The sequence below is a fragment of the Pristis pectinata genome, chromosome 18 (genome assembly GCF_009764475.1).
Source record: "Pristis pectinata isolate sPriPec2 chromosome 18, sPriPec2.1.pri, whole genome shotgun sequence".
Taxonomy (NCBI): domain Eukaryota; kingdom Metazoa; phylum Chordata; class Chondrichthyes; order Rhinopristiformes; family Pristidae; genus Pristis; species Pristis pectinata.
In genome coordinates, this window is record NC_067422.1 from 9009437 (window position 1) to 9131332 (window position 121896).

The following is a 121896-nucleotide window of genomic DNA, read 5'->3' on the forward strand; positions in this document are numbered from 1 at the left end:
ATTGTATATTATAGTTACAAAGCATAAGGAAAATGATTGTAAAGAACTGACAGGTACAAAGTGGGCGGGGTGGGGTGGCTCACAAATATCAGGGTAAGGGGATTCAGGGATAGGCTATCTTGGATGTTCTGGGGTGAAGATGAGAGAGAGAGAGAGAGAGAGAGAAGGGAGGTTGATAGAGAGGGAGAGAGGCTGAGGGACGGAGAGAGAAATGGAAAGTTGCATTTATAAAAAGCCTTTCACAACCCTTTCAAGTTATCCCAGAGTGCATCACAGCCAGTGAAGTACTTCTGAAGTGTGATCACTTTTGTAACCTAGGTAATTCAACACCAATTTGTGCCCAGCAAGCTCTCAGAAACAAGAATGTAATAATGACCAGATGGCCTGAATTTTTAGTGATGTTGACTGAGGGTAAAATATTGCTGAGAACACCAGGGAGAATTCCTTTGCCTTTCTGCAAAGTTTAATTTTTTTCTTTGTATATCTTTCATATTTTCATTAATTCTGCCAACTTTGTAGCACTTATTGCTGCTTCAAGGCTTATTTCAGACCTCGATGATGCTGGAGGAACTCAGTAGGCCAGGCAGCATCTGTGGAGAAAAGCAGATGGTTGACTGCCTGCTTTTCTCCACGAATGCTGCCTAGCCTGCTGAGTTCCTCCAGCATCATCATGCTTTTCATCTAGATTCCAGCATCTGCGGTCCTTTGTTTCTCTTATTTCAGACCTCTCTTTGTTTGGAGGCCTATTTTTGTAAGCTGCCTACTGTCCTACTGAACGCATCAGGGAATCCATCACCTCTGCTTCAGGAAGTTATGTGAATAAACTTTAACTTAACAGTAAGGAGTGTTAACACTGCTGTGTCTAATTTGATATCTGTCAGCATTTTCACTGCATTCTGCAACTTACAAAGTACAGAACATTTACTTTAAAAATTTTATTTATACAGCATGGTAACAGGCCCTTTCGGCCCAACGAGCCCGTGCTGCCCAATTACACCCATGTTAACCTACTAACCTGTATGTCTTTGGAATGTAGGAGGAAACCAGAGCACCCGGAGGAAACCCACGCAGTCACGGGGAGAACGTACAAACTCCTTACAGACAGCGGCAGGAATTGAACCCCGATCACTGGTGCTGTAATAGCGTCATGCTAACTGCTATGCTATCTAAGATAGTTCTGGAAACAGGGAATGAATAACATGGAAGTTGTGATTATCAACTAGTTGTGACAGACTATCAAACGTGGCATTAGAAGATAGAACATACAACAAACAGCACTGCACAGGAACAGCTCCTTCAGCCCACAATGTCTGTGCCGACCACAATGCCAGATTAAACTAAAACATCTGCCTGCATGTTTGTGTGCCTGTCTAAATGCCTCTTAAACACCGCTACCGTGTCTGCTTCCACCCCCACCCCTGGCAGCCCATTCCAGGCACCCACCACTCTCTGTGTAAAAAACCTGCCCCACACATCTCCTTTAAACTTTCCCCCTCTCATCTTAAATGCATGCCCTCTAGTATTTGACATTTCTACCTTGGGAGAAAGATTCTGACTGTCTAGCCTATCTATGCCTCTCATAATTTTACAAACTTCCATCCGGTTTATATAATTATGTAGGCATGGACAAGTATGGGCTGAAGGGCCTTTTTCTGTGCTGTACAACTCTATTTCTCTATGACTCTAGGTCTCTCCTCAGCCTTTGATGCTCCAGAGAAAACAATTTGTTTGTCCATCCTCTCCTTATAGCTCATACCCTCTAATGCAGGCAGCATCCTGGTGAACCTCTTCTGTACCCGCTTCAAAGCCTCCACATACTTTCTGTACTGCACACAATACTCCAAGTGCAGCCTAACCAAAGTTTTATTCAGAGAAACAAATGACTGCAGATACTGGAATCCAGATGAAAAACACTATGATGCTGGAGGAACTCCTGAAGAAGGGTCCTGACCCGAAACGTTGACAGCCTGCTTTTCTCCATGGATGCTGCCTGGCCTGCTGAGTTCCTCCAGCATCATTGTGTTTTTCATCAAAGTTTTATCCAGTTGCAACATGAATTCCTCACTCAGTGAAGGCATTGTATTCCTCATCCTTTAGAAACCTTCATCCCAGACAGTGAACTCTTTCTCACGTTTCCAGAATTCCTAGTCGACCTAGACCCCTCCCACTGGCCCCTCCCCTTCCCTCAATCCATTCATTACTGTCAACGGTACAGTGATTGCCTTGTTTTTTCCACTCCTCTCACTCACTCTGACCTCCCCTCCCCTGAACTTGCATCGTTCACCTCACTGAGAACCAATCCTGACATCGTTATTGAAACTGGTTTGGGGGAAGGGTGGCGCTGTTGTGGTCTGGCGAACTGACCTCTATCTTGCGGACACCAAACGTCAGCTCTCAGACACATTCTCACCCCTCCCTCCGGACCATGACCCTACCATCTTCTCCGATACCAAAAACGGACTTGTTTTCTCTCTTCCCGTATTCTGTTACAAATCCAGCCACTGTCTGTAAGGAGTTTGTTCATTCTCCCCGTGTCTGCGTGGGTTTCCTCCGGGTGCTCCGGTTTCCTCCCACATTCCAAAGACGTACGGGTTAGGAAGTTGTGGGCATGCTATGTTGGCACCGGAAGCGTGGCGACACTTGCAGGCTGCCCCCAGAACATTCTACGCAAAAGATGCATTTCACTGTGTGTTTCGATGTACATGTGACTAATAAAGATACCTTATCTCATCTTCTTTCCACAGACATGGCCTGACCTATTGAATATTTCAGGCACTTTCTGTTTTTATTTTGGATTTCCAGCATCTGCAGCTTCGTGATTTTCATTATACAAACAGTGAATTGTTTTACAAACCTGGAATTTGATCTTCTGCTCACTTAAAAAAAATATTTTCTCAGGACGTAGGCATGGCTGACATGCTTGATTGCCCCTTGAGAAGGTGGTGGAAAGCTGCCTTCTTGAACCTGCTGCATCTCTTTCAGTGTAGCTGCTCCCACAGAGCTGTTGGAGAGGAAGTTCCAGGATTTAGACCCATTGATAATGAAGGGCTGGCAATATATTTCCAAGTCAGGACAGTGTGCGACTTGAGGGGGAACCTTCAGGCAGTGGTGCTGGAAAGCAGAGCATGTCGGTCGGCAATGTTCTCCGCTTCTCACACAACATACCAAGACTGGATCTGAATGAGGCAAGACCTGAACCTATACGTATCTCTGATGCATGGCATTGTCCATTGGAAAAACATGTAACCGTTCTACTCTGTGCAAGGATTTGCTGTGAGCTTTTTGCAAGGGTTAGAAGGAGTGGGTTGCCTGGAGAAATTGGAGACAGAGTAGGAATTAGGAGTCATTAAGTGAAGAGAATAAAACCTCAAACAGAGTTGGTGGAGATATGAAAACATGATCAAGGGGAACCTTGGTGATGTTAAGGACTCTGGATCTTTAGTGTAGGGATGGAAGGTTGGTGTCTGACAGTGGAGCAGAGAGTAGTGTGGAGAATTGCATGGGAGTCAGTGGACAGGAGAGAGCAGGTTAGGGGGTTGGGGCTGGAAGGGGGACCAGAGCAAGCATGCAGTGAGGGATCTGCAAATGTGAATGAAGATTTAATGTGCTGGGAGGAAGGAAGTAGGAAGTAAGGCTGTCAAAGGCAGGGTTGGCCGGTGGAGAGCACGATGAGGTATGAATGTCTGCTGTCTGATTGAGCTGGAGTTTGTACAGGGTAGGGTTTAAGTGCCAGTGAGGTGAATGTCATAGAGTTATAGAGAAATACAGCACGGAAACAGGCCCTTTGGCCCAACTCATCCATGCTGACCAAGATGCCCACCTAAGCTAGTCCCATTTGCCTGCATTTGGCCCATATCCCTCTAAACCTTTCCTACCCATGTACTTTCCAAACGTCTTTATTGTACCTGCCTCAATTACTTTCTCTGGCAGCTCGTTTCATATATGTGCATGAAGAAGTTGTCCCTCAGGTCCCTTTTAAATCTTTCCCCTCTCACCTTCTCCTGGGGGGTGGGCAACATGCTATGTCCCCACAACATGCTGGTTCACCGATTTAGTTGGATTTTTATTACGGCTGGATTTTGACTGTCTAACTCACGGTGTCCTTTTAGCATGCACCTGGATCGAGAAGTCTAAAGCTCGATAGAAATCAATGATTTGCAATAATGGTGGCATGCTGCTGGCTTTCTAAGCTGCAGGGACCAGTGGCGGCCAACAGGTTGAGTGCTGAGGAAAGCAGAACATGACAGAGGGTTGGGGCGAAGAGCGTAGCCGAGCACTAAAGGTATGGAGTTGAGAAGGGCTCTCCGACATCTTAAAGGGGCCACGTTAAAGTAATAGTTAAGAAAAAAATACACTTATGTCGGTGGCCACACGCTCCCATTAAGGTCAGTCGGTTACAATGTTTGCAGACCAAGCAAGGCAGAGTGGGGCAGCTCCCAAATTTCCTGGATAGATTCTGAAACGGTTGTTAGGCCCCTCACAGAATTGTTAAAGCACTATTGGAGGTTATTCTGCCAGTTGAGTCCAGGTCTGTTCCGACTGGGCAACAGTGAAGTTTGAAAGGTCACCTTCACCAATAGTGGTCAGAGCCCAGGCACAGATCAGGTGTGAGAATTTAGTGCTCCCACATTCCAAAGATGTACAGGTTAGGAAGTTGTGGGCATGCTATGTTGGCGCCAGAAGCGTGGCGACACTTGCGGGCTGCCCCCAGAACACTCTACGCAAAAGATGCGTTTCACTGTGTGTTTCGATGTACATGTGACTAATAAAGAAATCTTATCTAAAATTGTTGCTCAGGTCTGGAAAAAGAGCATTCACCTCCATCCTGACCCCCGTGTCCTTTGTCTACTGAAGAGTTCAGAGCACAAATGGGAAAAGGGATTGAAGCTGTTATTTGACATGAAGAAATAAATCTCTCTTTCTCTCTCTTACACACAAATAATAATTTTTAATACACATTTTCAATAGGCCATCATTAAAGTGACACATTGCTGCGATGGAACATTTCCCTTACAGATTTACACCTTGAAAGAAAGTTATGAGTTATAATTTTGTGAAGACAGCAAAAGAAAAACAGAAATACAAAATGCAATGAACTACATTGTTCATATTTAATGCCTTGTGTACAAACTATGGGGTGAAATGTTTTTTCTTTTCAAAATGCCAACAAAAATGTCAAGGTTTGAAATGAGGAAATGTCGAAGAAGGCATCAGAAGTTAAAACGTGCTGACTCCCGACAGGAATGGGATGACCCTCACTACACTTTTGTGGGACTCAAAAATAAGTTTAGAAATCTAGACTCTAACACAATAACAGAGCACAAATAAAGACAGTAGTTGAGATTTAATTTCTTTCTAGTAGTTATTGCCACTTCCGGGCTCTTGGCCAAAGTTGCACTGAAGCACTGATTTTCAGTCTGCAAGACTGCACTGTTTCAGCATGTAATGCCATGCCAAGTTCAATATTTTATGCTGCCTATCAGATGTAATGCTTAAAGCATTAATATTTAAGTCCTTTTTGGATTGGGAAAAACAGCACATGTTCAACACTGAAATGAAGTAAAATTGTTTTTATAACTCTGCATTTTTTTGTCAATTGAAACGCAGCAAAGTTTTAAGTACCTCAATTACTAAGATACATGCATAACTAGGTAGGGATGAATGCTGAATGGCCTGTTTAAGCATCTGGCTTGTGCCAAAGAGGAGAGATTTCAAGGACGGCAATTTCTGACAGAGTATAAACCAAGCCTAAAAATCAGTACAATGTGACGATATGACTTTAAGTCTCTCTCTTTACTAATGAGCTGAAAGAAATTCACAGGAGAGGGTGAAATACATTACAAAGTCAAGAAAATTACAAAAGGATGTTAAGAGAGGCATGCAGTGGGAAATGGAATTCAATTTCAGTAAGTGCAAAAGGATACACTGTGGTTAAGGGAAGCGTTAATTGTATTCCAAATGGAGTGAGGTTCAGTACTGTGGAAGAGGATAGAGTTTCTCAGAACATTAAAGGTATCAACTGAGGTGGATTAGACTGTTAAAGAAAAGCCATTCAAATTCTAGGTTTTATCTCAAGAGACACAGGTTATGGACAGTAGGTTTGTGTAAGACCTTATTAGCACTTCAGATGGAGTACCAGGCTTTGAGATACTGAGGCTCTTGAGCGGTTGCAGCTTCCTTAGGATGCTGCCCACAGATACAAAGAAAGAGTTTAGTTTTCTTGACAGGGAAGTACATATGACAGGGTCAGATAATGGAACTTCGAAATAACAGTCATTTCAGATTAAAGCAGATTGGAACTAGTAATTCACAGATTGAGGGAGGCATAGATTGCGAGAGATTTAAACAGAGAATGGGAAAACCTTTGTGTAGAGAGTTAGGAGGCTGTGCAACTCATTTCTAGGGTCAGTGGCTGGAGTAACACCATGTCAACATTCACAATTATGCTGGAGAAGCAGATGAAGGAAAAAGTGTTGAAGGGATATGGGTACGCGGTGGGAAGGTGTGGTTGGAGAGATCTGCTCCAGGCACTGATTGGTTGGGCTATGTGTACCTTTACTGAGTCCAGGAAAGAACCTAGCCCCTGAGTAATTCACAGCTGATGTAGTTATAGATGCAAAGATCTATGCTGACATTATGGAAATTCGATACAAGTATATAGTAAGAACCGAGATCACTAGAGAATTTAATCTTATTACAACCTTTGTTTCTTTTTATCCCTCCAAAATGTAAGGTTTTTAACTAAATTGTCTGACAGTCCTAAGTATTACAACCAGCAATATTTATATTTATGTTTTCTTAGCACATTATATGCTTCTGTTGACATTTTATGCTTTAGTATTGCTGATTATGGATAGTCCAGAGGCAGACTTTTCTTGAAGAAATTATGCTTCTGTTTAAGTATGTTCATTGACTAAATCTCAATGAATAATAAAAAATAAACAAAACCAAATGATTAAAAATTGAGATGATAGTTTAGTTGCCTTGTTTTCAACAAAATAGTGGAACAGACCTCTGAGGATTTTAAAGCATTGATACTGGCAACCGAATCCTGAATCCTTTCTGAGGTCTGAATAGGTTTTCATGTAGTAGTGCTCCAATATAAAGGCTGAACTGAGCACCTGAATCACTCTGTTGTTGGTGGACAGGCAGTTGCACCAAGGTTCATGTGAGTGAGCCTGAATAATATGAGTGGTAGGTGCAGGCTATAAAGCCACTGTTGCCACTCAATAAGATCTTGGTTGACTTGATCTTTGGCCTCAGCTACATTGTTTTTGCATGATCCCCTTAACCCTTGATTCCCTTGAATCTAAACATTTAATAGACTCAATGACTGAGCATTTACAGCTCTCTGGTGTAAAGAATTCCAAAGATCCATAACCCTCTGGGAAGCAATCCCTCCTCATCACCACCTTTAGTTGATAGACTTTATTCTGGAACCAGGACCCTTGGTTTTCCAAACTCCCCATTAGGGCCATCATTCTCCCAGTGTCTCCTCCATTAAGTCCCCTCAGAATATTAAATCCTTCAGTAAGTTCACCTCTGGTAAGACCATGGTGCAGTGGTTAAATTACCAGAGGGCTGGGCAAACAGTCCAGAGACTGAAGTTTAAATCCTACCATGGCAGCTGTGGAATTTGAATTGGAACTGGAATTCAAGATGGCACTGGAGCATGGCGACTCATTGCAAGCTGCTCTCTATTCATTATAGATGCTCTCTATTCATTACTTCCACTATAATCATTCTACTCTTTTACTCTGTATCCTGTTATTGTTTTTACCCTGTACTACCTCAATGCACTGTGTATTGAATTGATCTGTACAATCGGTATGCAAGACAAGTTTTTCACTGTACCTCGGTACAAGTGACAATAATAAACCAATAACAATTGATTAATCTAGAAGTTTAAAATACTAGTCATTAATATCCTGAGCAATGATGACCACATAATGACTGTGTTGTTGAAAAAGCCCATCTGGTTCACTAATGCTCTTGAGGGAACTAAAGTCTTTGTCATCTTATCATGGTCTGCCTTATATGCGATTTCAGACTCACAGTGACGTGGTTGACTATTAAATCTCCTCTTAAATGGCACAGCAAGCCAGGGGCAATGGGATATAAGCAGTAAGTCCTGAAAAATGAAAAGATAACAAAGTTCTGTTCAAGGTTTCTTCATAACACCTCACCATACAAGACAAATTCGGGCTGCGTAGCTAACAACAGCGCATCCCTTCCTGATGAACTTAACGCATTCTATGCGTGTTTTGAACAAGAGGGAAGTGGATTGTCACCATCCACCCTGACAGCCACCAACGCAGCTGAATCTATGATCACAGTGGAAGACCTAAGATCAGTCTTCCAGAGAGTGAACACTAGGAAAGCACCTGGCCCAGATGGTGTCCCGGGCCGCGTGCTCAGATCTTGTGCTGATCAGCTGGCAGTATTTGCGGACATATTCAACCTCTCCCTGCTTCAATCTCGGGTTCCCTCCTATTTTAAGAAGACCACTATCATCCCGGTACCAAAGAAAAGCAAGGTAACATGCCTCAATGACTACCGACCAGTGGCTCTGACATCACCATCATGAAGTGCTTTGAGAGGTTGGTCATGGCACGCATCAACTCCAGCCTACCAGACAACCTGGACCCATTGCAATTCGCCTATCAGCGAAACAGGTCTACAGCGGATGCCATCTCCCTGGCCCTACGCTCAGCTCTGGAGCATCTGGACGGTAAAGACACATACGTTAGACTATTGTTTATTGACTACAGCTCTGCCTTCAATACAATAATTCCAAGCAAGCCTGTCACCAAACTCTGAGACCCAGGACTCAACACCTCCCTGTGTAACTGGATCCTTGTACTTTCTAACAAACAGACCGCAATCAGTGAGGATAGGCAGCAATACCTCCGACACGATTATTCTCAATACTGGTGCCCCACAAGGCTGCGTCCTCAGCCCTCTACTCTACTCCCTATACACTCATGACTGTGTGGTCAGATTCTGCTCTAACTCCATCTACAAGTTTGCAGATGATACTATTGTAGGCCGTATCTCAAACAACGATGAGTCAGAGTACAGGATGGAGATAGAGACCTTAGTGGAATGGTGTCATGACAACAACCTTTCCCTCAATGTCAACAAAAGAGCTGGTCATTGACTTCAGGAAAGGGGGCAGTGTACATGCACTTGTCTACATCAATAGTGCTGAGGTCGAGAGGGTTGAGAGCTTCAAGTTCCTGGGTGTGAACATCACCAACAGCCTGTCCTGGTCAAATCACATAGATGCCACAGCCAAGAAAACTTACCAGCACCTCTACTTCCTCAGGAGGCTAAAGAAATTTGGTTTGTCCCCTTTGACTCTCACCAGCTTTTACCGATGCACGACAGAAAGCATCCTATCTGGATGTATCACGGCTTGGTACGGCAACTGCTCTGCCCAGGACCACAAGAAGCTGCAGAGAGTTGTGGACACAGCCCAGCGCATCACGGACACCAGCCTCCCCTCCTTGGACTCTGTCTTTACCTCTCATTGTCTTGGCGTAGCAGCCAGCATAATCAAAGACCCCACCCGCCTGGGACATCCTCTCTTCTCACCTCTTCCATCGAGTAAAAGATACAGGTGCCTGAGGGCACGTACCACCAGACTTAAGGACAGCTTCTACCCCACTGTGATAAGACTATTGAACGGTTCCCTTATACAATGAGATGGACTATGACCTCACGATCTACCTTGTTGTGACCTTGCACCTTATTGCACTGCACTTTCTCTGTAGCTGTGACACTTTACTCTGTACTGTTATTGTTTTTACCTGTACTACCTCAATGCACTCTGTACTAACTCAATGTAACTGCACTGTGTAATGAATTGATCTGTACGATCGGTTTGTAAGACAAGCTTTTCACTGTACCTCGGTACAAGTGACAATAATAAACCAATACCAATACCAATACCAATACCAACTGGTCTTGAGCACCCTGATTCCACCAGAAGCAAACTGTATGCACAGCTAATGGATAGTAAGTCAGGTAAGAATAAAGCAGTACTGGTAGAATATTACATTGATAAGGAACAGCAGGGCTCATGAGTCTGCTCCGCCATTCAGTTATGTCACAGTTGGTTTCTCTGACCATGTTTTATATCCCGATATCCTTGCCTACCAAATATCACTCCACCCCAGTCATGAAATCTCCAACACTCGCAACATCATGTTCAACATGTGCTGCCTCCACCTATCAATCCCAGGCTCCGTCGCTGTTTCCGCTCCCCCCTCCTCCATCTGCCTATCACCCCTCCTCACCTGGATCCACCAATCGCCTGCCAGCTCTTGTTCCAGCCCTTCCCCTCACTTCTATTAAATGCCTAACTAAACTAATCCCTACTGCCTACACAATCCCTCCATTCTCTGCACGTTCATGTGGTTATCTAAGAGCGTCTTAAATGTTTCTATTGTATTTGCCTCCACTACCACCCGACAGTATCCAGGTACCCACCACTCTGTGTAAAAAAACTTGCCTCGCACATCTCCTTTGAACTTACCCCCTCTCACCTTAAATGCGTGCTTTCTCGTATTAGACATTTCAACCCCGGGGACAATGATAACCGCTGCCCACTCTATCTTCGCCTCTCGTAATCTTATAAACTTCTATCAGGTCTCCGCTCAGTCTCCACGGCTCCCGAGAAAACAACAGAAGTTTGTCCAACCTCTCCTTATATCACAGGTCCTCTAATCCAGGCAGCATCCTGTCAAACCTCTTCTACACCCTCTCCAAAGCCTCCACATGGAAGAACAGCTACAGTGATGTTTCTGCACCATGACTGAAGCCTAATTCTCTGCTATGGCAACACCTCGTTTCAGCACAACTCTCTCTCTCTGCAGTTTTATTATGGCAGGGAATAATATTAGTATCTGTTGCATTTTATTGGTCAATCCTGCATGTAATTACAAAACATATGCAACTTATTTGGATTTCCCAGCATTTCAGCAGTGTCTGATCCATATGAAGTTAATTGTGCCTTTTGGAGTCTGACAGTTACACTGCAGTAACCCGAAACAACATGAAATGCTTCTCGATAAATACTTGCCACCACAGAGCTATGTGCTTTGAAGTCATTCAGAACTACAGTTAAATGAGGTGGGCTGGGCCAAATATATCGCACTTATGCCAATGTTCTGTGCAACACAACCAACTACTGACCTCTTAAGATCAGAGATGCTGAATCCTGTGCGGATTTTAAGAAAACAGAGTTCTGGGAGCTGAGACAAAGAAAATAATTGGCATGAATGTCTGAAAATGGAAAAGGGGTAGAATTCAGCTAGGGTGCATGAATGGACCTGCTTTGTGCTTCTGGTTTTATTTCAGGCTAATTTAACTTATTCTAGTAACTTGTGAATTATTCTTGTTTACTCATCACCCACTGAGATTCATAAAATTCTCCAAAATTAGACCAGGTCCCTGAGCACTGCACCAAACCTTCCAATGACGGACATACCAACCCCTATCCTTACCTCGGTTACAGTAAACAAAATCCTCAATTCATGTTTAATTGATTTCTCATCAATAGTTCAGGCCTACAACAAAATCTTCGTGACTCGTTTTTTTTAGTGTCACGGAAAGGACTGAGCAAGTCTCCGTGAGACCAGAAATTGATAGGGATCAAAGTGTGGAAGATCAAAAAGTCGCTGGAACAGACCCTTAAGGATTTTCTCCAACACCAGCGGAGTGACGAATATGCAATGGAAGTGACGTCTTACTCATGAATGGTAAGAACAAACATCATCTGCTTTGACCTATTCTCCTTCGCTTCTTCATGGGAGAGTCAGACAGATGTTTAAACTGAAAAGAAACATGGGCTTTCATCCTCTTCCCAGTCTTGTGCTAGCAGCTCATTATTATGCTAGAAGCAGCTCAGTTTTAAGAGTGAAGATATCCAGCCACATGATGTGGATTTGACTAAAACACATCACGAATCGGTGCATACACACATTCCAAATGAAATGATTGAAGCAACGTAAAGATTATTTCATTACAGCAGCATCCCACAATTGTTGAGAACTCTTCCTCCTACAAATGCTAATTAAACCTTATTTCAAAGCTTCCAATCATTCTCCTAACTCATTTTTATTTAGTCATTCTGGTGAATTTGTCCATTTTGTTCAAGGTAAACTGCTCTTTAAAAATTTGAATCTGTAATAACCATACTGGAAATGTGCAAACCTGATAAAACTGACAAAATAACAACCACAGTAGATCTTTCTAATTCAGAAAAATTTATTTTTTCAATCCTCGACATTCAATAATTTAGTGCAGCTATTTCAAGAAAGAAAAAAAACAGCAGAATGCAACATTAATATAAATATTAACACTAATATTAATTAGCGGATATATTTCTCAAATTGATGTTTCTGATTGATTAGTCTTATACTTTATTCCAAAGGGTATGAAGTATTACTGTCCAACTCGGGTGTGTTCCATTATGGAGTTACTGAGAGTGTTGGATTTCAACATGACTGCAGTTTGTGCAGAAACGGTCTCTGGTATCTCTGTAGCACGCAGCAGGAACTCCTTTCTTGTCATGAGATTTCTGACACCTAACAAGCACAAGGCAGCAATACTGACCTGCTGCACCTATGCTGCACCATCGGTGATATCTACAGGAGGCGCTGCCTCAAGAAGGAAACGTCTATCATCGAAGATCCCCACCATCCGGGCCACGCCACCTTCATGCAGCTACCGTCAGGCAGGGGGTACAGAAGCCTGAAATCCCACAACACCAGGTTCAGGAACAGCTACTTCCCTTCAAACATTCAGTTTTTGAACCAACTGGCAAAACCCTAATCAGTACAGTTTAGCAACACTATGACTACTTTGCACTAAAATGGACTCTTTGTTCTAATTTGTGTTCTTTCTTGTAAAATTGTGTATAATTTATATTTATGTTTTTCTTGTGAATGCTGCTTATATGATGTTATGATAGTGTTCTTTGAGGAGGTGACCAGACAGATTGATGAGGGTAGTGCAGTAGATGTGGTCTACATGGCTTTTAGTAAGGCATTTGACAAGGTTCCACATGGTAGGCTTCTACAGAAGGTCAGAGGGCATGGGATCCAGGGAAGCTTGGCCGTGTGGATTCAGAATTGGTTTGCCTGTAGAAAGCAGAGGGTTGTGGTGGAGGGAGTGCATTCAGATTGGAGGGCTGTGACTAGCGGTGTCCCACAAGGATCAATTCTGGGACCTCTGCTTTTGGTGATTTTTATTAATGACTTGGATGAGGGGGTAGAAGGGTGGGTTGGCAAGTTTGCAGATGACGTCAAGGTTGGTGGTGTTGTGGATAGTGCAGAGGATTGTTGAAGATTGCAGAGGGACATTGATAGGATGCAGAGCTGGGCTGAGAAGTGGCAGATGGAGTTCAATCCAGAGAAATGTGAGGTGGTACACTTTGGAAGGACAAACTTCAAGGCAGAGTACAAAGTTAATGACAGGATTCTGGGTAGTGTGGAGGAGCAGAGGGATCTGGGGATTCATATCCACAGATCACTGAAAGTTGCCTCACAGGTGGATAGGGTAGTTAAGAAAGCTTATGGGGTCAGAGTAATACAGCACAGAAACAGTCCCTTCAGCCCAACTCATCCATGCTGACTGGTTTTAGCTTTCACAAGTCGAGGGATCAAGTTTAGGAGCCACGAGGTAATGATGCAGCTCTATAAAACTCTGGTTAGACCACACTTAGAGTACTGTGTCCAGTTCTGGTCGCCTCATGATAGGAAGGATGTGGAAGAGTTGGAAAGGGTGCGGAGGAGATTTACCAGGATGCTGCCTGGTTTAGAGAGTACGCATTATGAGGAGAGACTAAGGGAGTTAGGGCTTTACTCTTTGGAGAGGAGGAGGATGAGGGGAGACATGATAGAGGTATACAAAATATTAAGAGGAATAGATAGAGTGACAGCCAGCGCCTCTTTCCCAGGGCACCAATGCTCAATACAAAAGGGCATGGCTTTAAAGTAATGGGTGGGAAGTTCAAGGGAGATATCAGAGGGAGGTTTTTTACCCAGAGAGTGGTTGGGGCATGGAATGCGCTGCCTGGGGTGGTGGTGGAGGCAGGTACATTGGTCAACTTCAAGAGATTGCTAGATAAGCATATGGAGGAATTTAAAATAGAGGGATATGTGGGAGGAAGGGGTTAGATAGTCTTAGGCGAGGTTTAAAGGTCGGCACAACATTGTGGGACGAAGGGCCTGTATTGTGCTGTACTGTTCTATGTTCTATGTTCCATATGCCTGTGATGCTGCTGCAAGTAAGTTTTTCACTGCACCTGTGCACACATGGACTTGTGTGTGTGACAATAAACTTGACTTTGACTATGCTCATTGCAAGATGGAATCTCAGAAATTAGTCTGTCAGGTATTTTCATCACTGGAAGAAGGTGCACTTAATTTCCAAATTTCACTTAAAGCAGTGTTTCTAAATAAAAAAAAAAATGGGTATTTGATGCCCCATCTGTAACTGCACAGGGCCACTTGAGAAACAAAAACATTGAAGCCCTGACTCACAGATCTGTGTGAGCTGACGATCGGTGAACTGGGTGGGATTTACAATGCACACCAGGTTTTTAATTCTAACCCTTATTTAATTAACTGAATTTAAATGGCCCAGCTGAAATGATGGGATTTGAACTCATTTCTCTGGTTCAGTTGTCAAGGCTTCTGAATTGCAAGTCGAGTATTTTATCAACTGGAATACAGAGGTGTTGTCTTACTTTAATGCTATAAAGAAGTCTGGTAAATAAGCTGTTTTCACAACGACTCGACTAGATAAAGCATTGAGTGCTTGAAAGATACCAGTTTGAATGGTCCTAGCTTCATGTCATATCTGAAAGTCAAAAAAAACTGCAGATGCTGGAAATCTGAAACAAAATCAGAAAAGACTCAGCAGGTCAGGCAGCATCAGTGGAAAGTGGAACAGAGTTAACAGGAAACATTCACTTTCCACAGATGCTGCCTGACCTGCTGAGCATTTCCAACAGTTCCTGTTTTTGCTTTAAGTCATGTTGTTGCTGCATTAATCCATAATAGCTGGGGAGGCAGGTGGAAAGTCATAATATTTCTCCTGGATTAGGAGGGGCAAGGTTAGCCAAGGTTTCTGCTAGTTATCTAGTGATCTCTGTTGGGGGAGCTTATGCATGGATTTACGGGGAAAGGAAGATTGGGATCAGTTACATGGCGGAGAAGTTTGTCTTTCGTTGCTAGCACTCAACGTACAACACGGTCGTTGCTCTGTGTTGAGCTCCCATTTCTAAAATTCAATGTCGTTGACTCTAATGGAGCTGAACTTTAGAAGTAGAGCACCCAGCACAGCCACTCCTTTATTGTTTGTTGAGCAGGAGAGAGTTCACAAATTAAGAATGGTGTTGTGACTTACAGAGCCATGTCCTAAATGAAGGGCCAATGTTGTAAGATTTCAGCCTTTTCCGTAGATTACTGTAAGGGTTAAGGAACAGGTTTATTCATTCATAAAAAATGACAGAACCTGTATATATCCAAACACAAATCCAGAAAGTAGACTGACATTGTTTCTGCAGAAATATTTAATGGCTTCATATTAAATGTCCTCTATTCCAGATCTTAGAGAAGTTGATGGAACAAGGAGTGGGCTAGCTCAGTCTTGATGGCTGCTCTTCTTCTTAATTATCTTCTTGAGCTGGTCGAGGTATTAAGCCAAGTATATGGGATTCACCTTGGAAAGCTTCTTACCTCTCCTGAGACTTCGCTCTATGCTGCCAGCTTTTACGGTTGATTTTAAATGATGGCAAGACCATCCCCCCCCCCAACCCCCCCCCCCCCCCCCCCAATCAATAAATCAATCACTGATCCAGATACACCCATCAACTTACCCATCCATCGGTAGTTAGGCAGCTAACAGGACAGACTTCTCTTACTCCGAGAACCACAGCTGGCCAGCCATCTCCTTGTTAGTTATCTAATTTCTGCAGGGCATTTAGTTTTTATCAGCACCAAGCTTTTATAATTTCTGCCTTGCTTTACTACGGCCTGTTTTCTGGTACAGGTCCATGTCCCACCAATAACTTCTCCCTTACAGGACTATGCTGCCTGTGTGTGTGGGAAGGGAAATGGAATCGACCTTCTCAGAGGTATAATATGATTAGGAATAGTCAGCATGGCTTTGTCAAGGGCAGGTCCTGTCTTACGAGCCTGATCGAATTTTTTGAGGATGTGACTAAGCACATGGATGAAGGGAGAGCAGTAGATGTAGTGTATATGGATTTCAGCAAGGCGTTTGATAAGGTACCCCATGCGAGACTTATGGAGAAGGTGAGGAGACATGGGATCCAAGGGGACATTGCAGTGTGGATCCAGAACTGGCTGGCCCACAGAAGGCAAAGAGTGGTTGTCGAAGGGTTGTATTCTGAGTGGAGGTCGGTGACCATTGGTGTACCTCAGGGATCTGTACTGGGACCCTTGCTCTTTGTGATTTTTACAAATGACCTGGATGAGGTGGTGGAGGGGTGGGTTAGTAAGTTTGCAGATGACATGAAGGTTGGGGATGTTGTGGATAGTTTGGAGGGCTGTCAGATGTTACAGAGGGACATAGATAGGATGCAGAGTTGGGCTGAGAAGTGGCAGATGCAGTTCAACCCAGATAAGTGTGAAGTGGTTCATTTTGGTAGGTCAAATATGTTGACGGAATATAGTCTTAATGGTAGGACTCTTGGCAGTGTGGAGAATCAGAGGGATCTTGGGGTCCAAGTCCATAGGACGCTCAAAGTGGCTGTGTAGGTAGCCTCTGTGGTTAAGAAGGCATATGGTGTATTGTCCTTCATCAATCAGGGAATTGAATTTAGGAGCCGTGAGGTATTGTTGCAGCTATATAGGTCCCTGGTCAGACCCCACTTGGAGTATTGTGCTCAGTTCTGGTCGCCTCACTACAGGAAAGATGTGGAAGCCATAGAGAGGGTGCAGAGGAGATTTACAAGGATGCTGCCTGGAATGCGGAGCATGCCTTATGAAAGCAGGTTGAGGGAACTTGGCCTTTTCTCCTTGGAGAGACGGAGGATGAGGGGGGACCCGATTGAGGTGTATAAGATGATGAGAGATATTGATCGGGTAGATAGTCAGAGGCTTTTCTCCAGGGCTGAATTGGTGGCCACAAGAGGGCATAGGTTTAAGGTGCTAGGGAGTAGATATAGAGATGTCAGGGGTAAGTTTTTTACTCAGAGAGTGGTGAGTGCGTGGAATGGGCTGCCGGAAACGGTGGTGGAGGCGGATACGATAGGGTCTTTCAAGAGACTGTTAGATAGGTACATGGAGCTGAGTAAAATAGAGGGCTATGGGTAAGCCTAGTAACTTCTAGGGTAGGAACATGTTCGGCACAGCTTTGTGGGCCGAAGGGCCTGAATTGTGCTGTAGTTTTTCTATGTTTCTAAACCACAAATTCTTAACAGGCCTCTAATGTCTTTACAAATTTAAACAATTATAAACCTATTCACCCTTATTAGCTCATTTCTCACAATGTACTCAGGAAAGGAGAGACCTAAAAGATGCTAATAAGCCGATTAATACGAGCTGTGTGGCTTTATCATGGAACAGTTAAGTGCACCATTAAACAAACACTGTGTTTGGTGCTTGTTAATATTGCTGGATGCAAAATCTTTCCAGCATAACTCAGTTATTGTTCATTTATGAGCTACTTCACAATATCAGTCCAAATTATTTGATGTAAAATTTGTCAATTTGCTTAAATGTAGGGCAGTTTTAATTATGTTGTGTCTGAAGATTTAGTTTGGATCACAACATTTACAGAAAAACAGGCTGCTGCAGATCCAGTTACATCTCACCTAAGAAGCCATTTGGATTAGAAATTCAGCAAATTATCACACAGAAAGAATCCATTAAATGTTATGAATTCACTTACAAAAGACTCCTGCTGTGAGTGCACTAATTAATAACAGGGAGATTAAAAAAACAGGTAAAATGACTGGTCCTCACCAAATAAGGTCATCGTTTTCTTTCAAATGATAAATCCTTTCTTAAAATTATAGTGAGCAAGTGTATCTTGAGAACATAAGCAAACGTTAGGAATATACGGGAAGGTTTAGCGAATTCCTGTAAAATATTCAATATGATTAGTGGTAAATTATAGCCCCCAATCCCAGAAAAGCCTATTTTAGAATGCTGCAGCAATCCGTGCTTTCCCAGGTGAATTAACGATCTCTTTTGCTAAATTATTAATTTGCTGGTGGGGGTTTGCCTTATTAGTGTAAATAATATGCTTATTGTTAAACAGTAATAGCTTTTATTTCTGAAAATTACATTAAATAGAGAATGTTTACACACTGGAAAGATTACAAAGCAATAAATTAATTGTGGAGCTTTTATAAGTAGCTGCAATGTCGAACTGGTGTCTAAGCCCTGAAATGATTTGATCCACTCAGAATAATATAACAACTATACATCTGTACCTAAAGCAGTGGTTGCCAGGGAGCTGCTAGGGGCACATGGATTTTACTTTGGTTACTTTTTTTCGCCATTGGTATGTGCTTTTACTGACCCTGATCATCAGTGTTCTGTGGACCCAGCTCATGATTAAAGTGTTACTTATACAAAGATTAACATTTTCACAGGTAGGGACTGTGAGGTAAATCTTATGATTAACATTGTTTCTGCAGAAATATTTCATGGATTCATATTAAATGTCCTCTATTCCTATTTTTAGAGATGTTGATCTACATTATATATATAGACCTCGAGAGTTATTTGGATCATTTCTGGGGCAGTGCTGTCCATTCAACTCTAATTATCTGCTGTTAAATACATTGCAATCAAGAGTAGGAATAGGTCATTTGGCCCCTTGAGTCCACTCCACCGATCCATAAGGTCATCACCAGAAGCCCCAATGCTATTTCCCCAATTCTATATGCTGCTGCCTCAACAGTAGCAGCCTTGACCATCCACCCCACATTCAATATGCACTTAGAAAGATTATATTAAAATATACATACTCTGTTACATTTCAAAACATAAAAATTAAGAATATTACCAGTCTGTGTTGAAAATAGAAGATGAAGACAATTTTGACCAAGGGATGCTGGTTAAACAGTTAAATGTCCACGTGATTGGTTTGATGTTCATTGTAGACACAACCGATACTGGTTGGTAAGGGGTTTCAGAGTTAAAAATACATTAAGAATCTGAAGTGCAACCTGTGATCCTTGGCCTGGTTGATGTCTGACCCAAGCAAGCATGTTTAGAGTCTGAGGAAAAACATAATTACTGGAAAATTAATGGCTTTCTTTCCCTTGCATATTCCAAGCAACTGGTTCTGGAGGTAGAATCGGCAGTCTTTTGGGAGAAGGTCCTTTCTTCTGGGCTGGAAAAATAATGAAGAACACATTAAGTAAGTGAAACACATGTCGGAATATCAGCTGGTAGAGGGCCCAGCCAGTGATGAACAGGTTTGATCCTGTGTCTGTGCTGGTTTAACCAAGTTGGCAGACTGTAATTTGTTTCCTTTGGGGGAATGCCCACACTCTGAACATGACCCAGTGATTCCTACTGAAAATGCATGGAAAGGCAGGATCATGGTTGACGATGATACCTTTCAAGTAGCACTCATGAAAATGATCAGCCTCAATTCTTCATGCGTAAACTTAACTGCACCATTTTAGGGGTATGAGGGATGATGGAATATGTGTCATGTCTATGTGATTCATCCGCACTGGAGAATTCAAAGTCATGTTTTATCATGAAGGAAAATTATCAACAGTTTGAAATGGCACCAAAATATATCGGCAAAACAGAATTGAGTGCTGCAATATTTTTGAATGAAATGACTTTGAATTAAAAATAGGCAGTGTTAGTTTAATCACAATACATGCATTATACATATTATTTACACTGAATTGCTCAGAGTATGTTTTATAGAATGAACTGTTTGGCATGATGTGCTTCAGCAGTATTCCCAGTTTGACTTTAACCATTCTGGCTTGTGTTATTGGTGATCAAGGCATCTGCCTCACCTACTACAATCTTTGCAGATTACATTAATGTAAAGCGGCTAATGTGAGGCAATTGGATTGACATCAATTCTATCAACAACAAACAAAGCTGTCAGATCAATGCCACACTAAAACAAGACAGACTGGCGAATCCTGCAATGATGAGGACTGCAAAGAAATTCCTGGAATAAAAACAAAGGCAGGTTCAATAAGGAATGTCAGAATCACCACAGGTGCCTGAAAGATGGAACCACATTGTGATGAATCCCTTGAGAAAACATCTAGAGAACAGCAAATGACTATCAGGAGATTGCACGGAAGGCACAACTCAACCTGCAGTCAAATTCTGCTGAGTGGGAACTGAGAACTAAAAAAGTCAGGAATGTTTTTGACTTCATGTACAGAAATCTTCAGTGAATTTCCTTTCAATTGCTTCCAGACACAACTGTGGCATGAATTGCACTGGAAAAGAAAGCAAAGAGTTGCATATTTGGTGTTTCTTTTATAAACTCAGGACATCTCAGAGCACATTACTTCCTCTGAAGTACTTCTGAAGTGCAGTCACTGCTGTAATGCAGGAAATGGAGCAGCTTATTCGCGCACAGCAAGCTTCCAAAAATGGTAGTGTGTTTTGGTGATGATCAGGGATAAAAACTGGTCCAACGGATGCCAACCCACGGTATGGCACTGAAGTGTTCACTGAGGATGGAGGTGCTGAACTGAGCTTTTTCAATGGCAAATGCATGGACAATTTGTTTTTAAATGGTCCGTTTCCCCAATTAGCTGCTATTTCCCAACAATGACAACACTGGTCATTTTCTCATCAAATAAGTGTCACTGGTTTCCTGCTATTTTGCTCAAGTGTCATTCCTCACACATAATTGTGTATGTCTGCAAGTTATTCAACTGCAGCAACTATCATAACTAGCTTCACCCTGCCCCCCCACCCCCCATACCCCCCCATACACACAGGTGGATGTTTAAGTCAAGTCAAGCCAAGTTTATTGTCATATGCACAAGCACGGTGAGGTACGGGTATAGTGAAAAACTTGCTTGCAGCAGCATCACAGGCATGTAGGTACAGACAACACACAGAATAAAAATTATACATACAACTATACCATACAGTGAAAAAAAAGACTGTACAAAAGCAAGACCTCAGTGCAAAAAAAAATAAAGACACAGTGGAAGACACAAGACCATGGTGGTGCAAGAGGTGGTCTGCAGTGTTCCATTGCTGAGGTAGGGTTAGGGTTGTGCCGGTCGGTTCAAGAACCTGATGGTTGGAGGAAAGTAGCTGTTCCTGAAGCTGATGGTGTGGGACTTCAGGCTTCTGTACCTCCTGCCTGATGGTAGTTGTGAGAAGAGGGCATGACCCTGATGGTGGGGATCCTTAATGATAGATGCTGCCTTCTTGAGGTAGCGCCTCCTGTAGATGCTGTCAATGGTGGGGAGGGCTGTGCCCGTGATGGACCAGGCTATATCCACACAGAACCTTAATCTGCCTGATGGGCAGCAATATAAATCTGCCGGATTTTCTACTTCCATGACTTCACGGAAAGGAAAATTGGCTATGGTATATACTGAACAGCCAACACGATATTGTTTATTTAAACCATTGATCAAGTTAGAAATATCCACATACAGTAAAGCAAATTACCAAAGCTTAACTAAGACTCATGGTTGATAGTGTTTTTTTGTCCTCTATGGATAGACTCAGGACTACTCGCAGTAGTCAGTGAGATCTACAAACCCAGGGTCCCTTCTAATCTGTGTGGCTTCCTATCGGACTAGCAGTACAGCTCCTAAATGAGCCAACAAGAAAACTCTGGTTATCCTTTTCTAGGTTGGATGAGAATAAGGAAATAAAGATATAGAAATGAAAGTTAGCTTGAACTTCTTCATAAATTCCCTATACTGTATCTTGATTTCCTTATGTAACATTGTGTTATACAAAATGTTCTCTTCTAACCTCTACTTTTATTGATTTAACAGCATCAGTAAGTAGTGGGTTTAAAAATGCAATCTAATAAAATCTGCATTTTGCCCTTTGTCCTATATTTCAGCAGTACAATTAAACACATTTAGTTAAAGATAATAAGGTCTTCATCTAATTTTAAACATTTTACTAGAAATTCTTTAACCAGGTTTTTGTGATATCAAACTCTGGGGAATGTTTCTTTCCATTAATGTGCTTTTTAAGCTCTGACAGATGACAATCAGAGGACATTCAGCTGCTCTCGTTTGCTTGTCAGCAGCACAGGTTTAATCTGCTTGTCCTCTGACCCCACCACATTTCAAGTTATTCCAGGTGACATATTAGTAGGCAGTTTTTTTAAAATGCCATAGGTCAATGTCTTCCATCTCTTTTATGATTGAATTTCAGAATTGGAATTCAATTGTTTGGTACATATTTTAAATATTGTATAGAGCAATTATCACCTGAAGACATCATGGAAAAAGACCCACACTGTAAATTTTGTTTAAGTCTGACTTCTTAAACAAAATATCCCATGGACCTGAAAGGTTAAACTTGTTCTTTCTCCACCTTTTGCATAATGCAATGAAACACTGCAACTGCAAAGCTGTTAGCTGGTAACACATCACACTGGAGACTACAGCAATTCTTGCATGGAGTGCAGCTCCCCTTCCCCATCTATAACAGTGGCAGGAAGTTGATAAATGCCTTCAGCAGGGATCAGGGGTCCAACCGTGATATTTGGGTGTGAACTGAATGGTCAGGCCATGTTTCCGCACTGTATGAGCAACACCTCCAGGGGGGCTAATAAAGTCACAATATATAAAATATAGTCATTGGTTGTACTAAATCGAAGCAATTTATGTAATGACATCAATCAAAACCGGAATTTGAATCAGATTTATTATCACTGACTTATATGACAAGAAATTTGTTGTTTTGTGGCAGCAGTACAGTGCAAAGACATAAAATTACTATAAATAAATGTATTTTTGTAATATGTTATGCAACAAAAAGGAATAACAAGGTAGTGTTCATGGGTTCATGGACCGTTCAGAAATCTGATGGCGGAGGGGAAGTAGCTGTTTCTGAATCATTGAGTGTGGGTCTTCAGGCTCCTGTACCTCCTCCCCATGGAGAAGAGGGCATGTCCTCGATGGTGAGGGTCCTTAGTGATGTATGCCTCAAAGAGTCTCAATGAGGATTCTTCTGCTATTTCCTTTCGCAAGAGAAATCCTCAGTGTAAGAGAGTTCAAATCCAACAACAAATATGGCTTGTAATGTGCCCCTTTTATTAAGCAAGTCCACACACTTGAGATCTCCTTAAATTGTAGGCATTCAGAAAAGTCCTGGATAGATAAGTAACCTCTATTGATCTTCTTCAACTTCTTCACACAGTGTTAAGAAAAGGTCACGATCCTTATAAGCCATAAACGTGCTGCCATGTGTTACTGTGAATGAATGTTATTCTGAACAAGACCCCCAGAAATGGAACAACACCAGATGGTAACTTACTTACCATTTGAGTTATAACTAATCCCCTTGATCTCAAATATGCCACTTTCTATCAAGAGATTGCTCTGGTAATCTCAGTTTGCAGTGCAGCCACATAAATGAACAGGCATAATTCCCACATCTTGGACTTTCAGTAGAAGCTCTGCAGTGCAGTCAGCTAAAGTGTATCTTTACACGTTCAACTATAAAGCATCCTGCCAATCAACCTAGTTAACCAATTCATTTATTCCAGCTAAAGTAAGAATCTACTTGCATTTTAAAAATAAAATAAAACCAAAAGTTTTAAGCACTTGCAATTAAAGTCCTAAGTAAAAATCAGACAATACTCAGCAGGTCAGGCAGCATCTGTGGAAAAAGAACATGGTTAATCTTTCAGGTCCATGAACTGGAAAAACTCAGAGATAAACAAAGTTTAAATTGTGAGTATTTTACCCTTTTTTCTGTAAGAGTACATAGATGATAATTGCTCTGCATAATATTTAAAATGAGTACAAACAGGCAAACTACTTCTAGATTAAGTTGATGTTGTGGCGGCTAGCTACACACTATGAAATGAAGACGCAGAGTCGCTGGTTTCGAAATCAGAGGTCGAATGCCGACAGGGGTGCGGTGCGCCTTTAATATCCGAAAACTTCCCGTGCTACAGTTCCCGCGCTGACGTCACGTGTGGGTCACCTGACCTTCCCGCGCGCGGGCTTTCCCAGCCCAACGCTGGGGAAGAAGGAGGGCCCCGCGCCATCTTGGATCGGGGCCTCCGACGATGTCGCGATGTCGGGAGCCGGTTCGATGCCGGTGCGGTGAGTCGCTACAATGTCATCAAAGACTGACTGTGGACGCTGACTAATTTATCCTTTATGTCAGAGAGTGAGTGTTACAGAGCCATTAACTTGTCAGAAGCATGTCCAACTCTGCCCTCCAGCAAAACTCCAATGTGGCCACTTTCTAACACTGGATACTGTTACACTCTGGAAACCTGGCTGATATGTTGTGTGGTGCAACATAATCAGTGACAGCAGGAGGAACTGCTTCGAGGTGCAATGACTGTAACTGAAAAATGTCCAGCAAACTGTTTCCTTCTGTGGGTTTTCATATGATACAGCACTGCTAAAGGCATGACAAATTAACTGCAGAAACAGAATGACACCCAGCTGTTCTGTTATGTTACTCCTCCTTTCTATGAAAGAAATTGAACACCTTGCTAATATATTCCTTTGATTGTTTTTAAAAAAAAGATCTGTTTGAATGCACACTTAGTGACAGACCATTGAGCAAGGTCTTGCTTCCTGTTGTACAGCTCCACTGACATTTACAACGAGGAGCCTCCCCCTGTGTTCGAGAGAGTTGTATTGCAGCATGCACTCTGAGACTGCAGTCTGGTTCCTCGGTTGATCCAAGGTTTTAGCCTTCATTCTCTCTGCCCTAAACCACCGCCCCTTCTAATAGCCCACCATCACCTACCCCACCTCCCTGTTTTGATGCTGCTTTGGAAAGCTCTTCTGGTTGGTTAATTTGCTAAATAAACAATTGAGAAGGAAATATCTACATGTTTCCTTGTGGAAGAAGAGAAGCAGTCTCACTATAAAGTACAAGCTCTGTATTCTTATTTACTGCCTTCAAAGATTAACAAAGAGCTGCAAGGTGATTAAAATTAAAACTGACCGATCTGGAGACGGACACTCAGTTCTTCAATGAGAATCAAAAGTTGTAAGTTCAAGTCCCACTCCAGACCCTTACTGACACTCTGGGGCTGAAGGGGTGTTTTTGATGGGACACTACACGGGGTCCTGTCTACTCTCTCAGGCAAGGATGGAAGTAGGGAAGGCGAGATATCCCTGATGTGCTGCGGAATATTTATTCCTCACTCAACATTGCTAAAGTGCTGGTCATCACCACAGTGCAGTGTGCAGCAGATTACTTCTTGCAGGTTATTGCTCTTTTTCCTACTTTATGGCAGTAATTATACTTCAAGAATACTGTATTGTCTGCACAGCACTGAGGAACACCCTGAAACTAAGTGAAAAATGCTGGATAAATGCAAGTTTTCCTTTAAAGTGACCTTTCATTAGAATCTAGCTCTAACCTTTCCTTTCAGTTGCAGGCACTGGTTAACTGGTTACAAATTCCAAGTACTTTCCATGTTGTCTTTTTAACTTTCAAGCAATTGCCTACACCCCTTACACTGCCCAAGAAATGCCTACTCATGTTCAGGGCATTCCACAACCTTCAGCGAACTGCCTGAACACCATCAGATGCACTCATTTGAATCCCAGTCATTGCACTGGATGTGTGTGGCCTGCCATCTCTCGTTTAAATGTGGCTTTACATCAGGAAGAAAAATATAATGAGGTTGTCTGGTCTCAAAATACGAGTGGCCAAAGTCAACCTGGGCAGACTGGCTCATCGTGATGTCCTCGTGCAATAAAAGCAGTGAGTCAGGGCGCAATGTTTATTTCTAGCTGAAAAAAAGGCAAGCTTCAAATGTGGCATTTCACCAAGTGTGATAATTTCTCTTGCCCACTCTGCAGTATTTATAGATCACTCTTAAGTCATTTTCACTGATATATTAGAAAGATTCACTGCGTCCATCACAGGTTTGTTCTCAAACTTAGTGCCCTGGTCAGAACGTACATACAAAGACAACTGTGCCAAACTGGATGCTTGTATCTTTATTACATTTGGAAATATTGCTCTCGGAAGAATCAAGTATTGTGTTGTTTTGTCCATTCAGCAGTTTTCTAGAAAGCAATACCTCTGTAATCATAGGGGTGATACTGGAAAGCTGCGAACAGTGCTCTCAGTATTCCTATTTATTGCTCTAACACAACAGTGATGGATTGAAATGGATGTCTGGTTTGAGTCTGCAAAAAACATTATAAAGAAAATACATTATATGCGAGAAATTAAAGGATAAGGGAAGCCTAGGGGGAGCAGTTTCATACAAAGTCCTCCTACATCTGTATAATTTACAAATAAAATTGTGTTTGCTGCCTACGAAGCCTTGACATTTCGGATTTCTTTTCACACCAATAGACAATGCTGGGTTAATAGGGAAGGGTTAAAGAGCACTTGGGAAGAGCTCCACACAGGTAAATGGTTCAGTGTTTTAGACTGGCATGAAAGACCTAACCCAGATGAAGCTTCGTTAACCTTTCCTTTTCAGAAGAAGTCACTGAATTTCCTTCCTTCTTTCAGGAGGTTACAATCCAGTTTGAAGAAACAATTGTTCAAACATTATGCAAAAATAATTGTCTTCTCATCTCCTGCCTGGTGTTTTTTCCCAGGGCTCCCCCATCAAAGAAGCAGCATCTCAGAGGAGAATGGGTCTTCCAGCCACACTTGCTTCTCCTCCAGCAAAGCAACAAGTCCTTGTAACAGTGATTAGGGGCTCCACTCTAAAACTAGGCAGGAATCCTCCTTGCTGCGGCTGTACTTCTAGATAGGTGACAGCAATGATGGAATTTAACCTGTCCATGTTTGATAATAGAAGAACAGTAGTAGAATAGATATTTTAAGATATTTATTTATTAGTCACATGTACATCGAAACACACAGAGAAATGCATCTTTTGCGTAGAATGTTCTGGGGGCAGCCTGCAAGTGTCGCCACGCTTCCGGTGCCAACATAACATGCCCACAACTTGCTAACCCGTACGCCTTTGGAATGTGGGAGGAAACCGGAGCACCCGGAGGAAACCCACACAGACACGGAGAGAACGTACAAACTCCTTACAGGCAGTGACTGGAATTGAACCCGGGTCGCTGGCGCTGTAATAGCGTTATGCTAACCGCTACACTACTGTGCAGCCCACCTACACTACCTGATTTTCCCTGTAGTCTCAAAGATGTCTCCTGCCCTAAAGCACATTTAATTCTCTAAGGAATGGACAACTGTCAACAGAATACAAGGGAAAATGTCGTTGGTGGGTGGTGCCTCCTTTAGTACTCACTTATAAGCTACCCATCAGTTGTTTTTCATGTCTTTCTCTGTTTAATCTGTCCCTGTCTTACTCTTTACAACCCTGGCAGGTTTGCTCCTTTATGGAGATGCCTCAATGCACTGAAAATGTATGTGAACAATAAGGAGTTGCTCATGCACAGCTGATGCCAGGTTCTTTTGCTGGTGTGGTATGGTGTGGACATGAGGATGCATCAAGTATAGGCTTTTGGCATAACAACATCAATGGCCTTTGTGAAAATCTCTTAAAGAATATTAACCCAATATTCATTTTTTTACAAAAACACTGATCCAATTTTCTTTGCAAAAATATTGATGGTTGATAAATGAAAAATAGTTGATTCTGAAATAGGTGTAAAATTATATGATCAGTTATTTTCTCCAGGAATGAATTAATGCTACAGGGCTTTTGTCATTACAAGCAGCCTCGACAACTGACAGACTTGTTTGGTGTTCCTCAGAACTAGGCTACATTTATAACCGTCAATACTTCTAATACCTTTCAATGCCAACCAGGATGACAGACATTGAAACATTAATATTTAATTAACATTTCATTATGACGGGCAAAGGAATTTTCCATCATAAATATTCACCATGTTCCACCCCATAATCCTTCAATTAGTGATAGTTATAGTCTGCCAATACAGGCTCCCAGCATACAGAATTGCAATGTCACAATCAAGGCACGTTAATAGAGGCATTGAGAGGTACAGCACGGAAACAGGCCCTTCAGCCCACTGAATCTGCACTGATCATCAACAACCCATCCACACCAATTCCACATTAATCCCTATTTTTCATTCATCTGACATTCTCATAAACTCCTTTCAGATTCTACCACTCACCCATATACTGAGGGCAATTTACAGCGGGCAATTAACTTGTCCACTCGCACATCTTTGGGATGTGGGAGGAAACGGGAACACTTAATGAAATGCAGGCAATCACTGGGAGAACGTGCAAACTCCACACAGACAGCACCTGAGATCAGGACTGAACCTGGGTATCTGGCCTATCAACATTACCTAAATGCACATTTTTCAGAATATCAAATATCTTCTAATTGGTGACCCCTTTCTCACTTACAACCTCCAAAGTTACAAACACAGTAAAATATACAAGATGCTGGAGGAACTCAGCGGGTCAGGCAGCATCTGCGAAGGGAAATGGACAGTCAACATTTCGGATTGAGACCCTTCACCTGGACTGCCCCAGTCCAGATGAAAGGTCTCAATTCAAAACGTTGACTGTCCATTTCCCCCCACAGATGCTGCCTGACCCGCTGAGTTCCTCCAGCGTCTTGTGTGTTGTTCCAGATTCCAGCAGCTGCAGTCTGTTGTCTCTCCAGTAAAATATACTTCTGTCATGGGATCAGGTGAGATTAAAGTTTAAGTTTATTTTGAATGGATTAATTGCAAAGCTTAAATATTTTCATGTAAAGCTGAAGGTTACTCAGGGAGACATGTTAATACATCTCACCGGAGGTGGATGAGAAAAGATGTGATGATACAAAGAGCAGCAAAACATTTATTCATTTCCTGCAGTGTTGCACAAGGGGAGTCGAGATCACTTGTAATTACAATATGAAGCATAGTTAAGTGGGGAATTATAATTTAGTCTCCCATTTTAACACCAAGTGTTCTGTCCCTATTTTTAAACATTAAATTGATTTGTGCTGAGTTGCACCAGCATTTTGTGTGTTGCTTGTGTTTTATAAATTTATGATTAACCAGATGTGCTTAAAATGGGTGTGGGAAGCAGGCAAGATGGAGAGGAGTGCGCAAGAGTACACTGCTGTTATTTGCCATGGCTACACCCATAATACTTACCAAATCTGTGACCTTTATGGTCAAGAAATATTAGGGTACTTGGTGAATAGGGACACTGTCCTCTTCCAGATGCCTTTCCATGTCATTCACCATTCTGACTTGGAAATATAATTGCACAGTGCCTTCACTATCACTTCTAAATCCTGTAATTCCCTACTCAACAAGACAGTGGGAGCACCTTCACCAGAAGCACTGCAGTGATTCAAGACAGTGGCTCACACACACACGTTCTCAAGGGCAATTAGGCAGGGCCTTTGCTAGCAATGACACCCATCCTAAAAACGTCATTACTATAAAATATCAGCTGCCAGTTATGATCACCTTTCATGCGTTTGGATCCAGCAAGTTTGTGAGGTGAATATAAAAGGCAGCCAATACTCTCTCGCACAACCTGCTGACCAAAGTTGAATTTCTCTCCTGTGGGGCTGGTTGAAGCTTTGGTGTTTCTCCAGAGTGAGTGCAAGAGAGGTGGGGAAACACAAGTGAGCCCTGCACATCGACAAGTGTCAGAGGATCTTAATTCTAGCATGATTGGTTTAAACAGGAGCAAACACAAAACACTGGAGGAACTCAGCAGGGCAGGCAGCACCTATGGAGGGAAATGGACAGTTGACATTTCGGGTCCCAAAGCATTGACTGTCCATTTCCCTCCATAGGTGCTGCCTGCCCTGCTGAGTTCCTCCAGTGTTTTGTGTGTTACTTCAGATTTCCAGCATCTGCAGTCTCTTATGTCTCCGGTTTAGACAGGCAGCTTTTTGTACACTGTGAACAATGGAATTTATAATAGAAAGTGTATTTAAAAATATGATCTGGAAAAGCACACATGTGAGGTACGTTTCTTAAAATAAATATGCACAGTAAATTTCCCATCCCTTCTCCTGTGTAGGGTTGCCCATGCTCTGACCACTATACAGTGATGAACATGTGTGGTTGAGGAATGGGGTGGGAACTTTTATGACTCACTTGATACCCATACAGGTGCCAACCTCACTGAACAATGATCAGAAACTCTGGCCAATAACTTTTCTCTCTTCTCCCTTGACGTGCTGCACAGAAGTCAATTGCACTAACTTAGATTACCCACTCACCACAGCTCAGGAGTACTCAACACGATGTATTTACCCACTGAACCACTGGAAAATAGACACATTTATAAAAACACATCAAACCAATGTTTAGTGGAAACTTTTTCCACGAGATATTCTTTAAGGTGGGACAGTCTGCCACCTTATAATTATCTTCTATGCACATTTGACATTATATTGGTGTAAGCTAATAACCCTTTACAACAGCATACAATGCCAGTTCTGTACAGCTGCAAACTATAATAGGCAAAGAATTTTCAAGTTATGACAAAGCAATTGATGACACATTCCAAACTTGTTCTGTATCTTATTCTTCAATATGATTTGAAGAATATTTTACTTAATGAGCTCTGAAGGAAGACAGATTTGCATGTTTCCAACTGCAAAGGTAATTCAATATGTTGAAATTACACCCTCTTTTCACCAGCACCAGCCTATACTTAGATCCCAACAGAAGAACAAACAACAATGGAACAGTGTGCCAACTTCACTAATCAGAGATATTACTCTTGTGTCAAGCCAGATAACCAAAGAACCATGGAATACTACAGCACAGGAAACCATTCAGCCCATCCAGACTGTGACAGCTCTTTCAAAGGGTAATTTAGTTTGTCATGCTCCTTCATCCTTTCCCTGCAATGTACTCTCTGCAAACATTTATTCAATTCTCTTTTGAAGGCCACTATTAAATCTGTATCCTTCATCCTGCAAAGCATTCCAAATCCCAGCTACTCAATGCATGTAAGAACAACATTTTTTCTTCCTGTCAGTGCTCTTTTGCCAACTGCCTTAAATCTGTCCCTTCTGGCTACTGACCTTTCAGCCTTTTGAAAGAACTTCTCCATATTCAATCCACACTTCAGGATTTCAAACACCTCTATCATATCTCTCAGCCTTCTCAGTTCTAAGGAAGCTTTGAACTAAGCGACTGTAATCCCTCCTTCTTGGAACTATTCTGGCAAATCTACTATAGTCTTGCCAAAGTCTTCAAATCCTTCCTAAAGTGTGGTGCTCAGAACCAGACACAACACTCCAGATTGAAGGTGTTTTTTTTAGATTTAGCATAACCTCCTGGCTTTTGCACTCTATTTATAAAGTCCAGGATCCAATATTTATTAATTTATTTGTTAACTTTGTTTTGACCTTCAAAGATTTGTGCACCTAACCTGGGAACTCAGCAATCCTTAATCCCTTTAAAACTGCACCACTTGGCATGTATTGAACCTCCTCATTCTTCCTGGCGAGATGCATCTACTTAGATGTTGCTGTGTTGAACCTGAACTGCCATGTGTGTCTATCCATTATCCTTGAAGTCCATTATCATGCCAGATCATAAGTGACCTGGGCCACACCTCCCATTTGCCTCCTGTGGGATCCCTACATCCCGCACTTACTGCTGTCAGCTGCGTGGCTCCCAACATCCATGAAGCCTCACTGCCGTGTTTATTACAGAGACAGAGTGGGCCATTAGCAATGACGAGGACATAGGCAACACAGTTGGAGGTCCTGGCTACTGACTTGCCTGATAGTATGAGCCACCAGAGGACTTTCCACCATACCTAAATGTCTCTGATGATCAGAGGTATTTAGAAACAGTTGAAATACATTTAAAAACATTCAACTTATGTAAATTCATTAAAAAAACATATATTAATTTGATAAATTCAAAGGAAAAACAGACCGCTTGCCTTTTTAGTGAAGGTTGGTGAATGCTTTCAGTGCTGAGTCCAGCAGCAGTGCGAGATCTTGCCAGATCTCTACCCGTGTGGTGTGATGTGCAGGTGTAGGAAGCCTGAATGCACTGGATGTGCACCGCAGCTACACGGAGGTTCTACATGAAACCACCAGCTAGCGATCTAGCTCATTATCTTCCTGTTTGCATCAGAAATGCTGAATTCAACAATTTCAGATAACCTTTATTGGCCAGTTCTGCTGTGAGGTTGTCTACCTGTAACATTAACTCAGTTTTCCTCCCTCCACTGATGCTGTCTGATCCACTGAGTACTCCAACATTTAAAATTTACTTCAGCTTTCCAGCAACTCGAGTATTCCACACCCCATAATCCCAAAATGATATTGTTTTTTCCCGCTGCCTCATTCATCTCCCTCTCTCTACACTTCTCCAGACAGGCTAGTTCTGATCAACTGGACAGAACCGAAAGCAGCCGTGTCACCTGGACAATCGTGGTCTCCATCCTATCACAGACATCCCTGTTCTTCCACCCCTTCCCTCCTCTGCAACTTACAACACGTTAGTTTTCTCGCTTTTCCAATTCTCATGAAGGGTCATTGACTTGAAATTTAATTCTGTTTTTATTCCTCCACAGATGCTGCCTGACTGCTGAGTGTTTCAAGTTCTGAAAATGTCAAAACTGAACCTAAAGGAAGTGCAGAGTATTGGGAACATGCAGGCAGGCCAAGACCACATAATTCGTCACCTTATTAAATGACAGGCTAAGCGCAACAAGACATTAGGAAGAGGCCGTCACTAATATAGAAGCAGCACAGCTTTGACAGAAACCTGTTCTTATCATGCAGTGGTTAAGTCTTAAACTGTGTTGGTTCTCTGTTTTTTGTTCAATATAAAATTAATAGGGTGTTGGGGTGCCAGGATTGATTAAGGAAACAGAATTATTGAAGGCGGTCAAAATGAGTCTCTCCTGGTTTAGTTGAAATGTAAATGCTTGGCTATTATTGAGTATTTAATACTGTCAAATAAAAATAAATGGAGACAAAATTGCTAGATTGGAAAAGAGGAAAGTGGAATAGCCAGGATCTACTGGATGGAAATGTTGACAAATAAATCATACCAGACACTTGGACAGCTATGCAAATAGAAAAGATTGAGAGAGATATGGGCCAAACACAGGCAGATGGGATTATTTTAGATGGACATCTTGGTCGGCATGGACAAATTGAGTCGAAAGGCCTGTTCCTGTGCTGTATTACTCTATGTGGCCAATGCCAGCTCCTATTTCTTATATTCTTAAAATGAGAAGAGAAGCAGGCAGCAGAGAGCTTGGGGGTGGTTGTAAACAGAAGCTATTTGTGCTGGGATTGCAGTGAGTAGAGGAGCTCCATGCTAATAAGTCCATGCACCTCTGCCGCTAACAATCTCCACAAACTACTCAGAAACAAAATCCAACACTGGTGATTATTCTGCATTGTATGAAAAGACAAAACACATGATGAAGTATGCAACAAAAATTCCCTACTGAGTTCTCCAACTACTCTTGATATCAGAGATATTCCTTTCATTATTAAATTGAACCTTTTATTTCTTTTATTTTAAACTTTCCCCTAATGGCACCCATTATAGTGCCAGCAGTGCATGCTCTGCACGTGGGTGGTTTAATGTTGGTGATTTCTCTTTTCCTGTCACGGATTCAACCAAATTATTGTTCCACTGGGTAGCTAGGATTTTATTACGATAGTAGTCTGAGATTATTGGCTAATATACCTGAATTATTCATTTTAATTTATTCTTAACCCTTTTCATTTATCTAATAAGTACTTTTAAAGTAACTTCTATACATTTATTTTCCCTTCCAGTTGACTTTTTGTTCTGGCTACATTCTATATATATTTCTCTTTACTTTAGCTCCGTTCCTTTCGAAGTTCTGTTGAGCTGTAATCTCTAATGACAAAGAGGAAGGGTCCATCTCCCAAATGGTTCTCTTCACAGCTCTTACCTGATTTTTAATGTATTTTGAGGCAGTGGACAACATTGAAAAGGCCGGTGTTTATTGCCTTTGCCTAGTTTTATTTATGTTTGCTTCATTCGCAGGGTGTGGATATCTGTGATAATGTCAGCATTTATTGTCCATCTCTGATCCAAGTCTGAAGCCTTGGCTACCAGTCCAGATGTTTTTGAACCACTTCTAGTTGTCCCTAACAGGATGGTTAGCCATCTTCTTGAAGCATTGCAGTTCACCCAGTGAACTGGATCAGTGTTGATAGGGCGATCCAGGATTTTTATCTAGTGATGATGGAGGGCCATAGATAGGGTGAATGCACACAAACTTTTACCCAAGGTTGGGGAAACAAGAATGGGTTTAAGGCGAGAGGAGAAAGATTTAACAGGAAACCGAAGGGCAACTTTTTCACCCAGAGGGTGGTGCGTATATGGAACAAGCTGCCAGAGGAATTGGCTGAGGCAGGTACATTAACAACATTTAAAAGACATTTGTACAGGTATATGGATGGGAAATGTTTAGAGGGACATGGGTCAAATATGGGCAAATGGGACTAGCTTAGATGTGCATCTTGGATGAAATGGGCTGTAGGGCCTGTTTCCGTTCTCTGTGCCTCTTTGATAGTAAAGGAACACTATGGAGAACTTGAAACATAGAAATATAGAAAACCTACAGCACGATACAGGCCCTTCGGCCCACAAAGTTGTGCCGAACATGTCCCTACCTTAAAAATGACTAGGCTTTGGTTTCAATTTCGTACATTTTTTGGATTGAATAAATTTAACTTGTCAAGTCCCATTCAATCTAATTTTTTCTTTCATCCATCCAGAGTTGACTCAGCTTTTTCCATATGGAAAAGGAAGGGAATAGTATGCTTTCGTGATCTATTCATTGATAACTGTTTTTCATCTTTTGAACAATTGTCTAACAAATACAATTTGCCTAGATCACACTTTTTTCGATATTTGCAGATTAGAAATTTTTTAAAAGCTACTATACACTCTTTTCCGACACCTTACAAAACTGAAACTACAGAAAAAATTTTAGGTCTTAATCCTTATCAGAAGGGCTTGATAGCAATAATCTATGATTTAATTATGAAAATACGTCCAGAATCACTGGACAAAATTAAGAATGACTGGGAAAGCAAACTCCAGACATCTTCACCTACAGAGACTTGGAAGAAAATTCTTCATTTAGTTAATACATCTTCAATGTGTGCCAGACACTCGTTGATACAGTTTAAGGTAGTTCACAGAACCCATATGTCCAAAGATAAGCTAGCTCGTTTTTATAACCACATAAATCCTATATGTGATAGATGTAAATCGGATGTGGCTTCTTTAACACATATGTTTTGGTCCTATCCTCTTTTGGAAAAATATTGGAAAGACATTTTTAACATTATTTCAAATGTATTGAAGATTGATTTACAACCGCACCCTATCACTGTAATTTTTGGATTACCAAGGATAGAGTCTGGCCATTTATCTGCTTCCGCTAACCGTATGATTGCTTTTGTTACATTAATGGCCAAACAATCCATTTTGCTTAAATGGAAGGATCCAATACCCCCTACTACTTTTCAATAGTTCTCTCGAACTATATCATGTTTAAACTTGGAAAAAATTAGGAGTGGTACTGTTGATCCTTCGCTTAAATTTGAAGATATTTGGAGTCCATTTATTCAATATTTTCACATGATATAGATCTCCTTTCAATAGCTTTCCAACTTAGAGGAACGGAGTTGACGACATAATATTGCTCTGTTTCTACTGAGAAATTTTAGTCCAGTCTTTTTTTTTCTTTTTTTTTGTTTGTTTTTTTTTTGAAATTTTTCTGTTTAGTTTAGTTTATAATGTTTATAATTTTCCTTATTGATTTGGGTTATTTTTTTCTCTTTCTTTTTTCTAATTTATATAATAAATCTTTTCTTTCCTTTCTTTTATATTATATTCACTTACTAAGAGATCATTGGATCTACAGATTTTTTTTAATCTTATTGTTCTTTATGATTATCTATGCCATGATTGTTATCCAGATCTCTTTGTAGTACATGTACAAACATTGATGCTATATATTAATCTGTATTAATTTGAAAACTAATAAAAAGATTGAAAAAGAAGAAAAATTACTAGGCTTACCCATAGCCTTCTATTTTTCTAAGCTCCATGTACCTATCCAAAAGTCTCTTAAAAGACCCTATCGTATCCGCCTCCACCACCGCTGCCGGCAGCCTATTCCACGCACTCACCACTCTCTGAGTAAAAAAACTTACCCCTGACATCTCCTCTGTACCTACTCCCCAGGACCTTAAAACCTGTGTCCTCTTGTGGCAACCATTTCAGCCCTGGGAAAAAGCCTCTGACTATCCACACGATCAAAGCCTCTTATCATCTTATACACCTTTGTCAGGTCACCTCTCGTCCTCCGTCGCTCCAAGGAGAAAAGGCCGAGTTCACTCAACCTGTTTTCATAAGGAATGCTCCCCAATGCAGGCAACATCCTTGTAAATCTCCTCTGCACCCTTTCTATGGCTTCCACATCCTTCCTGTAGTGAGGTGACCAGAACTGAGCACAGTACTCCAAGTGGGGTCTGACCAGGGTCCTATATAGCTGCAACATTACCCCTTTGCTCCTAAATTCAATTCCCCCATTGATGAAGGACAATACACCATATGCCTTCTTAACCACAGAGTCAACCTGTGCAGCTGCTTTGAGCATCCTATGGACTCAGATCCCAAGATCCCTCTGATCCTCCACACTGCCAAGAGTCTTACCATTAATACTATATTCTGCCATCATATTTGACCTACCAAAATGAACCACTTCGCACTTATCTGGGTTGAACTCCACATGCCACTTCTCAGCCCAGTTTTGCATCCTATTTATGTCCCGCTGTAACCTCTGGCAGCCCTCCACACTATCCACAACACCTTCAACCTTTGTGTCATCAGCAAACTTACTAACCCATCCCTCCACTTCCTCATCCAGGTCATTTATAAAAATCACGAAGAGTAAGGGTCCCAGAACAGATCCCTGAGGCACACCACTGGTCACAGACCTCCATGCAGAATGCGACCAGTCAACAACCACTCCTTGCCTTCTGCGGGCAAGCCAGTTCTGGATCCACAAAGCAATGTCCCCTTGGATCCCATGTCCATGTCTCCAACTTGAATGATGGTGTTCCTACAAGCTACTCTCCCTTCTTCTGCAGGTTTGAGAAATGCCACTGAAGAAGCCTTGCTGAGTTACTGCAGTACATCTTGTAGGCAGTACACACTGCAGCCACAATGCAACGGTGAAGGGTGGAATGGATGCTTGATGCGGTCAGAGCACTTTCCCTTGTGCTGGATGGTGGTAAGGTTCTTGAGTAACATTGCAGTTGCACGGAGTCAAGGCAATGCAGTGTCTGTCACACATTCCTGCCTGATGTCTTGTATGCGGTGGCGAGGCTTTGGAGTGGTTCCTGTCTGTGCTTGCAGTCCAAACTCCTGCCAGCTGCATTTTGTCAACCACCCAACGTCTCCTGTCTGCCGGTGCTCCTGCCCTCATGTTGGCTCCAGCTTCTATTGAGGTCGGCTCCTCCACTGATACCTTGCAGGCAGTGCACCCTATTCCAACCGTCCCACCACCAAATTCACAGGGGATCTATGCTGCATGCTGACTCACATCAGGATGGTTGCAGCAACAACCCCGCCTCTTTAGTCAGCCAACCTGGCTGATACCTGCAGCTATTGCAATTCATTACAATCTGAGCTTGCCCACAGTTAACTGGGGGTGGCACGGTAGTGTAGCGGTTAGCGTAACGCTATTACAGCACCAGTGACCCAGGTTCAATTCCGGCCGCTGTCTGTAAGGAGTTTGTACGTTTTCCATGTGACTTCATGGGTTTCCTCCGGGTGCTCCGGTTTCCTCCCACATTCCAAAGACGTACGGGTTAGGAGCTGTGGGCATGCTATGTTGGTGCCGGAAGCGTGGCGACACTTGCGGGCTGCCCCCAGCACATTCTCAGTAACGCAAAAAGACGCATTTCACTGTGTGTTTCGATGTACATGTGACTAATAAATAATCTTATCTTATAATTGGTCTCTTTTTGTAGGTTCATGATCCACTGGTACAGGCATTCCTTACATTTTCTGCTCCATTTCAATTCCACCTGGATTCTTCCTTCTCACTGTCCTGCCCCTCACTCCCTCTCTTTCACACCTCTCTCCCACTCTGCTTCCTTCCCATTTTTCTCCCAAACATGGAGCATCAAACATCAACTTGGATGGAACTGTTTGTTGTTAACACATACAGCGTAAGCAGCTGATTAAACTATGTTTTCTCTGGTACTGACAGAGTTGCTTACATTTAAAGTACTTTAACTAATTGTCTAATTCATCCTTTTCCTGCTGCCTGCATCATAATCCAGTGCTTTCTGCAGCATTACACATGGTTAACCTCACTTGCTCACATAATGCAATTACTGCAGTCCATTCTGGGACCAGATTTCAGCGTAAATCTCACCAGTCACTCATCACATTTTCTAGTCAGACCTACCTTGTAAGATTAACTTCTGACCACTGTGACTCCAACTGTCAGGATGCGTTAACATTTTTACGAATATATTCCCTGGACTTTATGTCAGCCTGAAATGGAAACAAGCAAAGTACTCAGGATTAGAGGGTATATAACGTTGTTTGCTACAAAAGCAGCATCATTAGGCGGATGCACGGTGCAGCACTTCAGCAGCAAGACAGGATGGGTTAGAAATTCCAGGGGGAATGTTCTAAAATAGAGTCATAGAGTCAAACAGCCCACTGAGTCCAAGAGCCCACCCACCTGGGTCCCATCAGGCAGAAGATAGAACCTGAGGGCATGTACCACCAGGCTCAAGGACACCTTCTACCCCACTGTGATAAGACTATTGAACGGTTCCCTTATATGATGATGGACTCTTGACCTCACAATCTACCTTGTTGTGACTTTGCACCTTACTGCCTACCTGCAATGCACTTCCCTGTAGCTGTGACACTTTACTCTATATTCTGTTATTGTTTTTACCCTGTACTACCTCAATGCACTCTGTACTACCTCAATGCACTGTGTAATGCATTGATCTGTATGAATGGTATGTAAGGCAAGTTTTTCACTGTACCTCCGTACCAGAGACAATAATAAACCAATACCAATACCCTCTGTTGTTGAACAGAGAGACTTAGGTTGTACGTACATAGTTCTCTGAAAGTGACAGCACAGGTAGACAAGGTGGGGAAGAAGATATACGGCACGCTTGCCTTCATTGCTGAGGCACTGAGTACAAGAGTTGGGACGTCATGTTACAATTGTACAAAACATTGGTTAGACCACACGGAGCATTATGTGAGGCTCTGGTGACCACAAAGGATTAAGCTAGAGAGGGCGCAGAGAAGATTCATACGGATGTTGTCTGGATTGGAGGACTTGAGTTATAAGGAGAGATTGGATAAGCTGGGACTGCTTTCCCTGGAGCAACCTTATGGAGGTTTACAAAATTATGAGGGACACAGATAAGATAGATGGTCACAGTCTTTTCCCATGGTAAGGGGACCTAAAATTAGTGGGCATAGGCTTAGAGATTTAAAGGGGATCTGAGGAGTAACTTTTTCACACAGAGGGTGGTGGGTATATGCAATGAGCTGCCAGAGGAGCTGGAGAGGCAGGTATAATTACAACATTTAAAAAAAAACATTTGGACAGATAGAGTGCATGGGTAGGAAAGCTTTAGAGGGATATGTGGCAAACACAGGCAAATGGGATTAGCTTAGACAGGCATCTAGGTCAGCATGGACCAGTTGGGCCAAAGGGCCTGCTTTCATGCTCTATAGCTCTATGACTCTATGAATTGAAGATCCATTTACACTTATCCCACACTAATTCCATTTTTATTTTCTCCAGATTCCTATCAGGTTCCTCTAGATGCTATCACTCACCAACACACAAGGAGCAACTTACACTGGCAACCACACCTACCAATTCCCATGTCTTTGGCACATGGGAGGGAAGTGGAACTGGCTTCCTGAAAAGACAAATGCATCACAGGGAGAATGTGCCAACTCCACACAGATGGCCTCGAGGTCAGGATTGGACTCAGGTCCCTGATGCAGTGAGACAGCAGCTGCAGTAGGTGTACCAATGTGCCACACACCTTTCCAGCTTTGCGTTGTATGACTCCATAATGATTATTTACTGGACTCGTAATCTAGAGGCCGGGATTAGTAATCCAGAGATGAGTTCAGTAAGTAAATAAATCTGCAATAAAAAGCCAGTGTCAGTAATGTTGACCAGATCGTCAGAGGAGCTCTGTTGGTTCAACAAACAATCTGCTGGTGGAACTCAGCGGGTCAAGCGGCATCTGTGGAAGGAAAGGAACTGTCGATGTTTCGGGTCAAAGTTTCGACCTGAAACGTCAACAATTCCTTTCCTCATGTGGAAGTCAATCTGTGCTGTAATAAAGTAGACAACAGCAGAACCAGGAGCGTACAATTAGTGCTTTATTATTTAACGCTAGCGGGAGTGAGGGATACAGAGAAGGAGTAAACAGTGTAACCCATGCTCTGTACTGATCCCCACTCAGAGATTTACATGTTTGTGTCCCTCCTTTTATACTTAATCTAAAGATGCCTACGTGCGAAGTTGCACATACTTGGGCAGTTGCTTACAGCAAACTTTTAGCAAAACAAGATATGCCTCAAGCACTTTTTTGTTTCACCCAAACACCCGCACATCTTGCAGTCACAGCTGTAGTCACACCATGATTGAAGCAATAACAGCCGTACATTATTAACCCTTACATTTCTAGTTACTTTTACACTCCCACAGATGCTGTTTGACCTGCTGAGTTCCTCCAGCGGATTGTTTGTTGCTCCTGATTCCAGCATCTGCCGTCTCTTGTGTCTCAACTCTGTTTGTTCACTGGTTTCTTGAAGGAAGTTAATCTGCTGTCACCTATTGATTACCCTTTAGGAAACTCTACACCCACAGCAATGAGGCTGATCCTTAACTGCCATCTGAAGTGGTTTGGTGAATCACACTGTTAAACAATAGGTAGGACTGGGCAATAAACACTTGCTTTCCATGTCATCCTGAAACCCCTATCCTCCTGAGAAAGAGTGATATATGCAGTGAACTCCATGGTTTTAAACATGTGGAAGTTGAGATTCAATTGCAGTCTGCATGGGTAATTTCTAGGGGAGTAATGATTGGGATAAAACCTGTGCAAAATGGGAGGAATCTGCTTGACTGTGTGGAAATTAGAATTCAATCATTTTTGCCTGGCTTGCAGAACGAACTGGCAGCGCATTGAGGCAGGAGAGATTCTTGCCTCAGTGAGCTGACTGTCGACTATCTCAACGGAATGTTTTTTGTGCCAGTTTACATAAAATGTCTAACTCAGAATAACCTCGTTGAGGCGGCTAATGAAAGGATGACAATGAAAAAGAAATATTGCAGTCACTTCTGGAAGCCCACCTGGATAAAACAGGGAGTAGGTGAGATGGATTACTGAATGTCTGTGGCGGAAAAGGTCATCTGTGCAACATGCAAGGAAATGGGACTGACACTGACACTCATCTCTCATCAGACTGCAGATCAGAGCTGCAAAACAAAAATCACTTGCCTGGCCAGATCAGACAAGGTTCCCTGCATCAGCATTTCTGGGATATTCTACCTACTCTGTGAGAAAAGGATCTGAGAAGTGTGCCACTAATAGATGCGACACGCACCTGCGTGTAGAGACTTCAGGAAGCTCTGTACTTGGTTCCAACATCAATGCAATAATGGCAGCGTATCTAGAGCCTACCACAGACCCCTGTCAGGAAAGGGCCAACACTTATTGAAATGCAGACTGCAGTTCTGGTGGCAACAGGGAACATAATCAAGCAACACCCTGGGGACGGATAGATTCTCAGCTGTCCTGCTTATATACTGGAACTGCCCTGCAGGTAAAGTAGTATTTCAACCAATGAATCAGTACTTCTGCTTACAAATGGAGTTACAGTGGGTCATTCCCTACCATGAAATGGGTTAAAGGAAAAGGTTTGTTCATGTGTGCTGAATGGCAGCTGCATAACTCTGCTCCCTACCCACCAATGGCAACAAAATTATCAGACAATGAAAAAAAATGATCCATCTGTCCAAAGATGTATTAGTTATAAGGGGAGGTTGGACAGCCTTGGATTGTTTTCTCAGGATCGCTGGAGGCTGAGGGGAGACCTGATAGAAGTAAATAAAATTATGAGAGGCATAGATAGGGTAGATAGTCTTTTTCCCAAGGTAGTAATGTCAAATACTAGAGGGCATGGCTTTAAGGTGAGAGGGGGAGAGTTTAAGGGAGATGTACGGGACAAATTTTTTTTACACAGAGAGTGGTAGGTCCCTGGAACAGGCTGCTGGGGGAGATGGTGGGAGCAAATAAGATAGTGGCTTTTAAGAGGCATTTAACCAGACACATGACCATGAAGGGAATGGAGGGATATGGATCATGTGCAGGCAGATGGGATTAGTTTCATTTGGCATCATGATCGGCCAAGATATTGTGGGTCAAAGGGTCTGTTCTGCTGTATTGTTCTATGTGGTTGTTTCATTTCAAAAATTATATTTTAAACTTTAAACATAGAACTTTAAAGTAGTGCAATAGTCAATAGCTGGAATCACAGTGTGAATTCTGTCCACCTCGAGGCACAGTGGCCATGATCTTCACCATACAACAACAACAAAAATGCAGGGAGCAGAACCAGCTACTGGACGTGGGCTTCAGTGACTTCACTAAAGCCTGGAAATCATGAGGGACTCTGGAACATCCTCCTCAAATATGGATGCCCACAGAAATTCATCCCCACCTTGCATCTGCTCCACAACAGTGTGATATTAACCAACGGGTCTGCAATAGAACCAGTCTCAGTGAAGATTGGTGTCAAACAAGGCTGCCTCAACACTTGTTGCACCTCACCTGCTCACCTCCAACACATTTGCTGTGGGAGTGGAGCTAATCTACAGAACTAATGGGCAACTGTTCAACCTATGGCAACTAGACTTCAGAAACAAGTTCACCTGAAGCTCAGTAGTGTGCAGGCACACTTACGTTTGTGCATGGCTGGAGGACAAGCTCCAAGACATGGTTGACTGAAGTACATGAGACGATGAGCCTTACACTCAACATCTGCATGACCAAGGTCCTTGACCAACCTGCCCCGGTGCATCACCTTGTCTCTGACAATGAAGGTTTACAGTGAGATCTGGAACACATGGGCCACTTTTCCCCCATTTGGGGAGACATCTCCTGGTGAAGGCAGACATCAGTGATAAAATTCACCACTGCCTTGGTCGATTGAGGAAAAATATATTTAAGAATCAAGACCTCAGACCTCACACAAAACTTGTAGTCTACCAGGCAGCAGTGATCTCTGCTATGGAGATCAGGACTACCAACAGCAGGCATGTCAAGGCACTGGAAAAATACCACCGATGCTGTCTCTACAAAATCCTTCACATTCACTGGAAGGGTAAGTGGATTAACATTAGTGTTCTGTCCTAGGCCAACACCCCAGCACTGAGGGCCTAGTTAGTCTCAGTCAGTTATGATGGGCAGGTCAAGCCATTTACATGCCTGACACCAGACTCCTTAAATAGACAAGCTCTACTCCAAGCTCTGCCATGGAAGGAGGTTATCAGGCGAACAGAGGAAAAGATTCAAGGATGCGCTCAAAGTTCCCTTGAAAAAATACAACGTCCCCACCAACTCCTGGAAATCTCTGGCCCATGACTGCTCAAAGCGGAGAAGGAGATTTTGAGATGTTGTTGAGAACCTCCAGCACAGAGAAGCTCTGTGTAAGCATTAGAAGGAGCGCACCACCTCATAAACTGCCTACTCCGTCAGCCACCTCCTGCAGATGAGTCAGTGCTTCATCAGCCACCTCAGAGCCCGCAAATCTGGAGTGGAAGCAAACCAAAGGGATTGCCTAAGGATATAAAGAAAAAATAGAAGACGACTCCAGACTCCAAGAGGGCACCCAAGAAGTCGTAACAAACAATCTGCTGGAAGAACTCAGCTAGTCAAGCAGCATCTGTGGGAGGAAAGGATGCTGCTCAACCTGCTGAGTTCTTCCAGCAGATTGTTTGTTGCTCCAGATTCCAGCATCTGCAGTCTCTTGTGCCACCCAAGAAGTGTTGTGCAGCACTTGTATCAGGGCAGCAGAAAAATCTACAACAAACGCAAGGTGTTTAAACGTGAGACTGCAGTGCCACAAACAGCATTGTGATACCAATAGTGCTTCTACTGTTCTTTTTGGATTAGTCAATATAATCTTTGTCCAATTCATAAACATTCTATTTCACAATTTACTGAGTGCCCAGATAGTAATAAATGAAGGATCCAGACACTGTGTATAAAGGATTTGATCAAATTACTGCTGTACGGTGATCCAATTAAATGTAATCTTCTTACCTTTGGCTACAATAACTTCACTATAATTATTCTGACTCCTTCTGACATGCCAAGGTGAAGAAATTAATTGACTGTCAAGCTTATGAAAACACAGCTTATAACTATTTTTGCCATCTGTATTTGCTTTGTTGGCAGCCCAAGATCCTGGTCTGTTCTAATTTTAGTGAAAACCTAGATGTAAGCATGAAGTGAAGAAATGCTGGAAGACAGCTTTAAAGAAAACTACTTGGCCACTTGTGCATGATGATGACAGAGACCCTGCCAAATACAGTTTAAAAATCATTTAAACAAGAAACAATTTTTATTTGCAAAGAACATTAGTGATATTGCTTCGTATCACTGGATAATCAAGCATCATTTTATAGTTCAGCAGTCAATCAAAAATTTTAGCTGGTGTTCCTTTAAAAGGAAGCAGGCACCAGGGAATGAGGGTGTTGGAGGGTCACAGAACATGGTGGGCATACAGCAAGCGTCTATTCATTGTAGAGGGATTGTAGGAAATGAAAGTCCATGACAATAGACAGGCTCTGCTTCAGATGAAACACATAATGCACAAAGACTGCAGAGAGAATTAATCATCTGAAGTTCACTGCTAGTAAACATCAAACATGTCTTTTAAGTTTAATGTAATGGCCAAAGGAGACATCTCAGAATGAGCCACATGGTTTGCCAGTTAGCCAGTATATTGGTTATTGCCCACACAAGAATTACAGACTGCAAGATACAGTGGAAGTGAATCAATGTGGTTGCAGAGTGTCTGCTTATAGAATGCTTCTAAAATGTATGCCTCTTATGCTTTGTGAAAGTCTTCGGCTGGTCGTATAATGGTCATATTGCTTTGCACTCCCCAATTCAGGCATCCACACTGATGATGAGTAGCTTCATCATCATTTGGCAACAGTATCGAAGGTTCACTGCATGTATCTACATCAAACCCAGGAGAATCCCAGGAGAAGATACAAAAGCTTGAGAACACGTACCACCAGACTCAAGGATGGCTCCTACCCCACTGTTATCAGACTCTTGAACGGACCTTTTGTATGTTAAAAGATGAACTCTTGATTTCCCAATCTACCTTGTCATGGCCCTTGCACTTTATTTGTCTACCTGCAATGCACTTTCTCTGTAACTGTAACACTACATTCTGCATTCTGCTTTTCTTTTTACTACTTTGATATACTTGTGTATGGAGTGATCTGTCTGGATGGCACGCAAAAAAAAGCTTTTCACTGCATTTCGGTACATGTGACAATGGTAAACCAATTCCAATCCAATCTGCGTCAATGCCCAGAGTACCCACTGTAGCCCCTGGGCTCTGGGAGGTAGTACCTAGCATTATTGCAATGACCCAGAACAGTCATGGAAGATCAGCTGCTTCTGTACTATGGTAGTCCATCGTAATTAACAGCAGTGCAGCAACTAGGTAATGACCATAAATGGCGCAGGTTCTTCAGCACTGTTGAAACTATCTAGAGTCCGTCCCATTGAGAGCCAAAAACACAAGAAAACTTACCAAGGGCAGAGAGGCAGCCATTACCCACTTGATTTCCTCGATCAAGTCCAAATTCTTTAACCAGGTGACAAAATAAATCTGAGGAGCTTTGATGTACTTGGTGGAACAGTAAAGTAATTACAGGCATAATGTACTTTTTTTGCAAGTTTCCATAATCCAGCACACCTTTTGGCCAACCAAGAATAAAAGCTGTTTAAGGATCAAGACCTCAAACCTGTTACCAAGTTCATGATCTAATGAGCAACATGAATCTCCCTGCCCCAGTGAGCGCTGGAGACACAGGCTATACACAACAGGCACCAAAAAGCACCGGAGAAGTAACACTAATGTTCCTCTGCAAAATATGCCACAGTGATTGGTGGGATGGGTGAACTAATTCCAATATTCTCTCTCAGTCCAACATCCCCAGCATCTGAGCCCAATCACACTCAACCATCAGTAGGTGAGCCTCATCACCCATAGGCCTGACACCAGACTCCAAATCATTTGACTTCACGACCCATCACAAAAGGGGATTTTCAGGAACACAGAGAAATTACTTTAAGGTCATTTTGCAAAGTCTCCTTGAAATAGAATGTAATATCCTCATTGACTCATCAAAATGGAGATGGATCCAATAAAGCACTGAGCAGCTCAAGTGTCCATGATGGGAGCATGCAGAGGAAAGAACACATAACATCCCAAACCACCCAGTAACTTGCCCCGAGGGGAACCTCCTACCCCACTCATGGCAGGATCTGTGGGTCCCACAGTGGCCTTTCACCTACCTCAGAACTGGAGTGGAAGCAAGTCAGATTTGACCCTGAGGGACTGACCATGAATCCTGAAAGGCATTGAATCATCAACCCATCGATTGTACAGAATTACACAGACACAGAACCTACGGAATGGAGACAGGTTATTGGCCCAACAGTTCATTGCTGGTATTACTGCTCCACATGAAGCCCCTCTCATCCCTCTTCATCTAATCCTACCAACAGATCCTTCTTTTCCTTTCAACCTTATGGACTTTTCTTGCTTGCCAGTGACATTCATCAATTTTACAATTTCCTTGTGGTGTGAACTGGAATATTTTGAAGATCTGGGGTTCTTTGGGTTTAGTAACTCTGTGGTGTCACCTCTATCACTAGAATGTATGGAGATGCACAAATGTTTTGGTGCACTCAATGCAAAATTGCCCATGGCTCATGATTTGTGGCTGAGGATTTGAGAGCACCCTGAACCTCCCTCCCTGGTAGAAGGTCACGGTTTACACGTGCTGAAGCATTCCATGATTTAATCTTCAACTCCTAACGCCGATACTTTGACCTACATTTATAAATCAGATCAAAGGCATCATTGATTATATCTAAAAGGTGTTGAGTGAAATTTCCTTTTACTGCACCAGAGGAGTGTTCAATTGGGGTGTAAAAGAAATTATGTAATTATGTAGGGTAAAAGATTATGGAAACTTGCAAAAAAGTGTATTATGCACATAATTACATTATTGTTCCACTGAGTACATTACAGATCCTCATATTCATCTTGCCACCAGGCTAAAGAATTTGTGAATTTCCCGCAATGTATTGTCTTAAAACGTATAAAATTAAGCCTGGAGTTTTAATCATGGCAAGAAACAAGGTAATTTTTGTGCCGTTTTACTTTCAATCTTTTTAAGCTTATCCTTACTGAGAACAACCCTGCACTTCCTGTTTCTTTGAAAGTATTTTCATACTGCATTAATAATTTAAAAGCTTCCAGGAAAGCAAATTCTGAAAGATGCTGTGCCAAATATGCCACAGTTAGGTGACTTGAAACTTTAATGTTCATATGTAAAGGAGCAATTCAAGAATTGAGCTTGACTCCTGATTGTCTATGAAGATTACCAATTACTTATCAGTATACATTCTGACACAAATTGTGAGATTGCCACGAAATGAGGGTGCAAAGAAGCATGATCAAAATGGCTGTAATATCAAGCATTATTTTCCAATATAGAGTCCCATAGTGCTACTTAGAGGTACAGCTTCCACCTCTCTGTTCACCTGACCCACATTACCCTTGCAAATCCAGTTCATATCCAGTGATGCCTCAGTGCAACTCTCACCGGCCTTGCACCATGGTTGTCCACCTGTCACTGACACTACCTTAAGCCAAAAGGGAGTAGATTGTGCCTAAGTGGTGTGGCTATACATCACTGGATCTGGCTGAACCCCGTCAATCACTGCTGGTTCTGCTCTCTCTCCTTCTAACTAATAAAATAATTTAAAAGATATGGATAGGAAAGGTTTAGAGGGACATGGGCTAAATGCGGGCAAATGGGACTAGCTTAGATGAACATCTTGGTGGGTACAGACAAGTTGGGCCAAAGGGCTTGTTTCCTTGCAGTACGACTCTATGACGACTCCAGGATCTTCCTGAGATGCAAGGACGACTGGATTTCACTATTCCACTACAACTATGACTTTCAGTCTCTATTCCCTCCCCCTTCCTCCTTCACTTCCAACCAGCCTGAGGAACTCATGGATCTCTGTCACAAAGAGTGAGATCGTTTTTTCAGCTGATCTCGTTGCCCCCAGGCCTACCATTTCACGGTTTCCTCCAGCTGGACCCTCCTCTAGTTCTGAACTTATATCTTTCTTTAGTTTTTCCTTCCACTTCCTCTCACTCTATTAACCCTACGTCTGCCTCTGATCATTTTGTACTTCTGCCAGCTTCCCCTCAGCTTCCACTGCTGAAAGGAAATCAAACCAACTGACTCAGTCTCTCCTCATAACAGAAACACTCTTCCCAGGCAACATCCTGGTGAATCTCCTCAGCACCCTCTCCAGTGCAATCACGTCCTTCCTATAGTGTGGCAACCAGAACTGTACACAGTACTTGAGCTGCAGCCTGATCAATATTTTATAAAGTTGTAACATGACCTCCCTGTTGTTATATTCTATGCCCTGGAAAATAACGGCAAGTGTCCCATAAACGTTCTTCACTACCTTATTTACCTGTACTGCCGCCTTCAGGAATCCTTGGACTTGTACACCAAGGTCCCTCTGTTCCTCAATACTTCCCAAGACCCTACTGTTCATTAGGTATGTCCTACCCTTATTGGTCCTCCCAAATGCATTACTTCAGACTTATCATCATTAAATTTCAAGGTAGTGTAGCGGTTAGAGTAAAGCTATTACAGCGCCAGAGACCCAGGTTCAATTCTGGCCACTGTCTGTAAGGAGTTTGTACATTCTCCCTGTGTCTGCGTGGGTTTCCTCCCACATTCCAAAAACGTACGGGTTAGGAAGTTGTGGGCATGCCATGTTGGCGCTGGAAGCGTGGCGACACTTATGGACTGCCCCCAGAACACTCTACGCAAAAGATGCATTTCACTGTGTGTTTCGATGTACGTGTAACTAATAAAGATCTTATCTTGCCTAAATTTCATCTGCTATTGGTATGCCCATCTTACCAACTGATCAATACCATCCTGTAGTCCATGACTATCCTCCTCACTATAAAAAGGAATGCAGTAGTTCAAGAAGGAGCTCACCAGCACCTTCTCAGGGACAATTAGGATGGCAATAAATGCTGGCCACATCCACATTGCATTAAATGAACACAGGCCATTCCTGGGTAACAAACGGATTTCATTTTTCCAGATGTCTTTAAGTTGATTTTGTCCATAAGTCAGAAGAAACACAAAAATCCCTCGATACGGTAACTACTCCTCCACAGTGTTGTAATAAATGGCATCAAGAGCACGTAAAAGTAATAAGAAAGAACAATTACTGAAAGTGGAGAGAGAGAGGAAACTAGTTCTGTTGTTCATAGGAAGGAACAAAGATATATATTCAGACTTCGGAATTTAAAAATATCATGGGAGCTTGTTCGGATGTAGGGGTGTTGAAAGTCGGGCATTCTTAACCCACGAACAGGCTATAAACAGCTCTCCTAAAACATAAGGAGCACCTATTTCAACCTTGGTACCATCATCCATCTCGTATTTCTGCTGCATTACATAATTATTGATGGAAAAATAAAATTATAGCTCGCAGTCTTCACAGTGGGAAGAAGAGGGTATGCACCCTTTCTAATTACATTGTCACAAACACAATACATTGTGGTAAAACTGAACAAATAGCATTTTCCTATTACTGAAAAACATTTATTTGCATTTTATGCTGTGAAGCACAATCTATTCATGGAATAAATTTGCCAATGGTGAGATTTTTAATCAATGTAAATGGTGAACATGCTGCAGCCAAAGACTTACATTTTTGGTCTCATTGCCTGTCCCTTGGCTGATTCACTGAGGTGTTGTTTGTTTAGTCTCAATGCTTTATGTAGGAAATTGCTGTATCAAATGGCTACTGCAACTCACATTACACCAATGCCCATCAAAAACAGTTAATTGACTGCTGAGTGCTTTGGATTATCCTAAGAATAAAAAGGGGCACTGTATACTGCAATTTCCTTTGCACGAGAGTTGAGGGAGTTTAAAAGATTTATTTATTTTCTTGTCAACAGAAGATTCCTGAAAGGTTCTGCCCTAGATGATCTGATCTAGTCAGGGAGCTCTGAGTGGAACGTGAGGGATGACACCCAGGGCAGAGTTATTTTCTGCCAGGAAAATTGCTTCCCTACCTCTACTGGAGTACATAGAACATAGAACATTACAGCACAGTACAGGCCCTTCGGCCCACAATGTTGTACCGACATTTTATCCTGCTCTAAGATCTATCTAACCCTTCCCTCCCACATAGCCCCCTATTTTTCTATCATTCATGTGTCTATCTAAGAGAAATGTCCCTAATGTATCTGCCCCCACAACCTCTGCTGGCAGTGCGTTCCACGCACCCACCACTCTCTGTGGAAAAAACGTACCTCTGACATCCCCCTTATACCTTCCTCCAATCACCTTAAAATTATGCCCCCTCGTGTTAGCCATTTTTGCCCTGGGAAAAAGTCTCTGAATGTCCACTCAATCTATGCCTCCTATCATTTTGTACACCTCTATCAACTCACCTCTCATCCTCCTTTGCTCCAAAGAGAAAAGCCCTAGCTCGCTCAACCTATCCTCATAAGACATGCTCTCCAATCCAGGCAGCATCCTGGTAAATCTTCTCTGCACCCTCTCTAAAGCTTCCACATCCTTCCTATAATGAGGCAACCAGAACTGAACACAATACTCTAAGTGTGGTCTAACCAGAGTTCTATAGAGCTGCAACATTACCTCGTGGCTCTTGAACTCAATACCCTGACTAATGAACACCAACACACCATACGCCTTCTTAACAACCCTATCGACCTGCGTGGCAACATTATCTATGGATGTGGACCCCAAGATCCCTCTGTTCCTCCACACTGCTAAGAGTCCTGCCATTAACCTTGCATTCTACCTTCAAATTCAATCTTCCAAAGTGTATCACTTCATACTTTTCCGGGTTGAGCTCCATCTGCCACTTCTCAGCCCAGTTCTGCATCTTGCCAATGTCCTGTTGTAACCTACAGCAACCTTCTACACTATCCACACCACCACCAATCTTTGTGTCATCTGCAAACTTACTAACTCACCCTTCCACATCCTCATCCAAGTCATTTATAAAAATCACAAAGTGCAAGGGTCCCAGAACAGATCCCTGTGGAACACCACTGGTCGCTGACCTCCAGGCAGAATATGCTCCATTTACAACTACCCTCTGTCTTCTATGGGCGAGCCAATTCTGAATCCACACAGCCAAGTTTCCCTGGATCCCATGCCTCATTTCTGAATGAGCCTTCCACGAGGAACATGATCAAATGTCTTACTAAAATCCATGTACACCACATCCACTGCTCTACCTTCATCAATGTGCTTTGTCACATCCTCAAAGAATTTAATCAGGCTCGTGAGGCACGACCTGTCCCTCACAAAGCCATGCTGACTGTCCCTAATCAGCCTATGCTTCTCCAAATGCCCATAAATCCTGTCTCTAAGGATCTTCTCCAGTAATTTGCCCACCACTGAAGTAAGATGCACTGGCCTGTAATTCCCAGGGTTATCCCTACTCCTTTTCTTGAACAAAGGAACAATATTTGCCAACCTACAATCATCATGTACACTAAATGAACCAAGCTCTGACCTATCACTCTGGTTCCCATCCCCCCTGCCAAACAGGTTTAAACCTTCCCCAACAGTTCTAACAAGCCTGCCAGCAAGAATATTAGTCCCCCTCCAGTTCAGGTGTAACCCATCCCTTTTGTACAGGTCATACCTTCTCCAGAAGAGATCCCAATGATCCACAAATCTGAAACCCTGCCCCCTGCACCAATTTCTCAGCCATGCATTCATCTGCCAAATCATCCTATTCTTACCCTCACTGGCACGTGGCACAGGCAGCACTCCAGAGATTACTACCCTTGAGGTTCTGCTTTTCAGCTTCCCACCTAACTCCGTATATTCCCTCTTCAGGTCCTCATCTCTTTTTCTACCTACGTCTTTGGTACCAATATATACCACGACTTCTGGCTGTTCGCCCTCCCCCTTCAGAATGCTGTGGATCCGATCAGAGACATCCCTGACCCTGGCACTCGGGAGGCAAAATACCATCCAGGAGTCTCATTCACATCAACAGAATCTCCTGTCTGCTCCTCTTACTACTGAATCCCCATCACTACTGCCCTCCTCTTCTCCCCACTTTCTTCTGCGCCACACAACCAGGCTCAGTGCCAGAGATCTGGTCACTGTGGCTTTTCCCGATAGGTGTCCCCCCCCCCCCCCCCCCCCCCCAACAGTAGCCAAAGCAGTATGCCTGTTATTCAGGGGTACTTGGTTACCAAGTAAAAGATGGTAACAGATCTGGGGCAATGTGCCAGGGTATTGTTTTCCAACTCACTGCCTCAGCAAGTATGCATGGCACAGAGTTCATCCTTGGAACGTTAGTGTTGAACAGCAGCTGCCCATTGCACTATGAGTCAGAATCAGATTTATTATTACTGACTTAGATGATGTGAAATTAGTTGTTTTGCAGCAGCAGTACAATGCAAAGACATAAAATTACAAGAAAAGATAAATACTGAAAAAAAAGGAAAGAGAAAAGAAATAACGAATGAGTTCATGTACCGTTCAGAAATCTGATGGCGGAGGGGAAAAAACTGTTTCTGAATCGTTGAACGTGGGTCTTCAGGCTCCTGCAACTCCTCCCTGATTAATCATATGGCTTACCTAAATGACATACATGTAAAAATATCACACGGGAGCTCGGCATGATTTACACAGACAAATCTATCCATCGGTATGTGGCATACAAGTGGCATCTACAGCAGCTGCATGAACGCTTCAGCTATGTTCTACTCTCTGGTAAATCCAGCATTGTAATGAAATTGGGTCGCTGTGCCAAGCAGCTGCTTCTGTTTCCTGGTTACATCTGTCATTCGAGTGATATATACGTGGGCAGAAAATGGACCAAGTTCTCCAGCTGATTCTGAAGCTAACCTCAGTCAACCAAAGCTGGGATGTAACTGAGGGAACAAGTAACATTAACACAGATGTCCTACTAACAGGTAGTGTGGTTCTGAAACTGCCTTTAAGCTGAGCCAGGGTCTCAGGAACCAGCTGCCTTTGTACGTTGCCAGCATATGTGCAGAAACAGTAGGGAGAGTGTGGGTAATACCATGCTGGTACCAGCTGATCTTCCTGGCATGTTTTCTTTGCCTTTTAGCTTAAAATCCCATGGGGTGAGTGTCTTTAAACAGAAACCTCATGTTTAAGAAAAACTGCAGAGCAACTTTAACAGCTTGTTAGCACACATGCTTGCTCTGGTGGCTTTTACCAGCCACTTTCACCAAATGTTTTGATTCATAGCAGAGTGAGACAACAGGTAGGGCTGCTGCTTTTCAGCTTCAGCCTCCTGGGTTTGATCCTGACCTCTGGTGCTGTCCGTATGGAATATGCACTCTGGCCCTGGGTTTTCCCACAGTCTCTGCAGCTTCCTCCCACCTCCCCAAGATGTGCTGGTTGGTAGATTAATTGTCCAGTGTGAATTTTCTCTGGTGTAGGTGGATGATAAGAATTGGGGGGAGCTCATGGACATGTGAGAGAGAATAGATTACGGAGAAGTAAGTGGAATTGGTGGGACTGTCCTCAGAGCCAGCATAGACTCAATGGACTGAACAGCCTCCTTCTCTATCTTTAGGGAAAAAAAAAGAAAACAAAAAGACACCTGCCCAAATTCATGGGAATAGGTGGATATTGGGAAATGATTATATCGATTGTATAATTAATGAAAATCTGTCCCACTTTTCTTGAAGGAGATGAAGTTCTTGTCATCCACGGGACTGGTACCAAGCAAATTCACTTGGCAAGGCCAGTATCAACTGGCTCCAGCTTATCTAATCAATGCCAGTCGGACAGCCTGTACAACACAGGATGGTGAACCTTTATTTCCCCTTATTTCACCTTCTAGAGACACTAATATTTTTCTGACTGCAGATGTCCGGTTGTCCAGCCATGCTTCTGACTAAAACCAAATTTAGGAGACACCTGCTTCTGAGTACCCGTGTGTTCATATAGTTTTGTATAACTTCCAGCCATTAACTTTATCTGTCTTCTTTTAGCGTGTTTGGATTGTGTTTCACCTAGGTCTGTTTTACAGTTTCAGAACAAGAGATAGAAGCGGGAGCAAAAATCTGCGGGAGGAGCTCAGCGGGTTCAGCAGCATCTGTGGGAGGAAAGGAACTGTTGACGTTTCGGGTGAAACCTTGCATCAGGACTGAGGGGAAACTGGGGAGTGGCGAGGAAGGAGTCTGAGGCGATTGGTGGTCTGAGGAGGGGTGTGAGATGCAGACCACTTCCCTCCCCATTCGCAGAATGACCTATCCATCCTTGGCCTTCTCTACTGCCAAGATGAAGCCTACCTTATATTCCGCCTGGATAATCTACAACCCAATGGCATGAATATTGAGTTTTCCAATTTTAGGTAACCCCTCCCCCATCCCTTCTGATCCTCCCGTCCTCCCACTTGTGCCCCCTTTCCCACACCCCCATCCCCCATCTTCGTCCCCTTCCCCCTCCTGGTTCTATACACCCACTTCACACACAGGTTCCCCCCCCTCCCACCTACCCCAAATCTGGTTCCAACTGTTGTTCACCTCTCCCCTGATGGATCCAATTCTCACCTCCGTTACTTATCAGAATCCAGCCCTTTCTGTTCCTGCTTATCTCCCTCTGGCAGCCATTTCCTATCTTCATCCTCCCCTCCCCCCACCTTGCTCAATCCGGTTTCCCCGTTTTGCCTCTCTCTCTGCCTACCTCCACCTATCATTCATAGAACATAGAGCACTACAGCACAGTATAGGCCCTTTGGCCCACAATGTTGTGCCGACATTTAACGCTTCCCTCCCACAGAGCCCCCTATTTTTCTATCATTTATGTGGCTAGGACTTTATTCCTTTAGACTTTATACCTGCCACTGTCTCCCAACTCCACCCCCGCTCTCCTCCCCTACCTGGAACTTCCAGCCCATCATCTCACACCCCTCCCCAGTCCACCAATCGCCCCGGACTCCTTCCTCGCCACTTGCCCTTCTCCTCTTTATACCGGCCGTCTCCCCTCTCCACTTTCAGTCCTGATGCAGGGTTTCAACCCAAAAAGTTGACAATTCCTTTCCTCCCACAGATGCTGCTCGATCCACTGAGTTCTTCCAGCAGATTGTTTGTAGCTCCAGATTCCAGTATCTGCAGTCTCTTGTGTCTCTAAACAGAAGGGGGAGTAAGACATATGACCCCTTGAGCCTGCCCCTCCATTCAATACAATCGCAGTTGATCTTGTGACTCCACTTTCTCAGTCAGTCCCCATATGTTGATTCCTAGTGGCTCTATGGTACAAACAGCAATGCTCCACACCACTGAATCAGGGCAATGAAGAGAAGGCATTCAGGTTCTTCAGAGCTGAACCGAAGCAGATCAGAATATTAGGAGTTCCTAATCATTTTTCAGTGGAGCTGTGCTCTATTACAGCGCCAGCGACCCAGGTTCAGTTCCCGCCACTGTCGTCCGTTCTCCCCGTGTCTGCGTGTTTTTCCTCCGGGTGCTCCGGTTTCCTCCCACTTTCCAAAAAAGACGTACAGGTTAGGAAGTTGTGGGCATGCTATGTTGGCACCGGAAGCGTGGCGACACTTGCGGGCTGCCCCCAGAACACTCTACGCAAAAGATACATTTCACTGTGTTTCGATGTACACGTGACTAATAAAGATATCTTATCTTAAATCCTCGTGGAGGCTGGCAGCACAGCATGAACTTGCTGCAATTACCCAGCACCTCTGCTGGGAATCTGCCCACCAAACCTGTGCCAGGAACAGAGAGTCCACTCATCTGAGTGGAGAGGGACAGATGCGAGGTATTACAATATGTATTCATTTTTTTTAAAGTCAGGTTTAATTAAATACTTTGGGTTCCTTTAACTTTTTTTTCATTTCTTTATTTTTTAATTTGTTTGATTTGTTGATTATAAAAACCATTGAAAAGATTCCTTGAAAGGTTTGACAGTCAGAGAGTCATAGAGTTATACAGCATGGAAACAGGCCCTTCAGCCCAACTGGTCCATGTTGGCCAAGATGCCCCATCCAAGCTAGTCCCATTTGCCAGTGTTTGGCAATCCAGGTACCTGTCCAACTGTCTTTTAACAGTTGTTATTGTACCTGCCTCAACCACTTCCTCTGGCAACTCATTCCACGTACGTACCATCCTTTGTGTAAAAAAGTTGCCTGTCAAGTTCCGTAACGGTAGCGAGCCGGGTTCAATTCCGGCCACTGTCTGTAAGGAGTTTGTACGTTCTCCCTGTGTCTGCGTGTTTCCTCCGGGTGCTCTGGTTTCCTCCCTCATTCCAAAGGCGTACGGGTTAGGAAGTTGTGGGCATGCTATGTTGGCGCCGGAAGCGTGGTGACACTTGCGGGCTGCCCCCAGAACACTCTACACAAAGATGCATTTCACTGTGTGTTTCAATGTACATGTGACTAATAAAGATATCTTAAATCCTTCCCCTCTCACCTTAAACCTATACCTTCTAGTTCTTGATTCCTCACTGGGATAAAGACTGTGCATTCACCCTATCTATGCCCCTCATGATTTTATACACTTCTGTAAGATCACCTCTCAGTCTCCTATGCTCTAAGGAATAAAGTCCTAGCTTGTCTTATGTCTCCCTGTAAATTGGTCCCTCCAGTCCTGGCAACATCCTTGTAAATCTTTCCTGTACTCTTTCCAGTTTAATAACATCTTTCCTACAGCAGGGTGACCAAAACTAACACAATACTCCATGTGCGGCTTCACCAGCATCCTATACAACTGCACCATGGCTTCCAACTCTTATACTCAATGCCCTGACTGATGAAGGCCAGCATGCCAAAAGCTTTCTTCACCATTCTGTCTATGTGTAACTCCACTTTCAGTGAACCATGTACTTGTACTCCAAGGTTCCTCTGTTCTACAACACTCCCCAGGGCTCTGCCGTTCACTGTGAAAGTCCCACCTGAATTTGATTTTCCAAAACACAACACCTTGCACTTATCCAAATTAAACTTCATTTGCCATTCCTCAGCCCACTTATTCAGTTGATCAAGATCCCCCTGTAATTTTGGATAACCTTCTTCATTGTCCACTATACCACCCATTTTAGTGTCATCTGCAAACTTACTAACCATGCCTTGTATATTCTTATCCAAATCATTGACATAGATGACAAACAACAATGGGCCCAGCACCGATCCCTGAGCCACACCACTAGTCACGGGCCTCCAGTCTGAGAAACAACCTTCCACCATCACCCTCTGCTTTCCACCATCAAGCCAATTGTGTACCCAACTAGCCAGCTCTCCCTGGATTCCATGCGATCCAACCTTCCAGAGCAGCCTACCATGCGGAACATTATCAAGGGCCTTACTGAAGTCCATATAAACTACGTCTACGGCCCCGCCCTCATCAACTTTCTTGGTTGCATCATCAAAAAACTCAATCAAATTCGTAAAACATGATCTCCCGTGCACAAAGCCATGCTGACTACCCCTAATCAACCCGTCTTACCAGATGTACGTACACCTTATCCCTTAGAATTCTCTCCAGTAACTTACCCTCCACAGATGATAGACTTACTGGCCAATAGTTTGCATTGCCGCCCTTCTTAAATAAAGGCACAGCATTTGCTACCCTCCAGTCTACCGGCACCTCACCTGTGGCTGACAATGATACAAATACCTCAGCCAGGGCTCCCACAATTTCTTCTCTAGCCTCCCACAGTGTTCTTGAATATACCTGGTCAGGCCCTGGAGATTTGTCTACCTTCATACCTTTTAAGACCTCCAGCACCTCCTCTACTGTCATGCAAACTATCCCCATTTACTTTTCCCAGTTCTGAAGTCTTTATTTCTTTCTCCAGGGTAAAATCAGAGGAGAAATATTCATTCAGCTAAACTTAATCTGCTAAGCTTAGTCAGCTGTCAATTTTTCTTATGATGTGGCTGTCTCTAGCTTGCCCAGCCCTATTGTGATAGCATTAAAACAAGCAGCGAGTCATTACCAGCAGATCTGGGAAGGGTACGCTTGCACATACTATGTGGGTCAGCAGTAAGTGCAAGGGATCACCAATGGCGGCTCAGCAAATGGGACCGTTGGGTGGAAGGGGGAGGTGGGGGGGGGGGGTGTGGAGTATGGTTGGCAGAAGCTCCGAAGAGGCAGGCAGCAACAGGATGGGTGGGAGTTTTCAGGACAGAGTAGAAGAAACAAGAAGTAAGGGAGGTGAAAGGGAAGGGGATGAAGTGGGGGGAGGGGGGAAAGGAAGACAGAGTCAGGGAGACTGAGGGGGTGGTGGGAAAGGGAAAGGGCAGAGTAGAAGTGTGGGAAAGGTAGTCTGTGTTTGTGTCCCTGTGTGTTTGTGTGTGATGAGTCTCAGTGACGTCCATGCAGCAGAGCCCGGCCTTTAATCGTCGTAGAGCCCTGTGCCTTTGGGCCAATATTTTGCCCTGTCAAGTCTGTGTGATAGCTGGCATGCAAAGGCTGCCCCACATTAACAGGAGTCATGCACAGACAACTCCCACTCCTCACAGCTAGAGTAGAAGCAAGTCATCCTCAACCACAAGAAACCATGTAAGAAGATGGAGACCAGCAGTATCTTAGCCCTACATCATCAATACACAAAGCGCTGGAGGAACTCAGCAGGTCAGGCAGCATCTATCGAGGGAAATGGACAGTTAACATCATGACCCAGTTTTGTCCCAAAATGTTGACCCAGTGTATATATGCCCCTTATAATCTTAAACTAATAATAATTGTCTCTGCTGCCTCCCCAATGGAAGCAGCAAATTTGACGGCAATGGGACAGGGTGAGGGTTTGGTCATGAAGACAAGGTAAGGCGAGGTGTTGCAGGCACTTGTCCTTCTCAAAATGAGTCCTCCAGCATCTTGTGTGTTGCTCCAGATTCCAGCATCTGCAGTCTCGTTACTCCATTTAGTCCTACATGATTTTTTTTTCAGCCACACAGTGTTGTTTTTGATTTACCTTTTGAGTTACCACAAAATGACATCAAGAAGCAGAGGAAATTACATCTGCCCAATTCCACTATACACCTGCTTCCAAAAAGGAGTATGAACGAATTTAATGATCATCTTAATGCCATATATATAAAATGCACAGAGGTATGGTTGGTACTGTCTGCCTCTAAATTCCCCCCGCATGGTTAACAATCAATAACACTGGAGGGTCTGGAGTCACATGGAGTGGACTGGGTAAGGACAACATAAAACCTTCCCTGACCTATGTTAGCGAATCAGTTCAGTTCTTATCATAGTCTGATAATTTCAGCTTTTAATTCCAGATTTATTTATAAAATAAAATATCTTTATTAGTCACATGTACAGTATATCGAAACACATAGTGAAGTGCACCTTTTGCGTCAAATGTTCTGGGGGCAGCCCGCAAGTGTCGCCACGCTTCCGGCGCCAAAGCTCCCATGGTGGGAATTAAACTCATGTCTTGGAATCCAGGTCTTTGGTTACTAGGCCAGTAATGTAATCATAACGGCATAAAATAATAATATAAAAAATAGGAGCAAGAGATGGAATGTTCCTCAAGTATTCTCTTTCACTCAGTAATGTCATGATTGGTCCTCAGATTTGTTCACTTTCCTGTCTGATCCCTATAGCTACTGAGTTCCCTTACAAAGAACAATCAATCTCAACCTTGAACTTGCTCAATGACTGCACATCCACTGGGGCAAGAGTTCTTTCACCTCATCTCAGTCCTAAGCAGCTAATCTCTTATACTGTGATTATGACCCTCTTTTTGAACTCTCTCGCCAGTGAAAAACGCCTCTCGGTTTTTAATCTCTTTTAGAATTTTACAAAGGAGTCATCTCTCATTCTTCTAAACAAGGCCTATCCTACTCAATGTCTTCACATAGGTCAGACCGGTCATCCCAGTGATCAAACTAGTAGATCCACCTCTAACATAACACTGTCAGTTACCAGGACTGGCACAGTGCAAGTTGTGAGCTTAGTCTGTGCACTAAAGAGGGACATGGTTAGAAGGCAGTGGTCATCCTTTCAATATGCAAATACCCCCTTAGAATGCAATTGGGGTCCTTCTGTCATTGAACTCAAATCCCTTATGTGGAAGCAACTGAGGTTTCTAAAGATGACAGCAAGAAAAACCGAGATGGAAGACACGCTTAAAGAAATGTGGGTTTTATTTTAGTTTCCTTGTAGCTGTAGTGTTTCCCTCATCCCACAAGGAAACCAGGAATCTTTCCTGTCCAAACTTCCCTTCTCCTCTCCCATCTCTCCCGGGTCCTACTCAATCCTGGCTTCTGCTCTTCCCAAACATTTCCCAAACCCTCCATGAACTCTGTCTATACTTTTCACTACTTCGGTAAAGCAGTCAACATGATCAAAGACCCCACCTACCCCGGACATTCTCTCTTCTCCCCCTCCCATCGGGCAGAAGATACAAAAGCCTGAAAGCACGTACCACCAGGCTCAAGGACAGCTTCTATCCCGCTGATATGAGACTATTGAACGGTCCCCTAGTACGATAAGGATGAACTCTTAACCTCATGGTCTACCTCGTTATGGCCTTGCACCTTATTATCTGCTTGCACTGCACTTTCTCAGTAGCTATGACACTTAATTCTGCATTCTGTTATTGTTTTCCCTTGTACTACCTCAATGCACTGCTGTAATGATCTGTATGGATGGGATGCAAAACAAAGTTTTTCACTGTACCTCAGTACATGTGACAATAGTAAACCAATTACCCCAGGGTCATGGGCCAATTCTTTAGGTCCCTGGCAGTGCCTTCCTGCTACCAGAAGGGGACTGTTTCCCACCCGGTGTGGGAGACAAGAGTTCTGTGAGGAAAGGCCCATTAGTTGAAATCTACCTGGCTTCATGCCTCGAGATTTACACAGAGTGCTGTCTGCCTGTGGCCCTCTGGCCGCACAATTCCTCCCCCGAGTTAGAGTCATCCCTGAAGTGTTAGCAAGCTATTCACTTATCAGGATTGTCCCAGGAGAATCCAACACTCCCGAACTTCAGAAGTTTTTGTTGGAATGCAGTTAAAACCAGGTACCCTGACTGACTTGTACCCTGCATGTATCAAGGGCATTGGACACATCAAACTATTACTAAACAACCACTCCAACAGAGAGCCACTAATTCAACAGAGGCCAGGAATTATACGGACAGTCTGGTTTATACAGACAGCACACTGACTAACTTGTTAGCCGAGAGTAAACTTAAACTTTTGTTAACATAGCTGTTGATAAATCGATTAACTGCAGCATTTTCATTTACTTGCATATAGCACGACAGTTTAATGGAAGTCAGAAACAGAAATGCTAATCCAATTCAGGTGCAATCTTATGGTTTTGTCAAAGTCAACTCTAAAGTATGGATCAAAGAAGATTAAAAGTCTTCTTATGATCTGTGGTGCATAGAGATTACCCTAAATTGAAAGCAAGGCAATAAGGACTGTATAACTGTAGCATTTGAAGGAAATGAACAATATAATCATAGGATTAAAAGTTAATTATGTAATTTCAGATTATATTAACATTTTGTCCAGACCACTGCGATGTTTTACACTGACCTTGCATTTAGTGCTAGGAAGATTGAATGCTGCGACTCCACACTACAATGCCAGCATTGTCACAGTAGTCCTTCGATTTAGACATAATAAGTATAACTTATTCAGATACTTACAAAGCACTGGAGTAAAAAAACGAGCTGCTGGAGAAACTCAGGGGGTCAGGCAGCATCTGTGGTGGGAAATGGACAGTTGATCAAGACTCTTCATCCAGACTGTCCATTTCCCTCCACAGAAGCTACCTGACCCACTGAGTTCCTCCAGCAGCTCGTTTGTTGCTCCAGATTCCAGCATCTGCAGTCTCTTCTGTCTCCGCTGACAATGCACAGCATTGCAATAGAATATCACTATATTTCCTATCATTTTCTAATATGGTCTGGAACTGTCTCTAAGTATTTAAATGAAGTAATTTACATGCCTGAGTCGGAACAGACTGAACTTTTTACTTTCTCTCACCTTCTTTAGATCTCCACAAATTGAAGCACAAATATGCTAGGTTTACGGTTGAAGTGATCCATTACATGTTGCATGGCATCCATTATAATCCAGGGGTACATGTGGATGGCTGGCTCTGGACTTCCAGGTCATAAATGGTAACAAATGGCCCTGAGGGTTGGTGGGAGGGAGAATGAGAGGGTTGTCTTAAGCCAACTGGCAAAGGAAATTAGATCTATGTTCTTTGGAGGTTAGAAGAATGGTGAGCAATTTTATTGAAACATAAAAAACCCTAATGGGGTATGAACAGTTATACGTCAAGATGTTTCCACCAGTGGGAAAATCTCGAATGAGGGGACATAGTTACAAGATTGGGGGGTGGTCATTTAAAACAGGGGCTTAAGAATATCTTCTTAGAAGGGTGCGGTGAATCTCTAGAGTTCTCTACACTGGTAGGTTTCAGGGGCAACGGGAGGTACTTAAAGAGATTTTGAAGCAAGGACACCAGTGGTGTTTAATAAGGAGATGGATAAATGTTTGAAAAATCAGAGAACTGAGGGCTATGGAGAACTGGCACCAAAGATATGAGGCCTGAGACAGATCAGCCATGGTCACATTGAATGATGGAGCAGGTATGATAGACTGAATGGCCTCCTCCTGCTCCTATTTTCTTACATTCTTAAGGCCTGTAGTGACTTAGAGATCCCTGCAAAATTCCCTGAGATTATGGATACTTCAGGTTAAGTATAAAGAGTTCTCAGATATGCCTAACCCATCACAGGGGAGTTTCCAAATCATTTTACCTGTCAGAGAGCACTAGTCTTATAATTGCCTGGTTAAGTTGTGAGAGATAGATCAGTAACAACCTTATGAAACTGAAGTCAAATCTCCACCCACCCTATTTCTGCTCCATAGTTTTTGGCACTCATTGGGTTAAGAGAGCACTGCTAGGAATCTCAGTGCAAACTCACTGACGTCACTAATACACAGAGAGCTGGTCCCACCAGGACACACGTACATCACCGCATTTCATGTATTATTCAGACCAAGCTGGAAAATGTTGAGCTCAACAAATTACTTCAGCTGCTAGTGTTTCAGAAATGGGTGACAAAAATATAAACAGTTGGTTATAAACCAATGGGATCCATTAACCTCTGTGTTATAGATTTGCACATGATTGTGCCTGTCACGTGGACCTTGTTTTATTCGCCAAAATCATTAACAAAGAAAATAGTAGGTGCAGTGTTGCCATAAAGCCAACTGGATTGCAGTGATTTTGACCACCCCTGCATCATTACAAATGACTTTATTTTGCTTAGGTGGACTAAAGCTGTCTTTAAATATCCAAAACGTGACTAGAGTGCAGTTGCTTTGTAAATTTTAACCACCAGTTTTTCTTTACTTTCACCTTCCTTGGGTTCCTGTAAGTTGAAATGACTGCTGGCTCAGAGAGGGTGAAGATATCAGCTTTGAGGTGGGTGGTGTTCTGGGTCCATTGCACAACAAAACAAGCCTGTCTTTTACTTTGTTCTCTCCCTCTGTTATCACTGCTTGACAGCTCATTTGTGACTGGGAATTGCACAGAGAAGCAAAGCCACATTTCCGTCTTTTGAGCATGGTCCCGCTTTTCCTCAAGATGCCCATCTACTGATTTACCCAAGGGCGATCCTTGAAAGAGAACATTTTGCTTCGGAGTGATTCAATAACAACCTACAATTCAGTAGTGATCTTTGCATACAAGAAAACAACTCAGAAGTTCTTTACAGTGGAGAGGCAGAATGGGAGAAGGAAGAAGGTTTGGGGGAAATTCAGCTAGAACTCTGCTGCACATATTTCTTTCTCATTTCCCTTTTGACCAAGCTAGGACAGGAGACCTCTGTCAGAACTTTTTTTTAAAATGAATCACCAATATTAAATGCTGGTGTGAAGAGAGATTTAGGTGTCCTTACCAGAGTCATGCAGTACAGAAAAAGGCCGTTCCCACCCACCATGTCCATAGAGACCACCAAGTACCTACCTCTTCTAGGTCCTGCTCCAGATTCCAGCATCTGCAGTCTCTTGTGTCTACAAGAATCTACCTACAGTAATCCCATTTATCAGCACTTGATCTGTAGTCTTCTCAGCCTTTGCAATACAACTGCTCATCTTAAATGTTATGAGAGCTCCTACCTCACCACCCTTATAGGTGGATCAGTCGGTCTGCACACAGAGGGAGTACTTAGGAAGACAAAGAGCAAAGGTTGGCACAGTGGCACAACAGCTAGATCTGTTGCCTCGCAAAGCCAGCGACCCGGGTTTAATCCCGATCTCGAGTGCTATCTGTGTGGAGTTTGACCAGGTGGGTTCCCCCTGGGTGCTCTGGTTTCCTGCCACATCCCAAAGATGTGCGGGTCTATGGGTTAATTGGCTGGTGTAAACTGCCCCGAGTATGCAGGTGAGTGGTAGGATCCGAGAATGTGGGAAGCATAAAATGGAATTAGCGTAAATGAGTGGATGACAGTCAACGTAGATTCAATGGGCCAAAGAACCTGTTTCTGTGTTGTATCTATGACTCTCTCTCTTCCTGATTCTCATGTTGGAATTTAATTAGTTGGGAGTAGGAGTACCAGAGTAGTAAAGTCTCACTATAATAGTTGGGCGCTTTAGTAAGATGACAACTTGAATACTGGGTTTGGTCTAACCTCAGAAAGGGTGCACTTTGCTTTGAAGTCAGTGCAACAAAAGTTTATTAGATTGATTCCTGGATAAGAGGACTGAAGAATGGGCCAATATTCTCTGGAGTGTGGAAGAATGAAAGGTGATCTCATTGACACAAAATTCTGAAGGGTGTTTACAAGTCTGAAGCCAACAGGCTGTTCTCCTTGATTGCACAATCTAGAACTTAGAGGCACAGTCTCAGAATAGGCATTGGGACAAGGGTTGCAAGGAATTTCTTCACTGAGAGGCTGTGAGCATCAGGAATTCTCCACTTCAGAGGGCTACGGCTGATCAGCCATGGAATAAATTCAAGGCTGAGATTAAGAGATTTTTGGAATTCACCGGGTTCAGGTGGGAAAGTGGAGTTAAAGAGATGGCCATTCACTCTGTCAAATGGCAGATCAGGGCCAAGAGCTGAGGACCACACCTGCTCTCATTCCTTTGGGTTTGAGAAGAGGTGGGATTCTAGTTCTCTGTGGTACAATAAAACGTACACATTTTAGAGTGTATGGAGTTCTACGACACTGAAACAGGCCCTTCGGCCCAACACATCTATGCCGGCCATCGTGTCTATATATACTAATCCCACTTGCCTGCATTAATTCCATGTCCCTCCGTGCCCTGCTCATTCAAGTACCTATCCAGATGCCTCTTAAATATTGTTACTATTCCTGCCTCCACTACCTCCTTTGACAGCTCACTCCAGATGCCAACTAGTTCTTGTGTGAAAAATTGACCCCTAAGATCCCCTTAATCCTCCTCCCTCTCACCTTAAACCTATGCCCTCTAGTTTCAGAACCCATACATTGGGAAAGAGATTCTGGCTATCTACCCAATCTATGCCTCTCATAAATTTATATAAAATATGTAAATTAACAGAGTGCACATGAGAACTGGGGAATAGAGCACTCCACAGATAACAACCAATGTCATTCTCTCAATGAACAGATTATTAACAGCTCAACCAGATAGTGCTTTGAATATTTGTCTTTGTTTAATTAGTATTTGCTGTATACTTGCATAATGCTGTAAAATGAATCAGTGATAAATGGGCCAATCACATCCTAATGAATTTAAACACTCAATACTCCTGTCCTTTGGTAAGTGATGATGTTGCAGTAATGATGAGCTCTGATATTTGGCTGGTTTCGCAGTTAGCTGTCTTGTATTAACTGGGAAGTTTCTATTATGTCACTGGGACTAGTTAGTGGGAAACTTTTTTTTACCTATTTATTTCTATTTGTTACATAGAACAGTACAGCACAGGAACAGGCCCTTCGGCCCACAATGTTGTACCAAACTAATTAAACTAGTAATTAAATGCCTAAATAAACTAATCCCTTCCGCCTACACAAGTCCATATCACTCTGAGAGACTCTTAAATGCCTCTATCATATCTGCCTCCACCACCAGCTCTGGCAGTGCATTCCAGGCACCCACCACTCTCTGTGTAAAAACTTGACTTGCCCATCTCCTTTGAACTTACCCCCCTCACCTTAAATGTCTGCCCTCTAGTATTAGACATTTCAACCCTGGGGAGAAAGATACCAGCTGTCTACTCGATCTATGCCTCTCATAATCTCATAACCTTCTATCAGGTCTCCCCTCAGCCTCCACCGCTTTGGAAAAAGCAACCCAAGTTTGTCCAACCTCTCCTTATAGCACATGCCCTCTAGGCAGCATCCTGGTGAACCTCTTCTGCACCCTCCCTAAAGCCTCTGCATCCTTCCGGTAATGGGGTGACAAGAATTGAATACAATATTCCAGAAGCAGCCTAACCAGAGTTTTATAAAACTGCAACATAAATTCCTGACTCTTGAACTCAATGCCCCGACTAAATAAGGCAAGCGTGCCGCCTGCCTACTTTGCTACCCCATCAACCTGTGCAGCCACTGTTGTAGTTTTACAAATTAAAGAAAATACTTTATTTCCCTCAATAGACTGCTTTTGTTCTACACTATTGAGAGACACAAGAGCAGCAGCAGGCCAATAATCCTTCCCCAAACCATGATGCCTGCAGCACCTTGACCTAACTTGCCTTCATGACCAAACCCTCACCCTGCCCCATTACCATCAAATGCTTCCACTGGGGAGGCAGCGGAGAGAATTATTATAGTATGATTATGGGGGGCATGCGTAGGGTTGATAGTCAGCTTCTTTTTCCCCAAGGAAGGAGTGTCTAAAACTAGAGGGCATAGGTTTGAGGAGAGAGGGAAGAAATTGAAAGATCTGAGGGTTTTTCACACAGAGAGTGGTGGATATATGTAACAAGCTGCCAGAGGGAGTGGTAAAGGCAGATACAATTACAGCATTTTAAAGGCAACTTGGATGGGAAAGGAATAGAGGCAGACAAATGGGATTAGTGCAGACAGGCATTGTGGTTGGCATGGACAAGTTGGGCTGAAGGGCCCATTTCGGAGCTGTAAATCTCTAGGATTTTTAATTTTGTGCTCGGAATGCTACAGTGAAATCAGCTGATAGGGTGGTCCGAGAGAGCAGCTCAGGGCAATCCTGCCCAGGAACATAAGAAGATAGGAGCATGAGTAGGTCGCTTGGTCCCTCAAACTTGCCTGCCATTCGGTATAATCAAAGCTGATCAGCCCTAGGCCTCAACTGCTCTTCCCTCCCAGAACCCCACAGCATTCAATCCCCCAATCTTTCAATTTTTTTTCTGCTCCCTCCTACTTACCTCTGTGACCCAACTTCCACAACCCACAAGGGGTACGGAATTCCAGAGGTTCCAGGGAAATTTTGGAAATTATCACATGTACCAAGGTACAGTGAAAAACTTGTCTTGCATACCGTTCATACAGATCATTTCGTTGCAACAGTGCATTGAGGTAGTACAAGGTAAAACAATAACAGAATGCAGAATAAAGTGTAACAGCTACAGAGAAAGTGCAGTGCAGGCAGACAATAAGGTGCAAGGGCTTAACAAGTAGATTGTGAGGTCAAGAGTCCATCTTATTGTTCTAGGGAACCGTTCAATAGTCTTATAACAGCAGGATAGAAGCTGTCCTTGAACGTCCGTGGAACATGCTTTCAAGCTTTTGTATCTTCTGCCCGATGGGAGGGGGGAGAGGAGAGAGTGTCTGGGATGGGTGGGGGTCGTTGATCATGCTGGCTGCTTTACCGAGGCAATGAGAAGTGTAGTCCACGTAGGAAGTTCCTACACACCTCAGCTTTGAATAACTGTCCCTTATCTTGTAACTATGTCCTTAGTTTGAGACTCTCCCACTAGTGGAAACATCTCAACATCAACCCTTGCGTGCTCCCTTATCTAATATGCTTCAAAAAGGTTATCTCTCAGTCTTCGACACTCCAAACAATGCAGAGGTAGCCCCATTGTGAAGAAATTGCTTTATTGCTTGCCAGAGGCAAGAAACACAGCATCTTTGGCTGTGTTCCCATTATGAAGTGCTCGAGTCGGTTCCAGCATCGGTTGCTACGTGACTATGTGAGTTCTCTTACATCTTTTCTCTATGCTTAGGAATAATACCTAGAGCAAAGCAATCTGAAGGTCAACACCTAAGAAACAAGGCAAAACTATACTGAGGTTAAATCCCCAATCACAGGTTCAAAATGATCATTAATAACATATATCATGAAACTGTGTACCAGGAGAGGTTATTTTGGTGGCTGACCATGTGAATCAGTCGTGAATCAAAAGGTCTGAAGGATGAGACTCAGGGGAGGGCAGGGGCCAAATTTCCTCCCCTTGATTGATCGAGTTTAATCAGCTTTGGGTTGCAGTGCTAAATAAGACAACATATCATCTGCCATGCCATACCTCCACAGATAGCAGAGAAAAATGGATACCTGGGGATTGCTGTGATTCGCTCTGTTGCAATTGCACCTCCAGAGAACTGACAAAGAGGGGCAATCACAGAGAGTGAAAGAGAAATATCACTGGCCGTTCCAGGGAACTGTACCCTGGGCCATTGGTACCGAACAGAATCTATAAAAATCACATCACCCCAGAGAAAGCAACTCAGTCCTTATTGCTACTCACATCACACTGGGGATCAAATTGTGGCAAACAGGAAAACAATACAGGCAGTGCAGTTAGTGTAAGGAACATGGGCAATCTAATTAATGGAAGGAACATGAAAGGTCCAGTTAGTGCATGAAACACAAGCAGTCCAGTTAGGATAAGAAACATGGGCCATCCAGGTGATGTAAAAAACACAGGGAGCCCAGTTAACCTAAAAAACACAGGGAGCTGAGTTAACCTAAGAAATGCAGGCTGTCCAGCTAGTTTAAGGATGCAGGCAGTCCATTTAGTGTAAGAAACACAGGCATTTGGTTACAGATTTATCTACAGCTTTGATGTTAATGATTTTGAAGCAAATTTAAAGCTAATGCAAGAGGGGGCACCTTTTCATGAATGCTGGAGAGTTTGCCACAGATTAACTCTGGCTTTGCAGCATACCTTAACCAAAAACTTTTAAAAATTTGATCCAAGTGAATTAATTGCCACCAGGGAAATGGGTTATTTGATTTTTTGCCTTTTGCAAACACAGAACATTGTGTCCTTTTTATATAACGTTTCTTCTCTGCTGTACCTCACCATTGATTAAGAGAACTGGCAAATGCATTGCTCCTAGAACTCAGTGTACACTGATACTCTGCCAGCTGGTAGATGTGCGAGTTTAGGGTGGGTTTTCTGTGTCTGCATTTCCCTCTGTAGCTCTAACAAGTGCTTGCTGTTCCCTTCCTAGAAGGGGGTGTAGAGCAGAATGCTGTAACACAGGATGCAAGCATTTTAACTTCAACGGATAGACTGAAACACACCCCCAGGTTCAGAACGTAAACAGCAGACTATTTGGCCCACACAGTGATATTTATGCTCCATATGGACTTCCTCTTGCCTGTCTTCAGCTTATCCTCAGCACAACCTTAAATGGATCCACTCACTTGTAGGAGAGCTTCATGTCCTAACCACACTGAGAAAGGAAGCTTAATTTCAAGTTCTGCTTTGATATCTTGAGTAGCTGTATCCCTTTAGCTTGTTTCATGTCATCTAGTGATACAGGTGATTAAAATGCTGAGCATCACCTGTTCATTATTACCCAGTTGATGGGTGGTATATTTGAGTGAGATTCAAAGAGGAATGGAAAAAGGTTAAGCAAGAGGGGCTGCAGCTGATTAATTCAGTCACCCACTGTGGAAGCTTCTTGGTCCCTGTGTGAATTGATTTATGACATAAACGCTGTGATCAGCTCTAGGAACAGCAAGTACAGAACAAGCAACTGGGCCCATGTCGCTTCCTCCTCCAGCAACCTGCCTTTTCAAAGAAAGTTAGGTAGGAAAGTTGGTTGTGAAGCGAACATAAGGCAAAGGGATGTAAAGGGGTGAAGTGAGAGGGCAAAAATCTGGCAAATGGAGCAACAAGTGGGAAAATTCTGCGATTTTGACAGGGACAATTAAAACAAAGTATTATCCAAATGGTGAGAGATTGCAGAGCTCTGATTTACAGAAGGATGTGAGTGTCCCACTGTATGAGTCGTCAAAGCTAGTATGTTGGTCCAACAAGTACAGTGTTACCCCCTTGTTACACCAGTATGGGTAATGGAAATTTGCCCTTATGGAATTCACTACCGCAAAAGTAGAAATAAAAATTGGCTCTTACAGAATTTATGTGAGCAAAAATAACTAAAGGGCACAGTACACTGGAGACTTTATGAATTAGGAGCATAATCAAAGACCCCACCCACCCTGAACATTCTCTCTTCTCCCCTCTCCCATCAGGCAGAAGATACAAAAGCCTGAAAGCACGTACCACCAAGTTCAAGGACAGCTTCTATCCCGCTGTCATAAGACTATTGAACGGTTCCGTAGTTCGATAAAGTGGACTCGACTTCACAATCTACCTTGTTATGACTTTGCACCTTATTGTCTGCCTGCACTGCACTTTCTCTGTAGCTGTTACACTTTATTCAGCATTCTGTATTGTTTTACCTTGTACCACCTCAATGCACTGTGTAATGAATTGATCTGTATGAACAGTATGCAGGACAAGTTTTTCACTGTACCTTGGTACAAGTGACAATAATAAACCAATTCCAATAAATGAATGCAGAGAGGAGTCTTCCTCCTGTGGAAGAATCTCAAACTAGGGCTCACTGACTAAGACACAAGTAAAATGCAAATGGTTGCTGTCAGAGAGTTGTGAACCTTTGGAAATCTCTTCCTCAAATGGCAGTGGAGGCAGTCTTTGAATACTTTAAAGGCAGAGGTAGATTCTTGATAAGCAAGGAGATGAGAGGTTACTGTGGGAATACTGGAATGCAGAGCTGAAGTTGCCATCAGATCACGCATGATCTTATTAAATGTCGGAGTAAGCTCACCTCCCCTGCTCCTAATTCATAAAGTATCCCATGTACTGTGCGTTTGGTTGGCAATATCTTTAAAGTCGCAAGTAACTGTTTACTCGGACAAATGCTTCATACTTAGTGCTGAGTTGGGTGATCTCGAGCAGGTTGACAGATGACATTATACAATATGCTTCAATGGCTGCTGGTGGAATTGGTTGGGTGTGGATGGTGAATGGAATGGATGGCTTCCCTTTTGGCTGTAAAATACACAGGTAAACTGTGGTGCTGCATCTCTCTGGACTCACTCAAGGCTCACGTGAGAACTCTGCTTACCTGGAGGATGGTAACAGATATGGAAATGAACACAAGGCCAAGAGTCACAGAGTCATACAGAATGGAAACAGGCCCTTCAGCCCAGTAAATTACTTAGCGAGCTAGTCCCATCAGCCTGCATTTGGCCCACAGCCCTCTCAACCTCTCCTATCCTTGTACTTATCTAGATGGCTTTTAAATGTTCTTAATGTGTCCGCCTCAACCACCATTTCTGGCAGCTCATTCCAAATACGCACCACCCTTTGCGTGAAGAAGCTGCCCCGATGTCCCTCTTAAATCTCTTGCCCCTGATCTTAAACCCACAATATGCCCTCTTGCAGGCACGGTAGTGTAGCGGTTAGCGTAACGCTATTACAGCACCAGCGACCTGGGTTCAATTCCCGCTGCTGACTATAAGGAGTTTGTACGTTTTCCCCATGTCTGCGTGGGTTTCCTCCGGGTGCTCCAGTTTTCTCCCACATTCCAAAGGGTTAGGAAGTTGTGGGCATGCTATGTTGGTGCCAGAAGTATGGTGACACCTGCGGGCTGCCCCCAGAACACTCTATGCAAAGATGCATTTCACTGTGTGTTTCAATAAAGATATCTTGTTTTCACAAGATCACAAGGGAGACAAGGGAGCAGAAGTAGGCCATTCGGCCCATCGAGTCTGCTCCAAAGAAAAGGAAAAAAGAAAATGAGAAATTGGGGGGGGGGGCAAAAAAAACCTAACCCCAAGTTCCAGCCTTATCCCCATATCCTTTGATACCCCGACTATTTAGATATCTATCTATCTCTTCCTTAAGCGCCTCCAATGATCTGGCCTCCACTGCTGTACGTGGCAAGGAATTCCACAAATTCACCATCCTCTGGCTAAAGAAATTTCTCCTCATCTCTGTTTTAAACCTGTACCCTCTAATTCTAAGATTGTGCCCTCTGGTCCTGGACTCACCCACCAAGGGTAACAGCCTAGCCACATCTACTCTGTCCAGTCCTTTCAACATTTTAAATGTCTCTATGAGGTCCCCTCTCATTCTTCTGTACTCCAGTGAGTACAGTCCAAGAGCCGACAAATCCTCATCATACGTAAGCCCTTTCATTCTGGGAATCATCCTCGTAAATCTCCTCTGAACCCTCTCCAACATCAGCACATCTTTCCTAAGATATGGGGCCCAAAACTGCACACAGTATTCCAAATGAGGCCTCACTAGTGCCCCGTAGCCTCATCAACACTTCCTTACTTTTATACACTATACCTCTTGAAATGAATGCCAACATAGCATTCGCTTTCTTTACCACCGATCAGACCTGGTGGTTAACCTTTAAGGTATCCTGCACGAGTACCCCCAAGTCCCTTTATACTTCTGTACTTTGAATTTTCTCTCCTTCTAGATAATAACCTGCCCGTTTATTTCTGTTTCCAAAGTGTACAACTGCACATTTCTCAACATTGAATCTCATCTGCCATTTCCTTGCCCATTCTCCTAAACTATCTAGGTCTCTCTGCAACCTTCCTGTCTCCTCAATACTCTCTACTCCTCCACCTATCTTGGTGTCATCCACAAACTTAGCCACAAAACCACTTACTCCATCATCCAAATCGTTAATGTACAAGGTAAAAAGAAGCGGCCCCAACACTGACCCCTGCGGAACACCACTAGTAACCAGTAGCCAACCAGAACGAGATCCTTTAATTCCCACCCTTTGCTTCCTGCCAACCAGCCAATTCTCCACCCATTCTGTTATCCTACCTGTAATTCCATGACCTCTCATCGTATTAATCAGTCTCTTATGCGGCACCTTGTCGAAGGCCTTTTGAAAGTCTAAATACACAACATCTACCGCCTTTCCCTTATCCACCCTACCTGTGATTTCTTCAAAAAATTCCAATAGGTTGGTCAGACAGGATCTTCCCTTCACAAAACCATGTTGGCTAGGACCTATCTTGCCTTGCACCTCAAGGTATTCCATAACCCCATCCCTGAGGATCGATTCCAATAACTTTCCCACCACTGATGTCTGACCAATAGGTCTGTAATTTCCTTTATGCTGCCTCCCACCTTTCTTATACAGCGGAACTACATTTGCGACCCTCCAGTCCTCCGGAACCATGCTGGAGTCTATCGATTCCTGGAAAATTATCACCAATGCCTCCGCTATCTCTAAAGCCACCTCCTTCAGAACCCGGGGATGCACCTCATCCGGTCCGGGAGACTTACCAGTCTTTAGCCCATTTAGTTTTCCTAGCACCTTCTCTCTAGTAATCTTAACTGAACTCAGTTCCATTCCATGAGACCCCTGACTAACTGGTATATTGCTGATGTCCTCCACAGTGAAGACCGATGTAAAATACTCATTTAGTTCTTCTGCCATCTCTTTATCATCCATTATAATCTCTCCCGCACCGTTATCAATCGGTCCTATATCAACCCATGTCTGTCTTTTACTCCTTATATATTTTAAAAAATCTCTTAGTATCCTTTCGAATGTTATCTGCCAACTTCCTTTCATAATTTATCTTTTCTTTCCTAATGACCTTTAGCACCCCCTCCCTGGGAAAAAGACGATGTGCTTTCACCCTCTCTATTCCCCTCATGATCTTATACACTCAATCGATATACTTTATCCCCTCAATCTCCTACATTCCAGGGAATAAAGCCCTAGTCTACGCAACCTCTCCTTGTAACTCAGGCCCCCAAGTCCAGGCAACACCCTGGTAAAGTCTAAAGGGAGGGGAGAGTGAGAAGAACAAAGGTTTGTTTAGTTTTCCTTTTAGCAGTCGTCAGAAATTTCTTGTTCAATTCCTACCATTTTTCAAGTTTAAAAAAGAAAAAGCATCGAAAAGCTGAAGAGGCAGCTAAAATATTAAACATGACAGATGCCCCATTGACAGCAGTGCCTGATTTATCCCATTCTGTGAACAAAGCTCAAAAGTGACTAATCTTATCTCTGTTTGAACTGCAACCCAGATAAGTGAATGATCTCTGTGAGGTTCTGCCTATTATTTAAATCTATCACTGAAATGCCATGATGCATATTTATGAAACTGCCTGTGAATTTGTTTTTACTAAAGGATTAGTCAGTTAATAGGAAGCAAACAATAAATAAGGCAATTATAGTACTGACAGAAAAAATGATTAATATTAAACATTTATAATAAATATGATCAGATTGATATCAAATGCTATCTGAATGATCCAAAATTTGTGATCAGGTTGAGTAATTTAGTCATTATATGCCAATGGAATGAAGCCTACCTGTTAAATTTTTTATAATTTTATTTACAGTGTGGTAACAGGCCCTTCCGGCCCAATGAGTCCACGCCGTCCATTTTTTAAACCCAAATTAACCTACCCGTACTTCTTTGCAATGTGGGAGGGAACCAGAGCTCCCGGAGGAAACCCACGCAGACACAGGAGAATGTACAAACTCCTTACAGACAGCGACGGGAATCGAACCCCGATCGCTGGTGCTGTAATAGCTTCGCGCTAACCGCTACGCTACGTGCCGCCCAGTTTCCTTTCATCATTAAACTGATTGTTTATCATAAATAGTCATCATGGCAATAAAAGTGGTGACTCTGTGCTTATCAAGATGTCAGCACCATAATGTACATTGCCTTGCATTTCTATAAGATCTCTTTATTAGTCACATGTACATTGAAACACACAGTAAAATGCACCTTTTGCGTAGAGTGTTCTGGGGGCAGCCCGCAAGTGTCGCCACGCTTCCGGCGCCAACATAGCATGCCCACAACTTCCTAACCCGTACGTCTTTGGAATGTGGGAGGAAACCGGAGCACCCGGAGGAAACCCACGCAGACACGGGGAGAACGTACAAACTCCTTACAGACAGTGGCCACAATTGAACCCGGGTCGCTGATGCTGTAATAGCGTTATGCTAACCGCTACACATTAAGTGCCTGCATTAAGTGGTCTCAGGTGAGGGTACCTTACTCAGGTAAGATAAAACACCTCTGCCTAAACAATGGCCCTGAGTCCCAAGTAGAGAACTGGAGCAACAAACAATCTGCTGGAGGAACTCAGTGGGTCAAGCAGCATCTGTGGGGGGAGGGGGGAAAGGAATTGTCATTGCATCAGGGCGTTTCTCCTTTCCTCCCACAGACGCTGCTCGACCCGCTGAGTGCCTGCAGCAGATTTTGTTGCTTCTGATTCCAGCATCTGCAGGCTCGTGTGTCTCAGAAGTTGCTACCGCATTATTTTCCATTTCCTACATCAAAGCCATGCCTTTCTCAGGTATACTGTCAACTCAGTCACTGTGGGCAGCACTGTGATCAACACAGCATCCTGGATGGCAGCTACCACAACTCATTCCTTGTCAAACTTTCACAATCCCCTAAATTACATCCTTGCTTTATGCAAGCTGTGTGCAATAGCATCTGACGGTCGTGTTTGTTTTGCAAATAAAACAGTCCAAGTTTTCCACTTCAGTTACCTATCTCCTACTACTTCTTCTTCACCAGTCCCGCGGGAGCGAGGACGACTTACTTACTTCCACTTTGGTGCCACTGAGGTGAACAATGTGGGAACCAGAGACTCTTCCACAGATAAGGTAGGAGGTGCCTGAGATGGGTGGTGAGCTAATTCTTCCATTTATGCGTTGTTCTGATGCAGGGACTCGAAATTCTATCCTGAATGCTCTTCAAGCAGTCAGGAGACAGGGATTCCCAAGACTCATTGGGAATGTGGATTTTTTTCCCCCTCAAGAAGGCTTTGAGCATATCCTTGAATCTTTTCCCCTGTTCGTCTGACAGAGCCAAGAATAGACTAATGGACTGATGTCAGGCAGGTGAGTGATATGTCCTGCCCAACGTAGCCCACTGAGTACCATTAGGGACTTAATGCTGGTGCACATCCTTCCAGTGCAGCTTTTGCACAGGTAGAAATGGTAATATCTCCCCAGCGATTTGAGCTACCTACTGTGGATAGCCCAGGTTTCAGAAACATAAAGGAGGACAGGGATTATTGCTGTCTGGTCGACCATGAGTTTTGTGCCAGGTCTGAGCTTTGATCTTCAAATACATTTTTCCTCAATCAATCAAAGGCTAGTCTGGTGCCCTGAACGTAGTGATGAAGCTCATCGTCGATGCCTGACTTAGCTGGACAGCCTACAGGAGGCTCCTGAGAAAAGTGGTTCATGTGTTCCAGGGTCTCACTGTGAACCTTTACAGTTTTGCCTGACCAGACAGCAGTTAAATCCTGTGTTGTAGGCTTTTAAGGAACATAAACTGTATGCTTCACAAATGCTTACCTACAATAGAATGGAATCTATGAAAGCAAAACTTCTGTGATACATCACAAGGTTATGCATTTTACATCAGATACACTTCTGTTTCCTTGCCTTACACATTTGTGCAGCACTTTATGGAAAAATGCAAGGTTATCAAATTTGAAAATTCAAGGACTAGCCGTAGTAACTGATGCTTGAATTTAAAGCATTTAGATTGTTGAGAATATAATTTTAATGAGTTGATTTTGTCCGAAGTCCCTGGTTTTCTTAATTCAAAAAGATACATCTATTTTATTGAATGCACTAAAATCAGTTGTGTCTTGAAGAAGGAATTGGAGTCATCATACACTTCTGGATTTATGTGCAGTATTTTTATGAGATTAACTATGTTATTAAATATTTACAGAACTTGATGGTTCAGCAGAAAATGCTGTACTGCCCTCTTGTGGCCAGTGACATGACTGCTGCTAAACACAAAATGCTGGAGCAACTCAGCAGGTCAGGCAGCATCTGTGGAGGGAAATGGACAGTTGACCTTTCTGGTTGAGACTCTTCATCAGGACTGCTGAAGCGTCTCAACCCGAAACACTGACTGTCCATTTCCCTCCACAGATGTTGCTTGACCCGCTGAGTTGCTCCAGCAGTTTGTGTGTTATTCCAGATTTCCAGCAACTGCAGTCAATTGTGGCAATATGACTGCTGCTGCTTTGAATGGGTGATTTCAATGCGCTCAATTCCTACCTGGGAAGCCACTAACTCAAAGTTCTTAGGTGATGCTTAAAAAACAGAGAAAAAGAAACTTCCCCAGCCCTGGAGGTGGAGTGGGATTGGGATTAGGCAAGGGGGAGGTGGGGGGTTGTGCATGAATGACAGTTTTCAAATGTTAAATTACTGTATGGAGAGAGATGGTCCAGAAAACCCCAGAATCTAACCACTAGGTTAAGGTGAAATCAGCAACTAACCTGGGTAAATCACACTAGGACGTGACTAGACTGGGTGGCTCCTGTTTTTGGTGAACATGAACATGATGGATGTTCCTTTGCATTGCAAATTTTTATTGGTTCTATGTTAATCTGTATGCTGGGTCTGTGCACTATAAATCCTACACCTGAAAAGCCCTTCATATCTGTATCATTGGTTGTTGGACATGTCTCTCAATAATAAAATGAAACAGACAAATACAGATAGTTCTGCAACAGTTGCGTTCCTAAAAAACCTCATGTTATAGAAAATTGCATTATATGAACAGTTGTGTCAATGGGGAAAAGGAAGTTTGGGGCTAGAGAGTAGTTATTTTTCCTGCAAGATCTTCAAAAATAAAGGTGTTTTTGACAGCTATATGTTTATTTTATTACTGCAAGCTAAGAATACTAAAGTCTGTATGTTATATTGTTTAATAAAATATCCTTGCACAAGTGTCAATAGAAGCGATTGTTTGTCAATTTCCAAAGGCCTCCTGCGGTGAAACTGGCAGCCTGTGTTCCTAAGAGACAACAGTGTCTGATTGCTGCGGGGTGGTTACATGTAAGCAGTTTTTTTCCCCCAAGACAGCTTTTTCCAAAGTAACTCTTAAGTGGTCCTCCAGTTCCTGATCGAAATTGCATTATAACCAATTCCATCCATGTAATACCAATAATGTTCCCTAATTCATCAATTGCGTTATATTCAATTCATGTTACGGAAACATTCGTTATAGCAGAACTACCTGTATTCCCTACAACCTGCATGGAATCCAGAACTAAACATTAAAATGACAGACCTGAATATTCTAACATGCATTCTAGAAGCCAACGGAAGCTTGATAAACAAGTGACTAAATCTAAATGTTCATTCAGTGGAATTTGTTCCATTAAGGTTTTGATAAACCTTATCAAAACTTTAGATGTTTAAAATGTAAGCTGTGTATTTGTAATTCCAGAGATGCTTAAAATGTAAGCTGTGTACTTGAAATTCCTACAATGACCTGCCTCACGAATTGTATCTGCATAATGGATGTATGGTTTTGCAATAATCCTCAATTTAACTTTAAATCAAAACCATATGTTTTTATCCAAACATTTTTACCCTCAATTCGGTGTTGACAAAGTTTCTGTCTAATTATGATCTTGAAACTTTGGTTGCCAGGGACAGTTTGCGATGGAATAAAGGAGCAATTTAACAGGACTCCACAAAATAGTCCAAGCCACTGCTGAATCTGATGGCCTTAAATGTATCCATATTAGTCAACTCATGACCTGTACAGACATCAAAGCTGTTTGGTCTGTATCCCAAGAGGACTGCTAATGGATCACTCCACCTTCATTGCATGCAGCTCTTCCTTTCAACCAAATGACAAACAACAAACAAAAGAAGCAAATTAAGACTCTCAGAAGAAAGAGCCCTCCATCTTTAGAACATTTATACGTGCACAGCAGCTGGATGGAATGAATGCTGGCTCAGATTGGTTGCCAACTTTCCTATATTACTGGAGTAACTAAACTGTAGCAATTACTGTAGTAACTAAAGAATGGGGGAGAGCATTCTGACTGGTTGCATCTCAGGCCTGGTGTGGAGGCTCCAATGCACAGCTCCCACGAAAGAGGCTGCAGAGGGTTGTAGACTCAGCCAGCTCCATCATGGGCACAACCCTCCCTGCCATCGAGGGCATCTTCAAGAGGTGGTGCCTCAAGAAGGTGGCATCCATCATTAAGAACCCTCACTATCCTGGACATGCCCTCTTCTCACTACTATTGTCGGGGAGGAGGTACAGGAGCCTGAAGACCCACACTCAGTGTTTTAGGAACAGCTTCTTCCCCTCCGCCATCAGATTTCTGAATGGTCCATGAACCCATGAACACTACCTCGTTATTCCTCTTTTGCACTATTTACTTATTTTTGTAAAATTTATGTTTTTTTATGTCTTGCACTGTACTGCTGCTGCAAAACAACAAATTTCATGACATATGTCAGCGATAATAAACCTGATTCTGATTGATTCTTTAAAATATCGACTATACCAACATCCTGAGAGCATGGGAGATGATTCATAAATGCAAGTCTTTCTTATCTTACATACTAATTGCCGAGCCAATTGCATAGACTACTGGCAGGGATGGGAAAGAGCACCGGTGTATTTTACTGACTTCAAGGCTTTGTTGAGTAACCCCGAGACAAAGTTATTGAATTAAGTCATACCATAGCTTATCCTGTTGCCAATGCCTGCCTGAAGCCATTTTCCCCACATTACATCCACAATGAACCCTATGGTGACAATGCAGTTGTGCAGCCTTCTGCATGATTACTGTCAGTCATGATTACTATTCAGTGAGACAGTAAGATCCAGAAAGATGAAAAAGATGCTTTTATTTTATATGAAACGTGGGAGGCACAGGTCTGGACCTGACAATCCGGGTCAAGGATGAAGTTACACAAATTTGTGGTTTAAAATATCACTAAATTACAACATTAGTAAAAATGTCAAACCTGAATGTTCTGATTTTGTGTAAACACAACCTTCCTCCCGATTTTACAATGTTGGACCAGCTAAAACCAGTTTTTCCAGATGGCCTCACAGGAGTTGGGTTGAACCCAAAAGCGCATACGTCTTAAGGATTAGTAATCATTTCTCTGAATAATATGGTTGCTTTTAAGGCAGTCAAATTCAACAGTGGTTTGGAATGTACAGCACAGTCATAGTAAATTGCTGCATTATTACAGTTCTGTCAGAAAATGTAATATATGCAATTTATACCAAGAACGTTATAATCCCAGGTGTGATTAGGATACAAATGATATTATTATACATCAAAAAAATGTAGTAAATTCATTGTATTAATATTACGTTTCAATGCAGTTTTTATGCATTTAAATACTACTCTGTATTACAAAAATAGTATGGAAGAGGAAAGCACAAATTATACAAGGTATATAGCACAGAAACAGGCTGTTTGGCCCAACTTGTCCATGCTGGGAATTCTGCTGCACTCAAATCTCTTTCCTTTACCAAATCTATCAGCATAACCTTCTACTTCCTTCTCCCTCATATGCCTTCCCTTAGCGCATCTACAATATTTGTATCTACCACTTCTTGCAGTAGCAAGTTCCACATTCCCGCCGCCCTTGGGTGAAGAGATTTCTTTTGATGTCTCTATTAGATTTCTTTGGTGACTGTCTTATATTCATGGTCTCCAGCTATGTTCTTCCTCACAAGTGAAAACATTCTTTTTGTATCCACTCCATCTAAATCTTTCATTATTTTGAAAATAGTCACAGGTTCTTGTGGTCACAGGCAGAGCAGTTATCTGCAGAGAGTTGTGGACATCCCTCCGTGGACTTCTTGCTGCCTCAGTAAAGCAGCCAACATAATCAAAGACCCCACCTACCCTGGACATTCTCTCTTCTTCCCTCTCCCATCGGGCAGAAGATACAAAAGCCTGAAAGCACGTAGCATCAGGCTCAAGGACAGCTTCTATCCCGCCGTAGTAAGACAATTTCACAGTTCCCTAGTATGATAAGATGGACTCTTGATCTCACAATCTACCTCGTTATGGCCTTGCACCTTATTGTCTACCTGCACTGCACTTTCTCCATAACTATAACACTTTATTCAGCATTCTGTTATTGTTTTCCCTTGTACTACCTCAATGCACCGTTGTAATGAAATGATCTGGATGGCATGCAAAACAAGTTTTTCACTGGACCTTGGTACATGTGACAATAATAAACCAATTTACCCTCACAAGAGAAGAAGCCCAGTTTGGACATCCTTTCCTAATTTGTGTAACCTCGCATCATCTTTGTGTATCTTCTCTGCACTCTTTTAAAAATATTGTTAACAAGAATGTACATAGTACTCCTGTGTGATCTAACCAAGGCTCAATTTAAGTTCAGAATAACATTTGTACTTTTAAAATCTATTCCTCTAGAAATACTTCACAATTTCTATACTTTACAATTCATATCCTTGTAGTTATTTTCAGTGAAACTCCAAGACATATTTATTATCACTAAATTTTGAGAATTTGAATAGCTAGAGCAAGCCAGTACAATTCCATCTCTTGCCTGAAACACAACAGGAGTAATTATCGGTACTCATATTATTGAACCCACTGATTTTTCATCCATTGAAATCTATTGGGATAAGTAATCTGGTCCACCAGAGAAGTGAAGGTGAAGAGAACAGTGAATCTTTAAATTCTGATAGACTTCCAACCTGTCATAGAGTTATACAGCATGGAAACAGGCCCACAGCTCACAAATAAAAAAGTGATCAATTCTTCACACATTTAAATAATATTTAGGCAAATGTTTGAAATATTCAGTGATAGTGAGAAATTTTCTGAAACATCAAATGGAAATTCATGTTTTTTTCTACCCAAATCTGCAATTTTTTCCTAAATGATTTCACATATTTTTAGTCTAAAACATCCACGTTAAGTCAGAAAATACATTATGCTCTCGAATCACAGTGAGGATGGATATCTTACAACACAGATCAGAAAGGTATCGTTTAGGTCTTAGGTGAATGAAGGCATCACTGCTGAGGAAGTCCAGTTTTAGTCTGAAGCCTTTCCAAGCAATATAAAATACCCTGTTTTTCACTCCTGAGCTACTGTGGAGCAGTAATGAAGCAACACTCTGCTTTTTTTTTCCGTTTTGGCCCTCATCTTACTTTGGCACCATCTCCAGATTCACACTGAGGGGAAATATCAGAGCTCTCCATGAATGAAACATCAATTCTTGAAGTATAAACCTTCATATTTTTCATTACATTCCTAATAATTTAAAGAAGTCAACTTTAACTGTGGTAATACATGAGAACTTAGTACCTCTGGGTTTTAAGTGATGTTTGTTTTCTCATTAGAATGTAGGAAAGCAGTATTTAAACACAGTAGTCACCTACACTTTCTGCTCAATTACAAATAAAATAAGTAACTTTTATGAATTCTAATGATTACACCACCTACATTGACATTTATAATTTACTATGTCCAATAGCAGCCAAGATCCTGACATCATTATCACGGTGCCTATGAGCTGCTAATGATCTTTGCAGGGTGGTTTATGATTGCAGCCAGGAACTGGAAGATGTCCAATTTGAAAACATCTTTTCGATGTATAGACAAAAAAATGAAAATCAATTTCAGATGGGAGTTGGTATCAAAGTGTTCAGTGTATTAATGGAAGTTGTTTGAAGTTAGGACTAAACGTAGCTGTGAATATTGTACAGACAGAATATCAAAATAGGTATTGGACAGAAACATACATCGTGTTACTGCAGGGATAGATTCCTGAATTAACATGGTCTAATTATACAGAACAGTAGGAGTTTGTACCAGTTCTTATATTTTCTTTAGAATAGCCCTAAGGGAGCTGAATTCCATGAGATTCAAACTAGTTTTAGCAATGTGAAAATTTTTTTATATAGTTATACCTTGTGCTGGGAACTCACTGTTATTATGCTAGAAATATGTTGCCTTGCTGTGTGGGACTCGCTGATCCCTGCTTCAGGAATTGCCTCCGGATGCTGTCCTCCACTGAGAATCCAGCTGACTGGAGAGACCTAGTGTGGCGTAAATGGAGCAACACACACAAAATACTAGAGGAACTCAGCAGGTCAGGCAGAATCCATGGAGGGAAACGAACAGGCAACATTTCCGGCTGAAAATGGAGGACACTGCTCCTGGATTGCTTTGATGGCCAGTGAGCTTCTCCCTCCAGTCTTACTGGCTGTCAAAGCTGTCAAACTGAATGCCTTTGACCTTCACAAGCATTCAGAAATGGACTGGCACTATTAAAAAAAAGTTTACGATTATTATTATTGGTTTATTATTGTCAGATGTACCAAGATACAGTGAAAAACTTGTTTGCATGCCATCCAGACAGATCATGTCATATATAAGTCCACTGAGGTAGTAAAAAGAAAACGGAATGCAGAATATAGTGTTGCAACTATAGAGAAAGTGTAGTGCAGGTAATCAAATAAGTTAAAACTAGTGATTTAAAAATAACCTTAAAAGCACTACAACATAATTAAAAATGAGTATTTTTTTTAATCAAATGAGTCAATCAAATCATTGTGTTCCCTTTTCTCTCCACAGCTCTTTCTTTCCATTGAAATCAATGGCCTGCTGGACTTGAACACGATTAACCTGGTGCAGGCTTTGCGTAAGTGCTGGGCAATCGGAGGAATCCTGTGCTGTCCCACTGGACTCTTTGTGTTGGATAAAAATGCATTGGACTCCACTGGCACAGCACTCTTGACCCTGAAAGCAGTGCTGAGCCGAGCAGAAGACTGGACTTTGGCCTGCACTTGAGAGTGCTGAACTTCACCCAGTTAAACAGATCCTAAACGATAATTCTAGCCATTTTAAACCAAAATCTGTACTCACTCACAGGGGTGATTTAGACAGGCTGGCATCTCTCCAGTCTGATTATATCCATATCAGCTCAGCACTTCCATATAACTAGTTAAAGAAAAGGTGCACAAGGTGTTCTCCACAGGAAGAAGAATTGCCTACAGCGCCCAGTTTAATCAATCAGAATGTTTGCCCTTCTGATTAATCTACTCCAATACAAACCTTTGACTTCCACCATTTTAACCCTGTGGCTGGCAGACACGAACACAGTTTCTTGTTGCTCTTCATTTCAGCCCGGTACATTCCCTCCTCCTTTGCTGCCAGATATTGAGATTTGTTCTTCTGCTACTGCGCTATTAAAATAGCCGAGTATCCACCAACTTCAGGCTTCACTTCCCACTGCTGATCTGAAGTCATCACAACCCTGCTGGGAGCATCAGGAGGGGGCACAACAGCAGGAAGGACAACAGGAAAATGCTTCTGTGAGCCCCTCACTCTAGCTTTACATAGAACTACTGGAATCTACAATCCACCTTGTTTGACCTTGCACCTTATTATCTACCTGCAATGCACTTCCCTGTAGCTGTGACACTTTACTCTGTATTGTTATAGTTTTTACCCTGTACAACCTCAATGCATTGTGTAATGAATTGATCTGTACGAACTGTATGCAAGACAAGTTTTTCACTGTACCTCGGTACAAGGGACAATAATAAACCAATACCAATACCAACCTGCAGTACCAAAACAGGTCAATCTGCCTAACTATACATGCCAGGGCTAATGCCCCACACAGATTTCATTCTTCCCCTTCCTCACAGCCCCCTTGTCTAATCCAATCAGAATAATATTCCATTCTTTTATTTTCATGTGCATACTTGTCTTTAATTCTTCTGCTTAAACTCTATTGGAAGGAACCGCAAGTTGCAAAGAAAAAAAATGCACCTGCAGAATTTAAGACCATAAGACCATGAGATATAGGAGCAGAATTAGGCCACTCAGCTTATTGAGTCTGCTCCGCCATTCAACCATGGCTGATTTTTTCATCCTGCCTTCTTCCCGTAACCTTTAACCCCCTTACCAATCAAGAACCTATGAATCTCTGCCTTAAATACACCCAATGACTTGGCCTCCACAGCTGTCTGTGGCAACAGATTCCACAGATTCACCACCCTCTGGCTGAAGAAATTCCTCCTTATCTCAGTTTTAAAGGGACCTCCCTTTATTCCGAGGCTGTGCCCTTCGAACCTAGACTCTCCTACTGATGGAAACATCCTCTCCATTATCCAGGCCTTTCAGTATCCGGTAGGTTTCAATGATATTCTCCCCTCATCTTTCTGAACTCTGTCGAGTACAGGCCCAGAGACATAAAACGTTCCTCATACGTTAAGCCTTTCATTCCTGGGATCATTCTTGTGAACCTCTTCTGGACCCTCTCCAGGGTCAGCACATCCTTCCTTAGATACAGGGCCCAAAATTGCTCACAATATTCCAAATGCAGTCTGACCAATGCCTTATAAAGTCTCAACAGTACATCCTTGCTGTTATATTCTAGTCCTCTTGAAACACAGCACAGCAAGATTTGCAGTTTAACCTTTAGCGGAGAAAGGGAATGATAGCTAACAGTAACATGTTTCCCACTCTAGTGCTCCAACGATTAAATGACATTCTTTCATGACTCCTGCTGATTTTAAATCTTCTTGCTAGATACCTACACAGTTGGCTGTGCAAAATTTAAATTGGACTGAAGTTGGGAGGGAGTGTTGCCATTTAACTATCACAGCAGAATATAATGTACTTTCCATTAGCTTTTACATCTCTCTGACACCACCGTGGCATTTAAATAGCAGTTCTCACTTCCAATGCCAGGCTTTAGCTCAAACACCTTTATGAGTGGGCTAAGGCTCTTACTTTTTCTCCCAAATGTATGTAAGTTTTAGGGTTTGTATACATTTAGTAAGTAATCTCACTCTCATGTTTCTATCTGGATGCATCACAGCTCAGCACATTACGGAAACCAGCCTTCCCTCCATGGACTCTGTCTATACTTCTTGCTGCCTAGGTAAAGCAGCCAACATAATCAAAGACCCCACCCAGCCCAGACATTCTCTCTTCTCCCCTCTCCCATCGGGCAGAAGATACAAAGCCTGAAAGGATAGCTTCTATCCTGCTGTTATAAGACTACTGAACAGTTCCCTAGTACAATAAGATGGACTCTTGACCTCACAATCCACCTTGTTTGACCTTGCACCTTATTGTCTACCTGCATTGCACTTTCTCTGTAGCTATTACAATTTATTCTGCATTCTGTTATTGTTTTACTTTGTACTACCTCAATGCACTGTGTAATGAATTGATCTATATGAATGGTATGCAAGACAAGTTTTTCACTATACCTTGGTAAAAGTGTCAGTAAAAACCAATTCTAATTCCATTCCAATGTTTATTCCAGTTCATTTGTTCTGAATCTAGTGTTTCGTCCACTTAATTTTTTTCTCTAGAACTCATTAAAACAAAAACTGTTTCTCACGACAACTGTACAATAACTTATTGCAGGTTATGTACATCTTCCTAAATTTCTGTCACTTGTTCATTGTGCAGCCCTCACTGAGTATAATTGGTTTATTTTCAGAAATATCTTTTGGTAATGACCACAATGAATGTAGTTCTAAATAAGATGCTGGAGGAACTCAGTGGGCCAGGCAGCATCTGTAGAGAGAAATGGACAGCTGACATTTCGGGTCGAGGCCCTTCATCTGGACTGGGAGCATCAGGAAGGGACTGTTATGGCTGTGAACTGGGTCACCAGAGAGCCAAAAAGCTGGTGATATAAAAGTCTTTATTCAACACAGCAGGTCTTCTGGAGAGAATCCAGTTCTCCTATCCTCACATAATGTTTTATACTTTTTAAACACAAAGACAACAATAACTGATTAATTACAGTTTCAATGGCTATAATCACCAACTTAACTTTAACATTTTGAATGTAGACAGGTAACTGTGCAGAATTACATATTTACAATGGGAGTCCATCCCAACCAGCAGAACCCCTTTGAATATTCAAATGCTGGTGGTGGGTCCGAAAGCTTTTGAGCACAAACTCCGGACACCCAAAATATTCCTCTGTTGTTACAATGTTGACGAATGGCTCTCTGAATATACAACAAGCCAGAATATTAAGTGACAAAACAGACCTGTCCTGAACTGTTCATTAGGCGGCAGGATATGTCTTTAACAATGTGTTAATGCAGAAGGTGGCCATTTAACACCTTCCCTGATCTCATCCTGAAGTTCTCAATGAGCATCAACGAAACATGAACATTCAGCTATTGTCTGCTCCTGCGCAGTCAATGGGACAGAATCAGAATGTCCACACTCAGTGACTGGCTTCAATGGCCTCTAAGTATCAGCTGAAGTTAAATTGTGAACAGGTTCCTGAAGACTGGTTCTCAGTTTAATTAATCCATAATTATGCTATCCATAATTTCATAGCTCCAGAATAATCCTTAACAGGGGCATAACAGCAGGAAGGACAACAGGAAAATACTTCTGTGAGCCCCAAGAAAGACTGCAGATGCTGGAAATCTGGAGCTACCTGCACGGTAGCGTAGCGGTTAGCGCGACGCTATTACAGCGCCAGCGATCGGGGTTCGATTCCTGTCACTGTCTGTAAGGAGTTTGTACGTGCTCCCGTGTCTGCGTGGGTTTCCTCCGTGTGCTCCGGTTTCCTCCCACATTGCAAAGACGTACGGGTGGGTAAATTGGGTTTAAAATGGGCGGCGTGGACTCATTGGGCCGGAAAGGCCTGTTACTATGCTGTAAATAAAATTATAAAAAATTTAAAAAAAATGCTGGAGGAACTCAGCAGTCAGGCAGCATCAGGACTGATGAAGGGTCTCGGCCTGAAACGTCGACTGTTCATTTCCCTCCGTAGATGCTGCCCGACCTGCTGAGTTCCTCCAGCATTTCGTGTTCATTGCGTCTGTTAGCCCCTCTCTCTAGCTTTACATACAACTATGGACCAGGTCTTGAACAGAAATGTCGACTGTCCATTTCCCTCCACAGATGCTGCCTGACCCGCTGAGTTCCTCCAGTATCTTGTGTGTTGCTCTAGATTCCAGCACCTGCAGTCTCTTGTGTCTAAAACATAGTTCTAACATGACAGAGGCCCACACTGCTAAAGGCTATTTCTGATTGGTCATTTTTTTTCTCTCAATGTATTCCAGAAAATAAATGCAGATAAAATGAGAAATGATTAAAAGAGAGCAGCGGTAGGTTGTCCAACGATAATTTATTACTCAATTACTAAATATCAGCACACAAAGGGACACCAGGCTGTAACTTAATGCTACGCACCATCACCAATGGAAACGGATTGCCCGTTTAGCTCCTAAAACAAAGATCATTATGCAATGGCAGCTGCTGAACTTGCATGGAAAACAGGTTTTGCTTTCAGCCCAGGCTGGAGCACCCGCCGTCGCAAAAGAAACACAAAGGAAATATATTCGAGCTAAGCAATGAAATGGGCAACTTGTCAACCCTCTTCCTAAGTAGCATCTCTGAAAACACAATGTGGGACGTGGTGGCATTTCTTTCTGCAGGGAATGGAATAGAACACAGAACAGCACAACACAGGAACAGGCCCTTTGGCCCACCATGTTGTGCCGAACGGATTAAACTAATAATTAAAAGCCTACTAAACCAGTCCCTTCTGCCTACACAAATCCATATCCCTCCATTCTCTGCATATTCATGTGCCAATCTAAGAACCTCTTCAACACCTCTATTGTATTGGTATTGGTTTATTATTGTCACTTGTACCAAGGTACAGTGAAAAACTTGTCTTGCATAATGATCGTACAGGTCAATTCATTACACAGTGCAGTTACATTGAGTTAGTACAGAGTGCACTGATGTAGTACAGGTAAAAACAATAACAGTACAGAGTAAAGTGTCACAGCTACAGAGAAAGTGCAGTGCAATAAGGTGCAAGTCACAGCAAGGTAGATTGTGAGGTCAGAGTCCATCTCATCGTGTAAGGGAACCATTCAATAGTCTTATCACAGTGGGATAGAAGCTGTCCTTGAGCCCGGTGGTACATGCCCTCAGGCTGCTGTATCTTCTGCCTGATGGAAGAGGAGAGAAGAGAGAACGTACTTGCCTCCACCACCACCCCTGGCAGTACATTCCAGGCACCCACTACTCTCTGTGTAAAAAAAGTTGCCCCGCACATCTCCTTTGAACTTATCCCCTTACACCTTAATTGCATGCTCTCTAGCCACCCACCCGGGTCATCCTCTCTTCTCTCCTCTCCCATCAGGCAGCGGATATAGGAGCCTGAGTGCACATGCCACCAGGCTCAAGGACAGCTTCTATCCCACTGTGATAAGACTATTGAATGGTTCCCTTATACTTTGAGATGGACTCTTGACCTCACAATCTACCTTGCTGTGACCTTGCACCTTATTGTCTACCTGCAATGCACTTTCCTGTAGCTGTGACACTTTATTCTGTACTGTTATTGTTTTTACCTTGTACTACCTCAATGCACTCTGCACTAACTCAATGTATCTGCACTTTCTTTTGCCACCTTCTCATTCTACATGTTGCTTACACACCCTTTTCTTTAGATTCAGAAGTATTATCATTTGTTTATTTATCTGTGGCATTACATAATTGGGCAGCTTGTTCTCAAAGATTTCTCCTGGATTCTATTGACTTGCCTTTCAATATTGGTTTACTTTTCTACCTCTCAATATGTTTTCCCAATTTACCTTCAATAATCACAAGTTCATTTTCATATGATGGATTTTACCTAGCTGATTATTTTGGTCTTTGTAATAGTATATCTCTGTCAACCATTATTTAAAACACTGTAAAGTGATCAACACTCCTTGTGGTGTCTTGCACTTAATCCCTGCAATGATTCATTCCCCATTAGTAGATCTAGAAATGTTTCATCACCTGCTGGGCTTCTTGTATAATGGGTCAGAAAGGAGTCTGACCCATTAGCTTCTGCTCATACTATAGATTTTGGAACACTTTCTTTCCACTGTTCAGTATTATCATCATTCACCGTTTGGTACCACCATCAACCAGGCCACGTTTTTTGGTTATGTTTCTGCTGCTTCTAGTGCAAATACAACATGTATGTAAAATCTGAATTGGGTACAAATAGTAAGGGGTACAATAAACACTGATTTGGATAGAGGTTTCCTGTCAGAAATGTTATGTGGTCTTTAAAAAATGTATAGCTGCACCAAGTTTTTTTTTCTATTCTCTGTGAATTAAGGTAATCAAGATCTAAAAACAATAATTCATGTAAATAATGTAAAATGGTGTTACAAATATATATAAAACTTGCCATTGAGTCTTAGTTCAGTGAGTTCTGAATAAAAGAAACATATTTAAACTAGGTGTATATAAATCATATAAAACTTTGAAACGCTAAAATGTTCATAGGATTCATAAGAAATCGGAGCAGAAGGAAGCCAATTAGCCCCTCGAGACTGCTCCACCACTGACTCAGATCATGGCTGGGCCAATCCTGATCTAATAGCGATTTCCCTCTCTCTCTTCATACCCATTGACTCACTTATTGTTTAAAGATGAGGACTCAGAAATATTACTCGTATTCAGTAAAATAGCAAACCAAGCATTGACATGTGACTTAATCATAAAAGCTGGAAACCCATGCTGTAATGAGATTCAGCTATGTGCAAGTAAAATGAGAAAAGCACAAGGTAATTCAAACCACCTTCTGAATCTTGGAATGGAATTACTGACTATAGTTCATTCCTCAATACTTTTTATAAGAAAATTGCTTGTGTTATTCAATCATGGTTTTAGCCTCTTTGCTAATGCATTTCCATTCATCTTATATAGTGCAGTAATATTGCCAATGGAAGGGTACTGTGTAGAAATTAAGTAGTTGTAAGTGTGTGACCCGCAGTTACTGATGTTTGGCTTGAAGAAAGAATTTCTGGGCCTGGGAAATGCTGAATACAATCAGTTCAATTTTCACATGACACTCTGCAAATCTTTAATGTACACATTTGAAATTCATTTCTCTTCACAGTGGAGATATTATCTCTTTTAAACTAAATAAGTTAATGAATCTTATAAAATGAGGGAGAGTGGAATTTCAAATGTATACATTTTAACATTTCTATTGCATGATACCATGGCATAATTTCAAAGGCAACATGATTGATTTCTTTATTTTTATACACTTGTGCTGGAAAGAAAATTTAGATCCTTATATTGAAAGCCTAATTTTGGAATCTTACACTTCCATTTGCTTCTGATGTAGGCAGCATGCTAATTTTGTGTTGCCTGCTAATTAACATGATTTCATCGTGTAACCAGTGCTGACCATGCTGTTCAGCTGCTGCACACATCAGCAGGAGGTCTAATATTATGACTAGCTTGCCCTACTTAAAACTGGTCTGCACTGTTCAAAAGCAGCACCGTATCACTTAAAGGGGCAGGGCTTTGTGGGTCCAACAGGCAGAAGATGCGATGATTAGAGCCTCAATGCTGGGAACGTCAGCCTGAGAGAGGATGTTCTCAATGTCGTTTGTTGATTTATCTGCCAGTGGATTTGAGGAATCTCTGGAAGTGGTTTCAGTGACAGCACCTTAGTTGAAATGCCGATAGCTCACATACTGTTTCTTGCTGAGGCTTCGAGTAGAAGAATTTTTACACAGATTGACGTGGTCCCTTACTGAGAGACCTTCTTGCCCTCTTCCCTCTTTTAACAACCTATCCTGTTACTCCTCATAGACTGTTGTAAAGTTAAAGAATTCTAGAAGACACAAAGCACTAGTAAAATTGAAGCAACAGCCAGTGGAAAACAATCAGCAACTACCCTGACAGTAGCTGTCAAACAATGCCAAAGGTTCAGCACCGTGTGACGAAGAGAGTGTGTTGGCTGGACTGACTGAGATCTAAAGTAGCAGCTCTGGTCTCAAATCAGCTTTGCATGCCAAATTTCCTCACAATCTGCAAACATCTGGTGAGGTTTATGAGAGTGCATTCTAACGCCTGCACCAACAAGACAAATTCCAGCACACTGGATGCCACAATGAAGTGAAAATAGCATCCAGTGAGGTCAAAAGGTGCACAGTGAAATTTGCAACACATAATCTTTGTAATTACTGGATAACTCCGCGATGTGCAAACCAAGCATTGAAACGTACCTGCCTAATTGGTTCTGGGACTCTGTATTTACAGCAGGAATGAGTCAGGCGTGTGGCAGTGTCCAGACTAATCCTGTGGCCCACAGATACATAAATTGGCTTAGTGCTTTTCTCACAGCTTTTAAGAGCCTGCCACAGGTAAATAAAGACATATATATGTTAGAGCAGACCCATTATCTGAATTAAACACTTAAGTTTCTACTCCATACATTCTGTATCATTGATCATTTGCTCACAAATGAATCCAGAAATGTGCATCACGCATGCCCTACTTTCTCCTTGAAAAATATCTCAGCCATTCATCACAGATTCATATTTACTTGACACTTGCTCTATGGTACTCATTAGCACTGATTTACAGGTTACCAGTGCTGCATATTACTGCACTCAAAGGATTGTTTGATTGCTGGTCAATGTAATTCAATGTGGGAGGCAAATGTGGAAGCCACACCAACAGAACCAAACTTGTGATGTTGATCTGAGTCCTGTAGTTTCATACTGCTCATCTGATTAAACTTTTTACTGGTGCTTTTTATAAATGTTGATCTTACTTTTCTACTCCAAGTTCAAATTCTAGGAATAACAACTTATCATCTATTAAAATAATTTTAAAATATGTTTTCTCTTCCTCTGGAGGGAAGGTGAGGTGAGGTGAGATACTGAGGTGAATATTTCTCTGTCATCAACCATTAAAGGAGAAATAATACTTAACTTTTCTCATGGCCCAGCCTGCCAGTACAATTGACTCTGGGGTAAGAGTAGACCATCTATCATAGCAGCAGTTTCTTAACCCTTCCATTAACAGGGTGATATGGTCTGAAGGACCAGTGCAGCACAGTACTTTAGTTACAGTGGAATATGTGAGAGAATTATAAAACAAGCAAGGATCCTATCAGTGATTTCTAGTTATTCAGGAATTGTAGAAGAGTATGTTTACAGCACAGAGAGTCATAGTCATAGAGTTATGACTATGGCACAGTAGTGTAGCGGTTAGCGTAACACTATTACAGTGTCAGCGACCTGGGTTCAATTGTGGCCACTGTCTGTAAGGAGTTTGTACGTTCTCCCTGTGTCTGCGTGGGTTTCCTCCGGGTGCTCCGGTTTCTTCCCACATTCCAAAGATATATGGGTTAGGAAGTTGTGGGCGTGCTATGTTGGCGCCGGAAGCGTGGTGACACTTGCGGGCTGCCCCCAGAACACTCTACGCAGAAGCTGCATTTCACTGTGTGTTTCGATGTACATGTGACTAATAAAGATATTTTATACAGCACAGAAACAGGCCCTTCAGCCAACTCATCCATGCTGACCAAGGTGCCTTCGCAGCTAGTCCCATTTTGCCTGCATTTGGCCCATATCCCTCTAAACCTTTCCTACCCATGAAACTGTCCAAATGTCTTTTAAATGTTGTAATTGTACCCGCCTGTACCACTTCCTTTGGCAGCTCATTCCATATATGCACCACCCTCTGTGTGGAAAATTTGCCCCTCAGGTGCCCTTTAAGTCTTTTCCCTCTCACCTTAAACCTATGCCCTCTAGTTTTAGACTCCCTTATCCTGGGCAAGATCCACCTTACCTCTGCTCCTCATGATTTTATAAACCTCCAGAAAGTCAGCCTTCAGCCTCCTTTGCTCCATGGAAAACAGTCACAGCCTATCCAGTCTCTCTTTCTGACTCAAGCCCTCCAATTCCGGAAACATCCTTGTGAATCTTTTCTTCACCCCCTCAAGCTTAATCACATCCTTCCTACAGTACGGTGACCACAATATTCCCCATCTGGTCTTATCAACGTCTTGCACAGCTGTAATATGACATCCCAGTTCTTGTGCTCAATGCCCCATCTGATGCAGCGTGCCATATGCCTTCTTCATTACCTTGTCTAACTGTGTCGCCACTTTTAGGAAAACACTACCAGTACCCCTAGGCCTCTCTGTTCAACAACACTCCCCACGGCCCTGTCATTTACTGTGTATGTCCTGTCCTGGTTTAACTTCCCAAAATGCTTCACTTTGCACGTGTCTGAGTTAAGTTCTATCTGCCATTCCTTTGTCCACTTTCCCACTTGACCTGGATCCTGTTGTAACCTTAGACAACCATCTTCACTGTCCACCACACCACCAATTTTAGTGTCATTGGAAACTTACTAATCATGCCATCTATGTTCTCATTCAAATCATTAATATATCTGACAAACAGCAGGGGGCCCAGCACTGATCCCTGCAGCACACCACTGGTCACAGGCCTCCAATGTGAAAAACAACCCTCCACCACCACCCTCTGACTCCTTTCACCACGCCAATTTTGTATCCAATTGACTGGATCCCATGTGACCTCACCGCCCGGACCAGTCTACCCTGCAGGACTTTGTCAAAAGCCTTGCTAAAGTCCATGTAGTCAATGTCTACCGCCCTGCCCTTGTTGACCCTCTTGCTCACCTCATCACAAAATGCAATCTAATTCGTGAGACACGATTTCCCACACATAATGTCATGTTGACTTTCCCTAAGAAGTCTTTGCCTTTCCAAATGCAGATAGATTCCTTTCTCTCTCAGAATCTCCTCCAGTAACTTTTCCCTCTCTGATGTTAGGCTCACCAGTTTGTAGATCCCTGGCTTACCCGTTAAGAAAGAACATTAATTTATATAGCAGCATTCATAACCTCAGGACATCCCAGAGAGCCTTACAGCCAATGAAGCAAAACACTTCTGAAGTGAAGTTGCTGTTATAATGTATATTTGTGATTTACTGGTTTGCTACATTAAGTGTGCCCAGCACTTCTTGCTTCAATAAATAAATGTTTCCAATCACCAGAAAGCAAAACCAATTCCTGAGACGTAATCAAAGTGATCACTTTTGAGTTTTTCTGATTTTTTTTTAACCCCAGTATAATTGCACTACAGTCCACAAGAGCGATCCTTAAAACCATTTGCACCTCATTATATATCTTATAAGCAAAGACCTACCATGCCCAAAACCTTCCCAGAGCTTCCAGTTAGTGTAAAAGTGTTTCCTCTTTCATGAAGGTCTTTGATCTACAAAATAAATGCAAGAGTTTATATGAAACGATATCTATTATGTAATTATATTATTGACTGACTTAAGAAATAACAAACTTCTCTTCTTGTACCACTGATACTTCTTGTGATGAATGCGAAGAGTCTCAATTTATCTTTCTTTTCATGGAGTTATGGAGTTATACAGCATGCAAACAGGCCCTTCGGGCCAACTTGTCCATGCTGACCAAGGTGCCTTCCAGAGCCAGTCCCATTTTGCCTGCATTTGGCCCATATCCCTCTAAACCTTTCCTACCCAAGAACCTGTCCGAATGTCTTCTAAATGTTGTAATTGTACCCGCCTCTACCACTTCTTCTGGCAGCTCGTTCCATATCCCCGCAACCCTTTATATGAAAAACTTGCCCCTCAGGTCCCCTTTACATTTTTCCCCTCTCACCTTAAACCTATGCCCTCTAGTTTTAGACTCCCCTACCCTGGGAAAAAGATCACAAGACAAAGGAGCAGAAGTAGGCCATTCGGCCCATCGAGTCTGCTCCATGAGCTAAACTAAAACTATTCCTATCTAGTCCTAATTTCCGGCCTTATCCCCATATCCCTTGATACCTTGACTAATTAGATACCTATCAATCTCCTCCTTAAACACGACCAATGATTGGGCCTCCATGGCTGTACGTGGCAAAGAATTCCATAATTTCACTACCCTCTAGCTAAAGAAATTTCTCCTTATTTCTGTTTTAAACCGGTACCCTCTAATTGTAAGATTGTGCCCTCTAGTCCCAGACTCACCCACCAAGGGAAACAGCTTAACCACATCTACTCTGTCCAATCCTTTCAACATTCTAAATGTTTCTATGAGGTCCCCTCTCATTCTTCTGTACTCCAGTGAGAACAGTCCAAGGGCCGAAAAACGCTCATCGTAAGTAAGCCCTTTCATTCCGGGAATCATCCTCGTAAATCTTTTCTGAACCCTCTCCAACATCAGTACATCCTTCCTAAGATAAAGGGCCCAAAACTGCACACAGTATTCCAAATGAGGCCTCACTAGTGCCCTGTAGAGCCTCATCAACATTTCCTTACTTTTATACAAAATGACTGTGACCATACACTTCTGTCAGAAATGAAGTAATTAATAATCAGTTCCTGCTTCAAAATCTAATAATGGATTTTCCCCCCACACATGGCAGTCACTTCACTTCCAGGACTACTGTCAGACCATGGACATTCTGCGCCTGGCTTTAAAATACTGAAAATAATTAGTAATAGTGTTGCAGATAAAATAGGAGAGGTAAGCTCCCAATCCTCCAAGCAAGGAATGCCAGAACAGTTAGGAGAGAGGTAAGCATTTACCATGAGATACTTCCAATACGAGACACTGACAGGACACACAAGAACACAAGAAAATAGGAGCAGGAATAGGCCATCAGGTCTTTCAACCCTGCCTGGCCAGTCAATATGATCATGGCCTCAACTTCTCCTCTGTGCCATTTCTCCATACCCCTCTATTCCTCGATCTATCAAATATTTATCCGCCTCCACTCTAAATACTTCTAATAATCCAGCTTCTACCATCTGCCAGGGCAGAGAATTCCAGAGATTCACTACCCTCTTGTGAGAAGAGATTTCAATATACCTCAGTTTAAATGACAGGTACCTTACATTGTACTTACTGTATGTCCCCTTGTTTGAGACTCACTCACTAGTGAAAACATCTCAACACCTACCCAGTTGAGCCCCCTTAGGAGCTTACCTTTGAATAAGATCACCCTCATTCTTCGAAACTCCAAGGAGTACAGGCCCAAACTATTTAGTTTCTCTTGGTAGGACAACCCTCTCACCCGAGGAATAAGCCTCCTTTGTACTGCCTCCAATGTTAGTATATATTTATTTTTAGGTAAGGGACCAAAACTGTATGCAGCATTCCAGGTGAAGGAACACCCTGTACAAATGCAACCAAACCTCCCTATTCTTAAACTCCAAGCCCTTTGCAATGAAGGCCAAAATGCTGCTTGCTTTCTTAACAACTTCTTGACCATGCTTGTTTTTTGTGATTCATGCACTAGAATGCCTAGATCCCTCTGTACTTCACTTATTTGCAGTCTCTCTCCATTTTGATAATTTCCCTTGACGTTTCCCTCAAAGGGGGGATCTAGAACTAGGGGACAAGGTGCAGAAAATGGAAACACCCAGTTCAGATGGAGAGATGAGGAATTTCTTCTTGCAGAGATTCTTGAATTCTCTACCTCAGAGAATTGTTGAAAGTAATCAGTGCCAAGGAAGAACAATTCCTGGTCAGTGGGGACTCGTAAGTTATGGGAAACAACTTGGAAATTGGATCTGTGGCCAAGATGAGATCAGTTCTGAGCTTGTTGAATGGCAAAGCAGCTCAAAAGGCTGTATGACCTACTCTTGCTCCTGATTTTTTATCATGTATGCAGTGCAGCACTTTTTCTCTTTGAAGAGTGCAACTTAGGTTAAAAAGAAACACTGAACGAGCTCTGCACTTTTCCATAGTTACCAACTCTACAAATGAGCCTAAGAATAGGTATGAAAAGATGAACTGCAAACATGTCTTTGCCTTGCTATATTGCATGATCTGTTCTTTGTCTTGGCTATCTTGCTATGCTCCCACTCTATTTTCCTCAGATTTGGTTTAGAAAAGATGCTCATCCTAACAAAAGTGGCTTTATGTAATTGATTTATATATATATGCATTTCTGTTAAGGTGACAGCTGAATTTTTGAAAATACTTTTCACTCTAAGCTTATTTTCTTCCCATTTCCCTTATTGTACGGGCAGTGCTGAAGTAAGACTTTACTAAAGAACATCAGTAAATTATGGACAATCATGATTTGTAATCAACAGCTCAGTGATATTGCTACTCATCAATAAAGACTAAATTACACAATCCTGCCAAAGAGCTTGTAGAGAAACTCATTATTGAACAAAACACAGGAAATAAATATAAGGTCTTATTTCAAGCTGGCTTGAGAATGTGAACTGACAGGTACTCTGTAAAGCCTGGTCACTGAGAGCAAGTGTACTTTTTTCTTTGCATTTACATTTGTCTTCTATTACTCAGCTGAAGGTATTGCTGAAAAAGTACACTCAGATCTATATATCACTACCACTCACTTACTCATCTCAAGCACCAGGTTACTTTAGTCATAAAGATGCTGGCAGCACAAGTTTACAAAAACTGTTGTTAAATACAATGCAGATGCTGTTCTCCTCCCAGGAGGATCTGCAAGTAACTCATGTAATAACCCTGTGCAAAAATAACTAACCAAGCTGGCGACAGGTCATTTAACATCTGCAGCAGGAAAAAAAATGGAATATTTAATGAAGAATGAAATAACCAACAATTGAAAGGGATGGGAAGAGCTCTGTGAGGAGATGGCCAATATTGTTGACGGAGAATATGCAGTAAGTGTGGTATTTGGTGGTCTTCTGAAAGCCTTTGTGAAGTCTCAGCACAGGCAGGTTTGGTTAAGATTAAGGGGACCAGAATAAAGTGACAATTAAAAATTGGTATGGGGGGAAACAAAGGAAGTTATTGACAGCTTCTCAACGCTTGGAAGTGGGTAACAGCATTCAGTAGGATACTATTCTGAGACCATAAATGACCTGGAGAACGAACCAAGGGATGGTGTGAAGATAATGAGAGAAAGACTGGTTCCAAATTTGTCAACGGCACTGAAAATAGAAGGAACAGCAATCGGTTCTGATGCCCCAGAGAAAGATACTGATAAGGATGGGGAAAATGCTGACATACAAAAATCAATGTCAGGAAATGTGAGATGGTTCTGAGGTTTTTGAATGCACCAGCAAAGTAGTGTGAAGGATGAACACCAGAGTAGCTGGAACAAGTGACCGACTGCTGCACTGTAATTCCTACGTAAGTCAGGTTTAAGTATGATACGGTCTATCAAAATTATAAATAGTCTTCCAAAAGTCATACCTGTCAACAAGTCAAAGTAATCACATAATTTGATTCATGCAGACAATAAAAAGCAACAAGAAGTTCAACAGCCTGAATTTTGCACGGGGCTGCCTGCATTTACCTTTGCTGTGTAGAAGTCCCAAGCCTGGTGGTTGAGCTCTGTCAGCGATTCCCTGGCTGCTCTCCATCACTGGATTCCACATGGAATCTAATGGTGGAGCATGCTGGACGGCTCCTGGGGAATCTGCTGACATATCCTAAGCCAGGTCAGACCTAGTGCAGGATCTGCAAGATCAACACTTAAATGGAGATTTTACAACTGCGACCAAGAAGAGAAAATCTCAGTTAAATTACATTTTCACTAATGTTCTTTGTGCAGCAATGTTTAATTATTTAAAAGCGTATTCAGGTGATTCGAACTTTTTAAATGTTTCTATCAAATGCACCAAAAAATCTTGACAACTTTGACTGACTGCCAATCTGAGGCTGGACTTTGTAGCCAATCAATGTTGTTTTCAGAGGATTTTGCGGCAGGGCTTGTTCTGGACTGCCTACGTGAATTAATTTTGTCACTCAAGGCCCTGGTGCCACGAAGGGACTCACCACTCAATTTCAAGTCTCAGCCTGCAAGATGCAAGACTGGAATCACAACTGGAGTATTTTGTGTGTAGTTTTGGTCACCACACAACAGGAAGGATGTGACTGCTCTAGAGAGGGTGGAGAGGAGATTCAGCAGGACATTGCCTGGGATGGAACAGTTCAGATAAGAGGAACTATCGGACAGGCTAGCTTGTGTTCCTTGGAGTAGAGGGGGGTTGGGGCTGATAGAGGTATAAAAAAATTATGAGAGGCATACATAGGCAACTTTACCCCATTACCATGGGATAAAGTTGCCTATGTATGCCTCTCATAATTTTTTAATCAAAGACCAAATGGCATAGGTTTAGGTGAGGAGTTAGAGGTTTAGAGGGGATCTAAGGAGAATTTTTTTCACCCAGAGGATAGCTGAAATCTGAAAAACACTGCCCAAGAAGGAGATGGAAGCAGCTACTCTCACAACATCTAAGCAGCATCAAGATGAGCACTTCATTCGCTGAGGCATAGAAGGCTTTGCACCAGGTGCTGGTAAATAGGATTAGCACAGATGATCAGTATAGACATAGTGGGCCAAAGGGCCTGTTTCTGGCTGCATGGTTTACGACCCTATTACAAAGCAAAAATGGAGACAGTTGGGCATTAAATGTTGTTGGTGGGCTCCATTCAGCAAACTCCAGGCTAATACGTTAACTTAATAATGCATTTCCTTACATCCTTTATATGATACATTCTGAAGAAAGCTGTACAGTGAACATTCTACTGGTGGCATATGTCTAACCAATATGTTGATACAAGTGAGGAATAAAATCTTGATAACAATTTGTGAGTTGTCAAAATCAATTACAGTGCAGTGCAATTTCAGTAGGAAACAGGAGAGAGAAAAAAGCTCAACAAAATAACTAGAATTTAAATTAGGTTTAAAAATTTGCTCTGGCAATCTTCCCCTTCCTCCTCCTCACACTTTCAGCTCATCACACAATGTTATCAGATTAGATCCTCATCAAGAAGAGGATATAGAAGAGTAAGACGGTGGGCTGAATTGCGCTGCTGCGGTTGGCAGTTCCAACAGAACCAATGGCACCGAGCCTGTTGAGTCCGAGATGAGCTCAGTGATACTCAGCAGGTCTCACTTTACTTTGTCACTGGGCTACAAATGGACAACTCTGTCCTGCTGGGATACCCCAGACCTGGTGTCGGATTGGAGTCTCAATTCATTTGAATGGAAATGATGATTACAAGGACAAAGGTACTTTTTGAAAAGTTTATACAATATAAATATTTTAATCATTTCTAAATTACCTTTTTAATTACCTTTATTTTAAAATTTCCTTTTAAATAATATTTTTTGAAGCAATGTTAATATATTTTAAACGTCTGAGTATCAGAAGCTCGGCTGTTGCCAAAGTCTCATTACAGCTCACTGCCTGACTCCAGAGGCATGGCTTCAACATTTTGGCCCTTAGTATCTGGCGAGGTTAAATGTGGCAGACATAGACTGCTGGCAGCAAGTCCAGGAGGTGGGGCAAATGTAGCTCATCATGGCCCAGAGCTATAAGCTGAGAGCAAAATATGGTAGATGCTGAAAATCTGAAAGAAACAAAGATGTTAGAAATACTCAGCAGGTCAGTGCCTGTGGACAGAGATACAGATAAGCTGTATCCTTGTACAATGTCTAACTCAACCACTAATCTTCAAAGTGGGACCCTATCAAGAACCTTCTGTAAAATTTAACATACGAGTTTCTCCAGTCCTTCACAACTGTATTCATTTAAAAGTTAAAGAACATCGGATGAAAAAGACTCCTTCTTGAGACAATGTTTCCTTATTAAAATTTAAATTTCCCAATGCTCAGCCACTACGAGTCCTTTCACATTGTCTAAAGATGACAATAAACTAATTTGGCTGCAGTTTCTATGGATGCTGCTTCATACTCCTCCCAATTATTGAGTTATATTTGCCACTTGCCAAAGGAAGAAATCCCTAATGAAGTACAAAATATTCCAGATAAAGCCTCACAAGATCCTATAAAATTCACCAATTTCTCATATATGTTATTTATAAATATAAAATCTAATCTATTCCTGAATATTTTTATATCATGCAGATGGTGCCCAGATTTTCCTTGAAGTCTTATGGAATCTGATCTCAGAATGAAGCTCACCTTCATGCATTTCCTCTGTACAGATGTAAAATAACTCTTGAACAGCTTTACTGCCCTTGTCCCCCAACTTCAGTGACCAATTATAGTCTTTTGTAATGCACGTGGTTTTATCAGTGTACAGTGGGTAGTCTTTGTACCATTCTTTAAAATAATGGATGGTTAGCTCTTTCTCTGAGAAAACATTGTCTATCAAAGGCTGATGAATGGAGCCCTGCAGTCTTCACTTAGCATGTAAGAAAGCAATACAGCTTGGGTGATCGTTCATGGTATTGATGATTAAATATAAGATTCTGATCGCACTGGTTGGTGCAGTTTTATCCTGTGTTCTCCAAAGGAATTATGTAATGCAACATGGGAAATCTATTCTGGAGAAAACACTCGTATATTCTCAATCACTTAATCTAATCAAACAATGTATTTAAAATGTTGCAATTGCCATTTTGGAAAGACAAAGATGGTGTCAGACTTGACCTAGTGGTAGCGCATTCACCTCAGAGAAGTCAGAAGTTTATGTGTTCGAGCTATTGTTGAGTGCTTGCTCTACACAAGTTGGTTGATGTGAGCCACACAACCTTATTTAACTTTACCTCAATGTCAGCTTTTCAAAGTCCCTTTTCTCTTCTGGAAAATGATTATGAACACCTAGATTCTCCTAAACAACAAGCTTTGACTTCTAACCATATTCCATTCACTTCTTATTATATCTATCACACCCAGCCTATTATGAAGAAATCTACACTAAATGTTTTAAGATTTATTTATTCACTTTCCAGGATCTGGACGTCTATCCTTAACTAGCCATGAGAGACCAAACTTCTCTTATCCTCCCCCAACCCCCAGATTTTGTTCGTTTTTTCCAGTCAATAAGTAGGTAAGTGATAACTCAGTGGCTGCTGAGCTGGGGTTTTCCCCACAGTTCAGCTTAATACTTATAAAATGGTTTTTAAAGCGACATTCTTCCATTGTCTACAAATCCAAAACGCACCAAAATGAGTATTCCTCCTTCCACTTCACAATAGGTTCTATTTTTAATTCCCATCCATTGGCATTGAAAATGAAGATTCAGCCCAGGTAATTATTGCCATAACGTGCAATTCCATCCTGCTGTTACAAACTAATGTAGTATCCACAATTCTAACAATAAGAACAATTTTCACATTTTTAAGTTTTATTGCAGATATCCTTGCCTAAAACCAATTTCCTTCAGGCTTTCAGCTGTCACTGATTAGAACTCACCAGGTATTTGCTCCTCCATTTACCCCAAAAGCACTGAACAGGATTCTTTCATTGGCACTTCCAGCTTGGTTGAAACCAATGGCAGCAGATTGTTCAATTGCCATTCATGGGCCGTTGTCTTTGTGAGGGAGTCTGGTGATTTTGAACATTTGAAACTTCTCATATTCAGTCCATGGAACTTGATGTTACATTTTAGCTCATCAGTCTGGACTGGATTCAAATTTAGATGCAGGAGACAGACGGTTAATTTACACCTAACTGTCCAATTCCAAATCTATCTGGTTAACAGTGAACCTGAATATAAAATGTTTAATTTTATAACCCAACAGGGACAAATTAAAACATCTGTTCCAATGTATTTAGCAGTTCTATTTGGAGATAAGGTACCAACTGATGATACACCTACAGGCTGGTGTTGGAAAAGAGGAAGCTACGTTTTTGAGCCATAGCCAATTTTGAAATTTGAACCCAATTGTATTTAGCATTGAGAAGTGAGGAAATGGTAGTCTCAGCCCTTGCAGTAATTGGAAACTCGTGTGACAAAATATGACATTTATTTTTGCAGTTTGCAGACCACAGGCGTGGTATAAAGAACGTTAGAAGATTTCTTCATTTGTTATATTCTCAGAACAAACTGAAAAACTGCAGAATGATTATATTATTAATGTTGGTGCCAAAATCCTTCCTTCAGTGTTTTGATTTATTGTTCCTTACGGGTATCAATGCTGTCATGCTTTTCAAAGAACTACTTTCTTCTGCACTGTTTCTGTGGCTATAAAAAATGCTAGAGTCAGATTGAATTCAAATTGAAATTCCTGAATGGATGGTTTTAGGATATCCGACCTCAGAACTGTAACAAGTTGATTCATGTGATATTTCAATGTCAGATGCAAAGGTGTGTGTTGGATAGTTCACCATTACCTTTTCTTTCAGTAGATGCTTTTCTTCCAGACCATCCACGTGCAGAAGGTTCTTAGCAACCCCAATACAGGGCAAGTCTGTCAGGACACCCAAGTGACAGGCAACACCAAATTCTGTTGTCCAATAATGAAAAGGTAATAAATAACATTGTATTTTGTTTAATTGTAAGATTATGAGTAATTAAGCACTATCCCTTTATTTGTGCAATACATCTTCAGTGTATTAATCATAGAATCATATAGCACTGAGGGAAGTATGTGTCTGTACAGGTTCTTTGAAAGAAATGTACAATGTATTTCACTGTCTCCACCCCATAACAAATACTTGCCCACGGTGTTTATCCAATGCCCCACAGAATCTGCTTCCAACATCATTTCATGCATTGATACTCTGCTTATTAAAAAGAAGTCTTACTTTGCCTCTTTTCCTTAAATCCGTATCTGGTTCATGACCACTTGACCTCTGGAAAAACTTTCATTTTATTCACTCTAACAAAATCCTTCACACCTGGAACACTTTTGATAAATTCCCTCTTAACCCTCTCTGCTCAAAGGAGAATTGTAGTCTTCCCACACTGATGAAGTCATGACTCCCTGCTACAGTTCTGATAAATCTTCTTTGCTGCTGGAGTCTAATCTGTAGTGCTTAGAACAGAATGCAATATTTCATCTGGGACTTAAACAGTGGCTTACAAAAAACTTATCATGCAAAACCAAGGAGGTTTGCTGTGTATCTATTTAAGCCAAAGATCCCAAGAGGTTTTTAAACAATCTTCTCAATGTACTATGCTTGCTAAAGATTTGTGTACATACAGATCAGCTGCACCCTTTTTAACATTGTTTACCTCATACTGTCTTTACCCGTTCTTACCAAAATGCTATCAATGTGTCTCCAAGTTACCAATGTGATTACATATCAGACCAGCAAGTCATGCCACTTTGAGTCTCGACCAGAATATTAAGGTGGCTCATTTCAGTAAGAGGAATAAGAGGACAAGTAAAATTGGCTTTGTGTGCTTAAGGTGAGTGTATGCATATAGCAGCAGGGTGAATCACCATGGCCTTCCATTTGCAATCAAGACAGCATTATAGAAATGCAGAGGAGTTCTGACTTTTGCAATCAGATGAAAATCCATGCACATTGTTTTTCTTTTCCAAGAACCATCACTTTATATGCAAAAAAAAACCTTCAAAGCTGGTTTCTGACATTTCAAAATAATAGTAGATTTTAGCAGTTCTATGGAGATCCACTATCTGAGACTGCATTTTCCTAGGAAACTGGGGCTTTGAAACAACTTGCAAATGGAATTTTAATGTTAATAATGCTAAAAAAAGAGAAACTACACCCAACAGGTATTTTCATTACACCTCCCTTCTTTTAAACAGAGATGACTCCACATTTATTCTTTTTTTTAAATTTTGCAAGATTCTCCAACATTCCAGTTCAAATTCCCACTGTAAAAGTAACTGGATATGTAAGGGTTAATAACGTACGGCTGTTATTGCTTCAACCATGGCGTGACTATAGTTATGATTGCAAGATGTGCAGGTGCTTGGGAGTGCTTAAGGTATATCTTGTTTTGCTAAGTTTGTTGTAAGCAACTGCCCAAGTATGTGCAACTTCGCACGTAGGCATCTTTAGATTAAGTATAAAAGGAGGGACACAAACATGTAAATCTTTGAGTGGGGATCAGTACAGAGCTCGGGTTACACTGTTTACTCCTTCTCTGTATCCCTCACTCCCGCTAGCGACTCCCGCTAGCGTTAAATAATAAAGCGCTTATCGTACGCTCCTTGGTTCTGTTGTTGTCTACTTTATTACAGCGTGGGTCGACTTTCACACCACCTCCACTTTGATAAATTGTTTTACTTCCATTCTTTCTTCATTCACTGATGCCAATGGCATGTTCTATTTCCCTCAGTGCTCTATTTCCCACTACTCTGTTAACAGGCACAGGGAAATGATAAAGAGATACCGATGATCTAAGGCATCTCCTTCCACTTTTGGTGGCAGAAAGTTTAACCTATGTGCTGCATATCCTTATGTGCAAGACGAGACTGCTAATTAGAAGAGCGATAATCAATAACCTGTTAATCATAGCTTGGATGTTTAGGTCAGGAATGTATCCTTGAAGAAACTGAGCCACCAAGACTCAAGTGGCATGGACTTACCCATCTCCATTGCAAGATGCTGTCTTGCATTTTTTGGAGGGGAGCCTTGCATTCAACAACATTGATGCTATCTAGCTGGCTTAGTAGCCAGCCAGGTTAGAGAATTCTATTAGAGGGCAAACTAGGAAAAGCTTTTTTTTAATAATCAAAACCCATGGATGTTGGAAATCTGAAATAAAAACAGAAATGCTGGAAATACTCAGCAGGTGGTCCAGGGGAGAGATAATATGAATTAAATATTAACTTTTAAGGTTGAAGATCCTTTGTCAGAACTGGGAAAGTGAAAAAAAATCAACTTAGTTGCAGAGACAATGGGAGAAGGGATGGCTAGGACAATGGGAGTATCTCTGATAGGCAAGACAAGGGTTGCCAAAGTGATTCTGCTTGTATACAGCAAGGATTGAGTTCCTCTGGTCCACACCTTTCACATAACCCTAATAAGCCCATACTTTTTCAAATGCTAGTAATTCTTGTCCCTAAGAACCTTCTCCAATAATTTCCCTACCACAGATGGAAGGCTCTCCAGCTTACAGTTTCCTGGTTTGTCCCTGTTGTCCTGCTTAAATAAAGGAACAAAATTGACTATTCTCCAGTCTTCTGGCACCTTGCCCATTATTAAAGAAGATACAAAGATCTCTGTCAAGGCCCCAGCAATCTCCTCCCTTGCTTCCCTCAGTATCCTGGAATAGATTAAGGATTATTTTAAGTAAAAAGGCATGGAAATTGATTGAATCCCAGCATGCAGCATCCAATGAAAACATGTAAGTGAGCTGGGCAAAAATATTATTATTAGTTTTTTTAATTAACATACTAACACCTCATACTTTAGATATACATGAATGTGACACTCACACAGGCTCCAGCATGTTCATTTTTAAAATAAACCTACTGCCTATGTGAAAAGAATTTTAGTGCTTAAATTTGTTAAAGATAAAAATAATTTTCTAATCATTAAAGAGCTAAAGTTAATGTTTGTATGGATTATTGTACAATATATGGCAAATAAATAATAACTAAATGTGAACAATACCTCGGTGATGTAAAATTCCATTTCCGTCTGCAAAAATGACCTGGAATATTAATAATGTTAATTAAATATATTTACAGGACACTGCTGCAATGTTACATTAGTATCTTTTAAAAGATCTACAAGAAAAAAAGTTTGCTTTCAGAAACAAAATTAGCGTAAAAGTATATTTAAGTTCATGGGTATGAGTGAAGTTTAACCAGAATTCCTGCTGCACATTTAATCTCCTTTTAGTCATTTTAAGCAATTCATTTCTCTCTTTAATAACTACTATAAAAAATTCCTTTTTTAAAATTATTTGATCACAAACGAAACCTTCATTAAACATTGTTGAAAGGTAATTGACCTGAAATATTAACTGTTCCTCTCTTGACAGATGTTACCTGACTTGCTGAATATTTCCAGAATTCTTTGTTGTTTTTTAAATCAGAAGGAGGAAATCTTTATGCTTTGCAACTGTATTGCAATGTATGTAATATTAATGTTCCTATGAGATATACTATTAAAAGTAACGTGTTATTAGTGTGGCGCTCTTCAATGGATACAGTAAACCTTCGGGTCTTGTCAGGTAATCAATAACAACCTGTCATAAATCATTTCTTACAACTTCAAACAGCATCATAAGACATCTACATCAAACAAATAGACTAAGAACAGCCGCACATCAGTTGAAAGAGACTTTAAAAAATCATTATCATCTATATTTACTCGAAATTATGACATATACTTCTGATGATTCTAAGCCACTAACCCAATTTCAGGGTTCAAGTGACATTCTTGGACTACTAAAGCTTTCTTCTTGTATCTTATCACATTGCAATAATTCTTCAATTAAACTAATGCTTTCCACTTCATTTTTTTGTTTTTCTACTACTTTCTCCTTACAGTTAATGCTGATCTTTTTAGAACTTCATTCTTTCAATGTAACTGCTTTGATCATTTAATTTGCTGATGAGTCCATTTCCTTCCAGCAAGTTAAAATGCAAGAAGCTTTTGCTTGATGCATCCTACATGTCCCCATTCCCTGCCCAATTATGACATGTACCATTGTTATTGATAAATTGAAACTGCTTTTAAAATGCAGGCAAGTATAGCTCAGTTTTGCAAGTTTGACTATCTCCTAGAAATCCTCTAACTCAACTTTTAATTATGATGTGCCAAAACTTTATCTTTGAAAGGATGATATGGAATTAATGGGAATCTAGAAAGTGACAGTGAGAAAAGACAGCTATCAAATTGACATTTCAAAATGTAAAGGTGAAGTATTTTGGAACTTATATATCATCCAAAGTAAAACAAATAAAACTGGGTTGGTTTTAATGCTTTGGAAATCCTGTTTCTGATAATGGCTACTGCTCTGAGAAGCATTAATTGCAGCAATTGTTTTAAAATTGAAATTATATAACTTCGCTATCCTAGAAATGTTGTGTTGAGGAGATCTGCTTCAGGCAGTTTTGTTCAAGGATCATGTTTGTAACAACACATGCTGATTTTACCTGAGGGAGAAGGCCCGGGTCTTTGTGCTGCAGTCTTTTCACAGCTTCTTCCAAAAAGGGTGTCTCCCGAAAAGCCAAAAAGCCAGGGATATAAGGGGCAGTCAGACAAACCATCCGGCATTCCTCATAGACTACCTGAGCAGCATGGAGAAAGTAAAATCCAATGGAAATGGCAATGATGAATACTGAATTTTTGAATGAATGTGACTCTTCCTGCATTTTATTTCACAATGCACATAGAGGCACTTCCATTTTTACATAGCAGTCTTAAAACATTGAACGTAGAGTGAACAATGAAGGTTTAAGGAGTCATGTTCAACAAATAACAATCAACACTGTTAGCAGCAAGGGTTGTTTGCAACTTTTAAACATAGTTATTTTCTTTATTAGTTTTAATTTTAAATTAATTCTGTCAAGCATCAACTCCATATGAGGCAGAGCTATATACTCTCTTTCATCTGCATTACCCTATAGATCTTTGAGAAATTTTGGTTATTTTGGGCATGGAGGAGAATTCAGTGATTCACTTTCATGGAATGCTGGTGTTTTTCATACTGCAGGGCAATAACAGTGTAAAGTTTTTTTCATAAAATCATGAAAAATTTTCACTAAAGAGATGATCATAATAAAAAGAGAAAAAGAAAAGTATGTAAATGCAAAATAAAAGCAGAAAAAGCTGGAAATATTTGACAGATCAGTCAGCATCTGCAAATCCTGGGGTATGAAATCATCAATGAAATGTCAGAGCTTAGCTTTTTCTTTTAATGCTCATATTTTTTGTTTTCAAGTTAATCATTAAAATAAAAAAAAATCCAAGATAATTATGCTGCCAAGGCATTACAGAAATATGTGGTAGATGCTTACAATATGACCTGCTCTGAATTTTAACATTGGCTGGAATTAAACAGAAAGATAAATAGTTTTAACTGAAATATTTTGAAACTAAAATCAGCTCTTATTTTGTAATTACACACTCCTTAAATTGGAATGAACAGTTTCCAAGGAAACCAGTGAAAGGAAAAACGCTGAGAACATATAAATTGTTTCAACATTTCTAAATTTGGTGCCATCTGCTGCTGGCTCAGTTGTAACTGCAGATTTTAAAAGGGACAAAAGAAAATTGAGATGTTTTATATTAACTCAATACAAGTCCAATATTAGCAACATCAGTTGCATATGTTCATACTGCAGGTCTCTGAGAAGCAGCGCATCATTTCATCTACAATATTGGCAGATGCATTTATACAGTAATTATCAACTACAAACAGGTCATTTTATTGTATTAAAATAAGAAAAACTGCAGAATCTTGAATTATGAAATAAAAAAAGAAAGCACTGGAAAGACAGGGGGTTTTTGACCTGAAGTGTTAAGTTTGTTTCTTTTTCCACACATGCTAATTAACTTAATGTTTCCAGCACTTTCTGTTTTCATTTTATTGTATTCTGCTTTTTTCCTATCTCATGAAAAATCATATTTTCAAAACTTTTGCTTTTAACCTTTGATTCATTTTTTATCCTGGTTTATAGCTAGCCAACAGCATTTTTCATCTTCTCCCTTTCCTATTATCTCAGAATTGTGTAGTCTGAATTAACTCCTCCCACATGACACCAAAGAGAGACACAGCTGTACAGTTCAATTCTGACAGTCTGTCAATGACCTTGTTTGATTAATTTTTATGCAACATTTTCTGATACTCACATGGGGCAAATTAGCATGAATACTGCATGCCCTTGTACTGGAAAAGGTAAATATGTTATAGAGCAGTCACTTGTGAATTATTATTTTTCTGCAAATAATACCAATCAGCAAGAGAGCTGATGTTAGAAACATCTTCCCAGAATGACAGCGCCTGCCGGGATTAAATGTATGTTCCATTTGCATGCACTCTCTCTATTTCTAGTCATCAATCTCATCCCTAACATCTCTGTAAAGCTGTCAGTCCTTCCAATATTCAAACTATTTTTTGATCATCTGAACAATAAACTGCTGCTGTAGTGGTGTGTACTCGTGTTCTGTTGCAGTTGTAAGAACAACTCATGAGACAAGTCATGTAAGATAATATCTTTAATTTTCCATACATAGTTTATGTACAGTACAGTTCTCCACCACGCAAGCTGATTCATTTCAAAGACCAGGTTATTTTGGTGGCTTCCCCAGGATTACAATAAAATTACCTTGTGATTATTCAGTTAGCGTGGTGTACATAAAGATGACTGACACAAACTGATACCAATCTTATCAGAGGTAAAATATCATTGTAAATATTTCACCTTATGGACCTATCAAACGTAAAACATTCATTACCTTATTATCCTGATTGCTTGTGCTACTCCAACCAACAAACCATAACGAAAGTTTGCAAATTCAATAGGTAGAACTAACTGTTTTAATAGTCCTCTCGGTTGCTTATATAGCAGATTCTAACTGGCTGAATACTAACAGTAACAGATCATGATGATAGGTAGCTGCAGCAAATTAACAATGCAAGATGTTCTAATCAATGTTGTTCCAACAACTCAATGTTAAGTACTAGTGTTCCAGAGCTATCATTCTGGCTGGGAAAATTCAACGTGTAAGATATTTTCAGAGCTTGAAAAGTAAACATAGGCTTCTCTGCTCCATGTGCAATTGTTAAAACTCAGGGGGACTTAATATATCTTCGTATATTGTACCTCTCAGAACCAGATATATGAGGGATGCATGATTCTAGCTAACAGTCATTGGTAAAACTATCACTCAGCTACTGTGATCATCTAATTTTGCTCACTTCAGCTAAGTTTATCAACATGGTGGAACCAGATTGAATGCGATCATCAAAAACAAAACGCTAAGCCCTCTAAATATACAATGCTATATTGCACTTTATTAATTGGAGTGGATCTGGCTCATTTCATTCATTGTCATTGTTCTGACAGGACCTGTGCACATTGCCTTCTGATTACTAAATGGGCTTTCAGCCACGACATTCTGTAGGTCTCGTCAGACTTGAGGACAGAGATGAGAGATGTTGGAACAGAGATGAGGAGGAATTTCTTTAGCCAGAGGGTGGTGAATCTGTGGAATTCATTGCCACAGACGGCTGTGGAGGCCAAGTCATTGGGCATATTTAAAGCGAAGGTTGATAGGTTCTTGATTAGTAAGGGTGCCAAAAGTTACGGAGAAGGCAGGAAAATGGGGTTGAGAGGGAATAATAAATCAGCCATGATCGAATAGTGGAGCAGATTTGATGGGCTGAATGGCCTGATTCTGTTCCTATGTTTTATGGCCTTATCAAACCCTTTCATCATGTTGGTCACTTCCTACCTTCCTCAAAACCATTTGCCTTCTCAGTTTTATCAAGACCCTTCCAATCTTTCAATCATCTGTTTCTCCTCCTGTGAAGGGCATGGGGATGTTTACAATGTTAAAAGTGCTGAATAGGCACAGATTGCTGCTGCCACAGTGAATGGGACTGGTCCTTGCAATGACTGGCAACACATGACAGCTTGTACGTAAATCAATTACAACCTTTTCATGTTTAATGCTTTATTTTACCTTGAGATCAGGATAACTGAGAACCACTAACGAAGCACAAGCATTAACTTCATCTTCCTTGATGAAAGATAAATCCACTCCTCCAACACGCTCTAACCCTTCAAAGCCTTCATTGCTCTCCCAGTCCTCGGTGTTGTGGTCAATCATATGCTTTTTCAGTTCTACCTGCTGGCTGTCAGAAGGAAGTTAAGTCAATATTTAAGCAACAAAGTAAAACTGTAAATAATTCATGCTAATAAATTAATCAAACATCACAAGATGGACTTAGAACCTGCCAAAATTAGTAGGCCAATGACTGGACAAGCCAATGCAGCGGTGCTTAACTTCCCTTGTACTTCTGGTTCATGGGAATTTTCAATGAGACTCAGGTACAACTACTTCCCTTCAACCATTCAGTTCCTGAACCAATCTACATAATCCCAGTCACTACCTCAGTACAGCAACACTATGACCACTTCGCACCACAATGGACTTTATTTTTTGTTCTAATTGTATTCTTCCTTGTATAATTTATGATTTTCTTTTGAATGTTGTGTCTCTAACGCTATGTGCCTGTGATGCTGCTGTAAGTAAGTTTTTCATTGCACCTGTGCACATGACAATAAACTCGACTTGACTTGAGGTATCAGAAAGATGATTCTAAGACAAACACTTCGGAGTCACTGTCTCTTGCTCCTCATGACATTTGGAAAAAGTAGTCTTCATTCATTTTTTTTTACCTTGTCTGACCGATACATGGCCCAGCACTGTTTGACTCTTAACTGCCTCTGAAACAGCCAAACAAGCTATTCAGCTCTCGGGATATTTGGGATGCATAATAAATGTGGGGCTTGCCCAGGACATCCACAGGGAACAAATACAGGAAGTGTCAGCCTGTGATGGCAACATCACTACGGATTCAATGTCAATGTGATTCAATGAAGCCAAAGGAACAAATGCTCAAAGTGTAGGTTGAAGTAAAAAGAAAACAGTCCACCCAAAATCCCTACATGTACAGTATGTAGGTGCATTTGCTTCCACAAGATAGTGTGGCTGTATCTGTGAACCAAGAAGTCTTTTTTTTAGCAAGAAAGGAGGGCATATTTTATAATTTTTCCAACACATAGTTTTGAAAATCAGAACCCTGCAGCATGAGAGAAGTATTCATGGGCAGGGATAATGGGAAGGCAAACTAACTGACAAGGATTATGAGCAGAAGCTGCCTAGTGTTGTCTGACAGGGGATTTGGCTAGTTCACTATTTGTACTAATGACTTGTATCTAATGTAGAAAGCCACATATCAAATTCTTCCACTGACACTCAGCTAGCTGACACTGTAGGCAAAGAAGGTGAAGGAATAAAATTACAAAGATGTATCGGTAGACCAAACAAAAGGTATAATCACAGAAAACAGTTCTTAATTTAGGAAACTTTGAGGTCATCCATTTTGTACCGAGAATACTGTGGGATAGAAATCATAACACTGCTATAAAAAGCCCTGGTTAGGCCACAGCAGGAAACGAGCATTTCTGGGCACCACATACAGTATATTGGAAAGATACATTGGCCTTCGAGGGAATCCAGCACAGACTTTCAGTTGATACCTGGACTTCTGGGGTATCATTCCAATTGAAATTACCTAGAGTTGCATTAGCTGGAATCTAGGATGGTTTGCTCGATGACAAATGGACATAGGAGATAGGAGGGCAGCGGTGGCGGCGGCGAAAGAAGAGGGGAGAAGAAGAAGGAACCCCTCTAGCCTGCCTGTGGCAGTGATGGATTGGGATTAAGGAGCATTTATAACACATCAAACCAAGCTAGAGCTGTTGTAAGACAAGGATTCACATGATCTAGCAACACAGGGATGTCATAAGTAACACATATACATCAGAGCAAATAAAAACAAAGAATGGACAGAGCATTTGTTATTCTCAGAGAACTAACATTTGCTGTTTAATCTTTTTTCACAAAGACCAGCCCACTGGCCCTGGAGTGTACAGGCCTCCCTGAAACTTGCCAGACAGCTAGCCTGAGCAGGGAGTGTGGGTCACTCAGCTCTGTCTGTTGCACGTTGTTTGCTGTACATGTTGCACTAAACAGCAGCTTCAGTAGGTTGGCACCGCATATTTAGGTCTGTCTTTCTGCACTCTTAGAACATAGAACATTACAGCACCGTACAGGCCCTTCGGCCCACGATGTTGTGCCAACATTTTATCCTGTTCTAAGATCTATCTAACCCTTCCCCCCCACATAGCCCTCCATTTTTTTATCATTCATGTGCCTATCTAAGGGTCTCTTAAATGTCCCTAATGTAGCTGCCCCACAACCTCTGCCGACAGTGTGTTCCACGCACTCCCCACACTCTGTGTAAAAAAACTTACTTCTGATATCCCCTTATACCTTCCTCCAATCACCTTAAAACTATGTCCCCTCGTGTTAGCCATTTTCGCCCTGGGAAAAAGTCTCTGACTGTCCACTCGATCTATGCCTCTTATCATCTTATACACCTCTATCATGTCACCCTTCATCATCCTCCTCCAAGTGTGGTCTAACCAGAGTTATGTGGAGCTGCAACATTACCTTGTGGCTCTTGAACTCAATACCCCGACTAATGAAGGCCAACACACCATACGCCTTCTTAACAACCCACAGCAACCTCGAGAGATCTATGGACGTGGACCCCAAATCCCTCTGTTCCCCCACACTGCTAAGAGTCCTGCCATTAACCTTGTAGTCTGCCTTCAAATTCGATATTCCAAAGTGTATCACTTCACACTTTTCCGGGTTGAACTCCATCTGCCACTTCTCAGCCCAGCTCTACATCGTATCAATGTCCTGTTGTAATCTACAGCAACCTTCTACACTATCCACAACGTCATCAACCTTCCTGTTATCTGCAAACTTACTAACCCACCCTTCCACATCCTCATCCAAGTCATTTATAAAAATCACAAAGAGCAGGGGTCCCAGAACAGATCCCTGCGGAGCACCACTGGTCACCGACCTCCAAGCAGAATATGCTCCATCTACAACCACCCTCTGTCTTCTGTGGGTGAGCCAATTATGAATCCACACAGCCAAGTTTTCCTGGATCCCATGCCACGTGACTTTCTGAATGAGCCTTCCATGAAGAACCTTACCAAACACCTTATTAAAAGGTAGAGTGAAGGCCATACCAGGCTATGAGGTTACAGATTGTATGTCCTTGGTTTTGAGCTGCCAGATCTAGTCTGATTCCATCTTATTCAGCATGATTGTCATGCCAGACAGAATGATAGATGGTGTCCTTGGTGGTCACTTCTCGGCCATGGACATGTGCATCTGTAATAGATAGACTGTTGAAGCCAAGGTCGTCATCCCTCATATAGTTGCTCCGATTCAGGTGGCAGCTACATCCTTTGGGACTCTTCCAGCTTGGTCAGTAGTTGTACCACCAAGACCCTCTTGGTGTTAGCCATGGAAGTCCTCCACCCAGAGATGGCAGTACATTCTGGGCCTTGTTACTTTTAGCAATTCTTCCAAGTCTTCCTCATCTTAGAGGAGCACCCATTCACCAGCTAAGGGAGGTTTTCTTGCCCATGTTTGACCTGGTGTAATAAGACTTCATGGGTCTATAATCAATGCTGAGAACTCCAAGGGCTACACCCATCCATAGTATACTACAATACCATAATCTCTGGTAGATCTGGGCATACCTTGGCCTTGTGATGGAGGAGCCTGGCATGTTGGCTGTGAGGTATGATTCTGCGTGTATGATGACATTTTTTGGCAATTCTTTGGCTCAGCTCTCTGAAACCTGGTATGCAACAACAAACCACACTTAAACAATTCACACATGTTCTTCAATATGAAGGATGGAACCTGAAATATCAGGACTCTCGTGGGCAAATCCAGCAGTGACAGACCTGAAGGTCACTCTGCTAACATAGCTCAGAAACTTGAACAAAGATGTCACCAGCCCAAGTGAGACATGATGGACAGGAAACAGAGAGCTTCAGAACAAAGCGGAGGGTATGTCTTCTGCTGGAAGGGCAAACTTGAAGAGAAACACCACACTTACAGGGTATCCTTCGCCACCAAGAATGAGATGGTCTAGCACCTCAGTGATTCACCAGAAATTGCACGAGTCTCCAGTTCACCCGATGTGCAACCAGATACTAACTATCAACGCATTTGCCCCAATCCTGGAAGTTAGGGATGAGACCAAGGAGGATTTCTACTCCTACCTTCAGAAAACCATGGCCTGCTAACCTTGACCAATTTCAATTCCAGAGCTCTGGAAAGGAGTGACTGGCAAGGAAAGAGAAGGGAAATCCTTTGCCAGACGAAAAGTTTGGAACATGACCCCGTCATAAGCAATACCCTTGATCCAGGCACTGGCACCTGTTAGATTATATCATCGTTGGATCAAGAGACTGCGAGGACGTCCACATTACCCGACTGAGACGGCTGCCAGTAACTACTGGACTGACCACTGCCGAATCTGCTACTTCCATCAGCCTGGCAGCAAATCAATGGTGGCATCGGCTGTTGAAGCAAGAAACTGCAGATGCTGGAAATCTGAAACAAAGAGGAAATGCCAGGAATACTCATAAGGTCAGACAGCATCAATGGAAAGAGAAGCAAATTCAACATTTCAGGTCAACGACCCTTCATCAGTCACATTGCCACAGACAAATCAACAAAGGTTTCAGATCCTGCAAAGAAAGTTCTACTCAGTCAGCGTCTCAGAAACAACTCGGTAACTTCTAACCAACAAAAATGTCCACAGTACCTGAAGTCCTCTATAATTACCACCTGTGAAGAGAATCTTGGCTTCACTACCAAAGAATACCAGGACCGGTTTGATAAGGACAATCAGGAGATCTAGGAGATAATTAATTGCAATTACACGGCATTCTTGGATTGGAAATTCCAAGAGCCCTCAAGGGAAAAGAAACAATCCTACTGGCACCTTAAGGCCAAGTGCTAACAGAAAGCCTGTGTTCTGAAGAACAGCTGGTGAGTGGAGATCCAGCAGCTCAATGATAATTACAACAAGTCTGGATTCTTCAGCACTGTTACGGATAATTGGCCTTATAATAAACATACACTAAACAATGGACCTCTGCCAACCTGTCTCCTCTGTACAATATTGCTCTTGACGGGAGACTGGAAAACATGGATCATGTTCCATAACTTGGGAGACATCTACTAGCAAAGGCAGATGTTAACGTTAATATTCACCACTGCCTTCCAGAGCCCCAGTGCAGCCTTCCATCATTCAAAGAAAACAGTTTTCACAGATTGAAACTTCAAATCCAGCACAAGCCTCATAGTCTACCAATAATAATGACTCCGAAACTCTTGTACGCTTTAGGAGGTGTACTACCCACAGCAGGCATCTCAAAGCATTGGACAGGTACCACCAACTATAGGCAGAATTTTCCAAATATGCCAGTAAGATAAGTGAACCAACGTTAGCACACCCTCCCCAGCCAATATTCTCCACAGCAAGGCTCTAATTCAGCCAGCTTCAATAGGCAAGCTGTATCATTTGCCTGTGTAACATCAACTCCCAAAGTTTCCCCTGCACTCTCCCCTGAGTTCGGTCTGGCAAAAAATTACCAGAGGAGGGGAATTTCTTCAAAGATGTTCTCAAAGCCCCTGTGAAGAAAATCTTCACCAGATTGTGGGAATCCTTGGCTTGTGAACAATTAAAAATAGAGGAGCATCCAGGATGGAACTGAGAACACAGAGACACTTTGTCCTCGTCTAGGCAACTTCTGAGGGCCTTTAAGAGGCAACTACATTGTATTCTTGATCCAAGGTAGATGATTTGGAAGTAAGTTGGTTTATTATTGTCACATGTACCAAGGTACAATGAAAAACTTTGTTTCATGTTTTTCTAAATTAAAACCTATTTGTCACAGTTATGCCCAATCATCTAATTTGTTAACTTAATCCATCATCGAGGACTTCAGGATAGTACAAGGAGCTGGAAGTTCCTCTCTAGCTACATTATTGCAGTGATGCCACAATGCCATGTAGCACCCTGTGATCTGACACAATTAAAGCATCCTTGCAACGTGCAAGTCCATTCATGCAATTCCATACTTTATTCATTCATTTTGGGATCTTAGCTTCACTGACAAAACCAGCATATACTACCCTTAAGAAGACAATGGTAAGCCACCCACAGCTGAGTGGTGAGCTAGGCCATTTCAGTGGGTATTTAAGAGTCTATGTGGTGGGACTGGAGTCGCATATAATCCATACCAGGCAGGAATGGCAGATTTACCCCCCTAAAGCATGTTAGTCAATGAGATGAATTTTTTGACAAAATGGTTGTTTTTGTGGTCAACTGTACTAAGACTGGTTGTTTTATGCCTCCCCCAAAATTCCAAGTTATTAATTGAATTTAAATTGCATAGCTGCCCTGTTGGGATTCAAAATCAGATATCTGGATTGTTACTCCAGATCATTACTCTGGTAGTTTTAACTGCTGTACCACCACCATAACAGTGCTGTTTCCCGTGGATACAGGAAATACATTGCAGGAGAAAATATACCCAAATTTCAGGAAAAACAGGAAATGCTGTTGGTGGTGCTTGTTAGTTAGTACACTCTCCCCGGCCAATATTCTGCTAGTTGGTCATGCCCTTTTATAAACTTGAAAGATGTTTAACATGCAAGATCCAAAGTGCATCAGTTGAAGGGAAAGTTTAAAGGAGATGTGCGGGGCAACTCTTTTTTCCACGTAGAGAGTGGTAGGTGCCTGGAATACACTGCCAGGGGAGATGGTAGAAGCAGATACAAGAGCAATGATTAAGAGACATTTAGGCAGGCACATGAACAGGCAGGGATGGAGGGATATAGACCATGTGCAGGCTGGTGGGATTAGATAGATTGGCACAACACACAAAGTGCTGGAGGAATTTAGGCAGCACCTAAAGAGGGAAATGTCCAGTTGACATTTCAGGTCGAGACCCTTCATCTGGACTGGAAAGAGGGGAACAACCAGTATAAAAGGGTGGGAGGAAGGCTTGCTCCAAGAGCTGGCAGATGATAGGTGAATTCAGGTGAGGGGGTGATAGGCAGATGAGGTCGAGAATGATGTCAGAAGCTGGGAGGCGATAGGTGGAAGTGACAAAGGGCTGAAGAAGATGGAATCTGGTAAGTATTGGTATATCATTGTCACCTGTACGAAGGTGCAGTGAAAAACTTGTCTTGCATACCAATCGTACAGATCAATTCAATACATAATACATCGAGGTAGCACAGGGTAAAAACAACAACAGAATACAGAGTAAAATGATAGGAGAGGATTGGCATGGAATTCATAGTCACAGACAACTGTGGAGGCCAAGTGATTTGAGTATATTTAAAGCAGAGATTGCTAGGTCCTTGATTATAAGATATCTTTTGCGTAGGGTGTTCTGGGGGCAACCCGCAAGTGTTGCCACACTTCCGGCACCAACACAGCATGCCCACAACTTCCTAACCCGTACGCCTTTGGAATGTGGGAGGAAACCGGAGCACCCGGAGGAAACCCACGCAGACACGGCGAGAACATACAAACTCCTTACAGACAGTGGCCGGAATTGAACCCGGGTCGCTGGTGCTGTAACAGCATCACGCTAACCGCTGTAAGGGTGTGAAAGTTTACGGGGAGGAGGATGGGGTTGAGAGGGAATAATAACTCAGCCATGATTGAATGGCGGAGCAGACTCGATGGGCCGAATGGCCTAATTCTGCTCCTGTTTTATGGTGGGCAGGGTGGGCTGAAGGGCCTGTTCCTGTGGTGGAGTGACCCATAGATTCCCTGTCGCTCAGAGTTAGATGCTCATCCTGGGTTGCCCCCACTTTCTCAGACTTCAGCTGGGAGCCGCATCCTGGGGAGGGAAGGGGGGAAGAGAGGGGAGGGGGGAGAGGGGAGGGGGGAGAGGGGAGGGGGGGAGGGGGGAGGGGGGGGAGGGGGGGAGGGGGGAGGGGGGGGGAGGGGGGGAGGGGGGAGGGGGGGGGAGGGGGGGAGGGGGGAGGGGGGGGAGGGGGGGAGGGGGGAGGGGGGAGAGGGGAGGGGGGAGGGGGGGAGGGGGCAACTGCCGCACGGCATCCTGGGAGTTGTAGTCCACCGGCTCCTTCACTACAACTGCGGTCGAAGGCCCACCCCCGGTCCTTGGCCCGGCCGTCTGCCGGCCGCTCTATGTGATCTTATGCGGGTCCATTTGTGTGTGTGTGTGTTCCGTGGGGTGTAGAAGCAGAAGCGCCGCCTGTACCTCTCCCAGTCCCGGAGCAGCCGCTCTTCCCGCGACGCCAACATCGAACCGCCACCCGTCCCGGGGCCGCCGCGCAGGCGCAGGCGGCGCGCCTGTCCCTTCCCAAGGGGCTGGGTTCTTGTTGCAACGTCCTCATTGCAACTGGTCGTTTCGGTTCGCCGCAAACCAGTGCATCTCGGCATAAAACGGCCGAACGACCTTAAGAATTAAAAAAAAATTAAGACTTCAAAATGCAAAAATTCAAAAGCATGCACATTTTCAAAAATAGGCACATGGAGACACAGGAGACTGCACATGATGGAATCTGGAACTCAGCAGCTGGGGCAGCATCTATGAGGGAAAGGACATGTCGACGTTTGCCTCTCCACTCTCAGTCCTGATGCAGGGCTTCCACCCGAAACTCTGACAATTCCTTTCCTCCCGCAAATGCTGCTTGACCCACTGAGTTCCTCCAGCAGATTGTTTGTTGCCACAGATTAGTTCAAGTTCATTGTCATGTGGATACATACCCAGGTATAAATGTCATGAAAATTAGCTTTTTGCAGCAGTACATTACAAATATAACGTAAATTACACATAATTTACACAACAAAATACACATGACGACATTAGTGCAAGTTGGGAGAGAGAAAAAAATATAGTCCAAGGTAGTGTTGGGGTTTTTCAGGTCAGTTCAAGAACCTGATGGCAGTGGGAGAGAAGCTGTTGCTGATACTTGAGGTGTGGGTCTTCAGGCTCCTGGACCTCTTACCCAATGGCAGCAGCGGGAAGAGGGCATGGCCTGAATGGTGGGGGTCCCTGATGATGGATGTTACCCACCTGAGACATCACCTCTTGTAGATGTCCTCGATGATGGGGAGACTGTACTCATGATGGAACTGGCTG

General features: G+C 42.2%; 1 protein-coding gene across 5 annotated transcripts; it reads right to left on the reverse strand.

Moving 5' to 3' along the window:
• Window positions 1-18951: 18951 nt before the first annotated feature.
• Window positions 18952-121093, reverse strand: LOC127579946 (endonuclease V-like). 5 transcript variants are annotated; one of them, XM_052033016.1, is made up of 10 exons: window positions 121012-121087; window positions 117190-117313; window positions 112775-112942; window positions 109240-109374; window positions 107747-107786; window positions 104546-104658; window positions 95639-95707; window positions 92679-92807; window positions 38619-38707; window positions 18952-19386 (listed from the first exon to the last, which is right to left on the reverse strand). In XM_052033016.1, exons 2-9 carry the CDS (start codon window positions 117247-117249, stop codon window positions 38657-38659), a joined length of 765 nt encoding a protein of 254 aa, XP_051888976.1. In that variant the 5' UTR covers window positions 117250-117313; window positions 121012-121087; the 3' UTR covers window positions 18952-19386; window positions 38619-38656. The 5 variants fall into 5 exon arrangements, with proteins under 5 accessions (XP_051888976.1, XP_051888978.1, XP_051888979.1 ...); XM_052033018.1 differs by lacking the exon at window positions 117190-117313 and adding an exon at window positions 116449-116549 and having other exon boundaries at window positions 112775-112946; window positions 121012-121080; XM_052033019.1 differs by having other exon boundaries at window positions 112775-112946; window positions 117226-117313; window positions 121012-121066.
• Between the last annotated feature and the right edge of the window lie 803 nt (window positions 121094-121896).

Bases quoted from the DNA above. Each gene is read 5' to 3' on its own strand.
- LOC127579946 (XM_052033016.1), bottom strand. From the start codon at position 117,249: ATGGAAGTAGCAGATTCGGCAGTGGTCAGTCCAGTAGTTACTGGCAGC. The intron at 109,375-112,774 runs GTAAAATAAAGC...CATGCTGCTCAG, and splicing joins TCAGTTATCCTGATCTCAAG to GTAGTCTATGAGGAATGCCG. The intron at 95,708-104,545 runs GTAATGGTGAAC...TTTATTTTGTAG, and splicing joins AGCATCTACTGAAAGAAAAG to ATCAAAGACCTTCATGAAAG.